The 144,179-nt window shown below is 36.1% G+C and overlaps 3 protein-coding genes across 3 annotated transcripts in view; all 3 read left to right on the forward strand.

Annotated features, from left to right (window-relative positions):
* The window catches only part of MED13 (mediator complex subunit 13), a 56,333-nt gene extending 48,111 nt beyond the window's left edge, over positions 1-8,222 (forward strand). The window contains exons 21-30 of the mRNA XM_010573778.1: positions 492-711; positions 1,360-1,551; positions 1,702-1,925; positions 2,384-2,526; positions 2,755-2,913; positions 3,000-3,185; positions 3,381-3,529; positions 3,774-3,947; positions 5,150-5,250; positions 5,968-8,222. Coding sequence (XP_010572080.1) covers positions 492-711; positions 1,360-1,551; positions 1,702-1,925; positions 2,384-2,526; positions 2,755-2,913; positions 3,000-3,185; positions 3,381-3,529; positions 3,774-3,947; positions 5,150-5,250; positions 5,968-6,100 — 1,681 coding nt within the window. The 3' untranslated portion in view covers positions 6,101-8,222. The remainder of the gene's footprint in view (positions 1-491; positions 712-1,359; positions 1,552-1,701; positions 1,926-2,383; positions 2,527-2,754; positions 2,914-2,999; positions 3,186-3,380; positions 3,530-3,773; positions 3,948-5,149; positions 5,251-5,967) is intronic.
* A 1,968-nt stretch (positions 8,223-10,190) lies between these two features.
* On the forward strand, positions 10,191-30,514 carry INTS2 (integrator complex subunit 2). The gene is made up of 25 exons (XM_010573781.1): positions 10,191-10,511; positions 11,031-11,169; positions 11,886-11,988; positions 12,231-12,344; positions 13,034-13,164; positions 13,262-13,435; positions 13,981-14,207; positions 15,036-15,161; positions 15,758-15,829; positions 15,925-16,039; positions 16,699-16,767; positions 17,210-17,344; positions 17,830-18,006; positions 18,724-18,832; positions 19,861-19,965; positions 20,449-20,613; positions 20,805-21,006; positions 21,540-21,665; positions 23,197-23,386; positions 24,341-24,583; positions 25,612-25,719; positions 27,087-27,192; positions 27,369-27,545; positions 28,389-30,022; positions 30,448-30,514. Exons 1-24 carry the CDS (start codon positions 10,270-10,272, stop codon positions 28,556-28,558), a joined length of 3,525 nt encoding a protein of 1,174 aa, XP_010572083.1. The 5' UTR covers positions 10,191-10,269; the 3' UTR covers positions 28,559-30,022; positions 30,448-30,514.
* BRIP1 (BRCA1 interacting protein C-terminal helicase 1) lies at positions 30,509-93,716 on the forward strand. Its single transcript, XM_010573779.1, has 21 exons — positions 30,509-30,582; positions 31,151-31,257; positions 32,077-32,205; positions 32,981-33,092; positions 33,577-33,771; positions 34,051-34,178; positions 35,073-35,207; positions 41,464-41,757; positions 42,249-42,470; positions 42,983-43,182; positions 46,765-46,897; positions 47,416-47,567; positions 48,111-48,282; positions 48,399-48,536; positions 49,105-49,266; positions 72,966-73,125; positions 73,874-73,995; positions 87,554-87,666; positions 89,976-90,058; positions 91,761-92,060; positions 92,839-93,716. Exons 3-21 carry the CDS (start codon positions 32,113-32,115, stop codon positions 93,714-93,716), a joined length of 3,792 nt encoding a protein of 1,263 aa, XP_010572081.1. The 5' UTR covers positions 30,509-30,582; positions 31,151-31,257; positions 32,077-32,112.
* Positions 93,717-144,179: the final 50,463 nt, after the last annotated feature.

Below are 144,179 nucleotides of genomic sequence, written 5' to 3' on the forward strand. Positions count from 1 at the left end.
AGCTGAACTTTTCGGTTCCAGTCTTAGCTGCAGTTCTAATTGCATCTCAATGTCTGCTGTGGTGCAAAAATAAACGTTGTCTTTTTACGTCTTTCTCTAAAGAGGGAAAATTCACCAAACTACTCACTTCAAAATAAAGGGGCAGGGTGGAATAGGTAACTGGCACCATCTTCAAGTTCTGTCTTCTGCTATCAAAGTTATAGTAGTAAAGACAGCTCTTACTGAGAGACTGACCTTGTAGATATTCTTGTTCCCTGGCTGAAGCAATAGAACCATGTGCTGTTGAGCTTCTGTAATAAAGAAGAAACAAGTGATACTGAATTGCTGATAAGCTCACATACAAAAATGAAATAAAAAGACTGTTTCTTACACCACAGTTGACTCAAAGGTCTTTCAGGTTAATATTTGACAATTTGATCTTAGTTTTACAGTAAAAATAAACCATCGTAAAAGTCATCTTTTTGTAACTGGTTTCAAAATTTCATTTCCAGCACTATGGATCGTGATAAAGTTGGAGTCCCTACAGATGGAGATTCACATGCTATCACCTATCCACCTGCAATTGTAGTTTACATAATTGATCCTTTTACATATGAAAAGAAGGATGAGAACAGTAGCTCATCTAGTTTGTGGACACTTGGACTTCTGCGCTGCTTTTTAGAGATGGTTCAGGTTCTTCCTCCTAACATCAAGAATATAATTTCTGTGCAGGTGAGCCAACATTTATAGAAACATGCTGAACAATGTATCTTTGCCTTTGGCTGTGTTTTGGAGGCAATAACGCCCTCAAGGTGAAAGTTTAATTTGCTTTATAAACATTGATTACAGTTCCACAGCTGTTAAATCATTAAAATTATAGTTTTTAAAGCAGTTTGGGTGTTGTTAACCAAAGCCAAATCCTGTAGTAGATTCCAAACTCATCAGTCTTATCTCAGAGGAAATGTAGTGGCCTGCTCCAGTAATGAGTGAAGTACAGGAAAGCTGCTTGTCCCATCACCAGAATCTGTGCTGCCAGCCTGACCCTGCTGGGCTTTAGCCAGTGCTCCTTCCTGATAGACATCCAACTGTAACGTTGTCAGCAGCTGCAGAACTAGTTAAGAGAGGACATCTTTTTGGAGGCATCATTAAGATTCTCTTCTAAACAAATTCTTTTGTTCCCTTGAGGAAAATTTCAGTGAGAATAATTGCTTGAAGTCCCACATAGCTTTGGAAGAAGTGGCAGGAGATGTCCAAGAACCAGAGAAATTTGATTGCAAAGTAAAATTCTAAAAGCAGCATGCCCAAATACTATCTCAAAAGCCATTTAATCTAATGATGAAACAGTAATTTTTTTTTTTTCCCCTCTGTAATCTGTTCTAGATTGTTCCATGTCAGTACCTTCTACAACCTGTGAAACATGAAGACCGGCAGATTTACACTCAGCATTTAAAATCTTTGGCATTTTCAGCTTTTACTCAGTGTCGAAGGCCTCTTCCAACTTCCACCAATGTGAAAACGTTAACTGGCTTTGGCCCAGGTTTAGCCATGGAAACTGCTCTTAAGAGCCCTGATGTGAGTATTGTTAACGTGATTGTGTAAATATGCAGATCAGAGGAATGTCCGTGTTTATTAAATCACTGGTGTCTTTCACGTTGACTAACTAGATTTCTTAGGAATAATTGCTTCCTGAAACTTTATTGTTTGTTCTGTCATCTTTTATAGAGACCTGAGTGTATTCGACTATACACCCCTCCTTTTATACTGGCTCCTGTAAAGGACAAGCAAACAGAACTAGGAGAAACGTTTGGAGAAGCTGGCCAGAAGTATAACGTACTTTTTGTAGGCTACTGTTTGTCTCATGATCAAAGATGGCTTCTTGCATCCTGTACAGATCTCTATGGAGAACAGTTAGAAACTTGCATAATTAATATTGATGTACCAAACAGGTAAGAACGAAACTGTTAAATTAATTTTTAGCACGTGTATCTTCTTTCATTCCCCTGAAGAATGTTTGTTTATGATGCTGTAAAAATAACTCTGACTTTTGTAGACTCACTATATTGCAAAACTAGCTAAAGCAAATGGATATTTTCCATATTATATGCATATTGTTTTGAGTTAAATTTCTAGAAGAACATTATTTGGTTTCATGCAATTCTTGAGTGTTTTTGTATGTGTGTTCGTACTCTCCACACATACTTGCTGGCTTTTGATGTCAGTGTTGGAGTGTGATTAATTAAAAAAAAATGCAAGCAAACCAAAGTTGCAACTGATGTAGTACAATACTAACATTCCTGGGTCCTGTGGATGTTCAGGTTAATACAAATAAGAAGTCCCAAATGCGGCAATAAAAACTTGTTGCAGATGAGTTCTAGTTTTGTTTTCCCTTCTTTCTTAATTCTAGAGCTCGCAGGAAAAAGGGCTCTGCCCGCAGACTTGGTCTTCAGAAACTCTGGGAATGGTGCCTGGGACTTGTGCAGATGAGCTCTTTGCCATGGAGAGTTGTAATAGGCCGTTTAGGAAGAATAGGACATGGGGAATTAAAAGGTAATATTAGCATGTTTAGAGTCTAAAACTTGATTTTTAAGCTTTCTTTTTTCAAGCATATAAAGTGTCTGCCCCTGTTTCTGGAAGAAAACCTAAATAATTTTAGAGTTGCTTTGTGTATTCAAAGCTTAACGCATGTGAAGTTTGCACCACACACTTACATGTGAAATAGGTATTCTGCAGCAAGCACTGTTCTTCTAGGCAAACCTATGTCCTTTATATCCTCAGACTGGAGTTGTTTGCTGAGTCGCCGAAACCTTCAGTCCCTTAGTAAGAGACTAAAAGACATGTGCAGAATGTGTGGTATCTCTGCTGCAGACTCTCCCAGCATTCTCAGTGCTTGTTTGGTGGCAATGGAACCACAGGGGTCCTTCATTATTATGCCAGGTATTTGAGAAACTCTCTTTTTTGGCAAGGGAGCAAATAGCTCAGGTTTAGCAAAACTAAAGAAATACTTCATTTCTCTTCTAAAGATTCTGTATCGACTGGCTCTGTATTTGGACGCAGCACCACTCTAAATATGCAGACGTCTCAGCTGAATACCCCACAGGACACATCATGCACTCATATACTTGTGTTTCCCACATCTGCATCTGTGCAAGTAGCATCGTCAACTTACACCACTGAAAACTTGGATCTGGCCTTTAACACAAACAATGGTTAGTAGATTGGATTTATTCTTGTTTTAAAAACCAACCAAAAAATGCCTCGTCACTCCCCCTATAATAAGAATAAGACTGTTTATTCTAATGACCCACAAGATTTATATGGAAAATCACTTGATTTCGGAATGCGTTGTCATATCCTGTACATAGGGAAACTGTAGAAATTCACTGGTCTTGTTCGTTTTCTAGATGGAGCAGATGGAATGGGAATCTTTGACTTGTTAGACACTGGAGATGATCTTGATCCTGATATTATAAATATTCTTCCTGCATCCCCTACTGGATCCCCTGTACATTCTCCAGGGTCCCACTACCCCCATGGAGGTGATATGGGCAAGGTAAGTATTAGAGGAAATACAGAGTTGTGTGTGAGTTTTGTTTGGTTTTTCTCCATCTGCTAATTTCCTTTTATGGAATGAAAGGTTCCTATGAAATGTTTTGAATCGATTAGATATTGGATTGTCTTTGCAAGATTCATGTCATGCTTGGATGTTTCAAAATGCTTTGTGTTTTGAAAGCTACAGATAATTTTTATTAAGTTTGTGCTCTCCTAATATGAAACCATTGCCTGTTTTTTTACAGGGTCAAGGTACAGATAGATTGCTTTCAACAGAATCTCACGATGAAGTAACAAATATACTGCAGCAGCCATTGGCCCTTGGTTATTTTGTGTCAACTGCCAAAGCAGGTCCATTGCCTGACTGGTTTTGGTCAGCGTGTCCTCAAGCACAAAATCAGTGTCCCTTGTTTCTTAAGGTAGTGTAACTTCGGCAGGCTCTGCAGCCGTCTTCCTGGACAGTCTGTCATAGAAAATTGTGCAGTGTGCAGGGATCTGAATTATGAGAACTATTATGTTTAAAACAAAGTTGGTGCATGTTGCTTAGAATATGTCTGCTTTTACCTCAAGAGAGGTAGGGGTTTAAATTTTTGAGCTTTGGCTTTTAAAGTTCACTTTTTTTTTAAGGGAAGAAAAATTATTAATGGAAGTAGCAAATGTTCTGAAGGGTTCTACTCTTCTGATAAGTTCTTTGCAGTAGTCTGGACTCCTTTCTTTTTCTGGCTTTGTGCTATGGTCTTTTGTAAGAATAGGTTGAGTTTCTAGACAGATCTCTGGTTAATGCTAGACTCCTGTGGGGACAGGTGGTAGAGGGGGAAGTACATAAGTGTAATGTAATATCTCATTTACACTGGGTAAAAAAAAAACAAACAAAAACCAAAACCAAAAAAACCCTCTGTATGTATTGCACAAAGCATAAAAGCTAGGTTTTCCATGTTGTCTGTTGCCAAGTGATAGCCTTTATATCATCTGTCTGGATATTGTCTGATCCCTTTATCTTTTTACAGCACAATCAAGACATACTTGGCACATTTAAGGCTACACATTACCACACAGAGAAACTTTCTGTATTAACATTATTCACTTTTGACTTAAATTAGCACCTCTAATACTATGCTTTATTTTCTAATGATACAGATATATCTTCTGCGGTCTTATTTGTGTCTGGATTAGCAGTTTCTCTTGGCCTAAGTTCAGCTGTGGCTTTGGTATAAGACACTTTTTTTGAATAGAGGATTTATTATTTACCCTAAGCAACTCTATATATGGAAAATAAATAGACCAGTCTTACAGAAGGCAACTGAACTTCCAAGTCTGTATATTACTAGACATCTTGGGCCACTTGAGTTGCCTTTTTAATAATCACTTAATGTAGCAAAGGGATTGAAAAAAAAATTTTCCTAAAATATATTGTTACTAGCACTATGCTTTTAGGAGGGATCTGCATGCATTTCCTTTATATTCTGATAATTCCTGAACTTGTTGATGGCCTAGGTATAAGATTTGTTTTGGCTTGTATGTCAGAGAATAGAAGGTGATTGCAAGGTACAGGCTGACAACACAGAATAAAGAAAATAGTTGAATCAGGCAGTAACTGCTGGCATCTTTCTTCCATTCTTAGGCCTCTTTGCACCTCCACGTGCCTTCAGTGCAATCAGACGAGCTACTCCACAGTAAACACTCCCATCCACTTGATTCTAATCAAACTTCTGATGTGCTCAGGTATTTATGATTGATCACTTGCAAAAATATTGTGCATTTCATTTTTAATACTGCTGCAGTGAAGCTACATATTTGTTTTTCTTTGCGCTGCTGATATCTTTAGTATATCACAGAGACAATATAAATTGCTGTGCTTTGAGTGATTAAAAGATGGCTTTATTACACAACAGTGAATTAAACCCAAACATCTCTAAGCCCTTCTTTAACTAATCAGTGTTGATTACAACTGAAAATATTTGAAAGACAATGAATTCGTCAAGCCAGAAGGGAGTTTGAGGTGTAACACAGAAGATGGTGCATAAAGCAGTGGAAGATAGTTACAGTTAAGCCAGAATCTTGCACAGCAATATTGTGGAAATGCTGAAGTACAAGAGTCTAGACTCATGTAAACATAGGATACTTGTTGACAAAAAGTCAGATTTTTTTTTTCTTCGCAGTGTGTTTGGTTTTTTTGTTGTTGTTGGGTTTTTTATTTTTTTTTCTTTTAATACGTGAACCTCTTCACATTACTTAAGCATAGACAATTAAAATGACAGTTTTCCTCTGAAAAAGTTTAGCTTTGAACTGCTAGTAATAATTCTGGAGGCCTGTTATTTCAGAATGTTGGCAAACCTATTTATGTTTTTAATGCCAAAGAAACTGGATTATAGTAAATTAGGACTGTAAAATACTGGTGAGAAAATCTGTTGGCTTTATGGAAGCTTGTTTGCTTTTCAGGTTTGTTCTGGAACAGTACAATGCACTCTCCTGGCTAACCTGTGATCCTGCAACCCAGGACAGACGGTCATGTCTCCCAATTCATTTTGTGGTGCTGAATCAGTTGTATAACTTTATCATGAATATGCTGTGATCTTCACCTGAATTTTGCAAGACAAAAATGAGGAAAAGGGATATTTCACTGCAGGACTAAGTTATAATTCTTCTCAGTGCAAGTTGTTTGTGATGGGGTATGAATCTTGTTACTTCCAGCAAATATTGTTTTGACTTGTGAGAGGGGCACCTATCGCCCTACTGTCTTTGAGTCATTGACTATGGGGGACGCTTTAGAACGATGATCAGAAAGTGTATTATAACATTTTTAGTAGCAAAATTAACCATTTTTCCCCAGCCACAGTATTTGTGAAGAGTAATGAGCCATAGTACCCGGTCATGGTTAATGAATATTAAAAGCATGGAGATGAGAAGAAACATGAGGAACAATAAGTTTCAACCTATGGCTTCAGAACATCAAGATGTTCTTGTATTGGATTATAGTATCTAGTATTCAAAAATGCCTGCATCTCTTATTTATTGTAAGTTTTTAAATGTATAAATTGTCTTATATTTCTTAACCTCTTTTATAAAAATTTTCCTAGAAGGTTTATACTGCCTTCTTGCTTTAAAGCAATTGGTCTAAAATATATGTAATCGTCTTAATTAAAAGTTGCAGTAGGTTGCTTTTAGAGTATTATTTTTTTGTAAGGGGTGGGTGGGGACAGTAAATTTGTATTGTCTTGATGTACAGTTTAATGGGGATAGAGGGGTTAATGTCCATACCATTGTGTGTGGGGGATTTACAGCTAAGCTGTAGTTGCAGAGTACATGTACAGTAATGAAGTTCACTGTGTTTATATAAATTGAAAAGGTACCGGGTCTTACAGCATTTTATATCACACCTTTACAGAGTAACAATGGCAATATATAAGTGAATTGTAGGTGGTTTAACTTGTAGTGAGAATAAAATGAATAAACTCTTCAACTGAAGTTTGTGTTATGGTTCAGGGCTGTGGCTAGATTCTCAGATCTATTTCCAGTATACAAGTTTTAATACTACAAGAATATCTATTGTGCATTGTTGTTTACCTAGATATTCTTGGCACTGTGGTGACTGCATTATTTTCTTCCACATTTGCGATAAAACATGAATCTGAGGCGGAACACACAGAAAACTCTGATCTTATCCAAAGTCTCTTGTAAGGCTGAAATTTAGCCCAGCTCTAGCCATTTTACAAATGCAAAAATAGTCAATCTTGACTTTAAGATTGGTGTGTGTTTAACTAAAATGTGGTGTATATAGATTCTCAGTGAATTCTGGTATTCAGATTTTATTCCACTAGTAAAAAAACAGCACGAAACCCTGAACACTTTCCTTTTTCATGTATTTTTGGCACTGTGGTGAAGGTCCCAAGTATCAGTGTATGGCCTTCCCCATATCCCTTTTTCAGGCTCTGGCTGGGGCATGTGCCAAGGAGGCTTAGCCCTCCCTAAGGAAGGGACTGACAAATCACAAGGCTTTCGTAATCGTCTCCCTCTATCTACAGTCACCATTTTTTCTTAGTAGTTTCCTTCCTTTATCCTAGCACATGCCAAATGTCTGATGATGCTCTAAAATAGCCCCTAGGGGTGCTGAAGAGCAACTGCATATGCTTTTTTCTGGGTTCCTCATCTGACTGCCAGATTAAAAACTTAACTCCTGCAGTGCTCACGTGAGCCTGTTGTGATAACCCATGTCCTGGGTCTTAATACTGTCCGTCTCACTGTTTTAAACCTTTAAAGGAGCAAGTTTTAAGATCCATTTGTGCACCCGCTCTTAATCCTCTACAAGGAAGAATTAGCTTGCATTTACAAAACTTACTGTGTTAATGAAAATCATGTCTTGTAAATGCAAAATACCCGCCTGAGATAATATTTCATATAGACAGTCTCCTTGAATCATGTATATACAATATTAGCAACTTTTTTGGTTTTGTATAAAGAAGCTGTACAATTGGTGATGAAAATTTTCAGTCATTTCTTCAAAATAACATAAGTGCAATCAGAAGTTAGCATATTTTGATAAATAGAGTTAAAAACTGGGTCTGCCCATTACTTTGTCTTGATAACGGTAATGCACTGCAGATTAAACAGCACATTATTGTCTTACAGAAGGTTTTTTCTCATTTGGCTGAGATTTTTTTGAAGTGGAAAAGTGCTCCTAAAACTGGAATTTTCAAAGCATATGTCCTATCTTTTTTGTTTTTTGTTTTTTTTTTTTTTTTTAAGCTTTTTTGCTAAGTGGTTATTTTTAACCCTGGCTTAGCTAGCCAAGTTCCAGGGGCTGGGTTTTGGTGTGGCTTTCTTTGTGTTAAATCTAACTTGTATCCATAAAGGTAAGTGAATCGGCTGCCTGAATGTTGGTGTACCTGGACCACAGCCTTCCCTGTGAAACTCTCCAACTGTGAAAGCTGCCACTTTCCTGCTCCCTCCCCAAATGCAGTTAAAGTAAATTATAATACTGTAACCACTAGAAAAGATTAGGAAGGCCATTTCTGGAGCGATAGTCACAGCTGGCAACGTACATATCAAACTTGCCAGCACCATGGAGCCAACTACTACATTGGGCATACTTTCTTGTTAGCTACTTTCATTTAACTATTTTAAGTGCACATAATAGGTGGTTTATAAATGAAATTGTCACAATCCAGTACCTTGGGTTCTTTAGCAAGTACAAGCTTAAATATTTGAAAATTTCAGCTATAGGTTTTCAAAATGGTCTTGCAAGAAAATACTCTTCCTGGCAGTGCTCTGTTTAGTAGCTGTGGAGGTTTACCTCCTCTTGAGTATCCAATGAAAAAAGAATCTGAGATCCTTGCATTCCGATTAAAAATACGTATTTTAACATAGCCACTGCTGTATTTAAGCCATTTAGTCACCTTTGACTCGCTACTGTTGGAATCAGATTTCTGAAAACCCTGTTGCTAGACCAGCAGGCCACCAGTTGTACTTGCAAACAACCCTTACACTTTCAAGTAGCTGTAACACTTAGATCTTTCTAGCGTTTCCTGAAATAATTAAATGAATTTATATTTAAATCCTCAGCTATGTTCTTACTTAGCTGTCAGTTATGGCGCAGATTATTGTATTTCTATATTTACCTCTGATGGTAATTTTAACTTCATGTGTTGCTATGAAGACTTGCAGATGTCTTTAATCAAGCACTATTTGTTAATACTGTAATATCAAAATATTATGTTGCATTATTTTAAAGCTTTCAAAAATAGGAGTAAAATGTTTTAAAAAATGCTATTGCACCATATAATTTGCTGCACAACAGTATGGCACAGCATATCACTCTGTTTTGATAGTAATGCTGCATAAACAATGTTCTGATCTGGGTTTCTTTTGAGAATTCGTTAACTAGGTGACATTGTATGACATTACTATCTCGACAACCTCCAGCTGGGAAGGTTTTGGTTTTGTTTTTAGTAAAGGACCCAGGACTATGCTTCATACTTAAAAGGTTCTTGGTTGTTGTTTTTTTTATTTTTTATTTTTTTTTTAATTACTGTTTGTGGGTGTACTTTTTTATTTTCAGTGGAGTAAAGCTTAATTTACAGTAAAACTGGATTTGGGACCTACCACAATCCTCAGGGTCACTTTTTCAGGACGTTACTAATCTAGCTTTAGGTTTTTCCGAGTCAACTGGACGTGAGGACCTGGCCGAGCGCTTGGGTCGGGACGACACACACGCAGCCTGCGGCCTCGTTGCTGGACATGTCACCTTCCCCGCCCCTCCCGGCACGGCTGGCTCACTCCGAGGGAGCTGTTCGACCTTCTCACACAGCCGCCACACGCCATGGGCCAAGTCGTCGTATTTATCATGACAAAAAAAAAAAAAAAAAAAAAAAAAAAGCGATTAAGGAACAAACACTATTGCTGCCGAATGCCATAAACACTGAGTTGTACAAATTGTGATTGAGGAAATGAAAAAGGTTTATACTTTTTAAAAAAATTTCAAATGGAATAAATTATTCATGAAGCCTTGATTGTGGTGTCTCCTTATTTGCGGCGGGGGCGGGGCCGCGGCCTGCCGGCTCCCCTCAGCCTTTCCCGCCGGCCGCGCCGCGCCGCGCGGGGATGACCTCACTTCCCGCCGTGACGCGCTCGGCCCGCGCCGGAAGAGGACGGCGACGGTCGGTGGCGCGGGGGGGGGGGGGGGCCGGGGCGCCCTTGGGGGATGGCTCCGGCCTCCAGTTCGTCAGCCCTTACGCCTTCGAGGCGATGCAGAAGGTGGACGTGGTGCGCCTGGCCGCGCTCAGCGACCCCGAGCTGCGGCTGCTGCTGCCCTGCCTGGTGCGCATGGCCCTCTGCGCCCCCGCCGACCAGAGCCAGAGCTGGGCGCAGGACAAGAAGCTCATCCTGCGGCTCCTCTCAGGCGTGGAGGCCGTCAACTCCATCGTGGCCTTGCTGTCCGTGGACTTCCACGCCCTGGAGCAGGACGCCAGCAAAGAGCAGCAGCTGCGGTAAGGCGGAGAAGGGCGTTTTCTGTGGTGAAAGCCGCTGCGGGGCTTTTCGGGCTGTTCTGTTTGTTGCTGCTGTCGGAGTGCCGGGCTGACCCCGCCGTTCCCGTTCCCGTCCCTTGGTAGTCTCTTAGGAAAACCCCGAGTTTTGGCGGAGAAGCGGACAGGGATTGGGGTCTCAGTGTCCGTCTCGGGCATCTTTTCCTCCCCGGTGGCTGGGGGAGAGCTGCCCGGTCTGTGAGGGGGGAGGAAGGCGGCTGGGACGCCTTTGTGAGGCGAAGAGGCGGACCAGGCGGGTGCACTTTCTCGGCTGTTGTTGTCCCTGCTAACGGGCAATAGCGGGCCCTTGAAACGTTGACAATCTACTGAATTAGATTTCGCGACGTACTACAGTTACAACAGTTTTTTCCGGTCATCGGCAGGATAGAAGAAATCCCTACCGGATTGCCGTTTCCCGTTAACTAATAAAACGTCCGTGTTTGCGGAAACATTTAATAGTTGTTGCTTTTAATCGTCTGTTAGGCACAAGCTAGGAGGAGGTAGCGGAGAAAGCATCTTGGTGTCGCAGCTTCAGCATGGGCTGACGCTGGAATTTGAACACAGCGATTCACCTCGTCGGCTTCGTCTCGTACTTAGCGAATTACTGGCAATTATGAATAAGGTAAAGTTCTCCGTATCTGGATGCTTGCAAATTTTATGTCAGTGAAAACGCACTCTGGATGGGTCGATACGCTCTCTGGTTCTGTTTCTGGTGCTACTGTTTGTGAGTACTGTTCTCTAGTTCTTACCTGCTTCACCAAGACTTAAAGTCTCAGCGTGATTGAACAGTGGCTTGTGATTAAACTCCTTACGAACCAGCTTCCCTGAGGAAGGCTTTCTTCCTCACAACATGAGGGTGATCTTTTCTAACGTGACATGGATTCTGTATATTCTGTAATATGCTGGCTGTACTCAAACATAATGTGATTTTATGATGCATCAGTGCAGAAATCATATTTGAAAACAAAATTACGACTTTTCTCCATCCACTTCTTTACTCCTATTGCAGTATGATATTAGCCAGCCTATTTCTCTTATCCCCCACTCCTGCCCGCCCCCCAGCATTTTATTTTCCTTCTGTAAACTCAGTGGTTTTAGAATTGTCAGTTAGCTATTTCTGTTTTTTCTGGAAAGAAGCAATGATACCAGCTGTATCGAACTATTTCCACTAGTAAATATTTCTTACTCTAAACACTTTCCTTGCCTGTTCTGTGTTTATAGCTGTACATTTTTTACAATTTTTAATGTATTCAATCTGCTGAATTGAAGGCCACAAAAGAATGATTAGACAAATTGCTTCATAATACCTATTCAGTGATGATGAATAATGTCTTGTAGGTGTCAGAATCAAACGGTGAGTTTTTTCTCAAATCTTCAGAGCTCTTCGAGAGTCCTGTTTATCTGGAAGAGGCAGCAGATGTTCTCTGCATTTTGCAAGCAGGTGTAGTATTCTGTATTTATAGTGTTTTACTAATCTCTTACAAATGTAACAAAATAACTTTTAGAGCCTGTGACTGATTTAAGGTTAAACAAGGTTGTCTAGCCCTTTGAAAGAGAAATACAGATCATAGATTGATTTTCTATTCATTGATTTGAGCGTGTTATTTCAATGCATCTTAAAAGCAAGGTTTTACTGGTTTCACAGCGAAACACCGTGACTTTTTAAACCCTCTTTTTATCCAGAGCTCCCATCATTGTTGCCGATAGTTGATGTGGCTGAAGCTCTGTTGCACGTTAAAAATGGAGCCTGGTTCCTCTGCCTTCTGGTGGCTAATGTTCCTGATAGCTTTAATGAGGGTGAGTTACAGTTTCTTGTCCAGCTTACTTTTTCTAAAGGTTCAAAATGATTTCTAGTAATGTAGTTAATTCTGGGCTAAACCATGTGTTATAAATATTTGAATGGGAGAATGTTTGGCTTATGAAATATAATTTGAATGCATTTATATCTAGAGATGCTGATGGGCTCCCGTTCTCATCAGGTTGATTCCCCTTTTTTGCAGCCTACTTGTAGACTTATGGGCTATGTGTGTTGCAGTTTTTCATCTGTAGGTCACCGTTATAAAGGCTGACTCAGGCAGTGAATGACTGGGACTACGAACCTGGACTAGCCTTGCTAATAGTTCATGTCCCTTTGAATAAGCCATATTATGAGGTGAAAAATTTGTATTGACGGTCCCTGTTTAGCATCCCATACCTCGCAGTAAGATTTCAGCTTCCAGGGCTGCCAGATGCACAGGTTACATTAGATAGAGTATGAGTAGTAACTAGATGATCTGTAATGACCCTGTAATTTCTCTGAGGAGAAAGATCATTTTCTTGTTCTGCTTATATAGTGTAGATCATGAGTCCTTGCCCGGGCAAGGTTTGTGCAGCCCAGCTAATAAATCTAGTGAGCTGAGCAAAATGCCTTGGTTTTGTCTGTTTACGTTTATGTGGCTTTCTGTTGGAAAGGCCAGATTTTCTTACACCACCTGTTGGGTATTTAGTCTGTAGAGGTTTGATTAAGAATGGAGAACGGCAGGATGAAGAAAGCGTTGGAGGCCGCCGGAGAACAGAAGCACTTCGCCACCTGTGTAAAATGAACCCTTCCCAAGCTCTAAGGGTCCGAGGCATGGTGGTAAGTCTGTCATTAGTCTGTCGCAAGAATCATAATTATGATGCTTATTGGAGCTTTAAAAACAACGAAGATGATTGAGCCTGAGCATTTTATCTAGGTGGAAGAGTGTCATCTACCAGGTCTTGGTGTGGCTTTGACCTTGGATCACACCAAAAATGAATCTCCAGATGATGGAGTGAGTGACCTGGTGTGTTTTGTGAGTGGTTTGCTACTTGGAACAAATGCAAAGGTTCGAACTTGGTTTGGAACTTTTATCCGAAATGGCCAACAGGTATGAAAATCTCTGAGTATTCTGCTTTTAAAAAATATTCTTACAGCTTGCTGTTACTTTTCTGGATGTGGGCACCCATAGTTGTCTGAATGCATACAAATCATGTTGCGTGCCTTGGAGCATCCGTTACAAAGTAACCTCCTCCTGTTGGACCATCAGGTCTATAAATAGTGTCCCTGAAGGCAGCTATTTGGTTGTTCCTCTGAGAGATTTTTAGGCATGGAAATCAGGGAATTGTAAGCTCGTAATGTTTCCCTGATAAATATGTTCATTCTCAGTGTTCACGGTAGGAGGTTGCATCTTGACTTGCTTAGTGAGTTGAATTAGTTAAAGCTTGTGTTTTGATGTAATGAGCTGTTGTAATAGGATCATGTGTTGCCTATTGCCCTGGTACTGAAACTTGTGTATTTAAAAAAAAATTCCTCTCCCCACCCCCCTTCTTTTTTTTTTTCCTTGACTTCATCGTTATGGAAGCTCTTGGGTAATACATTGTTTGACGGGATGAATTTTACGTTGTTGTTCTCATCTTTTAACCTCTTACACAGAGAAAAAGAGATAATATCAGTTCTGTGCTTTGGCAAATGAGGAGGCAGCTGCTCCTGGAGCTCATGGGAATCCTTCCCACGGTTCGCAGCACACACATTGTTGAAGAAGCAGATGTTGATATGGAGCCAAATGTGTCTGTGTATTCAGGACTGAAGGAAGAGCATGTCGTGAAAGCCAGCGCATTGTTACGTCTCTATTGCGCTTTGATGGGAATCGCTGGGCTGAAGTAATGAATGTTTTAATGCTCTGTGTTTTTTATTCACTGTCTGTCCATTTAAACAGAGGTTGAGAGCTTTGGGCACTTCTAACGTGAGCTGTCTCTTAATGCCATTGTGTCCTTGAAACAGTCTCGGCAGGACTCGCCAATTTTAGTACTAGGGGCGGCCCTTCTCACGTGCTGAGGGCTGGAGTTGCCAGTTGATGGAAGTTTCTTTATAGTGCAGAGAACAAATATTAGGTAATGGTAGGGTCTGTGGAGACATGTATGGGTTTTATTTTCCAGTAGTATTCTCAACAGAAAAGTTTTTTTCATTCTAATGGTGAAGATCCATTTATCAACTTTGCTGATTTTTTAAATCTGAAATCATGCAAGAAACGTGGTGCTCTCGTTAATGCTGCTAAGTCCGTTCTACTGGCTTGTTAAAAGAAGTCTAGGCCTATGTGGTTGGAGCAGTGTGTAGAAGAGAAAGCAGCTGAAAACTCTAGCAACATACACTACGTGAATTTAGAATTTCTATTCCTCTGCTTTTACTTTTTAGAGAGTGCTAATGAGCATCTTCATGCGTTGTTAGTTTTAATTTAGGTATTTTGTACCAACAGGCAAGATTATATCATGAGGAAGTTTTCTCACTGTTACTATCTCTTTACAGAGATTTTTATGTCTTTAAGTTCAAAGATAATTGCCAGTTAATCTTGATGCTCATTTATCGATGGCAACTTGATAAACAGATTAAGTAACAGAGAAAATTTAATCTTTAACCATTGTGATGAGATTGGAAATCTCTTCCCTTTTAATTTAGCAGCATGGGTTTTGTTCTTTTTCTGTCCTATTCAGGCCAACTGACGAAGAAGCTGAGCAGCTACTGCAGCTGATGACCAGCCGGCCTCCCGCGACTCCAGCTGGTGTTCGTTTTGTATCTCTTTCCTTTTGTATGCTTCTGGCCTTCTCCACTCTCGTCAGGTACCTCTTGATAAAGGAGGAGATTTGTAAAGATGTTACTCTTTCAGCACTGTTAAGGCAATGACCTCCCCAGAGCTGCACAGCTTTTCTCTCCCAATTCTTTGTACAAATCTCCATATGTTGGTTGAAGGGATTTGTCTCACACTATGGTGAGCAAATTGGTATTCCACTCTGCTCTGCCTCTTGTTTATAGCAAATCTTTTGAGAGGAGAACATTGGCATTAGCTTAGTTTGGCATGGTTTTTGAAGGCTAAAGTAGGCCTTACTAGTTCACTTTTCCATTGAACAAGTTTATGGCTAAATTCTTCAGAGACCCTGTTCAAAAGAGTAGCAAAATAGGTATTTAATGGATGTAGCTTTCTGCTCTCTGCATTCAAGACAGGAAATTGTCTGACAATTGGACTGAAGGTTGTGCTAAATATCAGTGCTTATCAGCTGCTTGATGCTAAAGTGAAAGTGATAAAAAGTCTTCTGGTGTAAGATTCGTCAAATACTGGCTTTTCTGCTAGTAATTGTTAGTAAAATTAGGGGTAGTTCCTGGGAAAAGGATCTTTTATGGATTTTTTTTTGTTTTTTTTTTTTTTGTTTTTGTGCAGCACCCCAGAACAGGAGCAACTCATGGTAATGTGGCTTAGTTGGATGATAAAGGAAGAAGCTTACTTTGAAAGGTGAGAGCAAGCTTCTTTTGTATTTAATGATATCAGTAATCTCACATTTACTTACGTCCTGTTGGAAATTAACTCTTATTCTTTGTTACCATTAGCATTTCTGGTGTGTCTGCTTCTTTTGGAGAGATGCTTCTCTTGGTAGCCATGTATTTCCATAGTAATCAGCTCAGTGCTATCATTGATTTGGTCTGCTCCACACTGGGAATGAAGGTAAATCCTAAACTGTTTCTAGCACATACATTTTTCTGTTAAAATTAACTTTTTACTGTGTATTTATACTCTTGTATTTACTTTAGCTTTGATATAAAGAACTTTGGTTTTGCTAATATACTTAAAGCAAATGTAAAGTAAAAAAAATGGGTAACTAAATCAGTTCCTCTAGAAAAACTTTAAACTATGCATACCTCTTGATACAGAGGAATGTTATGATAGAAGTATCTTCAGAAAGTGCTGACTTGTTGAAATCATTACTTGCAAGAAATGAACTTTTTTAGAAGACTAATTGAAGTAGTGTCCAAACAGAGCTGCAAACAGCTATTTTAAATAGTTTCAAGAAATACCTATATATGTAATAATTAATTTGTGAAAATTACCAAGCGAGACTTGCCTTCAATTTACTATCGTGAAACAGTGTCTCATCAAATGTAAAAGCTAGGTAGGTAGTTTTTAGGGTAAGGAAGATGTGGAGTGATGAACTTGTGACAGTTGAAAATAATTTTGGTTTACATTTGAAGTATAGGTGTGAATATTTTCCTGGTATCCCAATGAAGACAAGTTTAAAAAGGTTTAAAGTTAACAGTTTATAAGTTAAATTTGCAGTATTTTGTAATATGAAAGCTAGAACTTAAAATTACAGTTCTTTGTTTCAGATTGTTATTAAACCCAGCTCACTCAGCAGAATGAAGACAATCTTCACACAGGAGATTTTCACTGAACAGGTATTTTAAGCCTAGGTCTTTTTCTTTTTCTTTCTTTGTTTCTTTCTTTTTTTCTTTCTTCTGTAATCGCTTCAGCTTGACCTACAAGAAGAATCCAAGCCCTGCTGGTGCTGAAGAGCTTTGGCTCTTTCTTTTTGTACTCTGACCTGATTATGCTTTTTGAACAATTGGCTTTTTTAAATAATGGGGAAGCAAAGGAGAAAAATTGTCCACTATGACATTTGTTGCAGTAGCAGGAAATGATTCACAAATGTAGTATGTGTGCTACAGTTTTACACATACTGTATTAAACTACATAAAAATGTTCTTCAGCTTTCAAACAACCAAAAATAAGTAAATGTCAGAAAGAATGTAGCTGTGTGACTTTGACACCTTGTGCTTATACGTTGTGGTAAGTTGAATATTTGCAGTATTTTTCTTGTTAATTATAACTTTCCTTTAGGTTGTTACAGCCCATGCAGTTCGCGTGCCTGTTACAGGCAATCTCAGTGCCAACATTACTGGGTTTTTACCTATTCACTGCATTTACCAGCTTTTAAAAAGTCGATCGTTCACCAAGCACAAAGTATCCATTAAGGTATGGCCTTAATTTTATTTCTGTTCATAATTTTGAATGCTGACTAGGTTTTGCAGGCTGTTTTTTTGGTTGAATTATAGGAACAGAATTCTTGATGAATCTTACAGCCTATTGCCATGTGATTTAAGAAGGAACTGTGTATTAAGTTAGGATACCCAGTTTTATCTCTGTAATCCAGAGACCACAACTTAGTGAAGTTAAAAATAATAAAGTTATCTCTTTCCCCCCTGTCTGTGCTTAATAAAATCATAGTCAGAATGGTATTTCCAGCCAGGAGTAGTTTTATTGGTGGGTCTGCACAGAGCAGGGTCCAGGATACACAGTTTATGACCAGACGCAACTCAGAACTGGTATTACACTTTCCAAAGTTAAAGCCAGTTAAATTTTTTTGTAACTAGTTAAAAGGGGATGTACTTGCAGCCAAAAAAAAAAAAAAATGCCCTCCAGCTTTGAAACTGAACATGTAATGGCATGTTTTTTTCTAGGACTGGATCTATCGGCAGCTCTGTGAAACCACCACTCCACTCCATCCTCAGTTGCTTCCTCTTATTGATGTCTACATTAACTCTATTCTTACTCCTGCATCTAAATCCAACCCAGAGGCCACAAATCAGCCTGTCACAGAACAGGAGATACTGAATGTTTTTCAAGGACTCTCTGGGGTAAATGGTTTGTTTGCCTCTTTTGTGTACTTTAATATGAACATGCAGTTCAGTATTTTGTATATATGCTTGATGCAGATCCTGTAAGTTGTCTCACTTTTTGTCTTTAATGCCTGTATAGTAAACTGCCTCCTACTACAGTGATGGTCAAGTGTTTTGAAGTGAGTCTTGTTAGTGCCACTCAGCTTTTTAGGAGGATTGCTATTTGTCCCTGTTTTGCCCTTTTCCTTGGGAACTCACCAGCTCATGCTGTTAAAAATGCAAAGAAAAGCACTTCAGGGATTGAGAAGTGTGGGTCTTTTTGTAGGATTTGTATATTTTTTGTACCAACTTAATCTTGTTAGCTAAAAATAATATTTAACTGAAGCACTGCAGCTGTTTTTGAAAGAAGCGTTTTCATTTTGATAGAATTATGAGAATGGTCACTTGGGACACGTGTAGAATGAGTGGCAAGCATTGACTTGCGTTGGAATCCTGGGATTACTCCTTATTAGCGTCCCAAGATATCAAAAATACTTTTTATGTTTGAAGCTCATTTAAAAAAAAAAAAAAAGGAAAAAAAAGTTCCCTGCAGCTTTCAGCTTGAACCTCATATGGCTTGATATTTTTGTAGAAGGCTTACTGCCTTATCTTTCTTCATATTTGCAGGTAAATCCAAATTTTTGTTCTCAAGAATCAGGAATGCAACATGACCTTTGTATGTGGTTTTATGTACAGGGAGAAAATACTCGTCTTACTCAACGATACAGCATCACAACACAGTTGCTTGTCCTCTACTATGTCCTGTCGTACGAAGAAGCGCTTCTGGCAAACACAAAGATACTAGGTATATGTGAGTGCACCAGTGGAAAACAGATTAACTGAAAATTAGATGCAAAGAGAGGAATTCTTACAGTAACCAAAATTCATGTTGCTGTCAGATTGAAGCACAGCATAAAAAGTTTAGATTCTTGTAATAAATACAGCATTGCTGTAGAAATTCAGGAGATAAAGTTTCTGCTAAAACTCTGTAGTTGAGTAACTTGTTTTCCAGATTAAAAAAGGTCCAAGCTGGCCAAAAAGTTACCAGACGTATTTGTGACCAACAAATTATAAAAAGACATATAAATGTTTATTATTCTAATAAATACAGCAACAGTTAACAGACTTCTTAATTACTTCAGATCTTCATTTATTCATGTGTTATCAAACTTCTGCACGCATTTCTTTGAGTTGGCAATACTGAATGATCCGTTTTTACCTTTGAAATTGAAACTTTAAATTGTTTCTAAAAGAATGTTGTGTAGTTTGTTGACAGAGTTTGATTTCAGTGAAAACACAGTATTTACATCTGGTGGGTGTTTTTACCTGCCCTTTTTAGGGTGCAAAACTTCCAGCATTCATTGTTGCTATTCTCTTCATGCTATTCAAGAAAGACTGAAATACTATAAAATCAATTACAGTTCTTCCTGCATTTGTAGCTTCTACCTCACTACAGGGTGTCGTGTGTGCCAACAGTTTGAATTCCATGTACCAGCTGATAACTATTTTTGTTAAGAATAAAAAACCTTGAATAAAGAAAGTGCAGATTTGAGCTATCATCTCAAAATCAGCTGGACTTGGTCAAAGATAGTATTGGGATTTTGCGAACAAATCTGAATGCCAGGGAAATCTTTGAATGGAAATGTTCACAGAAATGGTTTCCTGAAGAGCTTAATTTAATACTTTAACAGGAATGAGGTGTGTTATTCAGGATTTTCTTTAGTTTACCTGGATAATACAAGTGTTTTACATTTTCTGTATTGATTTAGTTGGGGAAATAATTTTTTCCAACTGTAACTGTTGTACATGTTTTCTTGTCCTGTTCCTTTATAGCTGCCATGCAGAAAAAACCCAAGTCTTACTCTTCAGCATTAATGGATCAGATTCCAATCAAGTACCTCATCCGGCAGGCACAGGGACTGCAGCAGGAACTGGGAGGTATATCTGTGTGTGGATGTCTAATGTGTGTGAAGAAGGAAGGCTAAGCATGTTTCCAGCTCTGTGGCTATTGTCTGTTTCATAGTGTGCCTTCCTTTCTCTTTCTTTTAAAATCTGTCAGTAGTTAACTAATGAGATGACAGATATGTTTGAAGAGTGATAGTGAAAGTCTGAGGAAGGCAGTTCTTTTTATAGTAGGTCTTACCTGTGTAGGGTAGGTTTTAGAGTAGGAATTGCCTGAGAATTTTTTATTATTCCAGACTGAGTTTAAGAGTTGCTGCTATAGGGTCCTCCCACCTTCCCAAAAGGTAACTTTTCCTTTGTGTTGGAATTAGAATATCAGGCTATAAACATGCAAGCTCACTGTCCTTCTTGACAGTGATTCAGTTAAGGTCTGTTGTTGAAATGATAGATGCAAATATGTTCAGGTGAAAGATGTAGCTACTCTGATCTAAGATATATACTTTCTTAATACCCGTAAAGGCTTGCATTCTGCACTGTTACGCCTTCTTGCAACTAACTATCCACACCTCTGCATTGTGGAAGACTGGATCTGTGAGGAACAGATTACAGGCACCGATGTCTTGTTGAGGAGGATGCTTCTTACAAACATTGCGAAGAATCACTCTCCCAAACAGCTCCAGGAAGGTAAATAACTTCATTTGAAGTAAGCAGTGTTCTTTCCAAATTGGTTGGAAGATAGTGGATTTGGAAGTGTGTAGCCATTTAGTTCATTTGATCATACTACATTTGTATAATGAAAATGTTTTGCTGCCAAGTTAGAAGAAAATGTTAGAAGTCTAGTTTTACCAAGATCCCATTGTCTTTATTTTTTTTAGCATTTTCCATGCTGCCTGGAAATCATACCCAGCTGATGCAGATCTTAGAACATTTAACGCTTCTCTCAGCTGGTGAATTGATCCCATATGCAGAAGTATTGACATCAAATATGAATCGCTTGCTGAATGCTGGAGTGCCTCGGAGGATTCTTCAGACTGTCAATAAACTTTGGATGGTTCTTAACACTGTGATGCCAAGAAGGTAGGCGCAGAATACTGTTTAGTTTGTTGTTGCAGATAGATGGAATGCCACTTTCTGTTTCAAAAATAATGACACAATGCCTTTGTCTGGGAAATTGGAGGTTGTGACTGAATAGAATGTGTTGGAGTTGCATTTCCTTTTGCTTTGTTGAAATTTGTAACCTTTGCATTTAAAAGGACGGTACTTCTTGTTCTCAGGGGAAAGGAAGTCATCAGTTTGCTTAAAATATAGAAGTACGGTTTTATAGTGTACATTGTTTATGATGAATTACTGATGAAACATGAACTCGCTCTGGTAAGAACGTGCCTTTTCTGAGGAAGTGGATGCTCAATTGCAGTGAAAACAGTTTGGTTGCTGTAATTCCAGTGAATGTAAGTTAACTTCAAGGGCTGCAAATGAAGTATGGGGTTTTTGCTCCTTGGTAGGCCCAGAAAAATAGAGCTCACTGAGTAAGTGAGTGTCCAGGTGCTTCTGTGATCTCTTTTCTCGTACAGATTATCTGTCAAAAAATCATAAAAATCATCTCATTTTAGGTTGTGGGTGATGACTGTTAACGCTCTGCAGCCTTCAGTAAAAATAGTCCGACAGCAGAAGTACACTCAGAATGATCTGATGATTGATCCTTTGATTGTTCTAAGATGCGATCAGAGAGTTCATAGGTAAACATCTCTCTCCTTTAGCTTTTTATGTTCTGTGGTACTTATATTGATACATAGTGAATGCTAAACATAAAGGTGTCTCGTAGAGAACTTCTAAAAGCTTTCAGTACTTCAAAACATATTTTCAAACTAATCATATGAGCTTGTAAATTCCATCTTTTTTGTATTAAGCTTGTTGGTCTGAGGACTGAGCGAGCTGTGTATGCTGATTCAGCATGCCATCCTGTCCAGCTGAGTGTCTTGTTGGACAACCTTACACTCGGTTCTATTTTGGGAACTTTGGGATTTGTACATAGGTCATCCATTTTAGATTTGTGGGTGTGAATTTGTTCTAAATAGACCTTGCAGCATGCTTAAAATGGCTGCTGCCACATGGTGGTGGTGGTGGTTGAGGTTGTAGCTGTAACATCCTTCCACTGCATGCTGTCTTTTGCCATCCCTTGTGGGCCGGTAGGTATTCCATCTTTTTGGGTAACAGTTTCTGCCAGTGGGTGCTTGATGGATATGATAAAGGTAGATTTGCTTAATTTCCCAAGAAAGTCTTTTAGTAGTACTTAGAAATTAGTTCCTCTAGATGTCAGTGATGACAGAGGAGGATGTGTAATGCTGCTTTATGGCTCTGATGCAGAAGAGTAAGCTGAGGATTTAAGTAGTGAAAATGATCATAATTGATAGCAATGGACCAGCTTTTAAGGAGAATATGAAATGATGGAAACAATAAGTCAGAATTTGTAAATTATAACTTTGCTTTTTCATAGTAATGAAGAAAATTGCATCCGTTATTCTAAGATAGAGTTAATAATTTTAAATGTACTTTAGCCCCTAGCTTTATTCCTTGTGTATTCTTTTTCATGTTTTCTGTCGGTTGTGGTTTATTTTTCCTCTTTTTTATTATCCTTTTGTTCATAATAAATGGCTAATAGTCAACTTGATTTGTTCTTTGTGTTCTTTTTTGTATGCATCTGTCCCCCCTTGCCTTTTAGCAATTGAGCCATGAATCCAGTTTTCATTTGAGTTGCTACAACTCTGCTAGACTTCAAGTTTCTGTTGATGACATCTTTAATCCCCAACCCGTAGGTGAAATACTTAAATGCATGTCCCTTCAGCTCTGGATGCAAATGGAAAATCCTACATTTCTAAAACTGTTAGGGAGATTTATAATGCAATGTGATTTGAAAACTACCATCTTGGTGTTGTGGAAGCAGTTCAGAGCTTGTCTGCCTTATTTTTCCCCATCATTTAGATAAATACTTTCCTTTACTTCACATACAGCCAATACTTTTTGGGTTTCCTTCGTTCATCAGAAATAAGTTCTTCAACGGTTCCTTGTTTTTTTGTTATGTAAGCATACACTCATGTAGAAGGGATTGTGACCTTTAGTGTTTTGCTGTGTTAGGGAAAAGACCTTTAGTATGAACCAGACTACAACCCAACGAGCCTTTGAGGAGTGCTTTTAGTTTGTTCATATTATTACTGTCTTATTGTTCTGCCGACTGAAATGCCTTTATTTTATCATGTGTTCCCATATCAGGAGTCCTCCTCTAATGGATATAACTCTGCACATGTTGAACGGATATCTTCTTGCCTCAAAAGCTTACCTCAATTCTCACCTAAAAGAAACAGCAGAACAGGACATTAGGCCATCCCAAAACAATGCAATGGGTCCAGAGGCCCCAGAAGTTACAAGGGAAGAATTAAAAAATGCATTGCTTGCTGCTCAGGTAAGGGGGAAGAAATGGATATTAAATGATGTGAGGAAAGACAATCATAAAACAGAAACACAGAAACAGGAAATTAAAAAAGGAGACCTTTTCACTTCTTTTTTTACTGACTTCTGTTACTGTGAAAAAGAAAACTGCCTCTGTATTCAGATTGTTAAATATTTTTGGTTTTCTGTTTTCTAGTCTGAAGCATTGTGTTGGTTAACTGCTTTGATGGTATTCTTTTTTGTTAGAACAGTAAAGTTCTGCTTACTAGCCTTTTTTGTTTTGTTGCTTGTGTTATCCAGAGGCTCCTTCTGTACTTAGAATTTGGAGCAGTAAAACATGAATAAATGTGACAGACCTATGCATGATCATTTGAACTATGTTATTTAAGAGAAGCAGCCAGCATTGTAAAGTATGAAGAAGCTGAAGAGTGGTTAACTTACTTAGCTTGACATTATGGGAATTCTTGAGTAATCCTGTTTCACAGTCTCTTCTTGCCTCTGTATGGAAGAATGTCACATATATGGTCCCTATTAGCAGATGATTTTTTGAGTTAATAGGAAGTTTTATTTTTTAATGAGTAGGGTAGTCTCCCCTTAATGCTGTGAATTACCTGGCCATGTACATACTGTGTCTGATCTGGATGCTTTAAGGGACCATTGGATATTTATTTTGAAACAAAACAAGATTCTGTTGAATTTACTCTTTTGATCTATGATTTATGATTATCTGTTGGATTTAAGCTTTTTTTCTTTGAGTCTTGATTCAGATAAAGTGTTGGGTTTTTCTTAATGCTCTGCAGGATTTGTGGTTCTTGAACTGAGTTGGTTTTATTCTCTATAAAAATAACCTCTACCTAGAAATTCTAGCCACCTGCCTGACAGTCTTCCATTTCTTAAATTGTCCTTACTTCATATTTGATTTCATCAGGGTTTTTTATGCATGTTCTGTTGCTTATTTTCTTCATAGGACAGTGCTGCTGTGCAGATTCTTCTAGAGATCTGCTTACCTACAGAAGAAGAGAAAGCCCAGAGCAGTAATACCCACAGTTTGCTAAAGAGTGTTCATAGTACCACAGGCCCTAAGAGTCCTGAACTAGAAGAAGAAGATAGCTTGCTGTGTAATCTTCGAGAGGTCCAGTGTCTGATCTGCTGTCTGCTGCATCAGATGTATATAGCTGATCCCAACATAGTCAAACTAGTTCATTTCCAGGTCTGCTTTGCACTGTTTTAGTTCTTTCATGGTTTCTCTGGTTAAGAAAGAGTCAAATGAAGTGGTTAAAGGATGTTGAATGCTGCTGTTGCGTTCCTCAGAAATTATAATGGCCCACTTTTCTGCCTCCCTTCTCACCAAATTTGTAGTACCTACATTTCCTCCATATTTCAGTGCTTGGACTCTGTCTGATAGCCAAGAAGGGAGCACCTAAACTATGCCTGTTCCTCATCATTAAACACATGCTTTGTTTGTGCCTCTGCCCCTTTTTATACCAAAATAGTTTGTCCGTTCTAGGCCAAGAAAAACTGGCCTAATCATCTTATAATTACTTGTTCTGCATCTTTTGTGGGTTACTTTTTTTCTCGTCATGTTTTTAAATTAGTATGCCCATTATTCAAAACTGTAATTTGGCTTCAAATGTAAACATCTTATGTTTCTTTTTTGTTAGGGCACAGTTTCTCTCTTTAGAGTGGAAGGAGAAAGGTTGCCCCTGCCAAAGCAGCTGTATATCTTCAAAAAAAGAAGGGGGAAAGATTAGCAAATTCTTTAATATAAGTGCGGTTTTAGTGTGTGTTAAATTGCTCATTGCCAGATGGCAGTCTCTTTAAAAGGAGTTAATTTGCCTTGACCTGGAACTGATTAAGTGACTGAAAAAGTCTTAATGGTGCAGTTGTGAAATAAGCAAGTTGGGGCCTATGCTGAAGTTCGGAACACAGGGGAAAGACACAGAAGGAAAGGGTCACTGCAGCTTGGTTTAGTTTGGAGAGTGGAGGGAGAGTTTCTATGCAAATAATACATTGAGTATTGAGGATAAAGAACTGATTCAGACCCTGGGTTTGTCGTCCAGCCTGCCTCTTGTTGCCTTGGGATACAGGCCTGTTGCTTATAATTCTGAACAAAAGAGATTTACAAATATATTAGTTTTGAAAAAAGCATTAACGCAGTTCTGATTTAAAATCTTAATTGAAGCAGAATTTTTAAAACATATTTGACACATTAACTTGTCTGTTTTCTTAATCACACAGGGTTATCCATGTGAACTTCTGGCGCTGACAGTGGCGGGGATTCCATCGATGCATATCTGTCTGGATTTCATACCGGAGCTCATTGCCCAGCCTGAACTTGAAAAACAGGTAGTGTACAGTCATCTAGCTTGAGAATGACTGTAAGTAGTTAACCCTGATGAATTATTGGTTAAGGGGAGAAAATAAAAGGATCACTAAAAAAGTCCTGTTCTAACTTGCCTGAGATATTAAGGTAATATCTGTCACACTTTTACCTTAAATTAAAGGCCCAGACTTTAAGTCCCCTTCAAATCAGGGATTGTGACAACTCCTCTAACATACCTCTGTACACTTATTCAGGAAATACTCATGAATTTCAGTATTACCTTCAAGAACATGAATGAAAGCACTTTTCAGTAATGACTTTCATTCATTCTTTACACTGAGTATAAATCAGTTGGCAAAAGTTTTGCCTACTTAGTTTTTATCTGACACTTTATAGCTACAGGAACTTCTATGAAGATTTAAATTCTGAAAACCTGTTTTGCAAAGATATTCTGTAGAACATATGAAGCAGCCTTAAGATCAGAATTGTATTCATTGAATGAAACATTCATTCAAGTTTGACTCCTAAGTCTTTTTCCAGGGAATACTACTATTGTTTCTTGAAGCAAGCTTGGAACAAGATGATAGGCGTAAATTTCTAAATCAATTTAAATTTCTCCTTTGCCAGTCGTCTTACCAGTTTGTTCCCTGGTCTAACTGCAGGAACAAAGCCTGCTAGAATGACGTGTGGCTTTCCTCAAAGTTATGCCAGTTGAATCTGAAGAGTGGTAGTTTCTTCTCACTACAAGCTCAGGAAAGGGGGAGTCAAGAATTTGATTTTGAAATGTTTAACCAATATTTTTGAAGGTCTTCTCATTATGACTGTGAAAAACAACGGAAAATAGTTGTTTATTATTACTTTCTAAAGCAATATGTAGACCCTGATTTAGTATACTGTGACATGGGGAGATGACATATTTGGCTAGTTGTAGGTAACTGGAGTTTGTTTGGCTAAAGATTCCTCTGTTTTCTATATCCAGCTAACTTCGTTGTTGCTCTTACGTATCCCTTCTCAACTATTAAGTTACTGCTGATGAGAGGACACTCAACTAAAGTTAAAGCTCTAACATATCGGACCTTAAACAGCTTTTACAAGGGTTATGTTGTAAATTGTGTGTTGCTTTGTTGCTCATTGTTAATGTCAGAACGTTGTGTCTGTGGGGGACACTGGTACTTTGATTAATGTTAAATATGTGTGGGTTTTTTTCTTAATGTTAGCAGAAAAAATTCAGAATAGGTATTACTAAGGTTTCTCTAGCTTTAATTTCCTCATTGGTAAAATAGAGAATATTTGTTAACTCATAAATTACGTGAAGAGCTTTGGATAGGAAGTGCAAAGCAATCTGTAACTTTATTGCTTATTTCTCTTTTGCCTTTCACCTACTTAACAGATATTTGCCATCCAGTTACTTTCATTTTTGTGTATCCAGTATGCACTACCTAAATCTCTCAGTGTGGCTCGTTTAGCTATCAATGTGATGGGAACCCTACTCACAGGTAAGTGCTCTGGCAACCCCTAAATACATTGTTGTGTAAATTAGAATTATTTGTCTTGGTTGAATGCAGTTTATCTAAATGCCGCTGTGTTAATTACTATTGTAAAAGTAAGATAATTCTTGACTGGATTTTTATAATAATTTCTCTTTACTTAACCATTTCCTTTTCCTTGATAGTTTTAACCCAGTCAAAGCGCTATGCTTTTTTTATGCCGACCCTGCCTTGTTTGGTGTCATTCTGTCAAGCCTTTCCTCCTTTGTATGAGGATATTATGTCTCTGCTGATACAAATAGGACAAGTTTGTGCCTCTGATGTCGCTACACAGACAAGAGACTTTGACCCAATTATTACACGTAAGTAAAGTACCTTGTATTTCAAAAGTAATGTCATGGTCTCAGGGAGAAAATTATGTTAATGTTTCAAAAGTTTGAGCATAGTTGGAATGCAGTATGAAATTTACTGCTGTTGTCTTGTAAATACAGAAGGAATAGGGATAGGTGGCTTTACTGGACTGGAGGAGTTTAGAGGCTAAAGGGGCTGAAAGTGCCCCTTGTATTAAACTTTGTATTGCCTTCCATTTTATTTCCCTGCTTGTGTCATTTCAAGACGTATCCCTGCGTGCAAGTGTTGTGCATAGAATTTGCCATTGTAGTCTAAGGATGAAAGAAGTGAGCAAAGGCCATTGGCTTTTGAGAACATAAAGGCATTTCAACCCCTCAGCTGAGGCGTAATGGCCATATAAATCTTCCTAATCTGTTGGAAATGCAAAGTCAAATGAGCTACCTGAAGCCTTACACATGACATAGCATAGTTGGATAAATGTATAGTGATGGTGTGAACACAGATTAACTGTTTATCAGTTGATCTTGAGCATGTTTTTGTGTCCTTTTTTGTCTAAAGTCAAATGCTCTGTTCATGTGATACAAGGTTCCCTGATGCTATCTATGCTAAAATATTTATGTTAAAAGAAGTAAGAGGGAATATAAAAAAACCCAAAGGAGTCAGACATAGGTAAATGAAAAAGAAGTGTGGTAGCCTCTCTAGAAATAACCTGTGGAATTAAGCCTGGTGCATGAAACAGTAATAGCTCAGATTTGCAGTTACATAGCATACATATTTGTGTTATGGGTGTAATTAACAATTTAAAAAAAATTATTTATTTAGATGTGCTTTGCTTCTTTTACTTAATCTTCTAGGTCTCCAGCAACTGAAGGAGAAACCACTTGAAGTGTCAGGACTTTGTAAAGATTCATCTAACAAAAGCATTTCAAGGGACATTGCAAGCATGGACCCTGACGTCCGGTTATGCCAGTGTGTTGAAAATACTATCATTGAAATAATTAACATGAGCGTAAGTGGAATTTAGAAAGAACGCAAATGAAATTGTACTGTAGCTAGTCCCACAGTCTATGGTGCTTAAATTTGGAGAAAGCTGTGAAAGTGCATTGAGGAACTGGAGCACAAGAAGTTCGTATTTTTCATTCATTCAATTCAGTTATGGCTGAAAAGAAAAGAATTCTTTAAAGAGGTTTGTGTTGCTTCCAGTGAACACTTTGGAGGCTGATGGGGTCAGCAGACAATTTCCAGTGAAACCAAGTGTGATTTTTCAGGCTTGCTTGGTTTCTGAAGTGATACAGCAACGCACCCGAAAGGGTTTTATAACACTCCGGAAAGTGAATACTTAATTTGTTGAGCAAACAGCAAAATGATGGGTAAGAAAAATTTGAGATTGAAGCATTTCGCTTAAGTTAAATGAACTACTGTCCAGAGCCTTGCAGAGCAAGATGAAATAAAATACTCCAAGGAAGACTTGAAAAAGTGATGTAAGTAACTTGCATCATCACATTGAGCACTAAGAAAATGCTTTAACTTTTTTTTATTTGTGTTTCAAACCATTGGTCAAAATTTCATTTCATGAGATCAGGAACTTCATTTAAAGGATCAGCCAGCCTTCATTAAAAGTTTGAAACTGGTCTAAAAGTTTCTTTAAAAAAAAGTACTACCATAAAATGAGGTGTATAAATGTGATTTTTAAAGCTTATGTATTTTTAATGCAGCTCAGATGGTTTAGTATTTTTTAACATCACTTGATTTAAAAGAGATGAGAAAGATTTCAAGAAATAAGTGCAAAGGTATCTTAAGTTCTCATCAGGATAAGATTAAAAAAGATAAATTAGTGTTGAGGGTGACTGTGATAGAAGCTAAATTTCCCTATAATGAGAGGATGACAGATTTCAGCTGTACCAAAGTGGTTACGTGCAGCTCGGTGGACAAGAAGGCTGAATCCTTTGTGCTTCGTGCATGAAGTTGGTTGATCTTTCATATAAAAAAGCTCCAGGATTTAGCCTCAACAGATGTGTTCTGTGGCATTGCAGAAGGGTGTGTGTGATGCAATATTTGGGAGTTTCTTGAAGGTTGCACAAGGTCTTATGTGAGGCAGGACACGCTTTTGCATCAGAGAAAGAAAATTAAGGTTTGGCTGTTGTGCCAGAAGTGACTGTAGTACTTCGAGACACTTGAATTGCTAAACTTGTCAATCCAGCACTTACTCTTTTCCTAAATGACAGCGTCCAGGGTCCTTAAGTAAGTTAAAATATTTCTCAGTTAAAACCAGTTTATATTCCAGAAATTAATGGTCTGATTCTTTAGTGTGGCCTTGGGAAAATCTTGCACAGCTTGTCTCCTGCCTGTGTTGGACAGTGATTTGGGAAGGCTAGTAATACTGAATTGACAAACACACTTGGGTTTGCTTTCCAGGACTACCAGCCTGCTGTAACCAAATGGTAACACCATCTGGATAGCAAGTATATTTTTGTCATCTTGATGTAAAGTATGTAAATAATCTAAATTTATGTATCCCCCCCCCCCGTTCTAAGTGTAATTTTTTTATGCTGTAGTGGTATTTAAATAAAAAAAACCCATAAAACAACCTAGTGTATGATTTGGATCCAGTCATAGGTATTCATACTTGTAATTTCAAAGGGAGTTGCCTGTACTGATTTTTAAGTTTGGTACGCGGGGGCCTTCTCCTGCCGGGGCTTTCCTCCATGGCAGTATTGAAAAGCCACTGACTTTACTAAAAACAATCACTCATTCCCAACACAGTGTTTTCAGCGCACGATGCTTAGAACAAGGTAAGTAATACAAAGTATTAAAAGTCTTTTGCCACGCAATTCCCCCACGGTAAACGCGTGGTTGCCCAGCAACGAGTGCAACCCGGAAGCCAGCAAGGCCCTCCCTGATTGGCTCTAATAGCGCAAGAAGTGGGAGGCGGGAGCGGCTCAGCCTGCCAATTCGCGATTGGTGGCTCGGCGCCCTTTCCTGTCAGCTGATTGGCGCCGGGGCGGAGGCGGGAAGGACGGACGCCGGAGGGGGCCGCCGTCGCCTGAGGTGAGCGGCCGCTCGCCGCCTCCCGCGGAGCGCGGCTGTGAGGGGACCGGGTTCGCGCGGGGAAGGAGGGAGGGAAGCGGCTTTCTGGGGGTCCCTGCCTCTTAAAGGAGATGAAGGAAAAGCCCGGGTGCCTCTCTGCGGGCTGGGGCGGGGCGACACGCACAGGAGAACGACAGCAGGTTGCTCGGGCCCTGCCCTCGGCCGCAGAGAGGCGGAAAAACTCTCCCCGGGTCTGGAGCTAGAGGAGGGCCGAGGTGGCGTCGGGGTGTCCCTGGGGAGCGGCCCCGGTCCTCCCAGAGGCGGAGCGGAGCAGACCGGGGCGAAGGGCGTCCCTCCCCGTTCCCGGTGTCCCGCACCGTTGCCGCCTCCTGCCCGCGTTCATGTTGAATCCTTCCCGCTGCCCCGACGGGGGCTTGCTTTTTTCTTGGGCAAAGCGCAATTCGAAGTTGTGCTCGTTTAAGCGAACCCCCGCCCCGCCTGTGTTAGGGAAAAGCCTTCAAGGGGTGCGGTTACATTTTTGGAAGGGGGAGTGGGACGTAAACTCATGTTAGCGTTCTCTTTTCGCTAGGATTTCTTTTTCCTGTTGAGAAAGTTGATGATGAAGCTGAATCATGCCATACATTGGTGGTTTTTGGATGTATACGCTTACTCGTTAAAAGGCAGATGAGGACGCTGGTTAATAAGTTAATTTATCATAGGGAATCTGCCAATTTAAAATTGCTCTTTTATTTTGTAGATTCTGAAAACCTGTAAGAAAAAAATTCTGTCGTTTAAAAAAATGTGCTTTTTTTTAAGCCACCTATGCCTCTTCAGTATTTTTAATTCAATAACTTCAACATTTTAGCATGATAGGGAAACTGACTTTCTCTTATTATGCAGAGTGAGAGAAATGCAAGATAATACTCGCAGAGCAGTAAAGTGAATGACACCTCCTTTTCCCCTGAATAATTACTGTATTACTAGTGGAAGAAAAATGTTAGTTTAAAACATCTCATTTCTAAGGTCAGTGTCCAGTTTTATTTTCTCATTGTCATAAAATGAACAGTATAAGGTACTGTTGTCTACTGTATCTTTGTAGTTTGCAATGTCTTGGAGTTCAAGCTAACAGACCTGCAGAATTGAAAAACTGGCTATTTTTAGTTATTAAAAATCATAACATACTTTTCCCCAAGGATTTGGGTTCTTATCCCAACAATATTCAGTCTGAGAAATAGAATCTGAAATGATGTGCGTAGTTCATTCGTACTTTTATTTAAATTGCTTAAATTGCTGGTGCTGCTCATGGCAACTTGCTCTCATTTGTAACAAGGACTGAGTCTGAACTGATGGTGTGTAATATAAATTCTTATATGCCAGTTCTGGTAATATCCCGAATCGCTTAGCCTCCTTATCAGGTTAGCACTTTCTGCTTGTTTTTGTTTGGTGCCATATGTTTTTTCAGGCTTTGCCTGGTTGTTAGTGTTGACTTGTTAATACTGTTTTTTTTTATTGCAGTTATAAACCTGAAGTAAACGGGAGGGAAAAGTGGCAATGTCTTCTGATGTGTCAGAATATACTATTGGGGGAGTGAAGATTATATTCCCTTGCAAGGCTTATCCTTCACAACTTGCTATGATGAATGCTGTAAGTAGAATTTGTGTCAACATTTGCTAAACTAATAGCTTATGTTTTCAGAGCTTCCAATATCTTGAGATTTTCAATTGTAACTTAACTTACTGTTCTCAGTGCTGTACAGTGATATCTGGCCCATGACTGGGGAGTGCTGAAGTACGTTTGGATTTGTGAACATTTATGCTAAGAAAGAAATTATGTCTTCTGTAATATATATGATTATTTAACTAGATATATTGTAACAGAAATTTTACATAACTTTGCAAGTTTGTAAGGAGGGAATGATTTAGTAAAACATCTGTATTTTAAACAGAATGCGATATGTCAGTAAGTTTTCACTTTTTGGAGAGGTTTTTAAAAATGAATTATTACACTTCACATTTAAACATTTTTAAACAGTTGTAACCATTTTTAAACACTTTTTCTCTGTGGGACAAATGGTTTGGTTGTCTGACAGATGTTTTCAAAGAAAGCAAGCTACCCCGATCAGGTATTGCTGTTAGCAGGTAAGTATTTCACAGCCTCCTGCAAGTGAACTCCTGAGCATTGCTAATGAGGCATGTTCCTCCTGAGAGAAATACAGCTAAGGCTTGTTGGCCTGTTGTTATTATTAAAGGGGGTGGGGGGTTGTTTGATTGATTGGTTGTTTTGTTTGTTTGTTTCTCTGTTTTACAAGACAGCAGGTGTCCTGATCTATTTTTAGAAGTTATTTCTAGCTTAGTTAAAGACATCCTCTTTGTTTTTTTTTCTATTAATTCTGTTTTTGTGCTTGTTAATCTCCTTAAAGATTGTTAAGGGTTTAAATAACAGGCAACACTGTTTGTTGGAGAGCCCTACAGGAAGTGGCAAAAGCTTGGCATTACTTTGTTCTGCATTATCATGGCAGCAGTCTCTGTATGGTAAGTTGTCTTAGTGTCTGTTTGCCCAGTTTTTATTACCAAAATATATTATAATGAACTGTTGTTGTTTATCAGCCTTTAAACATTTGGTTTCAGGAATCTAACCAGGTCTTCGTCCACCATTATACATATTGCCTTACTGGCATCGTAAAACAGTAACGGCCAGTAATACTAAGCTGGATTTAGATATCTGTTACCATAAGGGAATTGTATGGCTGTTGGAACTTTGAAAGAAAATACTTCTGGATTGTAGTCATGCAGATTGAATTGAAAAAGAAGGTTATTTTTCATTTCTGCGAGTTGTTACAGTTCTTTGCATTGCAGTTTTTCAAAGGGTGATGGTAGCTTGTTCAGACTTGATAGAGGCACAAGGTTTATAGCTGGTACCTAAAGAAAAGCTTTCATCTTAACTGTTTTGAAGGTCTATTTCTCATGTATACTCTTGAGTAGTTTTTAATGGAAGACAAATGACTGTGTCCTTTAGAGAAATCACTGCTTACATCATCATGTGAAAAGGAAGACAGAAAGCCAGAGACCTCACCACCATGTCACTGCATGTGTCATTCCCAATCTAAGAGCAACGAGGCTGCAACAAGTGTGAATCATGGTGCTTCTAGTTCTTTTAATAATTATGAAACAGGAAGTTCTATAAAACCTGGAAGCCCGCTAACAAACACAGGTAACTTCATACATAGGCAGCTAAAAATCTGTCCTGGAAGTAAAATATGTAGGGAGTGATGTCAATTTTTTTGCTTTCAAGTCGGGGACTTTTTTTATGATCATAATAGCAGAGTACTACATGATTCTGCCCTGTATGGAAATGGTGGTTAATGGGTCTAAAAACGTCTAATAATATTTCCTACGTGTATATTTATAGTAAATTCTATTTTTAAAATGGGGCCCTTATTTAATGCATTCCTAGTAGTGGACATACCTTTTATTTTATTTTTAATTACAGAATGTAAGGAAAATGAAACGCTAGCTTCAAAATTGTCCGCCAAAAAAAGATTATCTCTGTGTGCCAATGAGAATGATGATTTTCAAGTAGACAGGAAAAGGATTCGTCCTTTAGAAACTGAGCAGCAGGTGAGCAAAGATTATTGGCCGTAAAATAATCCAGGCGCAGCTCAACAAAGCTGTCAAACACCAATCAACATGTCAGAGAAGGGCATAGAGAATAGCTGAATCATGTCACAGTCATAGTTAAGATTGACAGGTTTTCTTGTTACAAAGGAGTCCATTGTTGCACTAAACTGTTCGTAATACCATGTCCTAAATTATATCTTGCATATTTAAATACCTAATATTCCTCAAATATATTTACCCCCAGTTGATCTGTAATATTAAGTCAAAGTATGAGATTCTAGAGTTGAAAGGGCTCTTCCAAATATGTATTACAAATACAAATAATACTGTGAATGTATGGGAGTTCTGTTTTATATCCTGTCAAGTGTAGTTATCTCTGGCCTAATATGTGGAGTACAATATTTCTGTAATGTTTGCATCTGTGTCAGTATTGGTATGACGTAACTTAGTACTTGTATTCAGATGTGCACTGTAAATAGCTTTTACATTGCTTTAGAGGATTGCTCAGATGGTTACTTTTGTTTAAGTTTTTAGATCAATATGGCTTGAATTTATTTCTTGTTTTAGTTATGGAAGTTTTCTGCTTGTATCTATATAGTATTGTAATGTCTATCAGTTTTGTAACAGTGGGAAATTAAAGAAGAAAAGCTCAGTAGTAATTACAGATTTTTTTTGTTGTTGTTACTGAATTTTGTAATTAAAACTTTATAGCTTTTTCCAAATTATTTTTGTGTGGCTTGGATTTGGTTAAACTGTTAACAAATACTAGTGATGCACTGTGTTACTGAAACATACTCACTGGAAAACTGTTGAAACAAAATCACTGACTGCTAGTGTAAGCACATACTTCCGTCCAGTGTATTTGAACACGGTACGTTTTTTTTCCTCTGGCAGGTTAGAAAACGTCATTGTTTTGCAAAAGGAGTGCAGCTAGTCGATGCTTTAGAAGTTTATCATCAGAGAAAAAATGGAGAGCTGACGGTTCACTCCGAAAAAAGTGTGAAAACCACTACTTTTTGTCCCAAAACAGTAAGTAATACAGTAATATCTTTTACATCAGGACTGTTAGTTTGAGAGCAATTAAAAAAAAAACAACACTGTAAAGTAATTATGCATTAAATGCAGCTTGTTAATATAGTTTCAGAAAACACTGTACCTTTGACTGCATTACAGTCTAATGTAAAGGTTCCCAAGTAGGTAAGTTGCTTTAAAGTAATACATTGTCACTATCAATAGTGAGAACTGCAGTGGCTTTTACTCCTAATAGTGCTGTCTAACCAATGTGGTTTGCAAAATGTAAATTATTTCTGTGAAAAGTGTTCTTCTAAGCAGTGGGTTGAACTCTTTTACCATGGCTCCCCTGTAGCGCAGAATCTGGCGCAGCAATTCAGCCTGTAAACTTTCAATATGTGACAGCAATTGTACAGCAGATATAAATCTGTGTTATATTCTGGTTTATAGTAGATTTGTGACTTTATGGAGGAACTTGAAAGTAGGACCATAGAAATTAAGTGACATCACCGTTTGTAGATTTTGTTCAACTTGCCATTCATTGTTTTGTGGCATATGTAGTAAATGAAAGACAGCATTTAATATTAACATGTGTGCCTTTTAGACCTTAAAAAAGTAGTATGGAGAAAGTTGGAGCTGATCATTACAATATACTATAACAAAAAATGAGTAATAAATATTGCACATGATTAAGAAGAAAAATCCGATGTGTTACTGTGATAGATTTACCTTTTGGGTTGGTTGGTTTGTGTTTTTTTTAAATTGCCACCTTCCATAGCAGAAGTACAACATGAGAAGTTGAGATACAAATATGCAGCTGTTTCTGCAGCTTTCTGCTAGGCGTTTTCTGCATGTCTTGGTGTTTGAATCTTACTGATTTTACATAAAAGTTTGTTGAAGCAAAACCAGTAGAAGAAGAAATCTGAGGCAGTAGAGATGAATGTCAGATGCCAAATTATACATTAGTGTTGTAGTTCCCGTGAATGCTTATCAAAGGCTGTGATGGAATAGTTCTTGTCAATACTAAAATATAGGAGCACTCCATGAAATCATAAAATTGTATGTTTGAGACAAATATAAGAAAGGAAGGAGATCTGACCTTCATTTCTTTCTTCAGTACAGATATCTACTTTCTTTTTTCAAAAGGCAAAGAACATCCTCCCATTCCAATATATATTTTTTTTAATGTTCTATGGTAATACCCATCTTGTAGGTAACTCAGCTTCTAAGTACAGAGTTTTTATGTATGTTTGGAAATATGCTTGGTTTCAACAAGCATTTCAATTCTCTTTCCACCTCTTTCAACAGCACTTGGCTCTTTGTATGTCCTAAATTAGCTTCTATTTTAATCAGTGCATGTTTTAACTTCTGGAGCTGTTTTCCAGTATACTGTGCCTTTGTAAACACAAAAGAAGCCAAAAGCTTTGGTATTGCTTTAAGACTCTGGGAGCTAAATCTTTCTTGACAAAAGTGAATCTGTGTTCTAGGTCATTTGATGGGAAGTAATTTTTATTAGTTTTGGAGAGCTCTGTAGATTTTTGAGGAGGATTTGAAATGCTTTGTGCTACTGAACTTCAATTGGTAGTTTGAAATACACAGGCCAGCAGAGTGTGCTGTTGATTTTCAAATAAAAAGACCTTTCTTCCTTCCTTGATTGTAAAGTTTGCTTTGGTACTTTGGGTATCTGAAAAACTTGATTTACAACTTCTGGAAACTTCAGGTAGTGAAGAAAACTGAAAATTTTTAGTATAGATCAACTGACTGTTAAAATACTGAATCATACTCACTGATTTTTTTTTTAAGAAAACTTCATTCTTGTAACAGTAGTTTAGCTGTACATCTGTGTGTTATAATGTGCTATCCATGGGTCTGATTTTGCAGACAGGCAGTACAGAATACTACTCAAGGTTTCACCACTATACTGTTTACTACTTCTTTAGGAAGAAGCAACCTACAAAGAAATAAAAGTGTTTATTTCTGTTAAAGTTTCTTTTTAAGAATGAAAGAATAAGGTGTTATTTTCCTGTGATGAACTTTTACTTGAGCAGACTGAGAACTTCTCTGGTATCAAGAAATATTTGCAGAAAGTAAGGCCTTAGTTCTGTGGCTTAACTACATTAAGTTTAAGATGTGAAGAGCATCACAGCCTAGGCTGTTGGGTATAAAAATGCTGTTCTAGTGTAGCTTATGACATAAAGTCAGCTGAGGTTGTGTTCAAAACTTACCATAATGGACTAAGTATTCAGTATGATACAATAATGCAATAAAAATATTTTCTTAATCAATGAGACAAACCTGCCTTTGTATATATATAACTTGTGTTTTACTGTAGTCAATCCTGTGCTTAAAGCAAACTTAGTTTCTTGTCAAGTCCTTTTTATAGCCCAAGAGAGAGAATGGGTTGGTTGTTGTAAGAGCATGAGAGGTGCTGCCCAGCATTGCTGCACGAGAAGGACACTGGTAGATCCTGTGGGTGAGGATCTTCTGCCCAAGGTGACTGCCTGTTCTTAGCTGCTTTCAGTCTGGAGCCTGGGAATCCATTTCTGTCCTTCTGCTGTTAATTCTTGCAAAAGAGGGCAGTTCTAGTGTGAGTTTAGATGAGAAATTATACCCTTGTGGTACTCTCTTGATTACTTCTGTCAAAGCATACGGTCTGAGAAACTGGGGCAGCTGGGTTAAGGAATCCCCATTTATACTAGGTAAAAAAAGTAAACAGTAAATGGAGAGTAGTGTAACAAACACTTGGGGTATCAAAAAACAACTGTGAAAAGAATCTGTCTTAATGTGCTAGCCCATTGCAGTTTAACATATTGCTTACAACCTTCACAATGGAGTTTGAGTGACTTCTGTTACACATTCCAGGAGACTGGCAGCCTGTTACAATCAGGGTCTGGACTCCAGAATAGGCTAATTTACCGCGATGGGATGAAGAAAGTTGTGGATTTGTATTACACGCTCTCACCTGACACCGTATCTGATCCTTTTCCTGCTGATTGACATTTTGAATGAGCTCTTTGAAGCAAGTTCCAGCTTAATTAAAACGTTTGCTTGGTTAGCAGTGATCTGTGAAAGCCTGTGATAAATATTGAACTGGGTTCACCTGCTGGTTACTGTGAGAGGATAAACAGCTGCTTTGTGTACTTTAATCAAGAGGCTGCAGCAGCAGCAGAATACTGTGCTTTTTGAGAGCTTATAAAGGAATAGTTGAAAAGCTCTGGTAATGTCACTGCTGATATCTCACAAGATTGTGCTTGTGTGATATTTCACACAAGAGGTATTCACTGCTGTATCGTTTAGATGGCTTTGTAACCAGGAAATGTAGATGAAGATATGAAGAACTCCTCTTACCTCTTTGTGTTTCAAAGATCATAGCCTCAGTGTTTGTTTAGCTCTATTTTACACGTAGGACAGGTTGGTGGACTTGATTATTCCTTTTTTAATCGGACTTCCACTTTTTGCTATATAAATATTGATGTGATAGGCTGTTTTATCTACCCCTTGACAGAAGTAAAACCAAGCTGGATTAGCCTAAGGTCCATATAGTCTGGTATCTGATCTCTAACAGCATCTGTTACTGGATATTTCTGATTAAATACTGCAGAAAGTAGAGGAGTATCTCCCCCCTCCCTCTGAAATGAAAATCTCTATCCCAGATTCAAACTGCTGAAAATTAGTTCTGAAGCCAGAGGGTATGATGAAAGAGTTGTCTATTGTCTTAATACTGATTATTTCTAGTCAGCACCCCCCCAAATATTTCATAAATAAATTGAAGCATTTTCTAATTTTATTATCGTTTAACCAGTATCTCTGTGTTATGAGTCTAAAAATTTGAGACAACATGGCTATGGAAACTGCCATATTAGTGTTATCGCTTTGTTCAGCTGGAGAGTATTATCTTTCTTTTTGCTGTAGTAATGGGAGATTAACATCATGTTAGATTTTGCTATGTGATATCAACAGTAAATTCTTTTTATAGAAATATAGAATTAAAATAGCTTGTTTTTAATAAAATCTAAAGATGGCCAAACCATTTTCTAAAGGATAACAAAGAATTCAAGTGCAAATTGACATGCTTGAATAATGTGCAAATAACATGAAGAACTCAACTTTTAAGCTATGTTTTAACCATTTTCTTAAAGTTTCTCTTCATTAGAAAGGACCTTCTATAAAGGGTTTTTTTATTTATTTATGTATTTTGGGCTAATGGTGTCTGTGGCTTTCAGAAATGTTATAACTACTGCAGGCAGTTTTATGCTCTTACTAGTTACTATAAAATCAGTCTGAGTTTACAACTTTCTCAATGTTGATTTTTTTTTTTTTAAACTTTTTGCAAAGTTAAAGGTAACATTTTAAAACTGGCTAAAGTGCTTCTTAAAGCCAGTATTATACCAATTTCAAACCTTTTAAGAAAAACTTTTAAGGCTACCTGTAAAATACTGTAATTTATAAGCCTTACACATAAGAACACTTTCTATTCTTTTCATAAAAAAGAAATATATCTGGGTTTTTTAAAACCCATCATAGAAGAGCCTTCTGTTCATGTTTTATGTATATATTTATTTGACCCGTATTTTCCTGTTGTTAAAACAACTTTTGCAAAATAGCTGCCCCGTCGGTCCTAATATTTTTCTGTTACTTTTATTTGGCAAACTAAATGTGAGGCTTAGCATTAGCAGTGAAGTATTAGTGGTATGTTATCATCTTTGAATTCTGTGTATTCTTTTTACCTCTGAAAACTCAAACTGACATGAATTAAAAGATAAACATGTTCTTAAAGGCCCTACACAGTAACAGCTTCGGTTATATTAATTGTTAGCATGGTAATGTGGTTTTCATTATTTCAAAGAGCAAAATAGATGATAGAAATATCAAGGTATAATTTGCATTGCAGTTTTCTGTGTGAGTACAAATGGAGTTGAGTATTGCTACATATGTAACATATACCATGTGTCAGCTGTTTCCTGCTTTGCTGTTGACAAGAGCCCCATTCATAACTCTTCTTTTTATCCTTTCAGTGAATAAGTAATTATTCAATATAGAAGGCAGGATATTTGGAACTGGCTATTTAATGTGGCAGCACACCGTAATGAAATCTGCTGTTACTGGCAACCTGAGAGGGGAATGTAACAATTCCAGCATGGGTGTAACTTTATCTGCTTTGAGGGCCTGTTTATTTGGCACATCAGTGAACCTTTTATCCCAGTGAGTGACAGCTCCAGAAGGGTTACATTTACATGCATTCTATCATGTATTGTAATATTTAATGGCGGACAAGGCTGAGTGGGACTAAGGGTAATGCGAACTTGCTTTTCCTCAGAGTGGAGGCTAAAAGACAGCTTGATCCCCAGAATTGTGGTGTAACACACGGCATGACTTAGCATTTGTTTGTAATGGATAATCTTACTGATTACAATTAGAAGGGGAGGGAGGAGTATTTGAGCAGGCAGCTACATGTTGTTACTTGCACTATCACCTGAAAACCAGATACAAACTCATTTACGCTAGAAGAATCCATTATTTTTTATGGGAGGTGTGTGTGGATGTGGTTACTCACAAGTTATTTGTTTTCTGTGTGTCTTTTCACACCAGTTATTACAATTTCATGACAGTTGTTCCAGTATTTTATATTATGAAACATGATGCTTCTCAGGAAGAAAAAAAAATTGGCTTTTCACAAATAGGATTAGGTTCTGTTTAGAATTATTCCCTATGTGTCTTTTATTCTCATAGTTACTAGATGGCCTTTGACATAATGGCATGGCAAACGTTTCTAATGGAGAGTGTATGACGTAGTCTGTTTTATCTGCAAACAGATTTCATTAAACCATCTAGATTTCTTCTGCTTGCTTTAAGGGAAAATGTTCTCAGTATTTTAATTTGAGTGTCTGGTCCCAAGGTTTTATTCATCGAAGTAGCTGGACACTTCTTGTTCTGTAACAGCAGTGTTCTTAGGCTGAAGCGTAAATGCGAGAAGTTTATTTGCATTATTCAGATGTGTAAATACTCCACTGGAATAATAATTCTTTCTACGATTGGGTTGCGATAAAGATGTATCTAGTGATTGCTAGAAGTTTTTCAAGATTTTCAGGCTTGAGGACATGGTGTGTATGCTTTAACATTTTTAAACTTTCTGCAGTTTGATAGGCCAACCTGGTGATTTAACAGGCTATCTTGAACTACCCTAGTGGGCATTTTCTAAATAGACCATAAGCAGATTTAGCATGTTCGTCTTACAGTGGGATTTTGTTAATCTTTTTTTTGTCTTGGGTTGCAGTCTTCTGGCCCTTGCACTGAGTGTTCCTGTTCTTCTGGAAAAGAAACTGATAAAGATACTAGAAACACAAAGAAGAAAGAAAATGGAGATCGGTCATTCGTTCCCAAAATATTTTTTGGAACACGAACGCACAAGCAAATATCCCAGATTACCAGAGAGTTGAAGAGAACAGCATATTCCAGTGTCCCTATGACAATTCTTTCTAGCCGGGATTATACCTGTATTCATCCAGTGGTGTCTAGCAGTGGTAGTAACAGGAATGAAATGTGTGTGGAATTGCTGGAAGGAAAACATGTAAGTGATTTTGTTTCAGAAAATGAGCATTCATTTAAATATATTAAAATGAAAGGTAGTTGAACAGTTGGAATGAGTAACATTTTTTACTCCTTTGTACTATGTGGTTAAATGCCTCCTGGTAATTTGGTTTAATCTAAATATTAATTGTTAGAAAATGTTGATACACGGTATCAATACTGAAAAAATTTATGATGATAGGAATAATATTTATAACTGCTAGGTTAACGTTCTCAGTAATACTTAAATTGTCTTTGGTTTTATAGAAGAAGAAGAAAGAGGTGTTCTTTTGTTACTGTACATTTTAGGAACATGGATTTGCCTGTTTTCTTTGTGATATGATGTGTTTTTCATTATTGTCTGACATAATAAGTGGCTGTTAGAAATGTTTCCAGGAAATAAAGCCAAATGCGCGTAACAACTTGGAGGTTTTAAGCTTACTTGGTTTTCATTATTTTATGTAACCGCTATCTGCACTTATTTGCTTTTAGGGCAAGTCCTGTCTTTACTATCACGGTGTTCATAAACTCAGTGAACACCATGCTCTACAGTCTGCACATAGGATGTATCAGGCTTGGGACATTGAAGATTTAGTGAGCCTGGGAAAGAAGCTTCGTGCCTGTGCATATTTTGCAGCCAGAGAACTCATGGTGGGCGCAGATATTGTATTTTGTCCTTACAATTATCTCCTTGACCCACAGATACGGGAGAGCGTAAGTATATTTGTAAGAAAGAGATTGCAATAACTGAAGTTAAATGGAAGTTAAAAAAGAACATAACGTTCAGTGGCCATGATCAACTGAAATCCTATTTATATCCAAACTATTATCTACAAAGTAACTCCTGGGTTAAAGGATTTTTTTCTCTGTGCCCTCCCCCCACCCCGCATTTCTGTATTCCAGGTAATGCTTCCACTGGTCTCATACTCTAGCTGATCAGTCACATGTTTTTTTTCAATCAGTGGAAAAGAAACCCTTGCAAACTTCACAGTTGTTTGGTTTGTGGAAAGCGTAGTAGGTTCAGATTATAGTCATCCAGGCTGAGATAAGGCTCTCCCACCCCCATGTTATTTCCTGGGTTACTGAAATTGGATCAAAAAGCTGAAAACTTTCTGTTGCTTGCACTGTGGTGCAGAACATGCACTTTTTTAACAGGATCCTGTTAGTTGCTGCTTATTGTTAATGTCTTTCACTCTGTTTTACTAGATAATAATTTTCTTTTTTAGATGGAAATTAACCTAAAAGGCCAAGTAGTCATTTTAGACGAAGCCCATAATATTGAGGACTGTGCTCGGGAGTCAGTGAGCTACAGTGTTACAGAATGTCAACTAAGAGTTGCTCGAGAAGAGCTTGATTTCATGGTCAATAACAACATCAGACAGAAGGATCATGAACCCCTACGGGCTGTGTGCTGCTCTTTGACCAAGTAAGACAACTCTTTTTAATTCCATTATATCAATTAGTATTTTTAAAATTTACATTTAGATTCCTTTCACTGATGCAATTTACTGGTTATGATGTTGGATCAGATAAAATGCAACAGAGGTATACTTCAGACTACTCAGTCACCTGATTTGTGTTCATTTAAGGAATCCAGAGGGGTTTGAGCCATTTAAAAAAAATACTCGTCTTGAAGGGAAGCACTGAAATTCTGTTTTGAAAAGTATGTTATGCTCTTGAATGATGTGCTGTATGAAGCTCTGTATGAAAATTTTACCAAAGATAAATAGTTCTTATCTTTCACATGCTTCTGTTTGCTTATTTGACAAATACTAATAGCATTATTTTGTCAGAGCATTAATTAGTTGACATTTATAAAATACTTTCAGAGCCTAGGACAGGAAGTGTTGGGAACAGGTTGGAATCAGGTTGGAATCTGATTGGAATCTATTTGGAACAGATTCTTCATAGTTGGAAGTGAATTTATCAGTCATGCCCTTTGTTTTCCCTGTGAAACAACTCAAACTTGAGCAAAGAGATAAAGGTCTGAAAAATTGGGGTACATGCAGATTCTCAGAAGAGACTTGTTGAAGTCTTTAGAGAATTCAGGTAGCAAACTCTTTGCACAGAGTATGCACTATCCTCTTTGAATTTCTGATTATTCTCAGGCAAAAGATGTCCAAACACCTAATTATTGATCATTCTTTCTCCCTGGACTATGTCAGTAGAATGTGGTTTTGATTATTTGCTTTTGTACTGAAGTTGAAAACAAGGATGTGCTAAATCTCTTAGTATCTGCCTTGTTGGAACACAAGCATTGTGGAGTTCAGTGGATAGAGAAATATGGATGATTGAGGGAGTGGTTTTGAAAGCAAGAGTTGATCAGTAAGGCAGAAAGAAGCTGAAAAAATACAAAATGTTCTGCTCTTCTCTGCTTCTTTCTGCCCGTGTACCCATAAAGGAAAAAGAAGTAGGAGCTAAAAAGAAGGTATAACCCAGAAACTATGGAGACAGAGTTGGAAGGGGAGGACCTGAGCAGAAGTTAAAAATCATGAGAGGGGATGGAACAGAAGCAAATGGGCTGGGGGCAGAAGCTCAGGAAGGAGGGAAACAAACAAGGGGTCAAGGGCCAAGAGTGTATTGGGTGGAGTGGGAACATGAGAAAGTTGAAACAACGTCAGAAGAGTCTGTCACCACTAGAGAATTTGGAATTCAGCTCTGTAGCTCTTAATTTTTGAACCTTTCTTTTGAGGGATCCATGAACTGAAAGAGTTCAGAAACACACTGCTAATGAAACCTTGAACAACTAAGTCAGCAGAGTAAAAGTGAATAATGATACAAGTGCCTTTGAAGTTAACTGAACTCTGATTCAGTGCATGTCAAATCATCATTTTGTTGCATTAGTGGTTAGTGAAATAGACTTCAGGGTACACTACAGCAAGTAGTTCACCATTTTTCCTATCTTTTCTCTATTCGAGAGTTAATGTTTATGTGTCAGAGAGACAAGTGACTTTTGTTTTTCTTTTCTGCAGAAGCTAATTCTCCTACCTGGGATATTTCAAATGTTAAATTTTAGTAAAAGATGAGAACAGCATGGCTGGAGATTTGATTGCCTTGAGCTTTTTAACCTTATCAGAAAAACTAAGGTTGATTGTCTTGGCAAATCTGCCAACAGCATGAAAACCAGTTGTTGGAAAGCAGAAGACTGGGTGTAAATGACCAGTAATTGGTAAAATGCTGTTGCATAGTGACATGGCTTTGCCAAATGCATGGGTAATTAGAAAAATCTTATTTCAATTATAAAGATCCTGAGCCCTCATTCCAGAAAGCACTTACACATGGGCTTAGTGCCACAGAGGTGCTAAAATGACCTTTCTGAGGAATTTGAAGATACACCGATAGAGGTATAGTGGCAAGCTTTTCTGATGAGATGCAGATTAACCAGGACAAATTACTTTGTTCAATGGAGTAAGCTGTATCAACAATGGGATTTTCTGATAGGGAGGGAAGGAGCAAATATACTTTCTCGAATTGAAGGCATGTTTCTAACATTCGTTAAATCTTTTCCTGAAAATATTGCATACACCAATTTTCACTTCAAAACCATAGATATCTTTTTGGGAATCAAGCTAATTTTATTTGTGCTTACTGCTTTACTCTAAAAATAAATAAACAGGTATTTCAAGTAAATGCTTTAACGTTAGATTTAATTGGATGGAGTTTATTCTAGATTTTGGGTTTTTTGTGATGTTTTAATATTAGGAAGGTTGTTGTGTTAAGTTTGTATTTGCATTCATAGCATGATCATGAAGGTGTTTGAAGTTCATAACAGGGAAACAGAAGTGTTACATTTTCTGAAATGTTTTATCTGTTGTAAATCTGTTTCATTTCTGTCATAGTGGCCTCTTCCTAATTTTAGCTCCAGGTCTTTTTGATGTTACGTTTGAGGAAATGGGGCAGAGTACTACACTGGTGAAGTTGTGCCTGTGTTAGTGATCATCATTCCTTAATAAGATAAAGCAAATTATAGCCAAAGAAGTGATTGTCATGGTGGTATTTATGGGTTTTTGTTTGCATTTAACCTGGCAAAAGGAAAGGTTTTTAAATTGTTCCATTGATCAGATTATTTGCAGTGACAGGACAGGAAATCTGGAACTGAAACAGTCACTAAGCCTTGTTGCTTTAGTCGATAGTGATTAACTGATTTTACAGATAAATATTTTGAACTGTTGTAGCAATGACAGCTGTCTTTCCGATGCTTCCTGCTGGTTGATGAAACAGACAGCTTCGGCATTTTCTGATAGGAGCAAGCCTGCCTACTTTTCTAGATGGAGGGAAGGTCTTGTAATACTGTAGGGATGATGAATGACACATTCAGTTAGAGAAAATTTTAGCTCTGCCACAAATGAGATAATCTGCACGTTCAGATCATGTTTTTAGGAAGTCCTATCACATTTTGCCTTGTCAGTACAATGTATAATTCTGCTTAATTTTCAAGTTGTAGCAGAGTTACAAATACCTGTAGGTAGGCTAAGGTATGTGCTTTTTATTGCCCTACCTTTTCTTACTGTGTATAAATAAGTACTCATTTCTGTATAAATATTATAAGTACTCATTTCATGCCTCAAGATTTGTTCTTAATAGGAAAGCCTGCAATTGACAGGGGTGATAAGCCAACTTGCATCAGTTAGAGTAATAATGAGTGGCTTTAAAAGTACAGCAGAAATCTTTCTTAAATGAGCCTGACATTATATCATAAGAACAGATTATATTTTGACCTTTTTTCTTTATTGTAAAGATATATGATGATAAAATAGAAACGTATAGGGACAAGTTTTTCTCTCACTTCAACGAGCTGCATCAAGAGCACTTCCATAGAAGTTGGTTCAACAGTGAAAAACTGCCATAAGGAAAAGCAGAGTCTCTCTGCTCAGATGTAGTAAGATATTTATCATCGTCGTAGAAGTCTGGTACAATTTTTGAACTTTGGTTTGGTTTGTACCTGCAAAGTATTTCTAATTCTCTAAAATTAATGCTGAAATTATTTCTGATTTTTCCCTTTTTACAGCTGGTTACAGGAGAGCTCTAGTCAACTAGTAGAAAGAGGGTATGAAACTTCCTGTAAGGTTTGGAGCGGAAAAGAAATGCTCACCATTTTGTACAAAATGGGAATAACTGGTATTACTTTTCCCATTTTACAGGTAATGTTGTATGCTATATAAATGAGTACCAGAGTGCATAATATTGATTATGTTAAGCATCTTAAAATGTACATAAGTTAAATACTAACAGATCTTTTAATTTACTGCAATACTGAAAAGCTGTCTGAAAATGATACATGATGAAAACCAGGAATAATCCACTTGAGCTACTGGAATTTGTAGAGAATCAATGTTTTAAAGGATATAATTGATCATGTACAATTATTTAAATTGAACCACTGGGAGTCAGTGATAGTTTTGTCTGTTCTGTCCATCTGCATTTTTATTGACTGTTGAAATGTATTTACCCTATTTTCAAGTTTCTCTCTCCTTTCTCTGTAAGCTGTATGTTAAATGCATTGTTACTTTTCCTTTCCAATTCTTTCTTCAGTCTGACTTCATAGCTATCTTAGGTGAACTTTTAAACCAGTATGCTGATAGTCTTGTATCTGTATTAGTTTTGGTTTTGAGAAGATACTTAGAATGTTGTTGATGTCGAATTTGTTTGCTTCTTATAGAAACATCTTGCTACTGTCCTGGAAAAAGAAGAAAAAATATCAGTGCTTGGTAAAGAGGAACTTATTGAGATACCAGTTGTGAGCCCTGCCACTCAGATTGTGCTGAAAGGGTTATTCATGGTTCTTTTATGTCTTTTTAAAGATAATGGCAGGTCAGTGTAAATACATAGCCCAAGCTGTGTGGTGGTATTTAATTGAGCTGCTCTGCCAAACTGCCTCTTTCATTTGTGTACACCTCAGGTATGGTGTCTGGCTTCTGAGCAAAACTAACATTTCGGAAAGCTTTGGAAAATCTATTTATGTGGAAAGAATTTAAATACTACCAAATTATTTTTTCATTCATAAATGAATTCAAATATTGAAGAAACTTATTTGAAGGTGTAAATTTTCTTGATTTGTTGCCAAGTTAAATATGCATGGGTTTTGATTTTCTACATAGCACTTATTGTTTGACTGCCTTGATATCTTGACTACTAATGCCAGCCAGCAGTTACTAAAAATTTCTGATTTAAACCTTATTTTTAAGTAGTAATTATTGTAAAGTTTCACTGTTTTTTCAGAAAGTATAAAATTATTTTTTATACTTAAATTGTAGATGAATTGTAGCAACACTGTCTTTGCTTTGTATGAGCTTAATGCTTACAGTTTGGTTGCTTAAATGTAGTTTTTATTGATATTTCTATATCTCTATATAGGTATGCAGATGACTACAGAGTTGCTCTACAACAAACTTATGCTTGGATGAATGAAAACCAACTTGATGTTTCAGATACAAGTGCCTTCTTTACACGGCCCAAGCATAAAAGGAGTTTGCGGCAGAAAACCGTAGTCCGCATGCTAAATTTTTGGTGCTTGAATCCTGCTGTGGTAAGCTGACTGTGAAGTAGGTGGCCTTAAGTAATTTGAGTGATAACAAATACATACAAGACCTTAAAGTGATTGCACTGATTTTCTAAATTCCTTCTTTTCTTTCTGCAACCTAGGCTTTTTCAGACTTAAGTGATGTTAGAACAATTGTTCTGACATCTGGGACACTCTCTCCAATGGATTCATTTTCTTCAGAGCTTGGTGTGAAGTTTTCTATTCAGTTGGAGGCAAATCACATTATTCAGAAGTCACAGGTAAACTTTTGCATCATTGTTCCCTCTCCTGAGGTGTAATTCAATCCATTGTAAAAGAAATTGTAAATTCAATCCATTGTAAAAGAAACAATAACTTGCAAATAAAAATGATGACAAACCCATTCCGTAAGTAAAAAGAAATATACAGAACAGACTACTGCTTGGATTAATGCAATTGTAAAGTAAATTTTCAAATTAAAAAAGGGACAATTTTTAGACACGTACTCCTCTGGAAAAGTTGAAGTCATGCTATTTTGGTAGTAGCCATGTTGTATATCAGTTATTGCACTTTCTGTTGTATATCAGTTATTGCACTTTCTGTTGTATATCAGTTATTGCACTTTCTGTTGTATATCAGTTATTGCACTTTCTGTTGTATATCAGTTATTGCACTTTCTGTTGTATATCAGTTATTGCACTTTCTGTTTTTAAGTACTGGAATTAATTTGTTTAGAAATATTGCAATATTTTCCTTCACACTTAAAATTCCATTATTGAATCTAATGTGATTTAATACAGTTTGTGCCATGTATTTTAGAATTAACTTTTACAATACAAATTACACCAGGTTTGGGTTGGCACCATTGGAGCAGGCCCTAATGGTCGGAAGTTGTGTGCCACGTTCCAGCATACAGAGACCTTTGAGTTCCAAGATGAGGTGGGAGCACTTCTGCTTTCAGTGTGTCAAACAGTTGGCCAAGGAATTTTGTGCTTTTTGCCATCCTATAAGGTAAGGAAATCTTAATTCATGTTCTTCCTCTGAAACCACACACACTCTATTTGAAAACATCCTGTGTAATCTTTTGTTTTATGCATCAGCATATATAAATGCTTATAAAATAAATATATTGTAATAATTATATTGCAATTATATTATATTGTAATTTCTAGGATCTCATATTGGCTGGCATATGAGTTTGTTTTCATGAAAAAACATGTTCACATTTGTATTCAACAGATGTCTGTATCTTAGTTAGAGTACAATTGTTTTGATTAGTTTTACCAAAAAAAGCCACACTGATCTGCAGTTTTTTCTTAAATTGTTTCCTTGAATGTTTTGAAATTATTTTAAAAAGATCTCCTCCATATAAGCACACATCATGAAAGGAAACTTTATGTGTATAATTCAGCAGCAAGAATGCCTTTGCATGTTCTTTGTATGCTATTTGAATGCAGTATTCATCCAGTTAATGTCTTTCCTTGTTTCTTGTTCCATTTCACTGCACTGGAGATTCTAGTATATTTTTCCTGAGTCCGGGGAATTGCTCACTGGCATTGGCTGAAAGGAATCAAATTTCTCAATTTCAAACTACGTAATATCTAATGTCACTGGCAACAGATATGCAATTATGGTTAATCTGTACCTCACAGTATAGTTCTGCTTTCTTCTGTATTAGTTCTTACTGTTATTTTTGGTCAGCTCTGAGGAACAGGAATATAAACCTGCAATTCTGTAATTCATGCCCATTTTTCTTGTAATGCTTGCAAGAGTGTGAATTTTTTTTTTTTTTTCATTTTAAATGATCATTTAGGATTTAAAAAAAATCCTCTCAACAAACAAAACAAAAACCTCTCAAAAAACCAAACCCCCCAAAATCCTACCAAATGGAACAAAAAACCCAGCATATGGAAATAAAGGTTTCAGACCATTTCCCTTATCTCTGAAGTTCCTTAATAGAGAATATTTTAAAAAATGAAATAGAAACGATTTCTTTATTTTTACAAACCTTCATGTTAGCTTTACTATTTAACTGAGGTTACAAAGCAAGGGTTTTTTCTTCCCTGGGTGTCTATGAAGAAGTGCAATTACTGACAGTAACCATTAGGTGACCACATTAGACCAGGTAATGTACAGTCACTGAAAAAAGCAGATTACTGGCTATAAATTTATTTAACCTAGCTCACAAAACTATGCACTTATATGCAAAGTTAATGATCTGAAAATAGATTTTGCATTCAGTTTATTTAAGAATTTAAATGGGAGCATATTTCAGTTTTCAGTATCATCACTTTTCTTTTACTAAAGTGTATAATGTTGAACTGTATGTGATAGTTGATCTTATATATACAGACCTGACAAATATTTATGTAAGTTTTTGAGAATAGTAATCTGAATTGAAAGTATAAAGAGACTTTGTAATGACATTTAATAAAGAAGGAAAGAGATTGCTGGACAGCTCTGGTACCCTTCCCCCTCTCACTGCCCTTATGTTTTACTGAAAGGTCATCTAGCTAAACACATTGAGTGTTTTGGGTTTTTTTTCCTTTGTGGGAACACTTCCATGATCCTAGCGAAAATATTGATAAATATAAATTGCAGACAATTGAAGGATGATATTTTAAAATGACATTGCCAATATTTTTCTACAGATGCCCTTTCTCATTCTACTTCTTTTATTCTGGATTGAGTTGCCTTTAATTCTGAGATTAATATGTTGAAAACACAGAATAATGTAAGCATAAGCATGTTAGTACAGGGAAAACAAGGTATTTTTCTTTCATCATCATGCAGAATATTGCTTACCTGCACATCTGCATTTCAAAACTGATTTTCAGAGATTTGCATGGGGAAATTGCTATGTCTCTTTAAAATATAGCAGCTTCTAAGGAAACTGTTCAAGGCTATCAAGATCTGATTAATATACGTGGTTGTGTACCTCACTAAATTAACTATTATGAGTTAAGCAGGTTTTTTGAGGGCTCAACCTGTTTTATGAATTGGAGTTTCAACTTTGGAATAAGTGAAAAATAAAGTCTTTTTAAATGTCTGGAAGGCTGAGGGCAATGCTCTGAATTTTGAGTACCGTCTATCCAGGTAATTTGATGGAGCTTGAATTTAGGCATGTACATTGGATTTCAGTTTGGTTGCACTTACAGATGCATTTTTCAGTGCAACATTCTCCTTCAGTTTTAAGAATTTGTGGCTCAGCAATGATGTCCTTTTGCTCTGCACCTCTGACAGAAGCCTGAAGCCCTGCTTCTTGGATGGCTATGTCTGTTTCAATACCTCGCTTTTAGCACTCATGCTGCACATTTTTACCTGTTTGTCCAAAACCTCTTTGACAATTATCCCTAATTATTTTGCTTTGTAAATAAAGTTAATTTTATTTTTCTGGAAAGCCCAGAATTTAGTTTAACTCAGGTAGTAAATTGTATGTTACTTTCCATGTTTATATATAAGGAGAGTGCTTAGAGAGAGAAATAACATCTTACTGCACTTTCATTCATTTCGGTTCACTTTGAATTTCATAGACTTTTGTTTACTTTAATAAAATATAGGTATATTTCTTTTTTGTTGTAAGAATGGTAAATCAATGCTTTTTGACCTCAGTTTATGGGAACAGAAAGAATGGAAGGTCTAGCGCTTGCCACAGGAAGCAGAAGCTGAGAACCCTGCCTGACACAGTTTGTGGTGAACAATGTTGGGACCCTAGAGCTAGCACCCAAGCAGTGTTCTCTTACTGCTTGTCCTGTTACTCAGAACTTCATTACACGATGTTGGAAATAAAATAAATTTATGACAGAAATAGAATGAATAATACCATTTGAACTTCCCATTGTGGAATTTAAGGGGCCTCCATGAGTACTATTTATTTCTCTATATTTTGTCTGGAATTTCAGGTTGCTTTGTATACATTAAAGAAGTAATCTACCAATACTTGGTGAAAATGATGACCCCTGTAGTCATGTTAGAAGTGGAAAAACAAACTCTGGCAGAAATGTAGTGATTTGTTTCAGACTTCTGAAGTGTTTAATAGAAAATATATCTCGTACTTCCCTGGAAGATATCAACCTACTAGAAAGTTTCCATGTGCAAATAAATAGAGGGCAAGTAAAACTTCTAAATGTCCACATTAACCTAATCATAAAATGAGAAAACTGGATGCTGCTTATAGAATGTCTGAGATAAATGTTATGTCAGCAGAATATGTTGCATGGGAGCTAGCATTTTAGTCACATACTCCTTCCAGTGCTAATGCGTTCAAAAAGCATCCATTAATGGCTTGCATTTTTCTCTATTAGCGTTTCTTCAGGTAGATTATTTCCTGGGAGATTCTAGATTTCTTTGAAGAAGCTGTCTACTGCCAGGAAGAGGTAGTAGTCACTTGTCTATATTTTGTTCTGGAGTGCCCCTTACAACAAGATGTTTATAATCTGTAGAATGTTATTCAACTGTTTTGTAAAGAATTTAAAGTCCACAACATTTTAAGCCTGCATCCTTTCCTAATGATAAGTTTAAGAAAATACTTTGTCAGGCTGAGAAGGTACTTTCCAAAGACCTTTTTACCTAATGTATGAACTGCTGTTACTGCAAAAAAATTATGAATTAAAAATAATTCACCTGTTACCTTCCTCTGTGCCCCTCCATCCCCTGTTTTGTTTGTTTTGTTTTGTGGGTTTTATTTTTCAATCAAAGCAGCTGTAGCAGAAAGAGCTTAGTGCAGTTTTGTGGGAAAAGTCTGCCACCCTGTTATCTCTGTGTAATTTGGAATTACTACATCCAATGTGAATACGAAAAAAGCAATAATAGAGAAACTTCCCTTTATCTTAATCAGGTATTTGAATAAACATTTTTCATTGAAGAGTGACTGTTTAAAATATACATATCGCAAATATTTGAGATTAATAATGCAATGGAGGAAAATGTATGGATGAGAAGAAAACAATGCATCAGATATACATCTCCACATTTGATAAGTGTCTTTTTATGTTATGAACAGCTGTGATGCCATGTTGCATAACTGGGATAATCTACAATAACATACAAATTTTTATTGTCATTATCAGGGTTCTGGCACATTGACTTTTTTAAAAATAATCTGAATCTTAACATTTACTAAATTGCAAACCTAATCATTTTTAGGGCTACTAAAACTGGTGATACTATGCAACAAAAATGCATTTATGTGAAAATCAGTAGCAACTCCAGCAAAAACACTCTATAAAAAAGAATATCAGAAGGTGAAAAGATTACTCAGAAATCTAAGATGCTTTTAAACAAGATTAAGATAAGGACCATTAGGGTTCATGTTGCCGACCTGTCTGCATTAAGATATATCTTGCCTGGTGCCTGCATCTTAGATGATTCATTCAATATGTGTCATATCAAAGTCAAGGTATCCAGCAGGGAGAAAAATGCTAATGCTTATAAATTTTAGTGGTAATCCATCATGATGAATTAACTGACCTTTCTCTAGTAGCTTTTTTTACAAAATAAGCTTTGGACAATAATGTTAATGTTGGTGTTTTGGTCGGGTTTGGGTTTGCTGTTTTGGGGGTTTTTTTTCTGTGAGGCATTGTTGGTTAATTTGTATCTGCTAATTGTTGAGCCGTAACTTGGAAGTAAAATTTTTAAAATAACATAGTTGTTCAAAAGGGTTTGAATGACTGTTTTCAACAGTAAAACTTATGAACTGGTAAGTATTCTTCGCTTGAGAGTCCAAGTTTGTTTACTACTTTTTTCTTTCTCCTATATCTTCAAGATGTAGTGTTCTCCATTGATTGAGATTAATCATATTTCTTTTGTATCTGCTTTCCTTTACAAAGCTTTAACTTTTGAGGTCAAATATCAGTATTACTCAGTAGTTGCACAGTGTTGCTGTGTATTTTGCATTATACTGTATCAAATAGTTTTGTAGAGGGAAATGTCTTGGAAAAATGAAGACAATTTCAAGAAATACTAGCCTTAAAAGATAGAAACAGTAACTGCTTTGTTGTCTGTCTCGTGAACCTCTTAGAAGTGGCTGAATGATCTAAATCTACATTTTAAAAATTATTTGCTATACTGTCTGTGAAGTATTTGTTTCCAAATGTCTGTAAAATACATGCTTTTTTTTTTCATACCAGTTGTGTTACTGTTTTAAAATGCAGGTGACCAGTGTTTGAGATTTATAGCTATGGTGCTGTATGAATTTTACCTCTAATGAGTAGTTAATTCCAAAAGTAGTGAAGATAATAGAAAAGGAAAAGAAAACGAATACAAAATTTTTAAGTGTTTCTTATATTGCATTAACATTTATTCTTTTTGTATGTATAACTTCCAGTAAATTAATGTTTTTAGGAGAAATTAGTGGAGAATAATGAAAAAGTAGCAAGACTTTCTTACAACTAAACAGTAACTGCTGGAAAATTGTTGAACTGTCTAGAGCTTTTGCTGTGTACTACAATGGTTCCAAGGGCTGTGGAAGAGTAACTAACAAATACTGCGTTGGAACAAAGTGGTCTAAGGCATTTGTTTCCTAGAGCACTTTTCTTGTGGATGACCTTTTTTTCAGACTGACTTATTTCTAGTGAAGTTAGTTGGTATATCCTAAAGAATGTTCTCATACATCCTATATTAAGGGGTGGTTTTGAGTTTTGTTCTTGTTCACTAGCTCTTCACTGGGGAGCTGGAATTGAGGTAGAGAACGACAGAACAGACAAGGTAAAAAAGGAAACAGGAATTACAAGGCTAATTGAAAGCACTGTTCCATTATTGAAGTAGCACTTTGGTAACTAAGGGTATAATTTAAAAGCAACTAAAACCACAAGAAAATCTTTTTTAGGTCACTTTATCACAGATGCTATTGAACTTGAGGTTTAAATATAAGGGTAAATATTTGCAATACAGTCAGCTCTAACAACAGTTAGTTGTTACTTTTCCATGCAAGTGAGTATGTAACGAGTTTTATGTACAATAAATCTGAGACCAAACTATTCAATGTCCAATCTTGAATAAATCTGGCAGTCTCAATCCTACTGCTAATGAACAAATACCCTTCATCGTAAGTTGGCATTGCCGTGTACTGTGTTAGTTAGGAAGGCGGAACTATTAACAGGTAGGTACAGACCAGTTAATGCTGCATTGCATTTGCTGTCTTCCTTGAGACTTTTGGGGTAAGGTTATAATGATACATATATAGTAACTTTTGTCACTTGCAAAAAATAAATGCTGAATTTCACATTTGAGTTTCCATGTATCTCATAATTTTAAGAGCTGCTAGTTTGGAGTTTAAGTTCTGTCAATCGCATCCCATTTTCCTGTTCTCTTGGCTGATCATGTTTTCTTCAGTGAGAACAGACAGGATTGGGTGACAGCAAATCCATTTGGACTGGAACACCTCTGTTTATTGTCTTGGCTCCCTTTCCATGTTTAAGGTATCAACCAGAGCTGTAGTGAAGTTGCAGACAAGCGCTGTTTACCATTCTGTTGACAAACTGTTCTTGGCAGTATTACACAACTTTAGGCAAGCAGGCCTTAACAATACTAATTAACGCTGTGAGCAGTGTAGAGCATGGCAATAGGTCTAACTTGTGCTGTTTTCAGACAGACTCAGAATCTTCAGGTTCAGTCTAGGTAGTTATTTGGAATAACCGGGAGGGACCTCACTTTAACCTCTGACTATGGCACTCTTCTGCCATTGCACAGCAATGTGTCTGCATTGGATGTGAGCCTGAGTCCTTGAACACACTCTCTTCTGGCCTGGACATAAATGTGCCACCCCTATATATGACAGGCTGAGGGAGGGATACAGTTTCAGTATTAGTTCTGAATGTCTGGCTCTTCTTAGTTGAAGACAGACCCCTTAGTGAGATTTGTGTGAGGTTGGTAGAAATTTTTTTTTTTTTTAAGTAGTCTATGTCAGAGTGGCAGAAAACTAATTGGTCATAACACTGAAAAAAGAACAGAATGTTTTAATTTCTAAAACTTTCCTGAAACAGTTTTGTAAATAAATTGTAAGAAACCCATTTTTTCTACCATCAATAAAAAAAACAACACTGCCTTCAGACAACTTTTACTTATTTAATAAATTACTTCAATAAATTTACAAAAGATGGTAGTCTGTTTAGCCAGGCCTATTAAAAGCATTAAGATTCAAGCACTGGCTGTTAAAATGAGTAAATGGCAATATCACAAAGTTAAACAAATGCCAAAAAACATTTTCCAGAGTACTGGGATTGTAACAATACCATTAATGAGGGCAAAGAGGTTTTAATGCAATTTGCACATTCTAAAGTTTCAAAAAGAGGTTTTGAGTTAGTGCATTATTAATGTTCTGAACATCTGGAACTATGTAAGAGCCATAGACATTGAGCAAGTGCAGGGTTTCCCCACTAGGTCTGATGCTGACTGATTTCCTCCCTAGCGAAAAGCTTGTTTTAAGAAGTTTGAGACAGTAAAATGACAATATCCAGATAAGAGATAAACATTCCACAGTGTCTTTTTGCTTGTAATGTATATGGAGGAAAAATTGGAAACCATTAGGTTTGTGCAGTTAAAAGGTGTCTTTGAAATTAAATAGGAAAATAGTTATTTGCACCACAGATGGTTGCTCTGTGGTGCAGTCGTACTGATTGCAGAGTGCTTATGTGAGGGATTGCCTAGTAACATCGGGTGGGTTCCGTAAGTTTCCTTAAATGTTTTGTTAGGTGTGTTTAGGTATAATATGCAGGGATAAATGCTTTATCAAGAGTAATGTTCTCCTCAATATTCCTGTTGGCAGCTGTAGGAGTATTTTGAGGAAGAGATTTACTCCTATGTGTAAATATTTGCAGGATGTAGGGATCTGTTCACACCAAGTACGTTTTATGACACACATTTGTTCTCTGAAGTTACATACGCATTAACTTTCTGCATAATTTTAATGTTAGAGAATGTAATTTACACTGTTACAGCTTTAAAATGATACAGGAAACAGAAGGTTTCAATGTGTCATCTAGTTTTAGATGCTTTAACTATAGCTAATATCCAACATCATGTTCATTGGGATGAAAAGAAAGGAGGCCTTTAAACAGGCTGGCATATCAGGGGTAAGTTATGAAATAATTGTAAATTAATAATGATACTCACTTTCTGCACAGCATTTGCTTTCTGCTCTCAAGGGAAAGGAATTCTCTTACTCCAGAAGCCTTATTTGTTTGAGTCAAACAGCTGCAACGGTGCTATTACAGTGTGTAAGAAACCCTAAAAACAAGAAAAGACTTTAGGGAATAGAATTCTGTCATCCTTGCTATCTCAAATTATGTGCAAGTACCTAACAATAAAAGTAGAGCAAAATGATGGAAGAGTAATTAAACAACACGTGAGAAGCACTCTGTGTCTCTTTCCTGGCACTAACAACTCTGTGCAATGCCCCCTGGAAGTCACTGGCGATTTTTTAGTGACTGCAGAGGGCTGAGGTAGGGCTCATGACACTGAAGTGACCCTTTGGGGTTTTTTTTCTTTTTCTTTGAATAGAAAGGCTTATTGGCAGATTCTAAAGCTGTGGGTTTTTGCCTTACTCTGCTGAAAATCTTAGTAAAGTGATTTCTGTCTGTTGAGGCATAATTTAGGGAAAATGTCATCTAAAAAAGCCAAATTCTAATGACTCAAAAACTATGCATTTCAGCATTTGTACCTAATAATTGTAAATGGAATTTTGTTTTACTTGTCCACTGTTGTTTCTTCATTGATTGTTTTTCGCTCTTACTCTGCACTGGTAGTTTTCTTTCTGATCTTTATCTCAGCTTCTTCATGTTTTATGGGGGTTTTTGCTCCCATTAATCATATACAATATCTGCCTTCTATTTTTTCATCATTTAAACATTTAAATGCCTGTAATAGAAACTATCTAGCTATTGGGGCCCTCACATTCATCCAAAATAACAATTTTCAGGCTTGGTGTACATTATCTGAGGTGTCTTCTGAGAGCTCCAATGGCTCCTGTAAATCTTAATGTGATTTCTGAAGTCTACCATTTCGGTTTTTCCCATTGACTTGGGGATAACAAAGACATGCATGTAAAAATCACTGTGTGTAATGGAAGATTTCAGCCATTCCATCACGATGCTCTTTTCTTTGCCTCGAGCAGTGAAGACTATTGTGGTGGTATCGGTTCAAATAGAGAAGAGCAGTAGCAGAAGGAATAGTGAAGTTCATACAAAAAGAATTAGAAGGTTTTCTATAAACAGGTATATAATCTTTATCCTCAAATTATGCTGGCAAGCTTCCTTCTTTCATGCCATCAGTTCAATCAAGTTATTCTGCCAAACTAAATTTGAAGATGGAGCTGGCAGTTCACACCCTGGCAAGATCATTTCTTGTGCAATGATAGAGGCTACAGCAAACATGTTTCCTTGAAATAAGAAAGCCAGAATAGTGCTGAATTATGCTCCAAAGGAATAATTGAAGTGCTGTATAGTTGAAGTTCTCCTAAACTTTTAAAGCTAATGCTTGTTTTATTACAAAGATTTATTAGAGTGTTTTTACTTAAATTTTTTAACCTCTTGAGTTGTTTGGGTTTTGGCATTTTTGGTGGTTGTTTTTTTTCCCACTGCTTGGTTACTGATGGCTTATTTCAGTTTTGACCATCCATATGTGTTACACACAAAGCAGGCCAAGTAAAACGTTGGGCTACGTCAAAGATAAAATTTTATCTTTGGGGGGTGATAACTGATAATCTGAATAGGTGCACAATACATGTTTTCTTTCTTAAATAGCATGACAGGATCCTGGATATATGCACTGGTTATAGAGTAATTTTCCTGATTTCTGGGAAATAAGAGACAATCCAAACATTAGATATGCTTAGAGAAGTTAGAGGAGATGATCCAGCAGCTTGCTGCTGAACGACAAGGTTCTTCTCCCTTTCCTTGTGATCATTCTTGTGCTACTCTGAATTTTGTGTCAACTGATTCAGGTCAGAACAAAGGAAAAATTGTTTGTTCCCCCCCCCGCCAGGCCGGTTGGTTTTCTGCTGGCTTCATGAACTGAGTTAGCTCATCAGGAGGTCAGAGAAGTGTCAGAGAGAGTTCAAGGGAAGAGATAATATTGCACACTCGAGGAGGGGAGCATGATCATCCCTTTTACTGCTAGAGCTCAGTCTCAGGGATGAAACATTACTGTGCCTTTTTAAAAACACATTTCTCAGTGCTTGACCTTAATATAAGCATCTGTAAAGATACTCATTTGGAATTGCTAATCTTTTTATGAAATATAATTTATGTTATAAAGTTGTTAGTATGAAATTGCAGCGTTGTTAACTGAGTCTGTCTTTACCACATATTAACCAAATAAACTGGAGAGTTACTCAGGTGAATATTCTGGGTGAATGGAAATTTGGGTGAGGTGATACGAAAGGAATGAACTGTTCTGACTTGTTCTGTGGAAACCCGCAGAAACTGTGGGAATGGAGGAGCTGTTTGCTGTTCATATGTACTACTTACTGCAATCAGACATTTTACACACGGCCGCTCCTCCAGTACACAATGGCTGTTGTGGTTGAGTGTTCTAGCAGTTCAGTGCTGTTGGCTCAGGGGAAATTTCTAGGTCCCACCTTATCTTTTTGAATTACTGGCTGCAAAGAATGAACAAATATACTTTCTGTGGCTTACAGAACTGTTGTGGTGACCAGCAAGGGACTTGCAATTATTCAAGTGCCCTGTGGCACTTGCTTTTTACATAGAGCAGATACACTTTCTGGTAGCATCTGCACATCATATAAAGTAGAATCCATAGCGACAGTCTGTGGCAGATTATTGGGTATTATGTCTAAAAAAATTATATGCCATACTGGTAGATGAGTGTTTTGCTTGTGAATTTCACACCCTGAGAGCTGTGCAGTTTAATATTTTATTATGCTGTTAGTTTAAATACCCTGAGCATACAGCATCAGGAAAATAAACAAAAAATCTATTATTGTTTCTCACTTCTAAGCTCTGACTTGTAAAAGTGCTACAAGCTGAATTGTTGTATCTAGTTAACACATGCTCCAGTTTCCATTGTAATTAACACTTTCTGCTTGCATATTTTTCCTACCATTTAAGTAGTAACTGCATTGAAAATGAGTTTTCACAGTCACGAAGTTTGCACTCTGTGAATGTTAGAGTCCAAATAGTAAATAACAATTACAGTCAACATATCTTTTTCCTCAAGAGCTTTTAATGAAGGGGAGAGAAAGTGGGATAGAAAACAGTAGCTATTAATAAGGAACAATATACAGAAGCAACATTACTTTTAAGAAGAAGGTGTATCTTGCACGGGTTACTTTGACATTCCTGTTGTTCTGAACCTGCAGAGTTCCTGAGAGGTTTCTGAGAGGTTCACTGCCTGACGTGGTAGAGATGCGACTTCTTCATGTGTGAAAAACACTATATATGAGCTAAAATATACTTGAAAGCTTATATTTAGGTAGCATGTTCTGTATCAGCAATGTAACAGCATATAAAAGAATTTGAATATTAAATATGTTGAAAGGGATACTTGCGCTATTTTAAATTCAGAAAAATTCTGATTCATTGGAAAGTCAGGAAGCCTACCAAATTGCATCTTAGAAAATCATGCCTTAGACTTAGTTGCTAATTGGGTAAGCAAGCTTCTTGGTGATAAAACTTAATTAGCTGGTGTATTCAAAAGAGTATTCATTGCATTTTGATTTGGTTCACAGCTCGTTAATGGATTATTTTTAGCAAAAATGTTTTGAAACAACTTGCACAAAACATAAAGCTTCTGATTTTGACTTACAAATGAGCCACTTGGCTTGTTGGTAGCCACATTGCAGTGTGTTACATTTAAAACTTTGTTTTCAGCTTTTTTGTCCTATTTTTGATCATGAGGTGAGAAATTATTTTCCTAAGAATCAGATATTCTGAGAAGTCTGCTGTTCTGTCTTCCCACATATTTTTGTGGGGGAGAACGGAAGGAGGGAGAGGGGATAGAGTTGTCTACTTTGAAGAAACACTTATGCTAGCTTTTTTTTTTTCTTTTTGATTGTGTGGTATATATGCTGAAGGTATATCAAGCATTTACTCTTAGGGAAAAAAAGATGGTCCAAATTACATAAGGTCAGATAATTCTTTTTCACGTGGGAAGGAAGGGTACTTAATTTAAAAAAATGAAATCCAAACACCACCCCAAACCAGAATATCATCTCCTTACTTAGCATGGCTTCGCACAGTTCCAATGAGGTCAGTGCATTTATGGTAAAGTTTGTGTTTAGGGATCCTGCTTTCAGATTTTCCTCCCCAGCATTAGATTCTTTTTGTGGGATAGATAACAGGTTATGATTAATTCTTTGTATTCATGCTCTTTTATCTACAGAACCCTATCTTATCTCTTGTTTGTTATAGAAATGTTATATACTTAACTTTGGCAGATTGCTGTAAAATTTTCATTCAGTAAAGTCATTGAATAGCTTCTTGCTGTGTGAGATTAATTGCTTATTGTTCCCTCCTTAATTGCTGCTGACTGAAGTACAAGTTTCTAATAATGGTGACATCGGTGAAGGTCATCATTTGCATTGTCACGATTGCGGGCAGTTTTATCGCTTTGCATTTCTCTATTTTATCATTTGATTCATTCTTTGACTTAGGTCTGGAATTGTACTGATTTTTCTGTTTAGTGGTCCTGCGTCCCAAATGAGAGGTTTTAGATGTCTCCAGGAATCAGAGCTGATACTGTTCCCTGTTATGATAATTTATCATTACATAATTACCTATTCAGTGCTAAACATTGTGCATAAAATACATGGTTTTTGCTGAGAAATTGTCTTCATTCTTTTATGTGCACTGATTTGCTGTATAACAAGGGAAAAATGACTCACCTTTCTGAGAAAGTAAAAAGAATATTAATCTTTCTTAAAATGATATAATAACTACAAGTGTAAAATGCCTTCTATAAATGTAAAAATATTTTCTCTGTTAGTGTTAATAGAAGACTAAAAGCTAAAACCTGATACTCTTCCACTCTTGGAGTCAGTTCCCCATGACAGGCATCTGCCTGCCCCCATTTACTGTGTGAGCATTCGTGGACTTGGTCAGCCTCATGCCTAGGACTACACAGCATGTCTGTTTGAATCAGTTTTCCCAGGTGGTACTGTGCTTCACTGCTGATGTGCCACTAAGACAACCTTGTCTTTTTTTTCCTCTTTATTCTGGAAAAAAAAGAGGTCAAAGATGACTGAGCTTGGGTTTTGACTGGTGAAGAAGAGGACAGCAGTGTAGGATGCTGACTTCATTCATGAACAGTTAATAATTTCGGGTTTGATTCCAGACCAGGATCTAAACAATCCTTTTAAAAATAATTTTTTCTGGAGAGCTCCCTTTGCGTGAAGGATTGCTCTCTCACTGGAACGTGAAAGTGTAATGATAGCCTAGGGTTGAGTGTACAAGCAGTTCTTGTAACACAGAAAGCTGTTGTCTTGGTTAATTTTAAAACCACAAAAGAAACCCTGTTTTGAACCAGGTTGTTTAGAAACAGCTGCGACAGAGCTCAAAGACTGAATACTTCAAAGACTATCCAGATTGTTTTGTGGTAAAACATGTTGGTTTGGGGGGGAGAAAGACTTTATATAAAAAAGCTTCTTTAACTGTAGAAGCAACATATTAACCGTGTTATTCTAGAGTCTTTGGTGTGCAAAACATTTCATTTTTCATTACTGTTGTCGCCGTTCACATATTCCATTATTTAAGGAGGTTATTGAAAAATTGATGGTATGTTGGTACCAGAGAGACATCCTGTAGGCTGCAGTGTTGATTTATGGCACATGGAACACAGTTCAGTGCTTCAGTTTCCTGCTGGTGAGCGGCACTTTGTCATTGTCCCTAAAGAAAAATCATACCAGTGAAATCCCCTGTGTTTCCTCCAAGTTGAGTGATGCATACTTTTTCTTTGAAAATGATTATGAATTATTCACCTTTTATTGTGCTGGAGTGTGCACATGGTGATCAGAATCTTGTTCATAATACAGAGTTTTTCACCATGTCCAGGGTTTAGTTTAATTATGTAGTTGAGTTGCACAGTAGCTTTATCTGTTTTATTTTTGTCCCCCACAGTGCGTCTGCCAAGGCTGTGCAGGCTAGCACAGATTTTACCCCGCATTTCCTAGCATATGTAGGTATCTCAACAGGAGTCTTGGCCATAAATGTTTGTTTTTCTTTCATGTTTCCTTAAAATTTTCCTTGAGAAAGTAAGTACAGTACTTCTAAACTTAAAAAGACACTTTTCCCACACAAGTTCTTGAAAACCAGACACTTAAATAGTTTTAAAGTTTTAGTCTTCAAGCTCATTTTCTGTTCCGAAGAAATGGTAAGAGAGATCTAAGTGAAAAATCTCTTGAAATAGCACAAGTAGTAGTGATATAGATTTCCAATTGAGGGCAGCTTTCTCCCAGGAGATGGGTTGAGGAGAAACTCCATGATATAGACCACCTGTTAGGAAAATTAAAAGGCTGTATGAGCTTTCTTAACTCTAGAAGAAATGTAAAATGTCAGAATAAATGTGTGACTTGGGTCGAGGTCCCTTCACAGCTTCCTGGGTTCTGTCTCTGGACTGTTGAAGTCTTTCCAATAAAATGTAACTTTTCTTGTAGAAGAGAATAACCTGCTGAGCATTCATCAACTTCAGCAATTTTGTTTTAATTTTAGAATCATGACTATCTGTGCAAGCTTAAGTTTTTAAAATTGCTTTACTTTTAACTACTTTTGCTTTAAATATATGCTCTCTTATTTTATGGACTTGATTTGATTTTTGCTGTAACAGACGGTAAGGTTTAGCAGTCAAATACACATTAGAAAATCTTTCTCATCAGCTGAAAAAGAGAGGTTCTGAAAAAAGCGAGGAATGTGTGTTTTCCTCTGGAAGTTGTACTTAGATGAGCATACGTTCTAGTTTCATTCCTTCACAATATCTACTTTTATTTCAGGACTTTTCTAAGGTCTTTCCATATTAAAATTCCTCTCTGTGTTGCCTAGTCTTCATATTCCTTAAAACAAAGAAATCAAAGTCTCTGAACATATTATGTTCCCTGTATTCTTTAATTATTGGTTTTACAATACAATGCTTTCTTTTTCCTGATGGCAGAAAAAATGTTTAATTTTTTTTTTTAATCTTTTTTGTTTTGCAATTATTAAGCATTTCATTACAGAGGATCTGTGACACTTTGGGAAAGGAAATCAGACAGAAATTGGTCTTGAGTTAGTACTCTGCAAACCAAGTCTGGTTCAAAAGAACACTTCTTTGCATTGCTGGTTGTAGCCCCACGATGATAATAAATAGTTGGGGAGATGTGCAGGAGAAAGGAGGCGTAGCCTCTCCTCGATAAGAATAGCATCTTTATGTGGCCTGTTTCCATTAAAATGCTGCATTAAATCAGTTTATTTTTGGCACATAAAGAAAAGATTACCTGTGCATATGTATTTATATGGGCATTTGGTATTTTTCTCCAGTTTCCCATTAACAGTGGGGAAATTAACGTTCTATTTTGAAAGTCGCTTTTACTTCACAAGTGAAGTATTTTGGGCACAGATATTTTCATGTTCTCTTTTAATTAAATCTGTTAGAATTAGAAATGCAGAAAATTCAGTTTGAAGCTTAAAATAATTCTTTTTGTGAATAGATAAAAAATATTAATGTATCAGCTTAGTCATTCAAAAGAATGAATTTTAAATACCTCCTTGTATTATGTTAGATACCTCCCATAAACATGAAGAGGTTTCTGTGCATCAGTATTGCTTAACCTTTCATGAAAATCTAATTGAGTGCGAACAACTGCTTAAATAATTCAATGGACTAAGTTATTCTTGGCTGGTATAGTCCCAGCGTAGTGCAGTGCAAACGTCTGGGTGTCAAGCAAAATCGAGGTTTTTTCTTTTTTGGTGAGGAATGTGATTAAGAATAAAATCACCATTGAAAAAGTGTACAGGTTGATTAAGAAGGAAAAAAGATGAAATATAAATTAGCTCTGCCAATTTCGTAAATGACTTGTGGCTAAAAAGTGCATATTCTTTAAGTCCTTTTGAAAGCATGTAGTATTTTTGGTGATGTTGATAAATGTTATTGGGTTTCATTGCCTTCTTTTCATACATGTGACCTTTTATTCTTGTTAAGGGACACTGCACTTTTTATAGTACTGTTTTTAATAGTTCTAGAGTGCTATTCCAAATTTATTTTAAAGATTTGGATAATGGACATTAGATTTTATTGGTTAGTTGGCCCAAATATTTTCCCTCCTGTTTTTGGAAGGAAACTCAGCTTTTTCCTTTCACACGAATCCTTCCAGGCAGTTATCTCTTGTCCCTTCAATCTTGTATTCCCATTTCATTATTCTCTTTACTTTATTCCTTCTACTGTTTCCTTTGTGTTCACTTTTAACCTCAAAGGACTTTTTGTTGTTGGTGGTGGTTTTTGGTTTTAACTAAAGGTGGAAATGGAATTAATTACTGATCCCATGCTGCCCCATGTTTTTTGTAAAGTGTTGTTTCCCCCAAATTGAAGAGTTCCAATAGTCCTGGAGGTCAGTTACCTATAGGGTTCTGGGTCATTTAGTACAGATGCTTGGCAACCCTGTTAGTTCAGAGACCTGTCAGATAACTTTTGCTAATTCTGTACTTTTCCAAAACATGTTAGTTCTTGAAGTTAGCTTAATATGAGCCTGTGCTACCAGTATGTAAGTGATGTGAAAAAGTGGGTGGAGTCTGGCCATATACATTCTCCAGGGTTACTTTGAAATAACATGAATTTAAGGCCACTAATGTTTAAGTGGTGTACTAAATGCATTTATTTAATGACTGAATACATTTTGGGATTATCACAAATATAGAGACCGTTTCATTCTTTCATAATGTTAGAACATTCAACCAGGTAATTAACTATCATGCTGAACACACTAGAGCTTGGAGACCAGTGGGAGAGTGATTTGAACAAAAAGTTACAGCTGTAGCTAACCAGCTGACTCAGCAAACTGCATCATCCTGGAAGCTTATTAAAGGTAATGCAATACCTATGGAATTAGATACATTATAAAAACATCTGTGCCTTGAGATCATCAGAGGATTACTTTAGTGGAAAATATTATGTCCTCCATCCTAATAGCTTAAATTTGCAGAAGGATCTGTCAGAGTATATAGATTTTTTTTTTTTTTAAATTTTTTTCCCTGAAAGGATGAGAGGAGGCAGCTGATGCAGAGGCAGGTTGAGTTGCCCTGTGGTATATAAAACAACCTGTACTTTTTTTTTTTTTGCAGACAGTCCAAATGGTGGGAAACATTTTGCAGAAAGACAAGAAAACTACATTTCTTCTTGACATTCTCTCTGACTGTAAGGGTTTTCAGTAGATGCAGAGGAAAAAAAAAAGCCTCTTATTTGTTTGGTTTTGACACCTGTTATTTTCTGTCAAGATACAAGCACTGCATTGAAGCAAAAACATTTGATAAAACTCTGTGTATAAATTTGGTATATACCTCCTCTACTCCACTGCCACCTCCTGTTGTTTAGATAAGATAAAAGCACTCACTGAAGGACTGAGTTCCTCAATGTCTTGAAGCAAAACAGAGTTTATGAAATCAGTGGAAGAAGAGGAGAGGAAAGATACAGAAATTAATGTCTTCTGTTATTGAAGAAGGTATAAATTATATTTATATCTAGTATAAAATTTAAAGAAAAGGTATTTAAAATGTTAGGCACACTGCTGGTGAAGTCTGTCTTGAATAGTATGGTTTTTAAAAACTTTGATTCATGCATATTCTTAATGATAGATGAAAAACTTTAAAAGATTTTACAAAGAGCAAAAATTATTTAATACTATTAAGTTTTATTGTTAGATATTTGGATTACTATCTCTAGTTTATTTAGCTTTTTTTGGTTACTGAATCACAATATATATCTGTTGCAGATTTGCGTCTCCGATAGTCTATTTTATGATGCATTTGTTCTCTTTTATAATGGGTTATTGAAATTGAAATGCTGGTAGGATGTCAAGTGTTGCATTCTTTGGAAAGGTATAAGACCTTATTAATGCATGTTTAAAATATGTGGGGATAGCTGTTTCATTTCTGTACATTTAAGTATGACTCAGATGAGAGTGGAAGAAGCACTGGTTTTAAAATTAGAGCACTATGTGTTGGAAAAAGTTTTACTGATTTATTTAAATGAGTAGGTTTTAGTTTTGTTCCCTCATCCTAGCTAGATTTCTATGCAGTTGGAATTGCCTTTGGATACATTTTCCTGACTTTGTGGTTGATTTTGTGTACATGAGGAATTTACGGCCTTTTTCACAATGTAAGATGTGAAAGGAGTAGCAGAGCACAATTCAATTTGACAGGTTCTCTTGTCTCTCTCTGAATCTAATTATGGTTGCTGAAATAGTTGTTCATCCTGTATGTGGAGAGGTGCAGCTGGAAGCGGGTACATACATCTGCAGCTTCTTAAAATGTTTTTGGTATTGCAAAGTTAAAGAATAAATCTGTAAGACAGTTCCATAGTTATGTAGAAAAAGAAAACTGTTTAATGAGATAATCTGTAATTTCCCTAGTCTGTGTACTAGGAAAATAACATGATGTGTTTCAGTTTTGTAGGTGTAAAGGTATATTCTTCTCCATCTGCTAAAGCTTTGGGGGATCCCTTTATTCCATGTTTGAAGTCCCTAATCTACATGTCTGTATTGTTGTAGTTTAGGCTAGATTCCCTTTGGAAATACTTTCTATAATCTGTTGTAGGTACTCAGCAGAGAATGGCCCAGGCCAGTCTCTTTCATTTGGAGTTTCTCAAGAAACTTCAGGTTTTACAAACCATAGCTGGAAATGATGTTAAGATGCATATGTCTATATTACATTTTTTTAAAAAGCCATACTACCACATAAGTCAGCCTTGAAATTAAAGGGAAAATGTTTGTATTATGAGATTTTAGCTGCTTCTAAAACTGACACCACCTCTTCCTCACTCCATTTCATGTAAATGTGGAATTTCGGTGTCTGTATATAGAATGTGTGTTAATGGATTGATAGTAAAAGGTGATGTAAGAGTACATCATTATAGCAGCACCATACGTCTTTGTGTGTCACTTTTACATGTTGGTGGATTGGATGATAACCCTGTTTTCTGCAAGTGACTGCCCTTTTAGTCCCAAGTGTAGCATAGCCCTCTTAGTTCTACCAAAACAAAGTCTAGTGAAGTAAGTCCTGTTGCTCAGCCTCCAGCTTGGCCATAGATGTCTGTTTCCCATTTCTGAAGTTTTGTACTGACTGCATGTAGAACTTCTATTTGACCCTTCAAACACGTTTCCAGCCCACTGGAGACAGGCTTTGATTTGAAGCAGTGCTTATTCAAAAAGAAAATTCTGGTAGCAAACACATGAAGAGCTGTGCTTGGGAAGAAGCTTTTAGATCAATGTTAGTCCCTCAGGAATCTCTGACTTTTTGCACTAACAGTGGTGCCAATACTGTGATTTTTATTAAGAAAAACCTAATGGCTGTTTCCTTTCTCCCCCCAGCTACCCTTCATATCTGAATAACAATGAAAAGTGGAACTTCATATCATTTAAAAAAATATTACATAGAAACAAGATGAAAAAATACCAAAGTTTGGAGAAGTGGGGTTTTTTAGTGTATAATGGCAGACTTTTAAGAGGGTTACAAGGTATTTGTGTAAATTTTGTTTACCTTGAAATACCTTTTGTTCAGTTATCATTATATAAATGTATGGGTAACGAGACAGCATATAGTTTTAAAGGTGCACAAGAATATACAATACAATTGTAACTGATAGTTATTATTAAATAGTTAGTAGTTGTTAAGCTAGCCAGTAAAGCCAGAGTTACTTTACTCTGCTGTCAGGTATTGCTTAGGTCATTATCCTTTTTGTCCTGCACTGCTCTTGAACATCCTTTCGTAGTTTTAAGTGTTCCATTGCTTTCCCAAGCACTTTTTGATGGAGGGATTGTTTCTGTGATGCCTTTTTACTCTGCTGGCAAGGTGCAATCCATTCATTATGTGAATCAATGCTAAAATATTTAAGGAATATTTGATGTGAAGAAATTTGGTAGCAGGTGCTTGTAGCAGGACAAGAGCTAGGGAACTGTAAACCAGAATAACTCATCATGCTACAGTGTTTTCTGTTAGACCCTCTCTCATGTCAGGTATTTGCTACTTCAAAAATCACTGTCAGGAGGTAATGAATGCTGCAGACAAAGTGCATCCCCAGCAACTTGATTGCTGCAAGTTAACTTCTCAACTTCGTTAAGATGCTGGAAATTAGAATGAACTTGCCTTAGGGTAAAATACATTAAACAAATCTTTGGTCTTGCTTCATGACATGGGAAACCCCTAATGCAATTTTTGGCACTGTATAAAACAAAACAGCAAATGGAAAGGGGCAAAGCTTTTCCTTCGTGGACACATGATGAGAGGATTTTGCCTAGGAGTGCAACATAATGGCAAGAGATGTTGAGAAAACAGTTTCCCCCATTCCCAAACTTCAAGAGTGCTTCAAAAGCTGCCTAAAAAAGGGGGATGCTGACAATGATGAATGGTGAATCTAAATACTAAGCTTGTAGTTTCTATAGCTTACAGGTGTCTTTAAATTGCAGAAAGGAAAAAAAAGAAAAAGCTATCAAAGTAAACATCCTTCAGTGCATGGGAAGATGACAGATTCTTTCTAACAAGATTTTCTGCTCTCCTGGAGGAAGACCATTTGTTAATAAACCATTTGAGAATCCATTTTTAAGGGATTTAATAAAATATACACAGACTGCCTTCCACTGCAGAAACTATTATTCCCCTGGGTAGAAAAAATGACTGACTGTGGGCATTAATGGTCGCTTCCTGTGATTCCTGGCATTATACCTTGCTCCCATTTGCACTTTTTCAACCCAAAGTGAAATAATTTTTTATGAGAAACCTGCACTTGATTCCTAGCTCTTGTGAGGCATATCTGTGTTCTATATTTTATTTATTTGTATTCTGTCATGTCCATAATTCTTGTCGTCTTAGTGTCTGTGTCTGTAGCATGGGTATTGTGCGTGTTTGTGCATGCTTTCCTCTGTACAAGGAAGTTTCTGTACATAGCAAACTCCATTAAATGGAAGAGGTAACGGCTTTTGTGTGAATTAAATGAATTGTTCCATTCTTGCCAAAGATGTTCATGAATAATTCACACATTTCCATAAAAAAAAGTAGATTTTCTATTGTGATGGTTGCTGTCAATTAAACAAGAAACCTGAACCTATTGTAGTCTAACAGATACTTACCTGGAGGGGCTGGGCAACCCACAAAAGAGAAAATACGTTTTCTTAAGAATTTGGAGGAAGGTTTTCTACTGCCATCTTTCCAACTATGAATATAAGTTATACTTCTTTCAAATATGAGAGAAATACAGTGGAATTGAGGGATTAAGTAATTTTTGTAAGGAATGTTGCCCTTTCTGAGGCTATTAACAGACTTTGGTTCTCTTAATTTAAGAAACAATTTTTCTGCTAAGAAGGCTTCATAAGGGTGTGTTTGTGAAAAATACCAGTTGATTTCAGTAGCTGAGATAATAAAAGGAGGAGAAAGTCAGGGGCAAGAAACTCTTAGAAGTCAAAGCATGCATAGTTTACATGAATATGTAAATGTCAAATTCAGTTATATCCAAATATATCCTGTCTGTATTCTCTTACTGGCCTCCTTTTGTCATGTATGGTGAACAGCAGGCAGTGCTAGAAGTGAGTTCAGCATAGATTGCTAAGTGAATGCCCAGGCAAACATTAGTTTCACAGAAGGAAGAATGAAATCTGGAAAGTTAATAATGTTACAGTCACTGGCAGCTCTAACAGATCCCAAATGGATGTACTTAGAGGTATAATTTGTTTGATTCTTTTCTTTACCAGAATTATCTCCATATCATATCCAAGAACTGAAGGCATAGTGGCAGGCTGTGGATGGCAAGATGGACAGTCATTGCTCAGTCATAGTATTACGACCTTTTATATAAAAAGAGATTACAGACAGGATGCTGCCAGGAAATGACAGAGCTGGTAGAGAAGGGGACAAACAGTAGGACAGACACATTTAGAAAAGATGATTTATTCTACAGGAACATCTGTATTTGTAGGAAACTGTTCCTACTATTCATCACTTAGTCTCTCTGTGCTTGCTTGAGAATGGTGTCACGTCAGTAGTAAGCAAGTGTATTTCCATGAATAGAGGCTTGGACAAAGCTAGTGAAAATTCAAGAATACCATAGTATTTGTCCCCTCTGAACCACATGTACCTCAAAAAGAACCGATCCAAGTACTTAAAGTCAAAGAGTAAGTTCAGATCGTTAATTCTGAGAATGTGAAATATGCAAGGGTTCTTGTAAACAGTTTTCTATAAATTTGCAAGTGTTCTCCCTATTAAACTCAAATGTGACAACAGTTAGTTACCATTAGTTCCGTTTCACAATAACACTTAAACTGTATGTTTGGACATGGGACAGATTAATTCTGTAACAATTTAACTGTTAAAGATCCTGAGATCTTGGTTGGGGTGCCTCAGAGAGCCAAGTGGGTTGGAGTTAAGGGATGCTGTGGCTTTTTGAGCAATGAACTGGGGTGAGTGCAAGTTTCAGATGGAGCAGTTTATATAGCCTGAAGCAAAATGCTGAGAAAGTCTTCAGTGAGTGGGGTTGAGGGAAGTGCAGACAAATTAGGAGCATAACCATTATTACAGAATCTGTGAGTTTAAAATCTCTGTGTATATGAAGCTCAGTAAGTCTGCTGCACAATAGTTAGTGACACACTAATGATCACTGAACAGTAAAAGGAGTGAAATAAAGCATTCATTTCTGTCCACTGAACCAGATCTACTCAGTTCATTCTAAAATGTGTTGGTTGCCTTGCTTTTGTCTTGAGGCCAGTGCTGTGCACCATCAGACAAACATGTCAGGTGAAGGAGTGACTTTTTTTGCTTCCTGTCTTCATAAAATTCAGTCTAGAAATTGATGAGAAAAGGGCATGACTGCTAACTGCAAAATGTCCGCCACCCAGCTGACTTCAGTTTCTGTGGTAGTTTTAAACTTTGCTTTTTGTAATGCAATACGTATTTTCATTACGTTCGCACTAAATGTAGAACAAGCTTATTTGCTTGCAAGATTTGAGCATGTACTGATTTGGAGTAAAATGTGTACAGGTCAGAATCTGGTAGATATAACAAAGCTGACTCCCTTCAAGAAGCTGAGGAGGCTGTTGATAAACCCTACATCAATACTTCCTCCCCCAACTTATCTATGTAAATTTAAAAATACTGAAATATTATGGAAATTTAAGATATAAAGGCTTGTTTCAAATTAATTTAGAATTTGTTTCCAGTCTTACGGAAGATGGATCTCTTTCTTGGTAAGCAGAAGAACAGGTAATTTCCAGTTTTCTTTGAATGATGTTCCTCTTGCTTTGAGGAATACCAGAAGATGCTCTTTATTGACCAGTCTTATAGTTTTAGAGAGTTTCACTTTGATAACTCAAAAATCCGCACTGTTTCTAATTAGCAAAGTTAGTGGCCATCGTGTTTAGAAACTGTTGCATATCTGTGGATTGATGTACAGTAGGGACACTTGTATTCATAAATAAAAAAACTGAACAATATAATTTCACTAAAATAAGTGTCTTTTGTGTGCTTTCTTTGAACGGTTCAAGCGATTGACCTTTCATTAGAGCTCTTCCAGATTTTTCTGTTTGTTTTCAGCTGTTGGACAAATTGAAAGATCGATGGATGCACACTGGTTTATGGAGAAACCTGGAGCTGGTTAAGACAGTCATTGCAGAGCCTCAAGGAGGGGCAAAGAGTGACTTTGATGAACTGCTGAAAATATACTACGATGCCATAAAATGTAAAGGAGAAAAAGGTACGTTCTTCAGACATATGAAATAGTTGATACAGACTCTTCAAGTTTAAAAAAAAAAGGGGGGGGACACGTCTTAAAGTGCTTAACAATTAGAATAAGGTATGGATAAACAGTTAAATTAACCTCACATGAAGTTGTTATTGTGATAAATGAGGAAGAATAACTGTGATTTATATTGTTGCATGAGGATATAGGGAAGTACAGAATGATGCATAATCCTAACAGTGATATTCAAAAGGCAGTGAGCTGTGTAAGGATGTGCAATTGTGTGTCCAGCAGGGTGCAGAGTGGCTTCTCAAATAATCAAACTTATAGTGCATTGCATAACTGTGATTTGCCTTCTTATATTACAGCCACTATAGGTTTTTTTTCTCAAAATACTTAGTATAGAGAATAAAGAATGATAGTATGTCAAAAAATAAATAGCATGATTTTTGGAGTCCAAAATCCAAGGTTTAAATTTTAAATTTTTTTATAGATACATATGGTTCTTGCTTAATTAAGTAACACTATGTTATATAGTGCAAAATTATTTTGCTAGTTGATATTCAAAATCACAATATTATTGATCAAAGTGAAGTTAATCTCAAAGAAGTCTATATTTTTATATCCACTCACTTTTTCCAGACTGACACAGTGTATTATGCTATATTATGTTTAGCTCTTTAAAAGATGTTGGTGAAACTTTCTTCTGACACTCAGTTTATCACTGGGAATGATTTGTATATTCCTCTCTGGCTTGTTCAAGATGGAGCACTCCTTATAGCTGTATGCAGAGGAAAAGTTAGTGAAGGCTTGGATTTCTGTGATGCGAATGCCCGTGCAGTTATAACCATAGGTATTCCGTTTGCAAATGTGAAAGACCTTCAGGTAGGATATCAATTGAAAGAGTTGTACTTTATTTTTATGTCATGTTTAAAACACTAAATGCACACAAAATATTTTTTCTAAATGTTTACCCTTGGACTTCTCTCAATCCCTTTTGAATTCGTTGAGTTACCTTCTACACAGGTAAGAGGAGGAATAGCGTAGCATGTCTTGTGGACTCATTTGTCATTCTAAATAAATTTATATCATGCTAGATATATTGTAAATTTTTGTCTGACATTGCTAGTGAAGGCTATTGCATTGTCAAAATGCTCATTAACTGCATACTCTGCCAAGCAACAGTACATGTTTCCATCTTCACTTGCCTGTTTTCATACACTGAAACTTATGTCATTTGTACAGAAATGAAGTTACTTCCTGACTTACTGTGGTGTGGGGCATTTGGTTGCGAAGGTGTAGGATAAACACTAGGAAAATACTACTTTAAATAAGGCATTCAGATTGATCAAAAGATTATTTCAGAAAATAGGTGGAAAGATAAAGATAGTTATCGTGTAAAATAATAGCATAATGAATCAATGTATATCACGCACTAGGTCCTTATTGATTGCAGTATAATCACCTTTCTAATCCCTATTGCCTTCTTTCGTGTAACCATGTGTATGACACTTCCCACTTAAATGGAGACTGGAATTGTAAACCTTTTCCAAGCTAGTGCTGCTTTATTAGCTTGCAGTTTTGAGGTATGAAATTATGACATGACGTAACCTCTTTGTGGATACTGAGGACGTTAACTATTTTGATAATTGAAGCTTCATCTAACTTTAGGCAAAAGCTTCTAAGTGCCCTCTAAAAATAGTATTTTGAAGTGTCTCCAATTAAAGAAATTTGAGACTATTTGTATTTTTCAGCAGGTGGCCAAAGTAGCATCCTGTTGCTTGCACTGGTGTGTAATTACTCACATCAACACTTCCTTCCTTTTGACTTCAACAGGTCTTGTCTTATGGATAGATGATGTTCCATTAGAATAGGCACTTCGTAGTTGAAGCCAGGCATTCATAAAGGAAAAGAAAGCCAATGAATATGGAAAAGTATTTTTCTAGACTTTCTACTTACTGGAAAAGAACATTTATTATTGACTAGTTTGTAAGACCACTTATTTTTTAGTGGTCTGTGCATGCCACTTAGGTAGTCACCCAGTTGCTGGCACACTTCTTCCAGTGATAATAGCCACTGTCACTGCTTTATCTTATGCGTACCTTTTAGAGCTTTTGAGGACTACTTTGTGAAGCTAAGAAATAAAGTGAAGTATCATAGAATAAATAAATACCAGAAATAGCTGGATTCTGGTTATTAGTAATGCCAAATCAAACAAGAAAATCGTAGGTTCACACTTGAAAGACCAAACAGACTCAGCTTTGGTTTTAGGGATGCGTTCTGAGCTTAAGTGAACAACCAAAGACTTCTTTGTTGTCTACAATGTGTGCCTAATTACAGCCTTGCTAGAGAAAAACCACATCCTATAAGGACTAGTGAGGTTATATTAGTGGTGGCTGCCTGGTGCAGTGTTCTTTCAATGTTTGCATAACTTTCTCGAAGCACTTAGCCACAACATTTTTTGTCTTACTAAAATATAATACACTGTACTTTAGTATAAAAACATTTACATTCAAAGACTACTTAGCACTCTTTCTAGAGTTAGAAATGCTTAGTTTTAGAAGCATATGCTGAAATGATATTTTGGAAATACTTGGTCTGTAGTATGGCTGGAACTCTAAATGATTTCCAGAAAGTCAGTATTTTTATGTTCTAAATGATACAAAATTAAATTGAAAAGAATGTGTCAAGGGTGAATTATGTTCACAGTGGATTATGTTCCTTAATCTTAAAATAGTGTATTTGATTTTACCTTGAGTTCAACCAAATATGTAATATAATAGAATCACAGGCAGTACATCCCATTAGTGATAACTAAATTCAAAAAAAATCAGTGTTGTGTTGAACAATTTTTTTTAGTTAGACTGAAGAAAGCCTCTACATTTTTAAGTAGGGATAGAAACACTAGCTGCCAAATTGCAAGCAGCTAAAGGTTTGAGTGTATATATTTAGATATGGTAATGCACAAAGCACTGCAGTGATCAATTCTAGATGAGAGAAGGGCATGCACCAGTCTCTTAGCATCAGATTTGAATTGCTGTCTGGTGCATGGCAGTGCTCCTAGAATAATGCTGGAGGAAATTGTTTTTATTGTAAATGTGTCTTTTGCTCCAGAACTTGGATCCAAAGTGATATTCAGCTAGCAGTACTTCCCTTTAAATTGAATGATGTTTTGTTTTGTCCAAGGCTTTAGGTTTATCAGATACCCCAAAAAGTTCTGGATTAATGCACATTTCTTTTACCAGTTGAGCTCAATTATGTGAAAAATGATAGTGTGAAGGATAGTCACTCTGTTCACTGAAGAAGATTAATTAGTAGCTTTGAAGAAACATAAGCATAGATACAAAAGAAATTTGGAAGATTAAGCATCTTTTTCAGCAGTATGTCAGCTCAGGAAAGGAATTGGAATTATATTTTTAAGGAAAACTGGCTGTTGATAGTGAAGATTGCCATGTAAAATTAAAAAGAGGGGAGGGGAGGGAGAATGGGACAGGACACCAATTTTCACTTGAAAATGTTCTTTTTGTATATTTCTGGGAGAGCTGATCCAATAGTACTGCTTCCGAGAATGGCATGAAACAAATGTAGTATAAAAGGGTAGAGAAAAGTGAGTGCTACATTTTTAAAAATTGGTTAACTTTATATAAAACCAGTCTGATACCCTATTTTTAGGGTATTGCAACAAATGCAAATTGTTGTTCGTTACTTCAGTCCCCCTAGACCAACAGACCTTACCTTGAACATTAGAAAGGAAAACAAAGTTTTATTCCTGTACACTTTATTATAATTCTTATAAATGCTTTGGAGTTATCTTCAGTGAATAAAACTTCATAGAACTGAAGGAGTATTAATTTGTCAATAAGGGAAAAAAGGTACATGAAACTTGTAGGGATTGGAAGGGATGCTATAAACCATGCTCTCATGTAGCAGATAGTTATTAGTATTACCTGAAATGAAAAGAGATTCTTTGTTAAGTATAGACGATTGTCTATAGTTAAGCCTTAACCTGTTGTCCTAACCAGTTGGAGTTTGGCTGGCTGTATTACTGTTTCATTAACAGTTAGAATCTGTAAGTCACAAGCCCAATTGTCAGGGCGTTAGATGATACTTGTGCCATCCTGCTTATGATGCAACTTCATCTTCTAACCACACTTTTATGATCAGTTCTAAGTCATTTGGAATTTTATGATACAACTATGAGGAAGAATATGATTACAGAATTTATTCAAATACTTTTTCCTACTCAGGATTGTATTCACAGCATATCAGTATTGCTCATCGTACTAAGATGTGAATTCTCCTTTCCAAGTACAACTGAATGACTTTCTTTTAGGGTGGCTGATTTTATTTTTAAATGTTTCTCCTTATTAACAGTTTTTTCCATGGGAATTCTTTTTTTCTTTGGGTTAGAAGAATTCAGACTTTTAAATGTTAGAGGACACTGTACAGTCTTTCTCTTTTGTAGGATTTTAGGATATGTTAAGTTCCCAAACAATACAGTTAAAGTTTATAGGATAGTTATGACATTTGCTTCTATGATATAGTTGTTAGTGTTTGTTTAGATTTTGTAGGCTAACCAGAAAACTGATTAAAACCTGGACATTTTAAAACTTCCAGCTTTGACGTTTGGGGAGGAACTTGAGTTTTGAGCAGACAGAAGAAAATTCAAAACACAGTGACACAAGTCAAGTTAGACCTATATAGACATAAAATTGTGAACACAGGTACATCTGTTCCTTTACATAGCTATAGGTATGTATAGGTAGGTATAGGAACAAAGAAACTGATGATGAATAATGACATCCCCTTAAAAATAGGAAATGCAAGTGATTAACAATTCCCTTGGAATATCCATGAATGATATACTTCTAGGATTGGTTTAAATCACTAAAAAGTGCTCTGCTTCTACATGAAAATACACTTGCATGTCTGCTTTTTGGGTTAATAAAAGTCCTCTTAAGACTCAATTCCATAACCCCTTACTCCTGCATATAGCTTTTACTTGTGTGAGTAATCCCTTTAATACTTCTAGGACTGTGCACAATCATAAGGGTTTGTAGAATCGTACCTTTGGAGACCAATATTTTATGTTGGCATTTTGATGTTGGCTCATCTCCACTAATATTACTTGTCCGTGATCAACTTGCTTTCTAAATATATTTTATGATTTGTAACTTGATGCTAATACCAGTGAACTGTAATATTAGGGAACATAAATAATGTGACAGAAAAAGATGTGTAATCCCATATACATGTTATCTGATGCTAACATACTGTTCATTAACTTCTGTTATATATTTTGAATTGTAGCATTTTGGATCCAGACATCAGTCTTTACTTGGGCAAGAAAATCATTGTCAAGTGTGATGTATAATATCCAATTTTATTTTCTCCATATGTTTGTGCTAAATATATGCCACAACTTCTGGTATTAAATGGCCAGCATTTGGTCTCCTTAAGTAACTGTATGGTTTTATAAGTTACATTATTTTCTGTAGAACCTTTAAAGAGTATTATTTAGTTTCACTTAAAAATTTTAGGCTCATAATATCTTACGTTCATTCATTTTTACAAAGAGAAGAGTCTAAAATACTTTGTCAGTGCTGGAGAGAAAGAAACGATTAAGGCTCAGAAGTGTACTTGATAATAAACAATACCGATTTAAGAAAGAGAGGCCAAAACCCTAATTCTGTGTTACTGAAAAAGGTTTCATATTGCTGAAGAATCAGGTTGCTCAAGCAAAATATATAAAAGAAATGTTAAAGTATTGCTTAAAGCTATGGTACTCTCAATGGTAGGGTTTGGCTCTAGTAAAGCAGGAAAATTTATTTCAGAGCCAAAAATGACTTCTTTGGCTGTGACCAGGATTTCCTCTGCCCACCTCTGGGACCTGAAACTAGAGGTAGGAAAATCTGATTTTGGAGCCAAGTGTGGCTTGTTTAGTTCAAGTCATAATTTACTGTTCTTACCTTGGGGACCTGAAAATAAAGAAACTCGCTATGAAATGTTGATAATGGGCGACTCTGAAGTGCAAGTATTAAGCTAACTTTCCCAGAGAGCATTTCTTCACTTCCACCTTTCCAGATGCTTTTGATCGTAGTACAGTAGAGTGTACTTAATCATGTAACAGCTAAGAGAACTTTACCAAAATACAGAGGAAAATGCAGTCAAACTCTTTTACATCAGTAGATGTGCAAGGAAAATAAACTTGATAAGGTTAGGATTTCTGTGCAGTGACATTACTCGAGAACTGTAGCTGAGTTTGCCATTAATGAGAAGTATTTGCCATAGCTGCTGTAGGTTGAATATGAACTACAATGGCAAATACTTTCTTTATTGTTTCCAGTAACATAATTTGTGAAACATGATGGAATACATCATTTCAATTACAATTTTCTGGGTTATATGTAACTTAATGATACAAAGAGTTTGCAGCTATCTGGCTGAAGTTTCTTTCTCCTTTCTTGAGGGCTCAACAAATTGGAGTATTTGTATCATTTCAGAATAATGGCATTTTTCCAAATATTTAAGTTAATTTCTAGTCCTTGTGGCAATTTTTAAGCCTATATGCTTTTTCTCCATTGAAAGGAGAAAGAATCTTGTGCTAGATAAGTGGTTGTTGAAATAATGCATTTCTTGCATACTATATTCTAAGAAAAGAAAAATTTCTAAGAAAATTATTGTTATTCTAGATGCTTAACCTGAGTCGAGAAACATAGCATGCACTGTATGAATTTCATCATAGCTTTGCATCACTTAAAAATAAAAAATATCTTCACTCCTTATTCAAAGTATTGTTTTAAAATATGGGCAAACTGGTACAGAAAATTACATTTTATGGGAAGGTCATTGTTGTGTTTAGTAGAATTTGAAAATTCCCTGTGAAGTTAAGAATTTTTTTAGAGATATAAGATTGACTGTTCTATTATTGATGTGAATATTTTAAGCAGGCTGAATGTTTCTGAGCAACTTTGCCACAACTTTCCAGTTAAATCTGACATTCATTGCAAAAGCCTTGAGACACAGTGTGTACTATCATTTTCAGTATGATTTAAACGTTTGTAAAAAGTGGTTGACTTTTTTGTTTTGTTTTGTTTGATTGTCTGTTAATGGCTGTCTAAACCTGAGCCACTTTTACTTTCTTCTTCATTCCATTACTGTGAAAAAAATTACATATATAAAGTGGGAAGCGGAAAAGCATTTATGGAATTTTCACAGGAAAGCCAAACATGATGGTCTATTATTTATTGAATGTTCTCTGAGTGGGAAATCCTGAATAGGATAAAAGTGCAATGTGCGTATGTGTTTGTATATATACGCATACACACACACACACTTGTCTTTCTTCCATGCCCCACTTTATATTCAATATTAATTTGTATTTTAATTGCAAAGTAGCTTTTTGAAACAATCAAGTTAAGGATGTAAATAAGAAATATACTTACATCATTGAAATGTATAATGTTACCTAGCAAGCCTCTAGATGTTAAATAACAATTATCGAGACAATATACTTTTACATTTTGTAGAAGAGCATGTTTTCAGATTATTCAGCCAGCATTGTTCTTGTCTTGCAGCAGTACACTGTAAATTATTGCAATCTGCTGTGATACTGCTTGTTAAGGGGTAATGCGGTGTGCAGAATCACGTCATCACAAGATGAGTGGCTGGATATTGCAGATCTCCATCACACACACCCCCCCCCCCCCCCCTTCTCCCCAAAGGAAAATGTCAGGAGGTATACCTACCGGTGTTAGAAAAAAACCCAAGCAATGCAGTAAATATGTGGTGGTGTGGCAATTTCTTACAGCACTTTGAAGCAATAAGATATCTCAAAAGCTTTTTACTTCCCACTTTTCCAGAAATAAGAATGGTTGTAACAAGTTAAAGCCATCCATACTCTTCCTGCATCCAATAGAAATTGTGTTAATTAAGAAAAAAAATATTGATGGCAGAGGCTTAATTTGTGGGAGTAGCTGTAAAATCCTGTGGAATACAGCATTCCTGTAGCTAAGAAGGTAACATTTAAGTTCAACTTAACGTGTAAGACTAGTGGATGGCATTTCTCTTCTACTGGTGCCAGGCTAATGTCAATATGTTGGCACAGATCACAGAAATCATCCCTGAATATATCCGGAAGTTAAGCCTTTGGATAAATAATACAGCAAATCAGAACTTTTCCTTTACATTTAATAGTTTACTTTTCTGATCCATAAAAAATTCCAAAGTGATTTTCTTGTGTTTATCTTGTCCTTAGCAAGTAGTGTTGACCTTTACGTTTTTACCTTACTGTCAAAGTATGTTGAAAGCTTTAAAAGTGAAGCTATCACCTTGGGGATTTGTAAGGATGACTGACACTTACCACTTCACCTTAGACGCAGTAGCACTGAGCGTATGCAGCAGCGTTGTACCTCAAGGGAAGCTGTTTGATTTTTTTCACTTCTGCTTCACTGGAAATGGATTGAATTTTCTCTTCAGAGGAGAGTTTTGGTTGCATTAGATTTTAATCAAGTCACTTGTTCGCAGTCCCTCAAAGCTTACAAGACTGAGATGAGTAGATGGGCCTGGGGTGAATGTGCTACAAGATTTGTCAAACCATAAAACTTCCAGATCTCCGAGATGCCACATGGTGTAGTTGACAATACTAAAAGTGTTCAGCGGTTACAACATAACATAAGCTTTCCATCTCTCTAACACTGGGATTAAGAGTTGAGAATACTGGGGAAGCATTTAGTCATAAAATACCTGTAAATTCAAAATAAGAGAAGTACGGCTTTGCATAAAGTGGTAGTACTGTTTTTCTGCCCCAGAAGATAATATTGGCCAGTTAGTAGAGTCTAACAGACAGCAGTTTGCTGTTGGGTTGTTTGGCTTTACTTTTGAAGTTATGTTTAAGTTTTTGGGCTATGGGGAAACAAGCTAGCAGTGTTTTTCAGTGTATAGTTTCTTTCTTGGCACCTTCATGTTTTGTTTTTTTTTTTCCAGTTTCAGTAGCTCTTTCTAGTTTTGATTATATCTTCATTCAGGCAAGAAACATTTAAATCCCATGGATGCCCAGTATCTTTTCAGGTGTGCTGTTTGGGTGCAACAGTCTGCAAGATATAGCTAGTCTGAGATCTAGATTTGCGGAGATGTTATTTCCTTATTTTATTCAGTATTATCCGAGGAAGGCAAATTTTTAAGTGCGTGTAGAAATTTTAAGGCAGAAGAGGTCACCTGAACTATTTTTAAGCTTATGTGGCTTTGATGCACGAACTATTGAGTTGATAGCCTTTGTAAGGGGCAGCTGCTGGAGGATGGTGGGTGCAGAGTTCAGCCTCGCAGTGATTTGTCTGCTGAAGAGACTTCTTGTAGGATGGAGCTGTGTAACAGAGCGTCTTGAAGATAATTGAGCAATACAAAGTATTCATCATGTCTCTACCTGATAATGTCTTATTCACAGTATATGGTATTGCTGTGCTCAGAGTTTTGGGGTTTTGTTGTTATTTAAAGAAATGCAGTATTTGTGTGTGAAAGCAGAAGGGTGGTATATTTAAGTGTCTGGTGACCATCTTTAGGTATATGAGATGGTTAGAATGGCCTTAAATTACTGTCATATACAGAACCTAGTTTGATAAATTAGAGGTAATAAGCATTTGCTTATTTCATACTGTTTTGTATGTATTAACACTGCACTTGGAATGCCTGGAGCATTTAAAGGTAACGTCCTGCCATAATATCTTTTTCCTGTGGACCAATAAATTGAGACTATGTGTTTAGATACAGCTTTTAGTAGGTCTACTGAGGAGTTAGGTTGTTTGAAGCATGTTCTATGACTCACCCAGGTCTTTACACGTGCATTATTTAGTCTTAAATCTCACAGACGTTGTTACTGCTTTTGAAGTGGAGGGGGGGAGTTAAATGCTGCACTATTTAATGCTACTTCCATTTAAGGATTTTCAGATGTAAAAGAAATGAAATGGGTTTTCATGTCTTTTGCTTTCCCGCACTTACAAACTTTTATGATTACTTGGCATTCATGAGGAGGAAAGTAGATGGCAAGTATGTTCTTGAAGAATTCTAATTATTGCTATTTCAGGTGGAAGAGAGACTCTAACTGGACACATGAGATTTTTAAGACGGTAGATTTGCTTAAAAACCATTTTTATGTCTTTTTTGGGGATGGAAGTAGGGAATGACCACCTGGTATTTTTTGCTTGTTTGTTTTTAGGAGGTGGGGAATTAGTAGATGTTAAACATGAAATGTGTCTTTTAAAGTTTTTTGGATGATATGAGCAATGGTCTTTATTTTCATTACCATTTTTCCTCTCATAAAACCAGAGAAACAAGTCAGTGGAATGCCAGAAAGCATTTATATCCATTTTCTGACTTTTATTTCCATGGAGGATAGTTGGAGGAGAGTGCTGGGGAGTGAAGGGCATGGGTTTACACATGCGCGTGTGTGTGTACACGTACCCACCTACACACGTGTGCATGTAGTGACACAATTCCAAACTTATTTGCCTTTTTCCTTTCAGCAGTTGTCTCTTTCTTTAACCTGGGCTGTCACAACACTGCTGAGTGCTGATGTAAAGAGAAATGCAGGTTTAGATGAGTGCTCTGTTTAACCACTCACAATAGCGCCATTGTATTCATGAATTTCTGTCTTGTCTTTAGAATTCTGGGTAATCTGGTTTGTAATCCCACAGGTTACAAACTGGAGGTCATTTTTAATCTACCAGAGAAAATAGGAGACAGTTGAAGATGTTTGTGAAGTGATGCCTTGTCAAAGAACAGGCCTGGCTTGTTAACCATTAGTAACATCTTAGGATTTTTTTGTTTGTTTTTAGAAAGCAAAGTATAGCACTGCATTTGGTTAAATAAAGTAATGCATCTAAAAAAAAAATCTTGTACCTTTGCCAGATGAAGTAAAACCAAACACAGTTTATTTTGCTGATTTAAATCGCACAAACAAAAAAATTTTATACTGTGGCTTAGCCCATTCGACCTTCATATTGTGATACTAGTGCTGATAAATACGTTTACAGTATTCTGATTATGAATAGTAACTGCCCCAAATGCACATTCTCCAGTCCTGCTAGGCTTTGCTATTAGCTCTTTAGGTCTAAGGTTCTGTTCTTTGGCTGAGAGAAAATGATTCTGGATGAGTGTCTGCTGGACCATCTGCTCATTTTTACTGAAGTAAACTTTTAAAAATGTAATTAATTGTGTAGCACAGTAGTTTTTGTTCTTTGTAGGTTAAATGCTTTCTCTTTAAAACTTCTTAACAGGTAAATTAGCACATAGGATGCTGTGCAAACCTGTAGCTGAAGATAACTAAATTGTACTGAAATTGTTTCACATTTCCTTATCCCAGTTGTAATTATGACTGCACAAGAAGGAGAAGCTTTATATTTATGGAGTGGAAAGAACTCGATTTAAAGGAGAAAATGGTGCTTTAATTTTATTGTCTAGTCATTTATTTTTCTGTAGAAACCAATAGTTCATAATAGATTGATATTTGTATACCTTGCTATTAAATATAGCCATGTTTTTGTTAATTTTTAATAAGTCTGGTTCAGCCTGGCATGTTGCTAAAAAGGCATGCTGCAGGCTTCTGTATCTGAATTTGCAGGTTATTTGGAGGTTCAAAAACAAGGTCTAGTTTTTGAGCTAGTCTTCTGAGCTTCGTGCCATAAGCTAACTGATACAGTCCATGGTCGTCACAGTATAAATTCACATTATGTACTTATATATCACTTGAATCCTAAATAAGTCTGAGTTTCTTCATGTGAAGCAATGTTACCACAAGTAACTTTTTTTGTGGTTTGTCAAACACTTAAAATCTTAATATAATGAATGTTGTTTAATGTTATTGTCATCGAAGGAAAACTTGTGTTGCTAATTTTGATTGAAGAATACGCTTGGAAGTTCTTCTGAATCATACAGAAACTGCCTCAAAATATTTTTCCAAGTCATATAAAAAAATATTTGTTCATGGCATTTATTTTTTGTTGGTATTTCTCAGTTGATATTCCATAGTGAAACATGTCGAACTAATTAAGCATTAAAAGAAGGAGAGGTTAGCAGGTATAATGTTGTTAGACTTCAGTTAATGTGAATGTGACCGTGACCTCCCAGATAGATCAAAGACTAATCTGTCTGACAGCTACAAGATGGCAGAGCTTGCCACAGGCCTTCTGCTGCTGCTTGCTGAAGCTATTTGTCTGTAAAGCATGCCTGATAGCTAAGAGTATATTTTTAAGGATGAACAGGTAAAAGTAAAAGGCTGTCTTTTGACATTTTAACTAATCCCTTCTAGCCTGTGGTTTACTGCACATTTAGGATATTTGCTAGCAGGAGAGACTGGCTTTTTCACATATGTAACATGTCATTTTGAATCGGGCGTTGATTTGATGCTTGATAATGTAAGAGTTATACAATGAAATAGATTCTGATTGCATTAAAATGACATGCCCTGGCCTTTTACCTTTAGTAGACTTATAATGAAAACTGAACTCTCAGCAATGTAAGTTGTCATCTCATGCTGAGACATGATCATTTAAGTGAGAAAACAGAATGTTTATTTTCTGTTAACCCTTTTTTAATTAAGATAGAAAAGATAGGTTTTAAAAATACATTACACATTTAGACCAAGAGAATGTGGATTTTTATATCATTTCAGAAATGAAATGTCATTATTGATGTGCAGTACAAGCAGTATACATTTGCATAATGCTAACATGTTAGAAGAATGTAAAAGTAATGTCTTTTATTCACAGGGTAATGCAATACAATGCAGATGATCTGAATGGTTGCGTTCTCCTGTTACTTCAGTGGCTTTATGCACATAATTAAAAATGTTGTAGTTTTTAGCATCAGACACATAACTACTTATTCTAATACTGTTTTGAACAGTCTGCTAGCAAAGTAAGAAATTGTGGTAAAGCTACATTTATTGCAATTGGCCAAAATCTTAGTGATAATAAATACTTCAAAAGAGGAAATTGTTAGAAAACTTACCAGGACTAGAAGACAAATGCAATGTACGTACAGGAGCATATTGTCATTAGTTATGTTTTAAAGACTTCAGTGAAATTTTCTGACACCGTAACTCATTTCAAATGGTGAGGAGTATCCTTTTGTTTCTCCACGTAGTATTTCCCTTTGTAGGAATGCACAGATATGCCTAAGTTCCTTTTTAAGGAATGGTTTTAATGTACATAAAATGTTCAGAAGAAATCATCTTCTGTTTTGAAAATTACAAAGGAAACCTCACATGCCAGTCAATAAATTCTGAGTGACTGGAACAAATATTAAATCTGTGAAATCAAACTGAATTTACTTTCTGGCTGTAAAGATTGAATTTGTAAATTTGACAGGCAATTTAAAGGGCATAAGTACTTAAAATAAAATTTCTTATCCAAATGCAACTTGAAAGTTACCTGTCAGAACAGGTTAGAAGTCTGCTGTTTTCTCTCCTGAAGCGTGTCCTTTCACTTGTCAGTTTAGAAAGGTTAATACTTTACAAAAGAGCAATGGAAAGACCCTTTTTGGTGTAGTTTTAGGTTTATTTAAAAAAAATAAAATTCAGTCCACCGTCCACCCCCCAATAATAAATTCTTTTGATATATGTTGTAACTGTGTACAATGTCCAAATACAAATTCTTGTTCAAATTCAGATCAGGCATTGTATGTGTAGTTATCCATATGATTAGAAAGGGGAGGGCAGGGGCTTTCTTTTGCAGTTGATACCAGATCTGCTCTTGCAGCAGCTAAGAGAGAGCATTTTAAAAAAAAGAGGGGCATGCTCTTTTCTGCCTTATGCTAGCCCATGGGCCTGCAAACTTTAGCTGCCGCCTTTTCCTCACATTTAGCCAGTGAAACGTTTGTTTCCAAACCGCAGAAGGTGGTGCCAAGCTCGGAATTAGAGTTGGTATTGCTGACTTCTGGTACTTTGGCAAGGCCACTCTGTCTTTAAAGTACTTTCTTAGCTTCTGTAGTAGAAGGGGTTATATTTGCTTAACCCTCACTTGGGAAAAGCGTGGTCTGGTCCCAGCAATAGATTAGGAGTCAGTGTTTGTGAGAAAGGAAAGGATAAAGATCTCCATTGTATCATTTACTTCCAGATGAGCAAATAAAACTGTGGTCTAGTTAGTCCATTTACTTACATCTGGGTGTTTTGCCTGTGTGAACAGCTTATCCTTCTTTTGCTAACAGAGAGATTTGGATAAGTGTGTGGTTGTTGTGTTATTACATATAAATTATTGGAATAGATCACATGTTAAGAATAACTTTAGAAGGGTAAAAGCCATATTGGTTAGTATGTAAAATACAAAGTTGGAACACTGAAACACACTTTACATATTCACTTATTTAATCAATGTTTGCTTGTTTTCCCTTTTGAGAATATTTCCTTTTCAACATCATTATTAAAAACAATATTTTATGATTTCTTTCTTAGGTTGAATTAAAGAGGAAGTACAATGATGAGCACAAAAGTACAAGAGGCCTTTTACCAGGGAGTCAGTGGTATGAAATTCAAGCTTATAGGGCTCTGAACCAAGCCCTTGGAAGGTAAGCTGAACATAATTTAAATAAAAATTTAAAAAAAAAAAAAATATTTGTGGAACTTTTTTTTGCGACATCTGTAAGGATTAATTCCTCACTGTTAATACAAAGGGGATAAATCAGGTCTTCAGCTGTTCTGTACTGGCAGCTGTCTGCTTTTCAGTCTGTTGTGCATTTGAGTGTTGTGATAATTCAGAGTTTTTGTTTTACATTCAGAATCCACTTTAGTTTGGTTGCAGGTTTTATTTCTTGCAGTCCAGAAATACAGAAAGGAAAACATTTGCAGAGATAAATAGTTCTTGAGCTTATAAACGAAATGAAAATTCTTAGGCCTTTTCAAATGTACTAATTATTCACACTCTTGGTGGACTTGGAGCAGTTGTTTGACGTTTAGCCTACAAGTATTGTTGAAAGGGAGAAATAGTAGGGGTTTTTCTCAGACCTTTGCAAAAGGTCAATTCAATTATCATGCTCACTGATCTCTTTGCAGGTTTAGAAGAAGTAGTATAGCTTACTTTCTCAAATGAAAAAATTCCCCCAAAATTTTATTAACAGGATAGAATTAATTCATCCTTCTCCAACAAAATTTATCATATACATAGATAGATATAGCTATCTGTCATCTATGTCATAGATGCCATACATCTGTCATAGATATATAGAGGTATAGACACAGATTTATAGATAAGAGGAGAAACATCAGCTGGAAGAATCTTGTTATTTGAATTAGACCTAATACAAATGTGATGTCATAATGAAGGTTTAGAAAGAAAATTGAGAGAAAATAGTCTACATTAGTAAAATCTCATTGTAAATTCTTGTTACAGGTCTGATTTCTTAGATTCCTCTTTGGAGAGTAAAAGCATTAGTTAAAATTTGTTTAGAAAACTCTAATTTGTGGAATGCCACTAGTAAGAAATTAATTTGAAATTTTGTCACTGTGAAATAAGTTTTAACTTAAGTTTAGTTTTAGTGAAAATTGCTTATTGTATAGTTTATCATTTGAATTGAATTATGCTAGTCTAAACTTAAATGGAGAAAATAGACTTCCATTCTATAAATTGTGTATAATGCCATCAGTCTAAGCTCTTACTAAACTGGGATCTGGGGAATGATGACAGCGTATGATGACTATTTTTATAAAACCAGAACAGTCTACTAAGTTGATACTAAGTTATATAGTAGATAGGCAGGCTTCTTATTGCAAAGATGCCTGCAGGGACAGAAGTGAGCAGAAGCATGATAGTCTTCAATCTGGCACTTTTCTCTTAATTTAATGCTCTTGCATTATATGAAGTAACACAAGTTCATGAAATGAAATAGCAGCCTTTGGGAATATAACAGATGGTGTGTATGGCCAGGTGACAATCATGCTATGAATTCCTTGCAGTGCTACTTTTTCTAAAAGTGTGGGATATGTCTCCAGTGGGCATAATTCATTTAAACTGTGAGTTGAAAGAACTTTTATTAAAGCAATGAAAAAATGAGAGGTTGGAAGAAATCTATTTCTTAAAGATGTTTTGGTAGCTTTTCTTATCATGGAGAAACTTCAAATATAAATAAATAATATTTCTTTGAAGAGCCAGCCTTCTCACTCCCATTTTAAGCCCCAAGTCTGATACACTTGTGGTTTTATGTACATTTTGTAAACATCATCTTCAAAAATTGTCCTCTTCTTATACAATGGGGATAATAACCCTAAACTGTTTCATTTGTGTTATCACTGTTCTTTAATAATTTTTTTCTGGCAGGCAGTACAGAAATCCAAATAATGTTAGAAATAATATCAACACATGTAAAGTGACTATTGGATTATTTCTGTAGGCCTCTAACAACTGAATTATGAACTCAATGGTATGGCTCACGGCTTTGATCTGTAACATTATTCATTTCATTAAAGAGAGTTAGGAATAATGTGGTTTAGAAACAAAAAAGTGCATAGTTATTTAAAAAACTGCTTGCAGTTGCATCAGTCTATTTTCTTTTCTTCTACACTTTTACATGTTCTCCTCTCAGTATTTACACTACTCAGTTAAGAGTGGAAAGCAAATGACATGTAGTTTGATTAGCTGCTGAATATTTGTGTAGGATTTTTTAATTTACCTGTTTTCATATAGTAAATTCAAGAACTGAAGAAAAATTAAGCTTCCATGACATCCATAAAAACTTTTGGTGCAAAACAGTACGAAAGCACTTCCTGTATATTTTTGCATATTCTAGCTGACTCACTGCAATCCCTGTTGTCAGATCCCCACAGGTTTTTTACTATATGGACTCTAATTATATATACACTCTTTTTTGTTGCTCACTTATAGGTGTATAAGACATAGGAATGATTGGGGTGCTCTTATTTTAGTTGATGACCGCTTCCGGAATAACCCTAATAAGTACATAACTGGTAAGTTGTAAAAATCTTTCTGGGAAAGTTCCTATTATTAACAAATAGTGAAAAATCAAGATTACAGAAGTATGGTTATACAAATACAGGTAAGTAGGAAAAGTCATAATGAAATGTATCCATTGAACTCAAATTGTGCAGCTGAAACTGAAAAGTCTAAAACTGTAGCCTGGTGTATTGCTAGTTCATTAAATACACTGAAACATGTTGATACCAATGCTCAGTGTATTCAATTTCTTTCCCCTTTTGGATATACAGGTAATGATATAGAAATTTCAGTGTGCAAAATTTGAGAATCCCTTCTTAAAATGGGACCTACAAAAACTTAAGGACTCTCAATCTTTACATATTAAGTATATATAAAGTATGTATATACTTATGTGTGCATGTGTATATATGTGTATGTATATGTATGTATTAAAAAATAGTTACTAGATTTTTATTTGGACTTTGGATAAGTCTCTAGTGGATGTATACTTTCTGCCTATAGGGAGCTTTAATGATTAGGGTTGGCAGTCTGAATTTAACATTCTGGCTTTTTAGGTAACAACCAGGTAAAGGTTGTGCCATTTGGGACCACCAAATGCTCAATATGCAAGAAGTTATTTTCTGTTTGCATTTTTATACTGGCTAGAAATAAATGCGGATAAAATGAAACATGTTATACACACAACCTTAATAAATAAATAAAAAATAAAATTAAATTAAATTGCTTAGGAATGCATTATATATATTTGTTCATGCCCTGGTTAGAAGACATGGGCAAAAAGATGATGTAAACAGATAATGTTGCAGTCTAGTCAGCAGGTGGAGCTCAGCTGCTGTAGTATGAGTCAAACTGCTTTTCTGACATGTCTGTACTAAAAATACATTTAAATTGTCTAAGGAAACAGAAGTAATTCATATAGTAATACAAATAATCTATATGTTCAAGACTTGATAAGATTAGTACTTCTAAAAAGTAAAACTTAACAGAAGAATCAAGTTCTCTGGGATTTTTTTTGTTGTTATTAAAAGAATATTTAAATGGGCTTAAAAACAGTTTTTAAAATCAAGAAAGTTAGTTTTTACTTCACTGTTGTGTGTTCCAACATAATCTAAACAGCTATTATGGTCAAGATGTCTAGTATTCGAGAATTTTTAAAATGATTGCTGTATAAGAGCATATTGTATTATATTTTAGCTATCGGGCATTTATGATTCCTTCTGAATATCTGAGTTACTGTTACTTAATCTGAAATAAAGTTGTAAAAACTTCCTTATATTCTAATTTTTGTCAGAGCTTGTCAGTATGATAATAAATAGCTGTACTCTATGTAAGTTACTTTTTAATAATTCATGACAACAAGCAAAATGAACACCCAGGCATAAAAGAAGTATAATGATGTTTTTGCAAAGCAGCAGTTTGCAATTAAAAAAGGTATTAGTAAAAAAGGTAAAGGTCTTTTTATTAAAAGGAATGATATTGTTAGTATTACTCATCAGAATACTACCATTGATTAAATCAAGTTCCCAGCCCTGGAAAGCAAGACATGCATTATCTTACTTTCATGAGGAACTTCTTGAAATCTTTATGAATCTGTTTATACATATGTAAAAGTATTTGCAATATTAAGGTACTATGTACTAATATGAAATACCTGGTATAGATGATGTAGTTTTGTAGTAACACTTTGTTTATTTATTTATTTATTTTTCTTAGGATTATCTAAATGGATTCGGCAACAAATCCAGCACCATGAAAATTTTGGTAGTGCACTTGAATCCTTGCATGCATTTGCTGTAAGAAACCAGAAAAGCATTGATTGTTCATCAGAGTGCAGCAGTGAACTTATCCATGTACCTTCAAACCCAAAAGACCTGTCACAAGCCTCTCAACAGGAGGCAACTATTCATCTGTCACCAGATGTTCCTGCTAAAAGTGAGGAGAAAAGTTTGGTTCCAGAAGTTAATTTTACTACAACCATCAGCTCAGTTAATCCTACAGCATCAAATCAGCCAAGTAACATCATGACAACAATGAAACAAAGTATGTTCATTTCCTGTGGAAAAAACATCATTAACATTTTAAAATGTGAAGTTGCATCTTTTTTTGAAGAAACAAATGGTTTTTAACTTTACAGAAGTGCTATGGTGCAAAATGATAGTTATTCATAAATGTGTATGAGCTGTGCTCAACAGACTGAAATTAATTGTCATTCCATCTGGTTGTCTTAAAAAAACTGATAATGTTTGATAAGTTTATAGTACAATCAAAAATGTTTTCACTTAAATTTCTTCTTCCATTGAAAACTATGAAGTTAATTTAAAATATATTTGAAACACATAAAGATTAGTATTATGGCAAGATGAGTGCCTTGGTTCAAGCTACATCTGTTGTTTAGACATTGTTGTGAGACACCTTTCATATAATCTCTTCTGGTACCAGCTTTACAAGTAAATTTCTATCGATTCCTAAATTTTAGGAAAGCTTATGACTATTTCAGGCAAGAAAGATGTAAGTAACATAAGAGCACAATAATAAAAAGTTACAGATTTAAAACCCAGTCATGTTTTACTCAAAACTTTACATATGCCAGTTAATCTATTGCTTTAATTGACACTATTCATGTCCAAAGATAGTTGTAACATCTGGGCTTTTGTTTGTATTGGATCTTAATGAGTATTATAAAATAACTGTAAACCTAATAAAACAGTGGTAAATTTGATGTGCTAAACATGCTGTAAATCAGTGGGGGCAAGGCATATACAATTAATTAATGTTTTGTGATTTTTCACAGGTGGCCAGAAAGTTGATGTCGAGACTCATTCTCACCATATAACACAAAGAAGAAAACATATGGACTCCACACCCAAAATGCCAGCAACTAAAATAGAGAGAGAAAAAAAGAATGGTTGGACTAATGCTGATATTATGAAAGAACATTGCTGCCTTAAACCACTGACTTCAACACCTTTGCCTGTAGCCAAGAACTGCATGTCCACAGCTAGTAGCAAACAAAAGAATGTGAATAGGGCTAGTGAACTTATTGATAGTGTAAATCAATGCCAGTCATTATTAATTTCAGAACATAAGCCAAGTGTACCAGAATCATGTTTGGAAACAACTAATTTTTCAGTTAAAAATACTGAGGCTGCAGTTGCTGAAGAGCATCTCAATAAGCTACAGCTTCAAGTTGAGCCCTGCAGTGAGTTTCCTTCATCAGGAGGGAAGTCTGAACTTTCAATGTTAAACGTATCTGCAGAAGCTGAAGATGAGGATGAGAGTATCTACTTCACACCAGAACTCTATGATGATGTAGAATCAGAGGAACAGAAAATCAGACCACTGGTTCCAACCTGTAATACAAATGAAAATCAGATTGAATGTGGAAACTCCACAGTCGCTGATGATCTTTTTGCAATGAACACCACAGAAACACCAAGTGTGACTAAAAAAAAGATTGACGATGATGATGACAGAAGCACAAGTTTACACAGAATAATGCAAAATGAGGGGAGTAAGAATAGTGCAGTTAATAATGCAGAGATGACTAGTGAAATAAAAGCAGAGCAGATAGCATCTCAAGAGATGGACACCAAAAAACAGAAAATCAGTCTTTCCAGATCACGAAATAAAGGTGTGTCATCTTTTCTATTTAACAATACTAGCACATAGTGACAGCTTCTATAGGAAACATAGTGAGCAGCCTTTACAATGTAGCCTCACTATAGAGCAGGGATGGCTTTCTAGTTCTCATTTAATATATACTACTATCAGACTTGATTTTTCATTATACTTTTTTGTTTTTCACTGTGAAAGTTATGCAACATGCAGTTTTCTATAGATATAATTAAGATTCTTCATCCTAACTGTGTGGCAAAAGGGCATTGTGTAGAAATCCTAAATAGAAGCCCAAGTAGCATTTGACTTGTAATTATAGGTTGAGGAGGTTTGTCTATTACAGATTTAATTAATCTGCCATTAAATACAATCAAACACTTGGGTTTTTCTCAGAAAGCAAAACACTCATATAATCAAATTATGGTTTTCTGCATTTCCTAGGGCTTTTTTTTTTTTTCAAATCAAATATGTAGAACAGCATCTTTGCAGATCAAGTAATATGATAGATTGAGCCTAGATACTGAAATAGCTGTATTCTTCAGTACTTTGCTTCCCTCAAATTTCTTTTGTCAAAATGTCTCTCAGAAGCTGTGTAGTAGTAATATAGTAGTATTTGAACATTTTGATATTTGATGATGATGAGAGGCTCCTTCAGAGGTCTTTATTTGTTTTATATTAAAGTTGAGTTTTCTTTAAAATTTTCTTTTGTGAGGGGATCTCATTTCTTCTGGTCGGATTCTGTATGTATTCATATCAAAATGTGTACTTATTTGTATGCCCCACAAACACATTTTCTATGCAGTGTACAACAATGTAAATATGTACTTAAAGGTCTTTAAAATCTTCCTCAGTCTACTTTTTTTGAAGTATTTTAAAAATTTATTTCATTTATTGCAATCAAAACAGCCAGGATTTTGCTGTAATAAAACATATTATGCCTGATTTTTCAAGAAAAGATTGTTCATTTACATCATATATTCATACGAAGACACAGAATTTTTACAATCTTAAGATTGGTTCATAGGTATTTATATATTTTGACTGAGAGCAGAGATGAAATCGTTAACTGGTCATTTTCCATAGAAGTTCACCTGAATAACATTCTCAGTCCACCTCTACAGAGCTGTGAATGTGTTCATATCAATAGGGTTTAAATTGTATCCTTTCTTTACACAATAAATGCATCTTCATAAAATTAGATACTCTGTTTGCAAAAATGGCACGAATGCTGTTGAATTTCTTTAACAAGCATTATCTTGCAGTACTTGGTATAAGGCATTTGGTTAAACTTTTAGTTATATAGATGCCACGTAAGGATCATGTTTTCTTGGTTTAGGTTTCCTGGTATTCGCTTAATCATTGGATGCTGATGGTTTTGAACCAGGTGATAGGGCAGAAGCAAGCTGTAATATTGATAGCAATTTAAATATATGACACGTCTGAAGACAAAAATACTTCATTTAGATTTAAGTAATTGATTGAATATCAGGATTTAGTAGGGTAGGCATGGTTCTGTTTGTAACTGGCTTCTGGACTAGAACTGTCCCACATCCCACAGCAAATGCTGAGGCAGCCTGTGGCAGGCGGCTTTGCAGCTACACTCCCAAGAGTTGATCAGCTTGATCTTCCTGAGTCTCTAATAGCTCAGTTTTCTTAAAACAAGCGTTCTGTACCAAACCACTTTTTATGTATATCTAAATAGATGATAGCAATCACTTAAGCTTTGTGGCTTGTCTGCTCATCTCATAGACCACTATCCCTTATTTGTCTTTCAGAAGATTTGTCTGTCTTTAAATCTGTAACATTTAAAAAAAAGAAAATCCATCTTCCTTTCCTTATCTGGAGGAGATTGTTCCTTTCCTGGTCTTGTGTTGCATCTTACTTTAATTAGAAATCCTTTAAGACATGGCCGCCTTCATGTCAAATATTTTGCATTAATTTACAACATCTACATTTTATATAAAATTTCTCCTTAAGTATTTTTTTTTAAAATATGTATTGAAATATCAGCATTTGGCCTAGTAGATATTAGATTATTCTTGAAAAGTCTCTATCAACCAATTCACTAAACTCAAATCCTGACCATAGCTGTGTTGCTTGGGACAACTGATGGATAATAATCCTTTGTATTACTGCTGGGTTTTGGCAGGGTACAAGGTTTCTTTTGGTGTAAAAACTATGTAAATTCAATCTTAATTTGTCTTTATATCTAACTAACTGTGATATTTAATATGTTAGTGGTAAGGATATTCTTTATTTCTATTGTTAATATATTTATGGTGATTCCCAGTATTAAATACCTTGCTGCCCAGTCTGCAAATAGCAGGAAGTGAAGTCTATGTACCAACTTTCCTAGAATTGTTTGGACTTCCCAAATCTGTAAAAGCTAAATTATTGAAAATTCCTCTCATACTTTGTCTGTGGAGCTGAAATACTGCTAAGTATGATCTCTTCTTAATATTCATAAATATCTTGAATAATCTTGATAATCATAAAATCTTGAATTTATTAAAGGATTGAAAGATCAGAGACAATGCAGACGAAGAAAAGCTACAGTTAGGCAAAGTGCCGACACCTGTGAAAGAAAGGTACCACATAGATAGAATAAAGTACCTATTTTAAGTGGCTACTGTTAAGTGTTAAGGTGCAAGGGAAATAAGAACAATGTATTATATAATCTTTTCAGTGAAATAATACAGATGAAATAGTTTATTCATGGTCTGTATGGTTTGCTCTAGATCTTTACGATTTACACACTCAATAGATACCTATGTTTCTCATGGGAAACAAAAAGGCTGAGTGTTTTCAAGTCCTATTAACACAGGGAGAAGCTGCAGATATGGACTGCTTATAGAGTCCAGCTCATAACTCATTACAGATGTGATTCCTGTTCAATATAAGCAGTGCTTCTGATTTCTGGTTAGTACGTAATTTTTAGGGCAGGATTTGCAAAGTGTAAGAACATAATCACACTGAAACCCAACGAGAGTTGGGCACCCATCTTCCTCGGCTCCTTTGCAAAATTCCAAACTAAGTCTTTGATAGCCTGGAGCATTATAGACTCTAAACATACCTCATATTTATATGAAAGTATTTCTATTTAAGTTAGGTTAGGCATTTTTAGCATGATGTATATTTTCATTATTGGCTAGTGTAAATGATAAACATTGATTCATATAGATTTCTTTGAGTATTTCAAGTAGTATATTTCTCTGAAGCAGTTTTGATATATTTCTGTTTATATTTAAACGCTTCAATCTGCATAGTTGCATAGTGACTATATGCAAACTAGTATTTACATTAATTTGTGTATTGTCTTGTTAGAAGGAAACACACCACCAGCTTTGCAAGAAAGGACTTTATTGTGTTGTCTGTGGAGCTGAAATACTGCCTAAAGCAAAGGGTAACATCTATGTAACTGATCATTTGTTTCAGGTTGGGAATGATGGGATTTTTAATCCATATTCTTCTTTTTACAGTTTTGGATACTGGAGCGGTATTTTAGAATAACTGGTTAATTTCTCCACTGGATATGGTAACCAGATAAATGAGTTGTTAGCAATGCACTGAGACCTGCAGAAAATCTTTTTGGGGGGAGAAAGAGGGAGTTGCCACAAAAACACAACTATTTTTACTTTTTTTCAGTGAAAATAAGTTACTGTTAATGTAATCTCTTTCTGACATCTTTCTGTTGCTTGATTCAGTGGTCCTGAGACACTGACCTATCTTGAAGTACAATGGGAGTCTGACTGGTATTTAAGAGTTAACTGAAAGCAACTGGTCCTGACATTATGGGAGGCTGAAAGAAATTATTTGTAACATAGTGGCCCACTCACTGGGGTATGTTCCTTCTAAGGATTAGGTGTTAATTTGCTACCAGTTGCTGTGAGGAGTTTGGTAATATCTTGGCATAGTAACTCTGTGAATCTAATACATGTTTTAATGAAACTGTCAAAAGTTTTACCGAAAACCTGTATGATCACACTGTTATTCTTCAATATGTAACCTACCTTGTATTAATTTAGTTTGCATTTTAGTCCTCAGTTGACCCGTTGTATGAAGTGTTGATTAGATGTTCTTGGAAATTCTCTACATTTTTGTGAGGCACTTTAATTTGTGAAAGTCTAAAAGCTGATATCAGTAATAACAACTCTGCTACTTTTAAAAAATGCACTGCATCTTCAGGCTACTGGGCCGTGTGTGGTAATGACCTAATTACAAAATGTTCTCATCAGTTTCATGAAGAAACGATTAGATATAGATGCTTAATACGCTTAAACAATATATAAAACATTGTCCTCCAGGAGAATTTAATGAGGATTTAACTGGTCCCAGGTTTTACAGGTCTGAAGGTAAGAAGACATTTGCTTTTGTGTGCCTTGTAAGTATGTCTCAGGACCTTGAAAGCAAGCCAGAAAACTACATTTTTAGGAGGTGTTAGAAATGATATGGAGGTTGAGATGAAGAGGGGTGCACATTAGACACAGAGCTGAGACCTGTTTCTTGTGCAGTCTTCTTTACAGTATCCCCTATGTTATGAGACCATTAAACATCCCCTCCCCTTCTCTAAGGTCCCTTCCACTGCCCCAAAAGCTCATGAAGTGATGAAGCAAGCAAAGAAGTGACACTAGCAAAAAAACCCCAACCCTTTCAAAGTCATCCTTTTCAGCCATAGAAGTGAGGGAGGCCAGGCTTTAGTAGGCAGGAACTGCGTGCGCTTGGCTCATGACTCCATCGTGTGATGTAGCTGAACTGGTCATCAGGTCATGAAGCTAGACCAGGTGGTATCTGGATCAAATGAAACTGAAATCAAGAAAGGACAAGTCTCCTCTTTTGCAAACCAAACCTGAGCCTGAGGGAGAGTGGGAGAAATCCCTATTACTTCTGGACCTATTAAAGTCATATGCCAGCTAGCAAAGTCCACGTTGCCGTACGAGTAAAGAAAGGGAGGCCCAGGTGATGGAGGCCACTTGTTGCCTCTCTTATTTTCCCAGAGCAACCATAATGTATCTCCTTTAAGACCTGTGTAATCTCATCAGTAGACTTTCATTCATGTCCTTAATACTAATTTATCAGCATCATCATATCTTTGCAATTTGGTATAGAATCTGTGAAATGGAATCACTATGTATTAAATGAAATCATTGTGAATCACTGAGGTACTTTAATGCCTACAGTTACCAAGGTGTCTGTTGTCAGTGAGAAGTTTTATGCTGTTTAAACTGAATCTCAGATGTCAGTTGATTGATGAAAGTTAAAAAATCTGCCACAGTTTGAAGAAAATGAAAAATAAATGACTTTATTCAAAGTGGATTCAAACTCACTGGTCAATTTGGGAGTAATAACAAGGGGAAAATTATCTGTTGAAAAGTAAATTTTGGACACGTTAAAAAATTTAAATAAGGCCTTCTTCCAAGGTCCATTTACATCAATAGAAGTCTTTTCACTAACTTCGGTGGGTATTGGATCAGGGCCTAAATTACCATCTTGTAAATGTGGAAAGTTTGCAGTATGTTCAAACAGTACTGTATTCAAAACCATGTATATATAAGTCTTACACCCCACTTTTTAAATTATAGGAATTTTGAGAAAAGCTTGCTACAGTAATATTGAACTGAAAATAATCTGGAAACTCTTCAGAAATACTAATATAAGAAGTAAAGAATCCATTAATAATTGTATGTGTGAACTAGATAACACTTCAGAAGATGATAATATGATGTTGATCATCTCAGATGCTGCAAGTCTCAGTCATCTTAAAGAAACTTTGAAGGTTTATCAGATGCCCATGAAAAGTGAAGGTAAATCTTACTGATTACTGATAAATACCACCTAACATTTGTCAAGTCCTTTAGCTTTCAATTAAATACAACACATTGTTTTCTTTCATTTCTTGCAAAAGCTTTTGATTTTGGTAACATGTTTTTATCTCTTGATCTATGTGTGAAATCTCCTACGGAGAGGACCAGTAGAAGTCTCTTGCCCCAGTACTTCTTACTCTCCAAAACAGCACTGTGCACGTCTTGCAGATATTTTTTATGGAAGGCATTTTTAAGCCAAGAGAAACACCTGAGGTTTCAAAAAGACTATAACCTGTCTTTCGTTAAATTGGTATATAGACTGTTCAAAGCTGTACTAAAGCTTTGTTATAATTGTTTCCTTATAAGGAAATTTCCTTCTTGTAAGAGACATTGAATACCATGTTACAAATCACGCGTTCTACCTGTTTTCTTGTCTGTTAGCAATTGGCTGAGGGCAGTTGCTGCAAACGTTGTTTTCTTTTTTGTGTCAGCAAGGTCTTGATTTTTGCCTATTGGTCAATAATTCTGACTTCATTTTTTTGTGATCTTCATCTGTTAGCATCTTGCTTTATTACATCTTTGTTCAAGAGATATTTTAACAGTGTTTTGTTTATTGCCACAGTGTAGTGGTTGAGTCTGCATTGTTCTTTAACTTCCACACCTTTCCATTGCTCCTACTTAACTTTCTGCAAGTTTGAAGGAAGTCTGATATCCAACAATTCTTTACTGGATATGAGTGAAATGCTCTGGCTGCTTGCTTTCTCCTTCAAGGGCATCTTTGCTTTTCATAGCTTGTTGAAGGCTATGAAATGAAAGCTATGAAAGCAAATGAAATTTTTTTTCTTAAATAAAAAATACCAAATCTTTCAATGATACCGATATTTTTGTGTCCTCTTGCCAAGGATTGTGAATGTTTCTGAAAATCTTTCTGAAAGTATTTTAAAGGTGAAACAAGCGTAAAAGCGATACTACCGTGCTGAAACATGTTAGTGAGAACCATAAACTGTGTCTTTGACCTTAGATAAATGAGGAAGATTATTTAAAGCTTATAAGGAGAAGTTTGACTATTTTACAGAGTAAGAACACTGAAGGCAGTAGAAGCTTACTGACCAAGGCACAGCATATGGCTAGAAAGCTGATAAAGAGGAAAAACATGTGGGTCAATGGTTTTTTTTCAGCAGACTGGAGATACTGAAGTTGGAGAATTAGATATTGACAGTGGGACTGGGCCAGGAAAATATATTACATACACTTACTTTCTCTTAACCAGGCCATTCACAAGACTTATAGCCCTTGCCTTTGACCTTTTGGGAAGCTGATGGCAAGGTTTGTTCCTCTGAGATGCTATCTTGTTCCCTCAACCATCAATAGCTGAAATTGAGAGAACTGGTTGACACAAAAGGAGTGCCACACACAATTTACTGTTGACTGGAAGTAGACAAAACTCCACTGAGATCTGTTGAGCTCTGCATGTTTAATCAAACACTGAGGATGCATACCAGCTTACCCTCCACTCCCCAGTTTTCTTGGGTCCTTACATACCGTTCTGATGAAAAAGAAAAGATAAGGATAATGAGAACAGAATAATTTACATCTCTTAAAACAAATTAAAATCTGTGAATTGGAGGCATATACCCTGCAGCCCCAGTGGTTAAAGTAGGTCTCCGCAGAAGCAATGTATTTGATATGAAATGATTCCAGGTGTCAGGCCATGGAATGTGTAATCCTTTAGCAGCATTCAGGTGACAGAGACCAAATGTAAAGTACTTCTGTTTGTGTCTGGGCAGTTCTAGTGTTAGGATGGCACAATTAATCATATGTGATTTTTGTCACAAGGTCTCTGGTTTAGAAATTACAAAGTCTGCAGAGATGAGTAAGCATTCTTTACCATGTTATTTTCTGGCAAAATAAGAACGTTATGTTTAGAAATGTGAAGTGCAACTTGTGATCTTTTATCTGTTTTAAAATATGTCTTGATGCCTATGTAAAGCACTTTTTCTTTCTTTTTGAAAGACTTGAATGCCAGTTTATCTTTAAATGCTATTTGGAATGAGAAGGAGTATTCTCTGACAAGTTACTTACAATGCAGGAGCTGTGTCATTCAGTCAATTTCTCCGTGTCCTTTGATAGGAGCTGAGGTTATTCATTTTAATAATAAAGTACAGTCACGGGTAAGTCAAATTAGTTTATTTTGTATATTAAAATCACTGCTGAATGATTTGCATAGTAAATGTTAAAATACCATTTCTGTAAAAGGTAGAATGAAAATTTTATTTCATCTAGATTAGTTGTATATGATTCATCTAATTTCTACCACAGATTTGAAATTACAGTTAAGAGCTGAGTTCAAGTCACTTGATGTATTTGTAATTGTCTATACATAGTTGGATGCAGTGTCTATAGTATTGCATCTTATGAAAAGGGATAGGAAAATAGGTGGCAGCTATCCATGTCTTTCATGAAAGGAGAAACAGAACAAAACATATTTGCACAAGTGATATATTCAGACTTCAACTTTCAGACATGTAGTTTTATGTTATTTGTGGCACTAATAAAAATGTTAATCAGACCCTGATGGATGAATGCAGACAAGGTCTAAAGGAGTCAACAGGAATAAATTTTTTTTATAGGTGTTGTATTTCCAACAATGTTAGCAAACTAAATTCTCAACAGAGTTCTTTGAAATCTAGACGGGAAAGCTCTGTGTATTTTTACTGTACTCTTAGTAATGCCTTAGTTTAAGATAAAGACAGAGGGTGAGGCTCCATCCTGAATGAGCTGTGCAGGTAACCTTAGGACACCTATGCCTTTCCTGAATTTTCCTTCTGTGGATATAAATATATACTGTGGATATAAATATAATTGAAATTAAGCAGAGATTTTTGAGACTAAAACTTTGCCAAAAACTGAATACCATCCTTATGTTTTGGCCTGTGTGCATCATTACCCACTGTACAAGCTATTTGAAATGCACTATACGACAATGCGATAATAGAACAAAGTTTATGAAGCATTGTGTGCTATGAATGTTGATATTTCAAACCCTATTACTAAGATTTCTTAGTATTTTAGCATTCATTTTATATCAAAGAATGAAATGTTACATTGAGGGAATGTGTATTGAAAGAATGTGAAATAATGGGTTCCTCTGAGGTATAATGAAATGTTTTCTTGTCTTATCTTTTTAACAGTCTTTTTCTGTATGTTTAAAATAAGGGGCTCTGTAACATTGCCAGGAAATCAGAAGCATTGTGTTCCACTTCTTTGTTGCTTCCCCTGACTGGCTGTGCAAACCAAACACTGTCAGCAGTTTTATTCATACTGCTAGTTAGGTAGGCAGTTGAAGGGGGGGGACTGGCTGCCTTTCATACCAGGTGTGTCAAGTATTAATGTGTAATCAGCTGGTATTAGGTTTACAAGGGTTGTGTTTTTATTAGCGTAAAATAAACAAGTGTTATATTCTTAGCTTACCTGTAGATTTAACTGATGTTTCTTTTAGCTAGAAAGACACCGTTAATTGTTGCAGGTTTTCTGAATAAGTCTCTTTCCTATTCTTTTCTTATGTTCTATTTCCATCCACTAGAAAGAAATCTTGGTAAACTTTTAGGCTTGGAAGAGCAACATAGGCTAAAAAAGATCACATCTGGCTTTGGAGAGTCATTTGGAAAGCTAGTGGCTTTCAGTAGAGAGACGTCTAATCTCTTAATGCATGTCTTTGTTTCAAAGAGAGGCTCAGGGAAAAATATATCCCATCATCTTCAATAGACCTGTGAAACAATTGTCAGAACTGGCATCTCTGCTTTGGATCTGTTGCAAACTGTATGCCGTATGACTAGATTAATATGCCAGATGACTTGAATGTGAGAGTTGTGAGGGTGAGGAACGAAGCTACTATTTTGTGTGTGTGTGTGAAAATAATGTTACTTATTTAGAAAGGTAGAATGGACTGGGTATGAATGATGGTAGAGGTAAATACAGCTTTAACTTTATCATCTCCTTGCTTCAAATCGAATGGCTGTTGTTTTCCTGTAATTGGGAATATATGAATGTAGCTGAAGACATGCAGAATGAGTCAAAGGAGTTTAAAGTGATGATTTATTATATGCTATCATATACCAGAGCTAATACATATGCATTGAAGTGAAGAAGCTGTGATTAAGTCAGTTTTAGCTCCCAGTTATATATTCTTGAATACAAGATCCTGCTGCTGTTGAGCAGTATATTTGTAGAGATAAAATCAACATTGTAGTTTATACTGCTGCCTACCCTGTGTTAAATCATGTACATTGTCATGAGGTATCATATGTCATCTTAAATTACTTCGTGTCATGTGCTGTCTATAAATCAAGTACAGTTGGTTCTGGAAGGCAAGGAATTGCTCATTTAATAGAAATCACATTGCTGTAGCAAAACAAGCTTAAAATAGAATCACTGGGTTTAATATGTGTAATTTACCTCTAGGTTTGGTAATCATTTAAAGAGGCAACACTGTATTTTCATGACTTAAATTTAAGGTGTGATTAACAAATTACATTTTGTAAATCTTTTTTTAACCTACTTTTTTATCAATTACACATTTATATTGAAAATCAGATTTTTAAATTTACTGCTACATTTGTACAAATTCAATTACATCTTGTGTTTGCCATTGACCTAGAAACCTCCATTAACTTATTTGGGCTTTATGTGAAATCACTGGCGTACAAATTAATATTATAATTTATATTGCTTAAAATACCCTAAATAATTGTATATTCATGTTTGCAGTTGTCTTTGTGAAATGGTGATGACTTTATAGAAGACAGTACTTTGGAACTTTGAGAAAATATTTTGGTACCATAAATGTAGAGGACTCGGAGTGCTTTAACATCTAGCTTAGCTAATGTAATAAATTGTCTTTCATATGTTAAAAGGTGAATGAAACTCTGACAATTAAATTTTTAAACTTATTAAGGAGTTGTTGCTGTAACTGATTAGACAGTCAGCTGTTGAGACAGTAGCTTTTATATAACAGGATATTGTTTTGTTCATCATGCTACCACATTTGGCAAACTTTTATCTTAATGCGCCTATCGGGAATACCAGTCTGACCTCAATCTGAGTAAAGCCTTAATAGTCGACGTGAGGGATGCTTGCAGGAGGTGGCACGGTCATTTTCGCAGACTGTATATTTGTTATCGCATGTTAATCAGATTCATCATTCTGTTTAATAAAGATTTCATCTGCCACGCGAATGCATAATCGGCTATGTCTGAGTGACCGTCTTTTGTCTTGAGCAGATTGCTAAAACTGTATTAAGCATCATTAGACAAAAATGACGACCTTATTAATTTGTCCTTTATGTGTTTTCCAGCAGATTGGACCTCATTATTATGCAAACACAGTACACAGAGCAGCACCAGAAGTAGCTCATTAATGTTTCTTTCCCTCAGTACGTAACAGATTATTATTGTGAAGTGTGCATGAAATAATTGCTAATTATGCGCCTTAAATTGTACAGTGATTTGTCTGTCTAGATTTTTTTCATGTGGTTTAAGAACACTGTTGAAGGCCATCAGAAGCTACAGGTTAACAGTACCAAAGCAAGTAAACCAGAGGAAGGCAGTCGCAAAACGTGCATTTTATCACACGTTTTCTTGCCTGTAAAGAGTAATTAGGAGAGCTATGGATTGCTTTGTAGTTACCTCTCACTATGCTTCTTATTGTAAAACAAATGACTCTCAGCCAGCAAATAATTTAATAGATATGTCTGCCAATGAATAGATGCAGGCAAGTTTGAACTGTGGACTTCTAGTAAGAAATCTTGTAGATTCTGAAATGGTAATTCTTGAGTTAGTGTGGTTTCCTTATTTACACACCACTAAAATCCTACATATTTCCAAATACTGTTCTTTCTACCAAATGTTTTCCCAGCTACATTTTGCATTTCTTACAGGCTCTCTATTCAGTATAATTCTCCTTAAAATTTGTAAGCATGATAGAAATTACATGTTAGGATTTGGCATTCATCTGTAGTTTGACAACTTTGTGCTAAGTGTGTAATTGGTTTAAGCTGGTAGTGCTTCATACTTATCCATGGCACATCTTCTGTAATCTGTCTGCCACTGTAGCTGATAAGACTTGGCCACAACTGAAGTTTTTGCAGCACTAGAAATAAAATCCTGATCCATTAAGGGTTTGCATGGATTTAGCTTTATAATCTGGTTTAGAAATTGTGAGTGGTCAGATCTTAGATACAAGCTTTGTTGTCGAAAAGATGCCATGAAAACCATTACATCAGCTTAAATTTTCTTAACGTTACTTTTGTTGACAATATAACCTAAATGATATCGCGACTATTTCTGAAGAAAAGTATTTGTGACTGGCAATTATTTATTATCTATGAACATGGAAACAGGTATCTGTGAGCATTAGGAGGATAATAACATTCATCTGATGTTACTTTAAATAATTTTAGAGTCTAACTGCATTTGGTTGGTGTTAAATAGCTGTTTATGTCAGCTGATACCACCAATTAACTATGGTGGCGGCTTCATATAATACAAGTTAAAATAAATGGAGCATACTAGCTGTAAAATATTCTTTAAACATTTCACATGTAATAGATCATTACTGAATATTTATGAAGGACAGACATATCTTACACTTCCAAAAAATCAAAATGAAATTGTTCTGCAGAGACCAAATTCTCTTTACTGCACTGTTAGCTGTTGGGCATATGGATATTTACTTGACAAATCACTTGACTGATGAAAATTGAAAATAGTTGGTGTAGCATTGCAGAAATAATTTTTTTATTTTACTTGGATTACTTGAAATGACTGGGAATATATTGCTATGAACAGGCACAGGTATACTATTAATATAGGGGTCCTGCAACCATGATTATCATAATTTTTAATAAATGCTTTCTAAATTTTCAGTAATAATATTGCACACTGATGTAATGTATAATTTGTAATTACAAACCAATGTTTGTAATATAATACGAGTGCATATAAACACACTCCTTTCTATAAAAGCATGCATAAATATTGCAGCTAATTGTTAAATCAGGCTGAAAAGAACTTGTATCTGCAATGGGTTGACACTGCGCTTTTCCTTTTGCTTCACAATCCATATTTTTCTGTTCCTATGAAATGACATTTTCTGCTCTGCATTTTTTCTTTCCCTGCCTCTTTGAGTTTTAAATGATCTGTTTAGTTACTGATTTTAATTAATTATCATAACTAAATCTAATCTGTGTTATTTTCAGTGTGTCATTTTATTTCATACGAAAGACTACACCCCTACCACACCAATTCTTGAGCACTTGCATAAGGCTTGTTGAGAATTTTCAAGAAATAATGTACTGACAGGCCAGGGGATATTGGAACTTACCTGAGTTTAAGTTTAAATGGATTAAATATTTTCAGAGCATCTGTATGCGCACGTCGGAAGGGGAGAGCCATAGATGACCTTGGAAAAGGTCTTTTGTGTTGCTTCTTTCTGCTGGTGCCGGAATCAATTGTCTCCCAGGAATTATCTGACTGAATTGCTGTACTTACTCTTGACATTCAATATGTTAATTTTCACTTGGCCAAAAATGCATTAATTCCTTCTCTCTTCTCCTCACTCTGTTCCTTTCTGGTTTCAACTGGCGTTGCTGCTCGAATTTTATGAAATGCATTGGAAATACTTGCAGGCTACCTCTACCTTTCTCATAAAAAGATTGTTTGCAGACTCTGTAAATATTGTTATTTGCGGAACATATGGCCTTGTTAAAGAAATAAAAATGGGTTTATGACTCTGGGAAGAAGAGTAAACCAATGTTTTAGTAAATGCCTCTATGGATCCTAGTGTATGCTATGTTGTCATTGCAAAATCTTCCATGTATTTGTCATCATACCCATGCTTACACTATTCTTTGATAAGGCTGAAAGCTCTAGGTATCGGGCATTGAATATTTTATTCTTTAAAGAATTCCTTGAGAACTATATTTAATTGAAACTAAATCCTATTTAATGAGAAATACATGTCAACCTCTGAATGCTGTCGTGCAGTTACTAGTGCTTTTGATGTCTTTTTTTTAAGACATGAATTTTCCTCTTTCTCTTGAATTATAGTACCAGATACTTAAATGTTTACTTGTACAAATGCATATTTCTATGGTCACTGACAAGAAGGGATAACTCTTGAGTAGCTACTAACTCATTAAGGAGTGTATTGCCCTATAAACCCAGTACAAGGAGGGTGCAGAAACTGGCCTGTAAAGCAGAGGAACGAAGCAGACTCCTAGGTCATCAAATCCATTCTTTCTCTCAGATTTCTCATGATACAATTTATAGTGCTTACCCAATTTGATTTTTAAATTCCAAAAGTAACATTTCTCTCTTTCTACAGTTAAATTCTCGTTTATCATAAATGTCTTCATGCATGTAAGGTGTTGTTAGGAGAGTGGATGAGAAACTTCCTGCAAAGTTTTCAGTAGGTTGATGACAGCTGCATTTCTGTCTCCTCTGATAGAGCTTGCTGAGTGTCAGAAGATGTTAGACGTGGGTGAGAAAGCTGGTCAGCAGAGGTGCAATCCAGACAAGAATAAGAGTGGTTGAGGGGAAGCCAGTAAATGTACTAATATGTTATCTTTCCAACCTGGAAGTTTATCTTTCCTTTGTTGTCTGGGTTAGGGACAAGTTGCATAGGTTTCCCTAAGTATTGTAGGATGATTTCATAGCATCTGATATAATGTGCTTTTACCAGGATGATCTCCTAGTCAAGGATAGTTTTTATGATTGGTGCTGACAGAGATTATTGCTATTTAGATGTGGTACTAGATCCATAACCTTGTTCCTCTGTCACTTTAGGACTGCCCTGTTAAAATGGACTAGTCTGGGAACAAGCTTGTCGGGCATGTGTGAAAGCATGTCTGTTCATGGGGGCTGCTGCAAAAGTAGTCTTATGAGAAAAACTATGTACAGGAGAGAAAGAAGAGTTTGGTGTATTATTTTTTAAACTCAAGGCTGGACTCCCAGAGGCACTTTTTTTTTTTCTTAATAGATAAATAACATAAATGAAGCACTAATTAATCTCCTGCCTCCCTGCTCATGCTGGCATTCTGCCTGCCAGAAAAATTCTGTTAAGTTAGTTGTCAGGCTTATTTGAATTCCACTGTATTGAAATTTGCTTTAAAATATATAGAATTTTTTAAAATATTTTTGAGAGAGAGAGAGATTTAAAAATATAGGAACCAAAAACTAGTGTTAGGCTTGCCCACCATATATTAAAATTTTCTTAAAGTGCTGAGACAGTCGCCAGCGCTGTGATTTATTGTCTGCCTAGTGCTGATAATCAAGTGATCTTTCATCAGACAAGGCCAATGCTCATTGATGTTGTGAGTGGCAAAACACAATAATTTTGCTTGCTTCCTTTGCAGTAGTGCTCTATTGATACAAAAACACAGTAAAGTTTTGTTTATATAAACTCAGGTCACCTTTACAGGTGAACCTGGTTTTGAAGGAAAGCCTGAGCTGGTAAGTTTCTGTCCTTCCCCGACTCCTAGGTCTCAATCTATGCCTCAGTCTGTTCCTCGGCTACATTAGGGCAACTCTTTGAGAAGCTGCATTGCAAAATGTATCTCTGGAATGGTTTGGATTAAGTATATTGCCATTTTTGTGGGATTATTTTTATACTGGATCATTTCAGGCATCTTACTTGTGGTACAATCCCACAAACGGTTTTTATCACTAAAATGAGATCTGGGAAGTGAAGAAGCAGAAAGTTAGTATGCTGATAGCTGATGCTTCAAAGCTATGGAAAATTCACAGTAGCAGCTGCTGAAATTACAGATTCAACATTCTGAACATTCTGATTGTTTTATATTCTAATGAGCAGCTTTTGTTGCAAGCTAGTATTTTATACTGATTGTCAGCCACATAGTGCAGCTTCCACTGACCCCTCAATCAGCAGTAACAAAAACCCTCTTTGTTATCAGTATGGGAAATATCTTGGCCATTGTGGGTGTGAATTCAAAACAGAATAGCAATCATGCACAGGAAAAATTAAAAGCTCCACGATTCATTGATAGGAGTCTAAACATCATGCATAAATTATTATATTCAAGTCTTTAAAAAATTGTACCTTGTTATATAATTAAAGTATAGATGAAGTAGTTAAAGCATCCGAATGCCATAGAACTTCTGTTCACTAGATGCATCTAAACTTCTCATCATTAATTCTGTATAGCGAACTCTCCCTTCTTGTACATTTCTGTTCTATTATAAAATGTAATTCTCCAATCAAGGTAAGAACATTTGTAATTTAACTTTTCTTTTATTCTTAAAGTGAGTCTACTTTCAAGTAGTTTGACACTAAGTTTTCTAAGTGATAGCCATTTTTCACACTTTAAGAGCCAAGTGGCTGTAGTAGAATGAAAGAGTGAATTAGATTTGTTGCAGATGTTTTCTAAATCAGATACCTCTGGGTTCTGTAAGCCATTCCTCCTTTCTAGGAAATTAGAAAAAAAATTATTTATATAATGTGAATATAGTATTATAGATTTACATAATTAAACTCCATAGTGTATATCAGACCATGCAGACTGTGGTATGCAGTGGGCAGGGATATTCTCTCTAGTAGTTATGTCTGGCTAGTTCACTGTAGGAATTCTAGTTTGGGAACTTTTCTAGTTCTTAAATTGCAACCATACAGCAATAATATAAGGTAGGGGGGTGGAAAGACAGACAATTACCACCATTCTTCCATATGTAATTTGTATATGGTATTGGTTATTTTTATTGTTTAAGTTCATAGTTTCTTCCTCTTGATGGAATACAAACATTTGGCCAAATTCTTTGCCTGAAGTAAGTGGAGCCAAGGATAAATTTGGTTCTTTCTCCTCTCTGAAGGGCTTGAAATAATAATAATAAAAAGAATTGGCTAAGATTTTAAAGATTTCTATGGTGTTTATAGATAGATGCATGGCTATACAAAGATTTAGCCATGTCTTTCTTCAGGGGAGGAACAAGGCTATCAGATAAAACAATACCTCAGCACATTTGAATTCACATAAATCGTACGTAGCTCTGAACGTATCTGAGCTCTCTGTCCTACAGTTTCCTAGTACATAGATGGAAAAAACTTCTATATACATTTAGCTTGTGTTCATTAGGTCCTTTGAAATGGTCACATTAAAATTTATACAGAAGCATGCATTATTATTGCTTAGTGGACTTCTGTCAGTTTTCTACCATTGACATGCTTCCATGATTTATTTTTAGACATAATTTTAAAATAATGAGTGTTTTCACTCTAATTGATACAGAATCTTTCATGTACATGTAAGACCTCTCCTTTATATATTTCTTTTGTTAATGCATTGTAGAAAATGGTTGTTCTAGCTTTAGATAAAAGTGAAGAAATATTCTTGGGCAGTTTAGACATCTAAGTTTTATATTTTATAAACCTCAGCTGCAGTTCACACTTGTGGAAACTGTAAGTGTCCTTTTATTTTTAACAGCAGCCTAGGGTATGGTTGAAAGAGGCATATTTCCATTTTGGCTTTTGTTTGAGCAGCTTCCAAAACATCATTCTACTTTTTTTTTCTGGAAAATTTGCCAAGTCTAGCTCAGATTAAGTTTCTTTGTTAGATTTGTTCTTCTAAGCATCTGGATCAGAAATTGTATCCCATACTATGTAGTAATGAAACATTTGGAAATCATCTGAGAAATCATAGTAAGCCATGATAGTACTGCACATTCTTTTTAAAAGTAAGAAATATGTATCTGACAGGGTAGTTTGGGGGGGGGGGGGTTGAGTAAACGTTACTTCGTTTGAACCACCCTACCAAGAGATTACAGCTTGTTCTTCTGGGACACAAGCAGGCATTATTATCTCTCAAACTGTTGTCATCCCTTTTATCACTGTAAAATACTGTTTTGCTTGATGCACATATATATTCCATGCCAAATTTTAACATTCTAAGATATTATGGGGAGGAGGGGGGGAATATACATAAATAAAGGTTAATTTTATTCTAACTCATAAAGCCAGTATGCCGCAAGCTGGTGAATGATTGGGTTTGTTTTTTCTGACGCATTGCACTACTTTTGCTTTTTAAAAGATGAATCGATACTGTACATGTAAGTTCATCAATGGAGCTAAAAAACCCATTTTACTAGTTTAAAATAAATCATTAGAATTTATAGTAATAGAGAAAATGTTTTTCTTGTGTCATAAACTTGAGAGCCATTGTATAAAGCCAGTCTGCTCATATTATATTTTCAGTATAAATTCTACTGAAGACTAGAGTTTGTGGAGGAGAAACAGACCTGAATTCTAGTGGTAAAGAACGAGCATACCCTCTTAATGAGCTGTAAGACTACTAAATTGAAGAAATGTTTGTCCATTAAATACAGCCCCTCAGAAAGGATAGGGAAAAAGAAGAGAAGGCACTTGGGATATTTGGAAAGGAATATGTATGTTTCGCATTACTTTTTAAGCAAATATATTTATTCACTGAAAAGAATTAATGCTGTAGCCAAAACATTCATTGCATTCCTCCACAGTCCACATGACTGATTGTGATTAAGAACCCAGCTTTATTTTGGTGTTTTGGTAAATGCAGATGTCTGAATGTTAATTATATTTTGTAGTTCTTTAATTTATTTCCCAACTATTTTGTTGCTTTGAAAGTCATGCAAAGCAACAAGATAACTACCATGAATGGAACCAGAATGTTTCCTTTCTTAAATAGATTTCAAATATCAGCTGATAAAACAGACCCCAAATCCAAACCACTTGTTGGTTTGGATTTTGTTATGAATGTCACCTTCAGGGAATGAATCGGAGCCAATATTCTCTTCAAGAGAGTGGAATTCTTACTTCCTTTCTCTTTTAAGCTTGTGTTATCTACTGCCGCTTTGTTACGTGGTGTCTCTTGTAAAATTTTTCCTCCACAGTATGTATTTCAGCCTTTATATTAGAAACATTTAGCCTGTCTAGGACACTAACATGGTAGATAATCAAAGGAGACAAGTCAAGAAGCCATTTGTCAATAATAGAAATTTGTCCTTCATCTCAAAGTTTTATTCGGCAGCATTCAGGGAAATCATGTTTGTTTGATGTGGGCTTCTTTAAATTTTTTGCCCACTGCTGTGTCAGATAATCTTACAAAAGAACTTACACAAATGTTTAATCTCTCTTCTTGTGAATAATCAGTTTCGTCAATGGGAGCGGAGCTGGGATCAGGCTCTGGGCCTCACGAATTCATCGGTTTCCCTGGCACTGGAGATCGTGCGTGCAGCAAGGAACTGTTTCTCTGATTTCAAAATACTGTGCTGGATTTGCTTTGGTTTGGTTTTGAAGACTGTTTTCTGGCTCCCTTCTGTGTCACCCAAGATGATTCCCCCCCCCAAGTTTTGGGCCTATTTGCTCAATTGTGAATGTCCTTGCATTGATGGAGAAAGTAACGTGAATGGTTGTACAGTACGTAACAAGCAGGAAAAAGCAGATGGCTGCTCTGTTAATGGGGCTTCTCCACTTGATCTCACAGGGAGAGAGACCTTTTCATTGTCAGAATTTCTCAAAGCTCATTGATTTTTCATTCTGGCAGGATTTATTTGCTTTTGAATCACTGCTGTGCTGTTATCATTAGATGCTGAACCTTTCACTGGGCTGCACATTTCACTAGTTTTTTTTGATACATGCTCTTTTAGGATTCCTACACAGAACTTCTTTCTTCCCCCTTTGCATTGAGAACACTCATTAGATTCTAAATAAACCAGGTACAGTCATTCTTTTTTTGTTTGTTTGTTTAAAATAATCTAAATGCAGTATGGTATTTTTTACAGTTTTTGCTTAGCACTCCAAAATATTAAAATAAAAATTTACCAGAATAATTTTGCTTTCTAGTTCAGCAGCTATGTTTTTTTTCATATATACCAGATTTTTTTCCCAAATTCTTTTAAAAATACATTTCTTTAATTTAAACAAAACAAAAACCGCAAAAGATATTCTGGATGAAAGGTTAGCCGTGTTGTCCAGTGTTATTCAAGTTGTTCATCCTCTTCTGAAGGAAACCAGGATGGAATGCCTTGAGATCAAGGTTGCAAAACTGAACAAGTTTTCTGAAGCTGTGTGCTTAAGCAGGAACAGCTGCAGTCTTGTATTGCTTCTTTTTTAATTAATCAAACCCACTTCCTCCACTCTATACTTCCTTATGGTCTGGATCTGGAAAATATGAAAATAGGGATTTAATAGAGATTCATGTTTGTTTACTTCTGCATTTGAGTTTATAGTACAAATTAATATAACTAGAGCATGATTTTTCTCTTCTCTATTTATCATCTTATTACTAGTATTTTTATAATAAACTGAATCCTGATCCTTCAAAGCTTCATTTTCTGTAGTTCTACGCATGCCAGCTATCTCTTGAGCAGCAGCGGAGCTGTTCTTTAGAGCAGGAGTTGTAGAGCTGTTCCTCTGCTTTATAGCATATATTTTAGTATATTAACATAGTCCTGTTTCTATCATGGGAGGGTTCTCAACCAATTGTTTGGTTTGATTAAAGATGATTGCTAGCCATTAAAGATGCTATTGATTTTCTTTTTGGCAAGAGCTAGGAATGTCAGCTTATATAGCTCGTTTGTCATCACTGAAATGGAGGTTGAATCTTCCTTCATTACTGTGTTTTTCAATAGCATGACTCTGAACTCCATTGGGTTTATATTGTCATAACTTAATCTACATTAGAATTCTGTAAAAGAGTTGTTTTTTGAAGGAGGGCGAAGCAGTGTTCCTAGCTGCTTCTGCAAAAGAACATGAGTATCAGTCACTTTGAAGCTTCATGGCATACTAAAGAAAAAAGTTGAAAGGTTAGCATTTAAAAGACACTTTTTTCCTCTTTGCATTCCATATTAAACAATAGCTGCCACACTAGACCACTGGAAAGTTAACTTATAAAAAACATAGCCCAGGTCTACTTCTATTCTATGGTTTTTATATCTATTAATTTTTTAAAATTATTAAGTTTATGAATAGATGAAATGACATACATAGATAATACTAAAAACATAGATAATACTAAAAACTTTTTGTGGTTGAAGTGCTTAAGATTAACTTAAATCAACCTTTGTCGACTGGTGTGCATTAGAGTTTGGACTCCTGATCTCCACTGCATAGTCCTGCTTGTGCCAATCAGTAAGTTTTGGAGTAGATAGATTATAGACATGACAGTTTATTTGGGAGTGGGAAAAGTGCTGGAGAAAGAATTTTAATGTGGGTAAGGATGGGGGATGGCTGGAAAAACAGAAAATAGCTGTAAGAAAAAATGTTTAAAAGAAATTGTATTTTGGACGGAGTGAAAATTTGTCTGAAAGACAAGCTTGAAATGTAGAAATACCACCACTGGTGATGATAGCAAAGGCTTAGGTGCAGGTAGTGCACAGTGTGCTTTTCAAAGAGATGCCTGTTTCCTTTTAAACATCCAGGGTACTGTTTTGCTTTCATTTCTGTTGGTAATGTTATGGAGACAAAGTGCACAGATATTCTGAAGTGTTCTTTCTGGAGATAAGTAAGGTAGGTGGGTCGTTTGCAATTTAATTCCTAGAAGTGTGTGAGCACGTATGAACATCAGCTTTCTTTGATTAAATTAAATTTCTAGTACTCAGGATTGTACAGTAAAGATAAGAAGCAATACAAATAAACTGAAAAACAGAGATGGATAATTTATTCTTTTAGATTTTATACTATTTCTAGGTTTCAGAGACTGGAGTTGTGACTTCAGACCATGTCACTAATGCAATGGTATATGCATAACTTAAGAATTTTGGCTATGAAATTTCTGTGTTACTCAATGCTTTACTGAATGTGAAGTCAGACGTATCATATCAACTCTACACAATAAATCTTCAGAACCTGGGACAATGGGAGAAACTTTGATGATTCCCAATTTAAAATAGTAACGGAAGAAAAAGCTGTGAATGCACTGGACAAAACAGTTCTTGGAATTGGAACTCCCAGGAAGAAGTAGTAAATCCTTTGACTGATGTGAAGGATTGGGTTGTAGGCAATCGTGCTGTAGCCAGTGTTTCAAGAGCCAAGGCCCTAGAGCCAGACAGGAACCAAAATAGCAGCCAAGGGTCTGGAAGTCTAAGCCAGAAACTGATATATAAACCAAAGGTCAAGAGTGCTGCTTAGAGCCACAGATGCTGGCTTATATTGTTGACCAAAGGCTACCTTAAATACAATTACTACTCCTAATCCAGTCATGTAGGGTGACTGTACTTGTAGTTGCCATTACCTACCTAGACGGGCTGGCTTGTCCAGCTACTGCTAATAGAGATTGCTGGAGAACTTACATTTGAACCTATTAATTCTGGCAATGGGATAATATTCTGATAATTGAGAAAATTATTTTAGAAGGAGAAGTAGGAAAAGATTGAGAGAAACTTCTTAATTCAGACAGTAAATACAAGCAGGATGTGAGGAGTCTTGGACAATTTTGAGAAATCTGATTGAAGCCTAGAGAATTCTCAAAAATTATGAGATGTTGATCAATGTTTATGGGGGGATTTTTTTTTTTTTAAATTCAAGTAAACCCCCTTGGGTCCACCTTTTCTTTTATATACATGAAGAGACCACATACAGTCTCAAATTCCGCAAAACTGGGACTGTAAGGAAGGGTGTACTTCCATCACTAGAAACTGTGAGGCTTGTCACTCGGACAGGGACAGTGGATTGTGAACTCCAATTTTAAAACCCTGTACTTACGAAATAGGCCAGAGAGTCACTACTGTGTTCTTCTCGGGTCAAAGGAAGCCTAAGATTATACAGTTCTAATATGGAAGAAGAAGCCTATCCTGGAGGGGAGACTTTTAAGGAAAGCCTGACTTGCAGCAGCACTGGGGATGTGTCCAACTCATGGTTATGGCGGGGGGTTTGCAGGACTTGGCCACAATATATTAAAACAAGCTTCGTTTTGTTACATGGTTTGAAGTGGTATATGAATGGAAGTTGAAGTATTTTAGCCAAAACTAATGTGTCTGCAGTTTTATTAAGGTGGAGCCACGAAAGGCGTGTAGCACCGTGTCACTTACTACAATTAATTATAATTGAAATGCGCATCCAGTGGAGCATGCAGAATGCTAAGCGTGATAGACCAAACTTAGCCATATGTTCAACATGATAACGTTTTAGACTTTAGTTTGCATCTGATTTTTGTGTCAAGTTGCTTTTTATTTATTTCTTTGCTTTCCTTGCTTTGAAAAATTGTGGAAGACAAAATAAAAGAAATTAAATAAGATGAGAGTACATTCCCAGGTGGTCAGGCTATATAATAAATAAGTGTGGTGATATAAAGTCTATACAAGAACATGCTGGTCTCCCATTATTTTTACTTTGAATAACAGTGAAGCTATAGAGCTATGTAAATTTAAATTAAAGGTGTTATTGAAATTTTATCATAGGGACAGTTATCATACATACAGTACAATTTGTTGAAATGCTCTTTAAGAGCTGCTTCATAAAGTACTAGAGTGTGTGTGTGTGTATGTGTCAAGTAGAATCAGTATCACAGTGGAAAAATTGTGGGGATACCTATGTAGGTTTTGGGGCTTATAGCATAAAAATTCTCGAAATTGCAAAAGGTAACTGAGGTAGAAAAGGTTTTGAATATGAGTAATATGTTTGCAAAAAAATCTATAAGTTGCTGCTTATCTTGTCCCATGTTAGATTAAAAGCCCTATTCTAGAATCTAGTGATAAGAATTTATGGGAATCTCTGTTTCCATACTAATATTTTTTAGGTATAAGAGAGGAAATATGCCTGATGATATTAATTTGCTGTTAACTAATATAGTACAACATCAGTAACTGGCAGTTAATCTATCAAACTCATGCCATGACATCTTACTTGTTGTTTTAATATGTTATAAGCAAGAAATGTGTTTTTCAGGTATGTTTTACATTTGCACCAGGTAATGGAAAGTACAATATATTACGTGCTTGTGCCCCAGAGGAAACTTTTAAACAAAAATAATTGAATGCAATAAATCTTCCCCTGCCTTCCTTCTGGTATGCCTTCTGCATTGTATCTTTGAGTTCATACTTATAGTAAGCCTTGTTGGTAGTGACAGGATAACAGTGCTGATGCAAGGGACCACTGCCCTTGCCTACCATATGTTTGCTTTACGTTACAAGATTGGTTTAATTTTCTCTCTTTTTATTCTTCATTTCTTCAGTAAGTGACTTCTTTTTTTTTTTTTCTGAGATTTAGAGTCTTATTACAGATTGCTGTTACTATTGGTAGTAAGACTATAGTTTTTCAAATAATTAGGAACATCCACAAGCTAATAAATCTGTCCTGAAATTTTCATTTGGTTGTGTACATTGTATAAGTTTGTATTTAACTGTGTCTCTGCATGAATGATTTATCAGGTGTTTATTTTCAAAAGTTTTCATCGTACACGGTGGTGAGATGATTTGATGCACAGTAGGTTTAATAACTTAAATGCTTAGATTATTATTCCTGTTTGGTGTACAGTTTATTTACTCCCTTATCAGATACTAATCTTAAAGACTTCCTTGTCCTGTGAATATGCAACTTGTTTTAGTTGATGCCTAGCAAGTATAATAATCTCATAAGTCACCTTTCATAGCATCTGGTATACCACTTGGTTAGTTGCTTCAGAAGGTCTAGAGGTACATAATATACCATGTAGTGAATAGAAGCTTAAACATAATAAATATTGCCCTCTTTTAAAAAAAATAAAAATTCAATATACCATTTGATCATTCAGTGGCCACTGTTGTGTGGTTTGTTTTTTTTTTTCTTAAAGCAGCTTAGCTGTGTTTAAAATTGGTGATATGTTGTAGTAAAAGTTTCTAGGAATATATAAATGGAAGAGTTTTCGAAAGAAGCAATGCTATGGATTATAAGTAATCCAGTAAAAATAAATGTAGCCCAGGCTTGCAGTCCTGGTTCATCCAGCTACTTTCCCCACCCAGGTGTTTGTTTAGCAGAAAGTCTTCTTGAGACATGATGAGAGAGGAATTTCACTCAAAGCTGGTTGGACAAGTCCAGTGTCATGTAGTTTCAATGACAGAAGCAGTCATGCTTTGTTATAAACTATTTCCTCTGAATGCTTTAAATCATAGCTCGAGACAATTATTGATCTCTCAACACAATGAATGCTGTACTGGGCTATAATATTAAAGACACTTATAGTTGTAGGTGGGTTTGTAGCTTCCTCTGTGCTTTTATCTTTTATAGAACTACAGATATTATACAAATGCAATTATTCTGATAATAGTATAGAAAGAAAAACCTTAAAATCATTTCTCAAAGTATCACTGCTGAATTAAACCTGTTTTGGAATCTTCTCCTTTGTAGAGGTCTATTTTTAAAAAAGTCTTAGCTTAAGACCTACTTAGCTTAGAATGCAAAATATTACCAGCAGACTAAAACATAGTAGCTGAAACCAATTGCAAACAGATGGGATTTTCTTATTCTGATTGACCATATGTTGCCATAGTAAAAAAAAATTGAAAAATCCAGTCAAAACATAACTCATCTAAAGGAAATGACCTTGATAGTTCTTGACTACTATATGGAATTTTTTAGAGCTAACACATAGAATATATCAAATATTCTGTAATAATGGCAGGTATTTGTAAAATAAGGGGTATAGTGTTTGTTTAGGTAGTTCAGAGGGAAAACACAGCTATGGGAAAAAAAACCCACAAAAACACCACCAAAACCTCTGCCATCTACACAGGTGTAAACAGAAAGTACAGAACTGGCACAAGTTTAAGATGAATCATGCAAAGCCATTCTCCTGGGCATTGCTTCATGGAAATGAATAATAACTGTAAGTGTCTGAACAATGTAAATCACACTTGCACTTGGAAAACCTCTTAAAATACAAACGTGCTTTATTTCTAATAGGCTGGGAAGTTTATGGCTTTAAAATGTTCAGTTTTATGTGACTTACTTTAAGAATAGTTCATATTCACTTACTTTTTAGACCTTAAATTCCCATATACGCATCCCTCCGATTATTTATAATAGTTAAAGAGCTAAAAAGTACTGTTGGTGTATAGAAATATACATTAAACATTTGTAATGGTATGCAGACCTATGATGCTGCCCCATACCGTAAGTGCTTGTATTGTTTGTTGTTGTTGTATCTTTTATCTATAGGATGTATAAATCCGTTAATAGAGATAGGACTTGTCTGACTTGTCTATCTAGACAGCAAACCCTTGAAAGTTTGCTTTGTGTTGTCTAGACAACACCTAGCATGATGGAGCTTCACCCTCAGTTAGTGCCTTTTGGGAATTCGCAGCTGCAAATAGAATGAAACAGTATTCATAGTAATGATTTATATAATTTCTATAATGCATGTATTTACAAATCTGTAATATACACACACATACAAATCATACAGATACACAATGTTCACATATTTAATAGCCTGCATTATCTCTCTGTCATCTTTAAAGCTGGTATCTAGTACTACAGATTCTTTTTAATTGTGTTACACGTTTTAAACTTGTCATAGGACAAAATCCATACCTTGGCAAATCCATTTAGCCTAGATTTTAAACACTCTTCATAACATTTGAAAACTGATTTTACCTTGGGGACTACCTCAATGGACTTTGTATGGATTAATAACAGAACATGCAAAGTAAGTTGACAGTAAAACTTTCACTTGTGTTTGGCTGAGCTCATGTAAATATGATACTGATGAAGTGTGACTAAATCCCTAGTTAAAAACTTAAACTCCTTTTCTATATAAGTTTAAGATTATTACATAGTGTCATTATGCATGCAGAAAGTAATTGAGTATTCCTCCCAGAGGAGGTTTATATGTAATATACAGGGGGTTGTGTTTAGTTGAAATTCTATTAAAAATATGTTAAAGTAACATTGAATGTATTGTTGAAAGTATCAATGAACTTCATAGTTCAGTTTATCATTTTGTTCTTAACTTGCCCTATTTTGCCTTCTTGCTATAACTGTTAGTTGTCTGAAAACACATGTAAATGTATTCATTTTGATTATGGCATTTTCAAGAAGGTTTCTTACTTTAGCAACTTTGAAAATCCCAGTTTAAAGCTGGTTCTACAGGTTTAATTGAAAGTAATATTTCCTTTTTCCATATCGAAGTCTTCTGTTTGACAGCAGACCTTGTAAATACTATACTTTCATTGCTCTCTTAAAAAGAAAAGAAAAAACAAAGTAAGAAAAGTGACTCTCCCAAATTATCTAGTTTGAGTAAAACTTTTGAAAATTAGTTGTATTGGAATAGTTTATGCCAAGTTATAGGCCATAGTCATTTAAAACAAACTTCAGCTAGTACAATAAGGGAGCCCAGTAAATTCCATTGTTTCTGTAACTAGATTTTAAAACCATGTCTTTCTAGTTTCCTGGACTGTATTGGTCTTTGCATGAGTGGTAAGTCTCTGAGGAGCATATTTAGACACTTTTAAAAGGAGAGTGAGACTAAATTCTAGTGGTATACTTATCTTTAAAAAGAAATAAACCCTGTGATTTACTAGAATTGCATAAAACTTCTTTAGACATGTTTAGAATTTGCATGGCATGCACTGTCTCTTGCTTAGGTATTACCATGTTTACAAACTTTATAGTCTGATGAATGAGTGAGTGATTGGAGTGGTTTGAAATAAAAGTATTATTTGCACAATGCACAGAAGCTAAAATTTGAAAAAGAATCCATCAGTCATAGAACTCATTGAAGGATGTGACTAGACGGACATTCTAGTCTGGCCCATTATACAGAGACAAGATCAAATATAATTAGACCATCTTTGTCAAATGTTTGTCATCTTAAAAATCTTCACTGAAAGAGATTCCATAGGCTTCTTGGGTAGCCTGCTCAAGTGTTGCACTACCTTTAGAGCTAGAAAGGTTTCCTATATGCAACCTTAATCTTTGCTACAAATTAAGCTCGTTTCTTCTTGTGTATCCGGCAGCAGAGGAAAAGAACAGTTTTTCAATGAGAGGGATTCAAATGCATGTTGAAAGATTTGGGAGGAGTCAACTTTTGTAACAATGTGAAGTTAAATTGAGTACAAAAGTTCAGAAGAACAGTATCTAATAGCTGTTGAAAGACAAGCGAGGGCAGCCCTTTATTGTTATTAACTCTCTTCTCTGGAGCTGTCATAATGAGGAATAATATATTCAAAATAAGAAATTGCATACAATACTAAATCCTAAACAACTGTGCCCTCCTGCATGAGCTTCTGTGCCCAGGTCCTGCCCATGTGTGTGGCTGACTGTAGCCTGGGTGAGTCAAACAGCAATGGAACGCCTTAGCTGGCTGGAGGTGCATTCTGGTTACAGCAAGCATAAGACCTATATGTAGGCTTGTGAGAGGGAAGAAGCCAAACCTGAAAAGGATGTTTTTGCCTGTAATTATTGTTCGGTAAAAAATCTGATGCAGGTCCTGTTGGAATCCATTGAAAGACTGATGTAAAAGGGTTTTAGATGGGGCCCTTAAGCAAATCGAAAGGGAACTTGTCTCTCTATGAAGGAACATATTTGTTATGAATGGTCTTAATAATTTCTTGGGCCAATACTGCATTTTGCAATAGTGACTCAGTGTTATGTGTCTAGTTGTATCTAATCTTAGTATTTGAACTTTGAAGAGAACCAATAAAAATGATCGACTATGGATCCAAAAGTGATTTTATCACTGCTGCCTTTCTTCCAAAGTGATCATGGCAAACTTGATTACATTTTGATTACTTTGTTTGTAAATAATAAGCAAAAAAAAGATTTCTAATGAGAAAAAAAGATGAGCTCAACAATGAATGAGAAGTGTTTGATGTATATGAAAGACTGTGATACTTTTCATGCATTGTTGAATTAAATTATGAGACTCCTTGAAACGGGTTATAACATGTGCCTTGTGGGTAAATGGATTCCAAAAGCAATTAGAAATACTCATGAAAGAAAGCTGTGCAACAAGAATTGATTGAATTATTTCAAGAATTGAAAACAAGATGTTAGTAAAGAAAAAACTCTACCAGCTCTGGAAATCCATAAACTGGAACCTGGGCTATGGGTCATTATCATTCTCCTGATTTTTTCTTTTCCTTGTCACATCTGGCCACTCTCAGAAGAATGGTCTTGTGGATTCAGATGGATGTTTAGCCTGGCCCAGAACAGCTTTATTCAGGTTGACAGAGACCTTGGGAGATCAGTAGTCCAGCCTCCTGCTCAAAGCAGTATTTAATTCAGACCAGGTTGCTTAGGAGTTTGTCCAATCTCAAAAACTTTCAAGGAAGGGTGGAGATTTCCCTACCTCTCTTGGCCCCTGTTGCACTGCTCGATTATCCTCTCAGCGATTTTTTTTGTTTGTTTTGTTTCCTTATACCCAGTCAGAACTTCCCCTCTTTTAATTTATGACCACAGTCTCTTGTCCCACGCTACACGTCAGTAAGGAGCTTGGTTCCGTCTTCTTGGTAACCTTCTTGTAGGTACTGGCAAGCTGCTGTTTTGCTCCCCCTTTAAGCTTTCTCCTCTCCAGGCTAAACGAGTCAGTTCTCGTCTCCTCCTCTTAGACTGCCTACTCCAGCAGCCTGACCTTCTTGGTGGCCCTCTGCTGAACTTGCTCCAGTTTACCAGAGTCTTAGACTGGGGGTCCAGAACTGTACACCTTGATTTTGTGGTTGCCTGTTACCTCAATTCTGACAGAGTCTGAATCAAGTCGTTTTGGACACTGTCGGAGATGGGGCATGGGATTAAACTGCTGATTAGATTTACCCATACGGGATTTTGTGTATACCTGAATCTTCATATTCTTTTCATCTTAAAGGACTTTACATAGGCTGACATGCATGTATATGCTCACAGAGATCTGCCCACACTTTCTAAAATGTATTCAGTTATAAGGGCTTTCAGAATTTGGCCACTTTCAATGAAAACTTTCCAGCCAGTTTCTAATCTCTCAAATCCAACTTAGATGTAAAGGTTCTATATAGAGGGAAGAAAATAAAACCATCAGAGTTGGGCAATAAAGAAATAAATATACTATGGACTGTAAAATGTTGTTAGTATTGCAATGCAGTCTGTAAACTTTTTTTTTTTTTTTACTTTACCAGATATTCCAATTAAATTAACTACCTTTTATGTGTGGTAGTCAGCATAGAGTAGATATTAATTTGTCTCTTGTGTTTGAGAAAAGAATGTAGTTAATATACTAACTTTATAGTAAGGTCTCTCTATAAAATATTAATCTCTGGTATGAATATTATTATTGTAGGGACACAGTGCTTAGACATTCATTGAAATGTAACAAATATATATTCAGTAATCCTGCAGTTGATTGTTTAAATAAGTAAACCCAATAGAAGCTTAGTTGATAGCTTTAGTAATGTGTAAGATTTTCTATACATAAAGTGACGCAAAACCAAAACTGGCTTTATTATGGAAGTTGTTTTTTTATACTTTTTTTTTTTTTGCTGTATCTGGAATTCCATGTAATTTTTATTAGTCTGATATTTTTGAAATTTCAGTCAAACATTTAATACATCTGACCTTTAAAGAGAGGGGGTTTTCCCCAACTTTGATTTTTAGTCGTGTGTGCATTATAAAACATTTCTGTTATTGAATCTGTATTTTACAACTGGATGAAGAAGTCCCAATAGTTTGGGATTGCTACTTTAGATTGATTCCTGTAAATTGTACTGCAAAATGCAGAGAATAAAATTGATAGTTATCAATAAAATGTATTTTCAATTGTATTTGTGAAATATATGCAGATCTTAATTTGTACTTTATCATAAAATGGATGCAACAGGAACAATCAGGAAAATATTTGTCTCATTTTATAGTATTTTGCAGGGTTGGTGAGCTTTTTTTTCTGCAGGCGTACGGTATTTAATTATCTAGTGTCAGAGTTAATTCTCACGTACAGTTGTTCTCTTTTAAATACTTTCCTCTCAGATGCCACTCAGCTTTTGGGTGCAGCATATTGAAAAAATTTACTAGGAAGAGTTTAGTGAAACCACTTTTTAAAAAAAGGGCGTAATATGTTGCAGTAATAATTCAAGGGACTTGTCACGTGCTGATACTTGAGGAACAAGTATAGGGTCTGTTTGCCAGGTGAAATCACACAGAATATACCAAGAGAAGACTTACTGGGTTATCAAAATGATAAAGGAGAAAAGTGGCACAGGGTTACTTTAGTATTAATAAAGTTACTTTCCTCCTTATCCCTGCAGGTATAACCATGGTGGGAAGGGGCTTTTCTTTTCCTTTATAGTTGCCGCGTATTTGTCTAAGCAAGCAATGTTTGAAAATGTGGGATTCTCTCATATAGCACATTTTAAACTCATAAATAACAGAAATAAAGCTGTTTTGGGCTGGTAGCAGGGGAATACTTTTTTTTTTTAAAGTGGCCAAAATGCTTTAGAACCAGACCTTGCAGGGATGCAAGTACCTCAAATTTCTTAAGAGTCTTTCTGTTACGAAGAGTAGGCTTTTTGCTTTAATTAGTTCCATGGACTGTGAACATTCATGGTGTACCAACACAATAAAAATAATAATAGTGTGGTACAAGATTAAGGGGGAGGGGGGCAATCTAGCACTGCATTTCCAGCCTCCCGTGTGTCTTCTGCACACATATTTCAATACAATCGTTAAACATATTTCATCATCTATATTCCCTTATTGTACTTAACCTGGGGTCACTGTAATATTTCTTAGTTTTAATGCTTCCAGATTTATTAAAGGGTTGCTGATAAATTCTTTTAATCCAATGTGACTTATTGATTCATGTATTTGAAAGATCTTTAATATCCTCTTTGTATGTTTGATTCCTTAAGTGTTGTAAAAAGGCAGAAATTGGTAATTGTTGGTAACAAGATCTCTGGGCCTTAGAACTGTGTGTCATTCATTTAAAGAGGATTAGGAGAGGCATGAGCTCACAGACCAGGAGATAGTATGGGACAAAACCACAAATATAATTATGGATAGTACACACAATAGGTGGTTTAAGCACGTCTGTTGTAACAACAGGAATTGGGTAATCATGTATACCACGCTGGGAGAGGGCAGTTATCTTGTAAAAGAACCCCTGGGTTCAAATACAGAGGAAATGCAGTGATCAAATGCCTCCTGAATTACAGATGTTTACTTTCATCAGTTTATTTGATTAGGGTCACAATGGAATAATGGTGTGCTAAAGTGAAAAAGTATTTTATGCAGGAAGGAAAAACTTGCTGCTACTGGATAGCCAGTTAATTCTTATCCAAACTAAAACTGTGCATGTCTTCTTCACAAACTGAGTCACCACTGAATTGTAATAAAGCCAGTAAAAGGATGAATGAATTATATATATATATACACAAAGGCAAAACTTGTCTAGGCACATAGCATTTAGACTTAAAAATGATGAACCAATTACTTCATTAAGTGACCATCCAGGAAATGCAAGTAGCTGATACAAGCAAGACAACGTGGATTTGGCAGTTAGAGCAGAGAGAACTTGGGCTTTTTTTGTAGTTCTTTTTTTTTCTTATTTATTTTATTTTCCCCCAGTTCTAACTTTTTTTCCATGTTTTTCCATCAAAAAATGTTCAGATTGTTATTGTTCTGCTGGATAACTCATTTGTTCATATGTTTAGTTACGTCCCCAGAGAGACATGGGAAATCTGACAGCTATCCATCTTCTAATGGATGGTCCAGGTAGTGCTACATATAATGTGAGTGTACTTTACACTTTTTGACTGCAACTGAATGTCACATACAGCTAATACTCAGCTTATCTGGAAAAACTGGCATTAGCAGCTGTAGCAGGTCACTCATTAGAAGAGCTTTCATGTGAAGAAATAGGAAGAAATTACCAAAAAAACAGAAGGAGTTGTACGGTCATCCAGCAGCCTTGGGGTTTTTTTTTTTTTTTTTTTTTTTTTTTATGTCAGAATATCCGTGCGAAAGAATGCTCGGATACGATCTGTCAGCGTGCGGGCAGGATTAAGAACATGAAACTCACTTATGGAGAGAAAAGCTTTATTGCTCTTGCAGTACACTTGGGTGAATTTGTGGCTGCCTCAGTCATGAAATAAGAAGGGTCAAGACACTTTTTATCACTCTTTGGGTGTGCAGAATTGCCTTACAGGATGGTATTATGCCCAGCTATGATTACTACCAGACATGCATTTTTTTGCTATCAAGAATTTGCAATAAAAACAGCATGAGTTCATGTGAGTTTTTGTGGCATTCCTCCAGAATGGTTTCCCAGTGAGCACCATGCCAGATATTTAAAGCAATAAGGATATCTGCCTGATAAGTTATTTTTCTCTCTGGAATCTAATGTTCAGATCCTTCTGTCAGCCTGAGTGTTCTCCAGTTGCATTCCAAATTTAGCTAATGATCTTGCAATACTTTAGACAGAAAGTGGAAGTGAACACATGAAGTGCCAAAAGAAACTATGAAAGAAGTCTAGATGTAGCTCAGTAATAATTCATGGTTGATGACATTACCAGAGGTGATGAGTTTCACACACATACACATTTAGAGGAGATGTATTATTTCATAAAATGGAAAGCTGCAAAATCAATAGGAACAGCTATGGGACAGAGTGCCGGCAGTAGACATGGCATCCTCATTGAATTTAATAAGCGAACGTTGCCTGATGGTTTTGTTGTTAGAGCATTGTGTTCTCAAACCCATCTCAGCATTAATGTGCATTAACTCAGCTACCGAGAACTCTGCGTGCATCTATTGTAGTTCATATGTTTGGGAATATAGAACATGGATCTCATTTCATTTCTGTCAAAGCTTTGCTAAGATACTGATATCAAATTACTTCTGATCATTGTAAACACATGCCATATTGGTTCTTATTGATTGACATGCGAATCTTTGACAGCAGAAATCCAGGCCATGTCAATCACTGGCTGTCAGCATGATAGTCACTCTTCTTTTTGGTATGATTAAATTGTAAAGCCATCAGGGGTTCACTACGTCTTGTAAGAGAGTAACATTGACAAGAGAGCTGAGAAGCTGCAGTGGAGCTCATAGCTCTGACACTGGAAGGAAAGGAGGCAGACAGCACTGGTGACTGGTAGAGTCACTATTCCAGCCTGCCAGACGGGATGCCCAGACTAGTAAATATTAAGCAGTCCCTACTCATTTTCTGGGGCCTCCACGGGATGCTTATCTTTCATGCGCTAATACCACCTGTCACATTATTTGATGTCTGGGTCCATTTTCTATGCTAATTTTCAGACACATGCTACTGTTACAAAATACTTTTTCAAAAGAGTATATGCTTTATTTCCAGTTTCTTACCTCCTTCTCTGATTTAATATTGATATCTGTTTTTCTTCTTTGGCTTTTATATCTTCTTGAAGCAATATGTGATAAGTCATGCAAGATATGACCTGTTTAATTTTTTGGCTGTTCATACCTTAGATCTGCATTGTTTTAGGGCATATCTTTGGTTTGTTGTTTTTTTTTTTTAAATAGATGTATGTGTGTGTGTTCACAAACACATACATGCATACGGATAAGGGTGTGTGTATGTATATATATCTGACTTCCATTATATAAGAATTTAGGCCATTCAGAACTGACCATTCAAAGCTGTAGGTCTGTTACAGAAAGTTTCTAGTTTAATCTGCAGCTTTCAGAGCCTTTCTTGGCAATCACTTTGTTTATTTTAAAGTTTATAGATAAATTAGGAACATTTTACACAATGCTGAAAGATGAGTGAGAAGTGGTTCATTTAATTTTGATGACTATGTGTCTTAAGTCTTATATGTCATTTCAGATATACGGCTGGGTTGACTTCTGGATGTTAATAGATGCTTAGAAATAACACGCCCAGAGAAAAGTATCAGGATGTGGTAGGAGGCTGTAATAGATCTTTACAAGGACTACTACTGCCTCGTTCCAGGAAGAATGACCTATAATCTCAATAAACTATTTATATAGCTTATGGTGACAAGTAAAGCATAAGAAGTTGTGACAAGTATGTTTGTGATGGCTCTAGAAATACTTTGAGTGTTTTATTAATGAAAAGGTAGATTAAAAAGTTGTGCAAATGATAAGAATAACAAGTAGCTAAGAGATTTCTTTTTGAACATTTACAGGTTTTAAACACAGTATGTTTACTTGGGATTTATTTCTTTACCATTTTTTTGTTAATAGCTTGCTCTGAAGGAACAGAATTCTGTTTTTGTATTACCTTGTTTTTCATTGCACATACAGAACAGCAATAAATTCTTATATTTTCTTTTATTTACTCCTTGGTTTCTGTTTGGGAAGACCAAAAGGAAGCATAGAATATTACGGCATCCTCTATTAATGCCTCCCTTGTAAGCAGCTGTACAAATGAAGTGAGAGGTAGTACTTAATGAGTTAACACAGCTGATACAGAAGATTTATGCCTAGTGTTAGTGCATTTTAATAAAATGGATTTTAATATGCATTTAATATTCTGGTTTATGCTGATATGAATATTCACAATTTTTTTTTTAAATGGAAGGGTAGAGTGAGATTAGCTGTTATAGCAGCCAATATCCACTAGAGTCCTTCATGAAAACTTTCAATGGTTTTCAGCGATAGTTAACTTCAGTACAGCAGGATGTGTATCAATAATAGTTTTTGTCTTTGGGATCTTGGAACATTTAAGTTTTGCAGCCTCTCTGAGATTCCTAAGGCATTATTAACACCCTCTATACAGATAATAAATTGAGACTAATGATGGATGGATGCGATTCCTCTCCTGTTGGCACACAGCAGTCCAGCTGCAAAGACAAGTTTGTATCTCAGGTGCTTGGAGTCTGCTGTCTGTTCACCAGAACATGAATCAGTTTTGTTCAGCATAAAAGTGAACGTTTATTCATACTGCACAGTTCCCTTAGCAAAGTGATAATAAAGCTTCTGAATGAGTCAAAGTGCTTGTAATGGTATGTACAGCTAAGGACATTGGAAATTTTAAAATACCCACAGTTATTAATACTGCTTTTAAAATGTTAAATAAAGACAGTTTAAAATATTCTTTCTGCAAGTATTGAATGTTGCATGCTTAATTGACATGTATTTCATACTCTTCAAAGCTTTCAAACATTTATTCTCCTCCTAGTCTATTATGAATTGTTCAAGTAGGTGGATCAGCCTTTCGAATTTCTCACCAGTTTTCTCTTCAGTAATGCAAGACAATAAAACTCCTATGGATTTGTGGATTATAACCCGGGAGAGATCATTTTAACTGCTGAAAATAGTATATAACTTCAGACATAAGCACTGGCCTTGGGTTATTGTTGAAGAAACAAGCACTCTTCGTTCAGCTGCAGGTGGCAGCAGAACACTAGTGTTATTTTTACCCATCCCTAATATCTGAATGGACTGCTAGAGGATATTAATACAAAAGTTGATAATGCTGTTGAAAGATTTTTTTTTTTTATATGCAGCTTGAATTATTTTTTGCAAATAGGACTCATTTTTCTTTTCAGTATTACAGAGCATTCTGGTCTGACAAAGTTCTAAGATTTTTATCCTGCTGCCTGCAGATACACATTTACTAGCTGAATTGTAAGTCAAACTGATATGCTGTGTATAAAGCCGGAACAGGGAATGTTAAGCATCAGCGAGATTAGCGCTGTAACTTCAAATATAAGCAGGTAATTTGCCTGATATATTCGTGCAGAATCCTGTAAAACTTTGTACAATGGACAATATATTTGTAAGTGGCACCAAAAGACAAAATACAACCTGGTTGTAAGTGAATATTTGAAGTTATCCACTAGGTTTTGCGTTATGAAAGTGAAATAGGGACAAACTGTAAAAAGATGTGGTTAGAAAGTATAGGAGGTGTATGTGAATTTTCCTCTCGGAAATACAAATAGAGGCTATTTGCAGAGCACATTGTCTAGTTAAATTGTTCACAAAATGACTTGTCCTAACAGAGAAGTGTTACTACTGGCTTATTTTCTAGCTGTGTGTGCCTATTCCTCATAACAAGATTAAGGATCAGACATACTGGAATGCTTGTGCTGTCTAGTGCTTTTTACCTTATGTTCTTTGATGAGTAGATTTGCATTTCAGTGTCTTAAAATCAACATTGCGTGACCCGGGCACATGAATTATTGTAAAGAAGGAAAAACCTCCCAGGCATGGAGAACAGGCCACTCTTTGGGGACAAGGAACCAGGAGGATCCCAAAATTAAATTTCAGAAGGATTGAAGGCTGTTTGATCTAGCAAGGTCCTGAGAAAGCTAAAGGCTGGTACTAACATCTGCAACTCCTGTATAGATGAGGAAGCTGCTGTGCTGTTGGACTGCTATTAGGCAGACATCTCTCTGTAGGCTTTCTGTGATAAGAGTTCTTTCCCTTTTTCATGCAGCTTGTTAATTTATGAAAGCCGTGCAACTTCAGCTTTCATAAAGACAAGCTGTGGTTGGTGTGATGGGTACCTCTGGGGCACGGTGAAGAGCTGGCACCTGGAGAATGTCCTTTGGTAGCTCGGTACAATTCCACCAAACCTATCAAAATGGTAACTACTTCCGCCAGTCTAGTAAATATCTATATCTATTGGGTTACTTGTTGACGTGCATTGTGGATAGACTGACAATGTTGTGATATGAATGTGACCATGAATCAAACCTTTTCACGGCTATCTATAAAGGAACTTTTCCTTAATACTGTAGTTCTTCCTAATGCAAAGGTGGGGAAAAAAGTGCAGTTGAGGACAATGGAGCTGTAAGTCAGAAAATGTTTTGTGTTTGCTCTCTCTCCACTTTTTCATATTCTTCACAGTCATCATTCACAGCAGGGCAAAGTTCAAAGGAAACTTTGAATATATTCTTTAGAACAAGAAGCAATTCACAGCTTGCATGGACTGTTTCAGATGTTCATTTTCATCTGCCTTAGTCATACATCATACTGTTCTGTTATTGTCAGCACTGCATTGAACAGAAATAATAACTTGGCTTTATAATACCTTGAGCATTGGATGGGCTTTTTTGCCTATGATAAAGGTTTCATATAGAATTTAGTTATATCAATGTGCTGAAGTAGTGATACATAATATTGAAGAGCTTCCAATTTTAGGTTACACCCAGTGCCACAAAAGTTACTGTGTTTTTGAAGATGCTTTCATTTGATCACTAGTTGTACTAAACTTTTCACAGGTTTTATGAGTAACAAGTTGCTAATAACAAAGACTTTGGGTAAGCACACCAGAACAACAGACAAAAGCACAGAGCAGATCAAAAGTCAAATGCAGATCATTGAAAACGTACTACTGAAATAACCTTTTCAGATTACGTTTTCAATGGTGTCATAGCAAGAAACTCCAAAACCCAAACTCTTATTCCCCAAGTAAACATTAACTGAAGAATAATGTTTCAGCAGGTGTGCTTATATTGCTATTCAAACTGAAAACCACTCAACGCTGCACAATGCGTAGCCCTTTGAACACGCCGTGAAAACAGTTTCTTTCCCAGATTTCTGTTGGAATATGTGCTTGGGAGGGAGGTAAAATGGGCACGTTAACCCATGGTGCTAAACTTGTATGCTTTAATCTTCTTTAATTTTCATGTAAGTATGATGAACTTGTGGCTATTCCAAATACTTTTACTGGTTTTACAAATAAACATATTGGATATGCATTCATCTCTATTCTAAAACCTTTTAAAGTTACCTTTCTGAGATTCTGCTTTCCTTTCTAGCCATTTCTTTTTTCTTTAATTTTTTTTTTTTTTTTGTGCGTGGGATTGGGGAGCCAGGGGTTTAACTTTTGCATGGTGGTGTCAGCTGTGGCAGACTTGCTTATATACCTAGGTGATTATTGTCTGGCCATCAAACTAGTAATAAAATTCCTGTTTAATGTACAAAACTTTATTTTTAAGACAGAAGAATATTTTTGCAAGGAAATAGTTCTCTTTGACTCTAATTAGGAGCGGTTCTTAGGATCAAAACCAAATTTACTTTCAGAGATGTAGTTTGCATATTCCCTAGGCTGTTTTACTTAAAAGCTTATATCTAAAGCCAACTCTTCTGGCTTTAGAGTGCAAGGTTCCCACATGTAATTTAGCAGGACTTCTCTGGTTAAGTGAAAAATACTGGTGGCAAGTACAGAGACACCTGTATCCCTGCCTTTCTGCAGACAGTGAGGATGCTCTTTTAATAGGGAATGAAAATCAACTGTGAGATCTTCTGACATGGAGGAAGCCCGAGACCTAAGAAAGAAAAGAATAAAGAATGTTTTCTTGCTGTTTAGGAAGAACAGTGAATTCTTAAGGAATTAAGTAGGATAATAACAACTATCACAAATATTTAAAATTTGACAAGAAAGGATGTTCTCCCCGGTTTGCAGGGCAGCACCAACAGTGAGGATATCTAGTGAGGCTATCTCTGTGCGGTTGCTTTCTCTCATTTTTTCCGGACCTCTGTGTAGGAAACCATGTGTTTTGCTCCTGCTGTCATTGAATCAGCAGGAGCTTTTGCCACCAGCAAAACTGAATTTATCTACATGAGCCTGTTACTTTCTTATTCCAGCAGAACATCGTGTAATAACAAGGGCTTCTCTGTCGCTGGCTGTTTGTCCCAGCTTCCTCCCCCTCTCTTCTTCACAGTCCAGCTCCAGTGCTTACTTCAGCCTTACTCCCTCCACAGTCCGTGATGTGGACTTTTGGTTTAGGGGACTTGGAGGACACACGACAAACATATACTTGCAGAAGCGAGTATGTGCTGTAATTGCAGTGTTCCCAGAGGGTGAGGGACAATCTGGAAACTACAGACGTTAGTGCTTCTTGTACCGGTGAAGACTCAGGAAGTGAATTTTGGCACAGACATTTGAAATCCATTTCTTTAAATACATATTTAGGTCAATATTGGCCTTGATGTCTCCCTCTTTTGTTTTCTTTTGGTTTGGGGTTGGTTTTTTTTCTTTTTCCCAGATAGTAACTTTCTGTTAAATTCAGCTTCTCGGTCCCAGTCATGACTTATCGTTTGACTTGGCTGCAGGTTCAGTTTTGTCTTTTGTACTGCACAGGGTTTAATTATGAAATGAAAATTTCAGTTCATTTCAACAAAACAGCTTCCACTGGTTTATTGGAGACTTGAGTTTTATTAATACCGAGCAGCTGTTGGTGTTTTAACTGGGTAGTGCTGGGTGCAGAGCTGTATTGCAAATTCCAACCTATTTGTGAGTGCTGAGTAGAGACTCATACAAAGTAATAGGGGAATGGAGCTTGTACGAGGCTGTGATGGAGCAGGGGTCTCTGACAAGGTGAAAGGCAAGCATCAACCTTCAAAAGCTTGGTACAAATACATTTATATTTTAATTGAATTACATAGCTTCCATTCCCCTTCTCACCTCCAGATTTGCTTGCCCTGAAACTATTGTTAAATCTTTGCTTTAAGTTCTGAAGAAAATGTAGTCTTGTCTTTATAAATGTTTTATGGCTTCTGTAATGTCAGTACCCTCCTCTTTTGTTCTCCAGACACTTTGGAGATCAATTAATTCCAAAGGAATGGGTATTTAGCTTCATCCTAACAAGAACCACCCCACTTTCTCTTTTAATTTCTGTAAATATTTGTCTTAATGTATTGAGATTACTCTGTTTTTTCTCACAATAATTATTTATATTTTATTTGATTTTATAACACTTTTGGAAGTGGGACAGAAAACCATTATTTTAGATATCAAACACAGAAGCTGTAAACTTAACCTTTCAGATCAGTGTTTTCAGTGAAAAATCTAACAATTTTTCCTAATAGAAGCTCAGACAAGTCTATAAACCTTTTATAACTTAATGAATGTTTCACACCAGATGCTGATTCCCTAGGTAGGCAAATCTATAGTTAGTGAGACACAATCTTTTCTCATTATTTAAGTTTGCTGAAATCAGATTGAGACTTTCCAGACTTGAGAGTGGTCACATTTTTCATAGCTTAACTGTAAATCATCTTTCACTTAGAAGATTTAGAGACAGACTGAGGAGCTAAATCTTTTAGTTTGCCTTCGTAACTAGTAGAAGCCATTAGATGAGCCTCATTATGGTGTTTCCTAAAGGATTAGATAAAACAGTTTGGTAATGTTCAAAGTAGGACAAATACCATTACAAGTATAACGACTTTATCCTTCTAATGATTTAGATGTAGAATTAGGTGTGATTACAAGACACTTGGAAATTGCTTGGATTGACAGAGTTGATAATCAAAACCTTTCAGCTATGAAATTAATCGTAATAAATGATACTGCCAATAATCAGTTGTAAAATTCTGAAATTGTGAACTGAAGTACTTTTATTCTGATACCAGTCAACAACCAAAAAGTGCAGTTCTTAGTGTCAACGCCGGACCTTGCAAGACTGCACTCATGTGAATAGTCCTGTAGATGTCAATAAGCCTACTCACATACTAAGGGTTTAGAGAAAATGGTCTTTACTTTAGAATTTGTTTTATGACAATTGGCTGCTTAAATATTTGCTGTATGTGATCTACAAGTGAGGACTAGGACCTTTCAATATGAAATAGGAATCCAGTTGCTGTTAAACTGTGATGATAGTGCGAATAACAAGTTATTGGCAATTCTGAATGCATTTCAGTTGAGATTTTGACTCCTTTCATTCTTTTTGAAATACTAGTATTAAAGTGATATTAATTAGGCATCTTTATTGCTTCTTCAGGTTTGGGGTTTTTGTTTCATTTGTCATTTAAATGGTGGTGTACTCCCCACTGCAAATGCTGTTTGTTTGTAAGTATTTTGCATATATCTGCTTTTGATACACCATTTGTATTTATAGTATTATTAAACTGATTTAATGCAAGTTCTTGGTTAAAGAAATGCAAAGTAAATATCACAGATTTTTTTACAAAATAGAAAGACGTTTGTAATACAGCTGTAGATGTTATATTAACCCTAAAGCAGAACCAAGAGTAAACCTTCCTCTTTCTTCCCCTTTTTTCCCCTTCTCAGATTTTCCCGTTTGAAAGTAAAGAGAACTTAATGAAAATTAATTGTTCTTTTCTTTTCGTATAAAACAAAGCTCAAAGTAAGGTGTAATGGGACACCGCTCACTGACCTTCTTTAAACATAATGCTTTGTAAGTTAAATCCATAAGTGAGAAATATACCACTCTGTCATATTACATTAGAATTCCTTTATGCTTTTTTTTGTACAGACACGAAGATAAAGGAATGAACACATACCCATACCGCTGGTGTTAGCTCAACACAGAAAAGGGGTATTAGTGAGATAGCCTTGTCAGTCTGATATCTTTCTTGAAAAAACATTATATTTCTATTTTTTAAATAACAATTCAAACTAAAAGGGCAGATCTTCTTATCTAGTGACTTTCTACTTGGATATATTGTTTAAAACAAGAATGCTTCTTTATGTGTGCCGTATGGTGAGATCTGGCTGCAATAAACTCCAAACTCAACACTCTAAGGAAAAGACTCTGGGAATATGCTTTAGTGTTCCAGTTATAAGTTCTTTTGCTGGAAAATAGCAACTAAAAGATAATTCTCCAATGCATGATTATGGATTCCCCCTCTGTAAAATGGTAGTGTAATTTATTTGAAAGCTGCTTTTGTTTTATTTTTGATAGTATAGAGAAGCTCTTAGTATTATGAGCTTTGTCTGATTAAGTGCGCAAAATGACAAACAAGGTTGTCCTGTGCTCATCTTCTTCCTTCTTTAGGCAGATAATCACCTTTAGAAGCCTGGATCCTATTCAGCTACTCTGTCAGTCAGCAATACCGAGACCCTAGTAAGCCGCATTTATCAAACTAAACACTTGATCTGTATCGGCACATCAGCTGGTGGCAAGGCCTAAGACACAAGATGAAAGTTGCAATTAGGATTTAGGAGGACATTTTATTATCTGAGATTTGAAATAGGTTTTCTTAGTTAATCCAAACATCTTTCCACTCAGATATGTTGACAGAGCCCTTCTGTACATGTACTTACTTCAGCTTAAGTGGGAACTGCAATGGATGTTGCCAAGATTTAATACCTCTAAAAGGAGAATACTTGTCAAGGGCAGGACACCGAGGGTGGAGTTAGAACACTGCCTGCATTCTCTGTTTGTGCAGTCTTTCTTCAAATGGTATTTGAAAGCCAAATAGCAGGTTCTGGGGCAAAATTTTACTGTCCAACTTTTCCTGAAAAATAAAAGCTGTTTCTTAATAAAGGACAATTAGTAGCTTAAACAAGATTAGAATACACCCCAGCAGCTTTTATAGGTATGTAGCACATGCAAGTCCGTAGATTGTGTCTGAACTCTGTATGCACAATGCTCAGATGTTACAGAGAGGGTGGTTTTCCCAAAGCCTAAAGAGCAGAATAAAATGCTTACCTTTCTCATGGTCCCTGAAAGTGCCTCCTTATTTTAATAACAAGACATTCTTTTTCCTATTGGCATTTTTAGCCCTAACTTAGGTGTTTCTCCTTTGTACGTAAGAGGGACTGATGTTTGTAGCCAGTGACATTCAATCGGTAGTGGATCGATGTGGCTGGTTCGCAGGTGGCATTCTTGTGCCGTTCGAGTTGCCCTGTGGTTTTGGAGGTCAGCCTCTCTGGGCTGTTGCCATTGTCTCCAGCTTTTGGGTGTTACGTGTTTGGATTTGCCATTGTCCGAGAAGACGGGGACTATTCCTATACAGAGGGAACTCTGTGGAGATCTTATCTTTGGCTTGATTTATCAGTGTACAGCTCACCAGACTGTGTCTGCCATATCTTTGGTGCTTTGGTGTCTCCAATGTTACCTCCGAGTTCCTTTTTACTCCACTCTATTTGAAATTGTGAAAGGAAAATGTACGCAAATCTCCCAGTTTTGTCACTATACAAGTTTAAGGAGGTGAATTGAAATACTGGCTATTTAAATTTTCATGGCAGTCTATAAATGATAGAGAGCAAAAGTACTGAGGTTGTTATACTAAACGAAATAAATTTTCAAATTTCAGTGTGACTATACACCCAGAGTAATTTCTAAAGGTAAGGCAAAATTGTTCACCTTCGCTGTTGAGCGGAGATAACATTCCGAACATGCAGTTGTACAGTGCACCGCCTGAACAGCAGAGGTCCTCAAGACCTAGCTGTTCGTGCTCACATGGAAATTTTACAGCAATTACATTCTGTTAGTCATTTTATAAAACAATTTTGCTCAAGGATTTTGTCATGCAGTTAAACAAAATGGTAATCTTGTTTTCCTTAAGGTGTTTTTTATTATTATTGTGAAATATTATCTGTTATTATTTCTTTTGCAGTATTGCAGTAATATTTTAGAAAAACACTTGTAGGGTTTAAGTACTCCTCCATCAAGCCTTTTGAAGAAACATACAGCAGTATTTTAACAAAGTCGTTCCTGTGCCTCATTTGTCATTAAATGACAGTGCTGCTCTCTAGAAGCATAACTTTTTAATTATTAGTAGAAAATATACAAGCATCTGAAATGTTATGGTAAAATGTAACTCTCCTGTCCAGAAATTATCAGTTCATGTTCAGTTAAGACTGTAACTAATTTTTACGTCACTGTAGAGATACTAATTCAAATTATTTGAATGTGTACAGCAAGTGAAGAGTTGGCATGGGCTGTTGAATTTATGGGCTTGGACAAAACTTAAATATTTATGCGCTTATACAGGTAACTTTATTACCAGCCTCTCATTCATAGATTTTTAGAAATATCTTACGAAAGGCAATGGCATGGACATAAAATGATAAATATTGAGAGTATTTTTTCTTCTACTGCTGCTCTGCTGGCCGAGCACCTTAACTAGCTCTGTCTGGCCTGAAAACCCTTCCAACTTTGTTGCTGGTAACTTCCCTGTAACCTGGACAACTAAGCTTTGAATAGAAAGCAAGAATATAAGTAAAAGTAGCTGCAGTTTATTTTAAAATATTTTCCATTATTAACACATTTTTAATGGCAGGAAACGCTCAGATTTTGGCTTCATCATTACATATGCTGGAGAATAGGTTTTGTGCTAGAGTAGCTGCTAGCTTTGTGTCTCCACTTACAGCTATTTCCAAATTGTCGCACCACTTACCAATGCTACTAGTATTAACTTGGTTGGTGATTCACAGGTTTTCAGAAGGCCAAAAAAATAGCATTTTCCTTCACATTGGTTCACTACTGTCTTTAACCTGTCGTGTTTTCTGGACAATCTCATGATAGTGCCTTTTTGTAAAAGGTCTCTGAATGATGGATTAAGATCTGTCTTGGATTTTACATGGATTAAGTTTTAAATTAACATAAAAGAATAACAATGTGAATCAATTTGATCAAAGAAAAAGTGTCACTAATTATTTAAACAGGACACTTACTACAGAGGTTTAAAGGCAAAGAAGCGGATTTCCCTTGCATGTGGATCAAATCAGAAGTATCCCATAATTGACTCTTTACAAGACCTTGCTGCAGCGTAATGGACTAGATATTAAAGCCTTAAGTATTTAAAGCTAGTTTCCGTCTTTCTCTAAATGGAGGTCTACCACTAAGAGCTATTTTACAAGTCTGACACATTAGCTACATCACTGTGAAATACACTGGGCTCTGGCTTCTCTAGTCCGGAATTTCAAGAGCTTTCAATAGTTAAATGGTGTGAAATGGGTAGCATTGAATCTGTGAGAAGGAATGAGCATCCTAAAAATAAATTCCAGATGGGGTTGTCTGTTGGAAAGGAACAGAGATAGTGGATGTTCCTTTTTTATAAGCATTTGCTTCATTTTATCTTTGCCACCTATTTTTAATTTTGTTGGTGCCTCTTGGGAAAACTTATTCTCTGGTAACAATAGCTCTCAAGGCACGCGAGCCTTTTTTCTTTCTGGGTTCTGAAGATGGTGTCTTCTGCATTTATTTCTGTTTAAAAACTGGATCAGATGAATGCTATCACAAATTAAATACTGGTTTGTGCATGAAGGAATATCGTATTTTCTCATCTAAGGAGCACATACCAGTTTTCTTTTGGAGGCGATGCAGTAAAGTAATTCCAAAAAAAGAAACTGCTATCTTCCTGTCCAGTCCTCCTTGTTTGCACAAGGAGTATTGCATGACTTACACTGTCAAAATAGTAGAGATGTTATTCCTAAGGCAACTGAAGGTAATACAGTTTATCCAATTTTCTAAAAGCAATCACAAATAAGACAGGAAAACGTGAAAATGTTGTAGGTACTCCCACTAAAGAGTTTACAGGATTGAGCCAATCCTTTTTTCTTTGTTTTTTATTATTATTACTACATATAAAATGGTATGTGTTATATTAAGTAAGATTTCTGTCAATATAAACTTTTATTTGTATTGATCTGTGTTTAAATTGTTGCTGTAATTTGTGCTAGAGTCAGTGAACATCCTCTATGCTCTTCATTTTCCATTAATCTACTCTCCAAGTAGTCTCTCCCACCGTGTACACTAGCCTTTATCCCAGGCCTTTTCAGACAGCCCTGTATATGTGGAACGGTAGTGTTACACTGATATAAGGAAGTTATGTGCTGTATTTCTTAGTTTCTTTTTGTATGGAAATAATTCATTTATAATTATTCCTTTACTGTGGTGGTTTATACTATATAGACTTATAGGATAATATTACTTGGCAAGAAAAATAATCCTTAATATGATCCAGAATTTACTTTTAGCCAATTTATGTCTTCTAATGTCAGGTAGAAATCAAATCATCCTGAAGTCAACTGGAGATCAGTCAGTGAAAGAAGACGTTTTGTCCCATAGGCACAATTTAAAATCCCAAAAGATGTGAAAAATTTGAATATCTTAACTTCAATTTGTAACATCTGTGACTTCAAACCAGACATAAACAATACTGACTGAATTATATTTTGTGTGTTTCCTCAAAAACAACTTTGTAAATATTAAAGCCACAAATTATACTTTAAAACGGGACTGGACATTGACTATGATTACCCTGAAAGATGTAGTATTTCATACACAAAGATCAAAGTATGCTGCTTAACTGTTTCAAAGGAGAAATACTTTGTAAAAGTTAGTCAGAAACTTCGGCTTATGGATTTAACTGTTCCTTTTTGTGTAGGTGAAGAAAGAGAGCCAAGTTTTCAAGTATTTATTTTAACAATTATTCCTAGACTTGTCATCTTCTCTGAGGAAAGAACCTCCTGTATTTTGGTTAAGCCATGTGTTCATCGTGGGAATGTTGGGGTTTCGTCATTCAGCTGCAGTCAAGGTTTGAGCAGCTAATAACAAGTAGCTTAACAAAACCTCATTTTTTATATTTGGCAGGTTGACATTGTCCACCCAGCGAGGCTGCTGCTATAGCGTTAGCGTAATATTTTCAGCGAACACTAGTTCTGCAAAGTGATTTCAGTTTTGTGTAGTCCAACCATATACATGATCAAATGTACCTAGCTGACCACACCTCTCCAGCCCTGGCAGTGAGGGACAGAACCCATCTTTTCATAGGCTAAGCAGGGCCTAAGAAACAGATTTATCTTTGTCTGAGTGATTTTAGGATTTCTTCTGCTCCATCCAGGCTGACTATATCTGACACATTCACAGACGCTGGATCAGTCCTCTGCCTCTGTGCAATGCCCAGGTAAATGGGGTTTGCACGGTGGTGTAGGGTGGCCATTTTGGGAAACGGCAACAATGCGGATCTCCCAAATTCCCACTGCAGACCTGGAGCTGCAGCAGTTCCGTAACAGCTGCACTCCCCCTGCTTGGGGTTGCATTCATACTCATGGCCTGCATCCCTCAATTTTCCCCTGATGATTTCAAAATGGAACAAAACAGAGTTCCTATGGCACATATTTTTTCCAATGACCTTCCAACTTTCCACATCCTGCTCCCATGCCATAGCCGAAATATTCTAGCCCTTCTGCTGCTTGGACTGTAGGGGACTGAGTTGTTTCACATCTCAGTGGTGAAAGTTGTATATCTTTCTTTAAACCTAGTAGTCTAATACTTAATACTATTTAAGAAAAATCTCTTGACTTAAATCATGTCAGAAGGAGATACTTAGACCCTCAAGGGTCCTGAGCATCATTGTACCAAAAAAGGGTTTGTTAGTTTCTATTGCTTCCAAGGAAAGTAAAATTAAAAAAACCCTTAACTCTTAGCTTGGTTTTAAAATCTTACTAGTCTAATTCTTCAGTCATGAGATTTCTGCCTGAAGTACTTTTCTTGGGCTATCTTTGTTTTACACCAAAACAAATATTTTTAAAAATCCATTTTCCATTGATTTTCTTACCCAGAAAAGCAGCTAGGAGCTAATAAAAGGAGGAAGGCTGGTCCAAAGAAAGCACTGTGGCTGTTGTAGATTTGCAGAGCTGGTCTGAGGAGCAACAAGAGCTGCTGTCAATCTCCTTCCTTTTCCTCATTTGCAAGGCACAGCTGGAGAAGACCTGGGCACGTACCCACGCTGGGGCTCCATTCCAATAGCATCCAAATAGAGAGATTAAACTAACATAGACATTAATTTATATTTAAAAATTAACCTAAGTAACCAACAAGAAACATATGAGTCTAATCATAAAGAAAAGCCTGATCTCCACAAAAAGAAACATAAACTCTCTTGCCAAAGACTCTTTCCCCAGACTCATTAATACTTTCCTTCAGCTCACCATGTTGCATCAGAACTGATTTTATATTTTTTAAATGAATGTTAATTTCTAACTATGTATGTGTATATGCCTAGAGCACCCAAAAGGCTGACTGAAGTAAATAGCGGAAAGTATAATAGGTACCACTTGTTCAGAAAAGATATGCAATGAAGGCAGGAGGCAGGATCCCTTATTTCTTTTGATGACAGAATTTTGCCTGAACATAATCTCCATTACTAGAATATTAAAAATAACCCTCGTCTATCTTTTACCTATATACAAACATGAGAAGAGCCACTAAAATAATTAACTTAGTTATGTAGACTAGATATGTAGATACGCAGACTTTAAAGACATGTCAACTACGTAGAGCAGCAACATGCTTTGTACCACGTTTTAAAACAGTATCGGCTGTAACTGATAAAAGGGGGTGTGTGCATTACCTTATAATGATCTCCTAATCCAAGCTGAAGCCAGGACGTTTAAGTCTCACATACCAGTTGTATTTCCAAAGAAAAACGCTAGAGCACATAACCACCAAGGTGCTTCTTGTCTGTCAGGCAGACTGTAGACAGTTTAGCTAACTTTACTAATGTGTCCAGCGTGGAAAGCACAAGCTTGCATAAGCATTGACTTTCTTCTGAACTCACAGTCCTTTGAAAACTTCTAATTACATAATTATTGATTTATCTAGATGTATCTTTGCTAGGATTCATTCATATGATGTCTTTCCATCTGATTTTTGCCTTGTATTCAACTTTTTGTGTTGGTCAATAGTGTTTCAGTCCTGTCTTAAATCGTTATGGCAGCATTTTGTTTTTACAGACAGTCCTGTGGAGAATCAGAGGTTTTCAAACCTGAGACAAGCAGCCTGCTTGTGATTTGAAACAAAACAATGCCTTTTTTTAGCTTTGATTTAATTTCTAGGCATTCTATAAATGCTAATGTATATTTATGAATAATATTCTCAAGATGCAAGTAAAATCTCCTTATGTCTTTAAGCTGTTAGACTTTCTTAAAGACCACAGCCAGTTAGTATGCCCCAGGCTCTGCTTCCCTCGATCCAGCATACCCTTTAGAACATTAATTTAATTGTGTTAAATTTCCTAGCGGTGTTAATTGAAGATGTTGAAAGTAAAGGTATGAATCCTGGTTCATAGTCACAAATGTTTTATTTCATCTCTAGATAGATTATTTTTAAGTAACATGTAATTTGGTTTTCATTTCCTCTCCATTTTATTTAAAAGAAAATGTTCTCTGCATTGTTATTTGCTGTTGCAGTTAATCTGTGCATTAAGAGTAGCAAAAGTTAATCTTATAGCATAGAAGGCTTGCATGCTACTTGGAAAGTTTAATCCATCATCCTGTGTTTATTGTGTTTAGATTTCATTCTCTTTGAGTCACAATCTTTTTTTTCCAACTTGTGTGTGAAGTATGAAATAAGTTCAAGATGTGTACACAAGCGTGTGTATGCGTGTCTCAACTTCTATTCTGACAATCAAAGATTGACTCTTTTTTTTTTTGGTTTTCCTGAAGAATATGACTGCAAATCAAGATGCTTGGAATAGGAAAATTATCTGTAACCCCCCTAACTATATTTGGAAATCTCAAGTTTAATAGATGCTATACAGACAGATCAGATATAGAGCCAGTGCATACCATTGTTTTGAACATTGTAATCTTGCATATTTCTAATGAAAAATGGCTCTACCTTTTCACGCTTCTCCTTCCTACTTTTCCTTGAGATAGATATATATGTATGTCGTAAATGATATGTTGATGGGAGGCTACTAATGTAGGTGACCAGTTAGAGCATTAATGTGCAGATAAAACTGTCCCTTGTCTTTTTTCAAATTAGAGTTGTAACGTATTGTGTTAGGTATAGTACTTATTTGTAAGACATTTCAACCTTATGAAATTCCTTTTAGTCCTTTATCTTTATTGCCAGTATTGTCTTATTATTACCATGTTCACAGCATGTCAATATTCTTTATGCCTATGTAAACTGATGGAGTACCCTAAGTATAACTCAAGGTTGCTCCTTTCTTCAGCCGTGCGTGGGCTGATCCATAGCTCTGGTATCAACAAGTTTCCAATGATAGTTTTTGATTGTGTTTCAAATTGAAAGCAAGGCCCATCTGCTCAGTCCCACAGTCCTTCCCAACCACAATACCTTGTCAC

This window comes from Haliaeetus leucocephalus, unplaced genomic scaffold, assembly GCF_000737465.1.
Source record: "Haliaeetus leucocephalus isolate CR32 unplaced genomic scaffold, Haliaeetus_leucocephalus-4.0 Scaffold395, whole genome shotgun sequence".
Classification (NCBI taxonomy): Eukaryota; Metazoa; Chordata; class Aves; order Accipitriformes; family Accipitridae; genus Haliaeetus; species Haliaeetus leucocephalus.

Bases quoted from the DNA above. Each gene is read 5' to 3' on its own strand.
- INTS2 (XM_010573781.1), top strand. From the start codon at position 10,270: ATGCAGAAGGTGGACGTGGTGCGCCTGGCCGCGCTCAGCGACCCCGAG. The intron at 13,436-13,980 runs GTATGAAAATCT...CCTCTTACACAG, and splicing joins TTATCCGAAATGGCCAACAG to AGAAAAAGAGATAATATCAG. The intron at 20,614-20,804 runs GTAAATAACTTC...TATTTTTTTTAG, and splicing joins TCCCAAACAGCTCCAGGAAG to CATTTTCCATGCTGCCTGGA.
- BRIP1 (XM_010573779.1), top strand. From the start codon at position 32,113: ATGTCTTCTGATGTGTCAGAATATACTATTGGGGGAGTGAAGATTATA. The intron at 34,179-35,072 runs GTGAGCAAAGAT...TTCCTCTGGCAG, and splicing joins CTTTAGAAACTGAGCAGCAG to GTTAGAAAACGTCATTGTTT. The intron at 73,126-73,873 runs GTACGTTCTTCA...GGCTTGTTCAAG, and splicing joins AAAATGTAAAGGAGAAAAAG to ATGGAGCACTCCTTATAGCT.